Source organism: Schistocerca americana, chromosome 5, assembly GCF_021461395.2.
Source record: "Schistocerca americana isolate TAMUIC-IGC-003095 chromosome 5, iqSchAmer2.1, whole genome shotgun sequence".
NCBI classification, from domain to species: Eukaryota; Metazoa; Arthropoda; class Insecta; order Orthoptera; family Acrididae; genus Schistocerca; species Schistocerca americana.
In genome coordinates, this window is record NC_060123.1 from 33,739,414 (window position 1) to 33,883,592 (window position 144,179).

Below are 144,179 nucleotides of genomic sequence, written 5' to 3' on the forward strand. Positions count from 1 at the left end.
CGTCTCTCGAAAACCAATTTATACAACAAATGTAAACACGGTCTGTCCATGCGTGCCACTATAACTCCGCAACCAACGTCCACAGCCCCATAGGTGTTATACGAGGGTTGGAACTTAAATAGTGGCAACTACTTATTCACAACCGATACAAAAGAGTTACATTTTTGCATCTGTTACTGTCCTTCGAAGTAGTCACCAGCGTTGTGTAAAACCCGTTGCCAGCGATGTGGAAGGCGTAGTATACCGTTAGCAGAGCCTGTTCTATTGATGGTGCGAATGGAGCGATCTACTGCCTGTCGAATCTCTGGAACAGTTCTGAAGCGAATGCCACGAAGTGGTTCCTTCATGCTCGGAATCAAATCAAAGTCCCAAGGACTTAAGGCCGGGTAGTATGGTGCATGATACAGTACTTGCCAGTCCCATCGACCGAACAGAGCAGCCACAGCTTGCGCTGTTTGCGCCCGCGGATCGTCGTGCAAAATGATGGGTGAATTGCGCAAAAGTGTCGCCGCTTGTTTCGCAAAGCTGGTCGCAGGTGATGCTCCAAAAACGAACAGTAATACTGTGCATTGACGGTTTGCCGTGGAGGAACGTAATGCGTTAGGATAACACCATCACAGTCGTACACGAGAATCACGATAGCTTTACACCGCTCCATTCGCACCATCAACAGAACAGGCTCTGCTAACGGTATACTACGCCTTCCACATCGCTGGCAATGGGTTCTACACATCGCTGGTGACTCATTTGAAGGACAGTAACAGGAGCAAACATGTAACTCTTTTGTATCGGTTGTGAATAAATAGTTGCCACTGTTTAAGTTACAACCCTCGTAGTATGGTACCACTCCACGCCCATACATGATGGAGGTTTTAGTTTAGAACTATGGGAGTTGGGTTGGAAGATGTGGATGTCAAAAGAGGGCATCGCAACAATGGACTTCTTGTGAAAGTCGGTGAAGCAACTGTAATCGAGCGTTGAAGACACCAATACTGGCCAGAATAGTCCATCTACAATGTTCAAGAATATTGGAGAATGTTGTAGAATGTTCCATAGGATAATAGCGTAATTGTTTTCGAGAGCTCATATCGACAAAGCACATTGCGACCGCGATGTTGGATTAAGAAAAAAATTTCGGGGGCAGGAGAATGTTGTAGAAAGTTCCAGAATGTTGTAGAATGTTCTAGAAGACTCTAAAACTCGCGTGATGTTCATGAATACTCTAGAATGTTAAAAGATCTTCAGAAATGTTCTCGCATTTCCCGTTATTTTTTTCTGGGAGGGGGGGGGGGGGGGGGGGGGAGATGCATTCCAGTTCAGAAGCGTATATACAGGCGATGTCAAGATCCATGCGTCTGTATACATTTCCAGATCGATTAGAGGGGTTCAAGGAAAAATGAAGGCGATGGAAATTGAAATAAACGTGAGTGAATTGGTTATGGTAGTGAACAATATAATAAGTAGAATTTTATTGTGTTAATTAATATTCACATTTAACAGGATACCGAAACGTAAAGAGCGGGACACCCTGTCGTGGTGAATTGATAACGAATGTAACGAAGGAGCAGCGAAGAAACGAAACAGATGGTGAGCAAGTAGCACGGTGGCAGAGAATGAATAGTGAAAGAAAACTTGACAGACAAATAACGACATGGGGTGTAATGTATGCATCAGCATAAGAGTAAAATGTTAAAGGTTTGGCAGAAGTTGCTTCATTTCCGAGATATGCAGTAGAGTAAGGATCGCAAGTCCAACAGAAACAACACAAAATTAATTCTTCTCAGAAAGCTACGACTCGAAAAGACCTCGCCCTGCGGGTCCGGGGGTTAGAATAGGTCCAAGGTATAAGGCGACTAAAAGGAGTCTCACACTTTTTTTCAGGTCCCATTTTATGGTTTGACCTGCCACTTTCCAGAATCTACAGAAGTGAGGGCCATATGGGGAATGACACCTTATGTGGTGCATGAGTTATCCATAGTGCCCTTAGATTGGATCTACTGAACCTCTTGTCATGGCTTTGCAGCTCCCCCTGCAATCCAACTATTTGGGCGAAGACACTTTCGGGGGTACGTCATCTTCTTCTGTTGTCTCCTGTCCTCTTTCGCCCCCATGACAGTATTGGATTTTCTGGTCCAATATACAGCATGGCAACCAATCCGTTATGGTGTGGCCTTCATGTACCGATTTCGTAGTAGCCCCCTGACAACACAGGGATCGCACTGCTGATGCCTGAGCTGTATGCCAAGGAGTAGATGCCTGTCTTCCTGGGGCATCAGGACTCTCGGCAATGGTCATCATGCCAGGTGGCCTTTGCTGCGTCTGTGTGGTGCCCATGGGGAGAGCCCCTAATTGGAGTGGGTGGCATCAGGGCGGATGATGCGCGATGAAGTGTACCTCGTCATCACTTGCTGGTGATCAAACGCCAGCAGTCTGTAAGCGTTCGAAGTCTCAGTACAATGCAAGGAAGTATGATCCTAAGTCGTTACCCTCCCTGGCCACACCATGGGAGGAACGTCAGGCTAAGGATGGCAGCGAACCTTCTTTGCCCCGGGACCTTGGATGTACAAGAGCTGATGGGGACTCCTTTGCCTCGACGCAACCTCAGCTTTTTATTTTTTTTGTACAGCCTTTGGAGGACATGTTTGGAGAGGTGGAGAGCTTGTCCGAAATGCGGTCAGGGTCAGTCTTGATGAAAACGGCATCCTCTGCCCAGTCACGGGCATTACTCGCCTGTGACAAGCTGGGGGAGGTTTCCGTTACCATCACGTCTCATAATAGCTTAAACATGGTACAGGGTATTATATTCCACAGGGACCTTCTTCTGCAGTCGGACAACGAGATGCGCGCCAACTGAAAGCGACGAGTTCATTTCGTCCAGCGCGTCCATCAGGGTCCAAGGGATAATCAGGTTAACACTGGTGCCTTCATCGTGGCGTTAGAGGGTCATACATTACCCAAAAAGGTCAAGGTGATGGTCTACCGCTGTGATGTCAAGCCATATATCCCTCCCTCAATGTAGTGCTTTAAGTGCTGGAAGTATGGCCATATGTCTTCCCACTGTACTTCCAGCATCTCGTGTCGAGATCGTGGACGTCCATCCCATCCCAATACTTCATGTGCCCCGCCTGCCATCTGTGTCAAGTGTGGAGAGCATCATCTCCCTTGCTCACCAGACTGCAGGATTTTACAGCAAGAAAGGAAAATCATGGAATAAAAGACCCTGGACTGACTGTCCTACACTGAAGCCAAGAGGAAATTTGAGTGCCTACATCCTGTGGCTATGACCTCTTATGCCGCTGCTACGAGAATAGTTGTAGCCCCATCAGTTCCGCGAGTTCCAGTCGGCTCTCAGAGCCGGAAATCTACAGCTGCCCCCTTGATGGTGGGGGGCACTTCCGTCCCTGTTGCTTCCGCACCACCTACCTCAGGAACACTGTCCGCCCAACCATTGGGGACACCAGTCCCCCCAACGATTCAGGACACCAGTCCCCACTTCTCAGCCAGAGAAGTGTAAGTCTCTTTCGACTCCTCTCGCTAGGAATGGGTCTCTTGGGTCACTCTCTTCCCAGGTTTCTGCTAGTGGGAAAGATGACACCCGACAGTGGCTGATGTGCTCAAAAGCAGCTGATTATGGGGCTTCACGATCCTCCTCAGTCCTGGAGACTGAATCAGTGAAGCCCTCCCAACCAGAGAAACTCAAGGATCAGCAAGAGAAATCCAGAAAGAAGATCGCCAAGACCAAGGGAATTTCGGTGGCACGATTTATCGTGCAAATGATCAGTGGAACATGATGAAATTAACTAAATAAGCTGAGGTGGAAGTAAATTTTTAACGACTGGATGAACGATTTATTTCAATAATCCACCAAAGAAAGGGAGGATCGAAGGAATGAGAATTGGGGTTGAAAGTATCGCCGACAATCAGGTCATCAGAAATGACCTAACACAAGCTCGGTTTGGGAAAGTAAATCAAATGTCTTTTTTCCGAAGTCATCGTCCCGGCATTTACGTTATGCTATTTTGGGATCTACGGGAACGCTAAATACGGATGGCCGGACGGAGACTCGAACCGCCGTCCTTAACGCGAGTACAGTTGGCAGAATGGCGGAGATGAGCTACATTGTTTGTACGTGCCTTGACCACATCGTGAATGAAGTCACCTGATGTATTGGTGTATTGTAGTGGGCTGTCTAACGTGTCTGTAGGGAACAATGTACCACTCGCAGCTACATAATATGACGTGCAGCCATAAAAAGATCTTCGCTAACACGAAATGGTCAATGACACTTCCAAATTCATTCAATATCTTCATTGATTTTACACGCACGGTATATTATTCTTTATGGATAGGTCAATGTTCACGGTGAAGGACGTTGTACCATTAAAAAATTAATTTAGCTTCAACTTCCTGGTTTCATTTAAGCTTTTTGGAAACTTGTCCTTTACTAAAGGTGTATGCTAAAATTGATAAACCATACTCATTTATTCCCGATTGGGATCTATCATTTCCCCCTATCAGCTTCTGTGAAAATTGGCTGAAAAGAACTGCGACTCTTTAGTGGACCTGAAATCGAACATAATTACGCTCGACTCATATAAGTGGAGAATGAAACCAATAAAGAGAGACTGAAGACGAGTGTGACGTCTTGTCAGTGTCAATCCGTGTGAAAACCGACAGTAGCTGATGTCGGTGAATGCAGGTCCACCTCAGACAATTTCTGAGCGATCGTGTTTACATACAAATCATTGCTTACTTCGGTACACAAAGCTGCGTGCCTTCAAGGTGCTGAGCATCACATAAAGTCGACAGTAGCTGACTGGTGGCAAATGGTGTGATCTTGACGAGTCGCGATCTTGCTCTTTTCATATGATGTAAGTCCCAATGAAACGTCTAACTGCCGGTTGTAGAGAGTGCATTTCAGGTTGGTGATGGTTCCGCAGTGTTTTGGGGTTGTTTTTCATACCTTGTCTTGAACCCAATCATTCAAGTTATCGTCCACACGAACCAGGATGTTTATTTCAGTATTCTCGTTCGCCAAGAATTGCCCTCTCTTCCACATCAATGAGTATGCTAAGGAAACTCAAGTTTCCAAGACGTCGACAGCTGTGTTCACAGAACACCACGCTTAGGTTCTTGATTTGAAGAACATGCATCCACCCTGTCGCACGCAGGCAGATCCTACAAGTCTCACGATCTTAATCCAATAGAAAATGTCTGACACTGATCACAAAGGCGGACGAAACCTCGCAATCTGCTAACTCTAGGTGGTGTGATACAGCGGCTTCAGTTCATATATCAAAAGAAACTAGTGAGCCTTTTCGGGAAGGTCCACGGTTCAAATCTGCGCTCGATCGCATGCATAGCTGGCAGAAGCTTTATTCGTCACACTCAGCATCAGAATTTTAGCACTCCTTCAGGAATTTTTTTTTTTTTTTAATTTTGCACACAAACTGATCCAACACTAGTTTTCGAGGTTACTGTCAGTTATGTTGTTGTTGTTGTGGTTGTTATTATGCGTCATTCCTGTCTACATACAAAATTATAGAAATAGTGTATTGATTGCAGCTTTGACAAAAAATAATGCCTCGATACATCAGTAGCAATCACTTTTTTCTTTGTCAACGAGTGAGGTGGCTCAGTGCTTAAGAAACAGGACTTATCCGATCCAAATAGAAGTTTCTAGTGGTTTACTAGAATCACTCGAAGTGAACGCCTGGATGATTCCTTGGAAAGTCCTCTGCCGATTTGCTGGCCCATTCTCAATCAATTAAACTCGTTCCATCTCTAATGACTCTGTCGCCTGCGGTACACAAGACCTAATTTTATTTCCTCCCTTTAAGCACTATCAATCGGATTCCAGTTTCATACCACTATGTGAACAATGTTGTACACGAAAAATAAGTCTAGAAGGTTATAATCAAAGATTTTACCGACGTCACCTCTACCATACTTGACCACTTACGAATAATTTTCGAATAGTGAGCATAACGTTTCTAATATCGATACTCCTATTTAGGTAATTATACAAAGAACACTGTTCGTCGTCCCACAAACAAAATGCTTTCTTAGAGGCGGATAACTTATTAATATACGGAAATGACTGCGAAAAACGCTCGCGTCTCTTTGCACTCCGAACTATTTTAAATTTATTCAGATTTAATGGCTTGGAATTCACTGGATATGGATCAAAAGTTTTCTTATGGTCTCATCTCACGCCTTAAAAGTTATTGCTATTGACGGCGTGCTTCCTTGTCAACAATACAGGGTACTTCAGAAACATTCATCCGATTTCACCAAAATATATCTTCTTTATGAATGAATAAAGTAATTTGGGGTAAATTTGAACTTAGGCGCAGGACTACTATGCTTGTATTTTTTTTTAAATCAAGTTAAAAATAGTAGCCTCTTATATGCGTGTACGTAGAACCTAGCGGTCTGTGTTACAATGACGTTTGGTAGGCTCAGTGTTTTCGTTTACCTTTCACTAATATGCAATGTCCCAAATGCTGCAGTAACAGATCCGTAAGCCTCTCACTGGCATTTCATCATTGAGGCTGCTCACTGTTAAAAAATGGTCTTACGTGCATGTGGCAGCGTTGTGGTGCTCTGTCCTGTTGAAAAATGAATTTTCTTGGCTTATCCTCGTAACTGCGTAATGAACGAGCGAGTGAATGAGCTGGCAACACCAGCGAGACCGCTGTGCCAATCACATGAACCAGCAACTTGCAGCTGGCGCCAAGATAAAAACTTCTAGTTCCGGTGCCTAAGTTACAATTGGCCACAAGTTTCTGTCTTCATTCACGCGGAAGATAGTGTTGTGAAATCGTATGAATCTTTTTGAACAACCCTGTCTAAGAAATTCGTGTTTCGTAAAATGGTGAATAAAACATTGGCGATAACTTAATGTAAGGAAAAAACACACACTCATAAGTGACTCAGCGAAACTGAAGTTAGCGGAAGAGCAGGGCCGTATTACGGTTTTGGGGCAGGGTTTCCTGATCTTCCACTCATGCCTGTTCGGATCACATTACGCGTAATACGTTTAAAGATGCGATACTTGTACATGGTTTTCTTATCCGAAATGATATCTGATACCTTTGCAACCTTAGTGACTTACGTAAGTTCAAGTTCAGGGAAGCGACGCGACCAAAAGGGATACATGTGAGTAAAATAAAGATTGTGTCTTAACGAAGTACGTAATAATACTTAAATGATTCATCCTCGTCATCCGTTATTCGTCATTGTTGGATAACGTATTTGCACGATTAAAAAATAAGAGAAAGGTTTTAGGGAAAGTGGATGTATACAAGGTAATACACTGAAGAGCCAAAGAAACTGGTACACCTGCCTAATGTCGGGTAGGCCCCCGCGAGCACGCAGAAGTGCCGCAGCACGACGTGGCATGCAGTCGAGTAATGTCTGCTGTAGTGCTGGAGGGAACTGACACCATGAATCCTGCAGGGCTGTCCATAAATCTATAAAAATACGCGGGGGTGGAGATCTCTTCTGATCAGCACGTTGCAAGGCATCCCAGATATGCTCAATAATGTTCATGTCTGGGGATTCTGGCAGCCAGCGGAAGTGTTTAAACTCAGAAGAGTGTTCCTGGAGCCACTATGAAGCGATTCTCGACGTGTGGGGCGTCGCATTGTCCTACTGAAATTTACTAAGTCCGTCGAAATGCGCAATGGACATGAATGGATGCAGTGATCAGACAGGATGCTTATGTACGTGTCACTTGTCAGAGTCGTATCTAGACTCCAGCTGAACACGCCCCACACCATTACAGAGGCTCCCCTGCTGACATGCAGGGTCCATGGATTCACGAGGTTGTCTCCATACCCGTACACGTCCATCCGCTCGATACAATTTGAAACGAGACTCGTCCGACCAGGCGACATGTTTCCAGTCTATTGTCGTCATTTTGCAGAGTTATGCCTTCAATACTTCGTTGGTTTACATATCAAACAAATGTGGTTCAAATGGCTCTGAGCACTATGGGACTTAACTTCTGTGGTCATCAGTCCCCTAGAACTTAGAACTACTTAAACCTAACTAACCTAAGGACATCACACACATCCATGCCCGAGGCAGGATTCGAACCTGCGACCGTAGCAGTCGCGCGGTTCCGAACTGAGCGCCTTAACCGAGAGACCACCGCGGCCGGCAAATGTGTCAGTTACTCATTTATACCACGAAACGCAAAAGGAACTGGTATTGGCATGCGTATTCAAATACAGAACCTGTAAACAGAATACGGCGCTGCGGTCGGCAACGCCTGTATAGTGTCTGACGCAGTCGTTAGATCGATTACTGTTGCTACAATGGCAGGAGTTTGAACGTGGTGTTATAGTCGGCGCACGAAGGATGAGACACAGCATCTCCGAGGTAGCGATGAAGTGGGGATTTTCCCGAGTGTACCGTGGATAGCAGCAGTCCGGTAAAACATCAAATCTCCGACATCTCTGCGGTCTGAAGAAGGTCTTCCAAGAAAAGGACCAACGACGACTGAAGAGAATCGTTCAGCATGACAGAAATGCAACCCGTCCGCAAATTGCTGCAGATTTCTATGCTGGGCCATCAACAAGTGTCAGCGTGCGAACCATTCAACGAAACATCATCGATATGGGCTTTCGGAGCCGAAGGCCCACTCGTGTGCCCTGAATGACACAAACGTACGCCTCGCCTGAGTCCGCACACCCCCTCTTACACACATTTCACCCCTTTTCTTTGTAATCTTACCCTCCCACACACCACCAGTAAATTTTCAGTCTCTTCATTAGTTTCAAAATCTTAGAGATGCGCAAGATATACAAAAAACATTTCTTGCTTATCTTTATTTTCTCGTTGTTAGCTGCAGTAGTCTACGGGTAGATTGTTGAGGGTGCAATTTTGATTTTGTGGGTCCCAGTTGACATAATAATTGAAGTACTTTCTGTTTCTATGACTTTTCATTTTATCTCATTCTTCTATATCAGACTGACTTCACAATCTCCATTTCCTTAAAGGCAAAATTTACATTAATATTGCCAAAATTAAAAACATGTCTGTTTTCATCAGAGGCATGCCCCACTACTACTCACTCATTCTGCGGTACTAGCACATTCCGAACAGTTTACGGAACAAGGGTTTACGGAACAAGAGTTTATGGAACTCGAGCATACAAAGCCTCTTGACAAAAGAAGAATCATTAACAAGTTATAACATTATTTTGTAAATGAATCCAGAAATAATTTTAATAATTAGCGTTACCCTGTGCAATTAATAATATGAATTTTAAGTATGCCAGGTATTACGTAATTTCAAATATTTCTAAAAGAAGAATAATTTTAGCAATACAGACAGAGCTAGTAAATATCGATTGTAACAAATTAATTTCTTTTTGTACTTTTTAGCCTGAAATACAACACATCGTATACAAAATCATATGAAATTCTCTCAGTGATACAGCCAACATAATGTTCACATATAAGAGATTCGAAAATATCTCTGGTATGGACTATTTCTGTAAAGAAAGGTAATGTCAGAGAAGGGTGTCCTGTTATGGTATGGACTATTTCTGTAAAGAAAGGTAATGTCAGAGGAGGGTGTCCTGTTACATCTTGACCGCGACACCCAGGGCTGAAATCACGCTGTTTTCTTGTGGGCATCAGAGAAAAATATTTCGGACACACCGCCACTCAGAAGCGACTTTAAAGGGGTCAGAGGGTGTCATAAAGGGGGTCAATGGAACCACCACATCCCTTTCGGCACTAATTCCCACAAATTTCGCAGCCGGAAACTAGGGGTCGCAGCGCGACGAACAACAAGAGGACGTTTTTGCCAACCTTGACACTGCTGACATTCCCGCTGATGATTCAACCCTTCTGTAAGGATATCTACATCTACATCTACATCCATACTCCGCAAGCCACCTGACGGTGTGTGGCGGACGGTACCTTGAGTACCTCTATCAGTTCTCCCTTCTATTCCAGTCTCGTATTGTTCTTGGAAAGAAGGATTGTCGGTATGCCTCTGTGTGGGCTCTAATCTCTCTTATTTTATCCTCATGGTCTCTTCGCGAGATATACGTAGGAGGGAGCAATATACTGCTTGACTCCTCGGTGAAGGTTTATTCTCGAAACTTTAACAAAAGCCCGTACCGATCTACTGAGCGTCTCTCCTGCGGAGTCTTCCACTGGAGTTTATCTATCATCTCCGTAACGCTTTCGCGATTACTAAATGATCCTGTAACGAAGAGCGCTGCTCTCCGTTGGATCTTCTCTCTCTCTTCTATCAACCCTATCTGGTACGGATCCCACACCGGTGAGCAGTATTCAAGCAGTAGGCGATAAAGTGTACTGTAACCTACTTCCCTTGTTTTCGGATTGCATTTCCTTAGGATTCTTCCAATGACTCTCAGTCTGGTATCTGCTTCACCGACGATTAATTTTATACGGTCATTCCATTTTAAATCACTCCTAATGCCTACTCTCAGATAATTAACTGCTTCCAGTTGCTGACCTGCTATATTGCAAAAGGATCTTTCTTTCTATGTATTCGCAGCACATTACACTTGTCTACACTGAGATTCAATTGCCATTCCCTGCACCATGCGTCAATTCGCTGCAGATCCTCCTGCATTTCAGTACAACTTTCCATTGTTACAACCTCTCTATATACTGCAGGATCATCCACAAAAAGCCTCAGTGAACTTCCGATGTTATCCCTAAGGTCATTTATATATATTGTGAATAACAACGGTCCTACGACACTCCGCTGCGGCACACCTGAAATCACTCTTACTTCGGAACACTTCTCTCCATTGAACACATGCTGCGTTCTGTTATCTGGGAACTCTTCAATCCACTCACACAATTGGTCTGATAGTCCATATGCTCTTACTTTGTTCATTAAACGACTGTGGGGAACTGTATCGAACGCCTTGCGGAAATCAAGACACCGTGCGACTAGTGTCGTGCGGTCGCTTTTTTTGCTGTGGTATACAAGGTGGAACCACAAGGGATCTTTCAGAAGCATACGAAGAAATTTGAGTGTGATCTGAAACAGCAAAGGGTGTTTATATTTTTTCGGCTATCCTATTTCGCGCCCTCATGCGGCGTGGTCTTTGGGGGCTGCCACACGTGCGTGAATCAAATGGCAAAGAGACTCTGTAAGACCTCCCAGTTTGGCCTCGGTGCCACGTGCGCATCTTTATTAGACACTTCAAAAATGTCTTTGTGCGTAGACATCCTCTCGCTGATTCCAGTCTTTTCGACACACGTCAGCTGAGTGGCGCTACATCGCTGCTGAACTAGCGCCTCCTGGCCGCGTGCAAAATCTGGGGTGTGTCGAAAGGGCCGCCTGTCAAGCTGGCGCCTTGGAATCAGCGGTTGGCTATCTCTGTACAGGAACATTTTTCAAGTGCCCAACAAAGGTGCGGTGGTGTTGCCAAACTGGAGGTCTTAGTTTTTTTTTTAATAAGAGGTAGAGCCCCTCCACGCCCACACAGGAATGATGGCCAACACAAAAGGTCTACCCCCATTTCTGCAAAAGGGTTACTTTTCACTAAAGTAAGGTCTTGCAGGATGTGGGTACTGCGATGTTTGCGTACGTCTGTTTAAGGTTAACCATTAATGTGCGCTCATCTGGAGATAGAATGAGGCGAAGGTTGAACGAAGTGTAGCGGTTTGAATGGCAGAGGGAAAAAAGTGCCAAGGCAAGAGCCGAGGGAAAAAACCTCTGCGGTAGTTGGGACGGGTTGTAAGAGCAGCAGCGGTTTTCTTGCTGCCTGCGACACGTCATGCAAGGGTAGGATTTGTTAGTAGTGGGTATCGTGCAGGTCGATACCTTTGACGATGTGCGGTGGTGTTACCGGGCGGCTGCCGCTGGGTGCCGGTGTTGATTTCTCGATCGGCGTCAACATACCTGTAACAGGTTCATCATCGTTTTGTGTCCGATAGGTCATATATCAGATGCACAGTGTAGGGTAATGCTGGAGGTTTGTTTGCGCGTCAGAGTGCGAGCTTGTCGGTCTCCCTGCTGTATCCTGTTGGTCGGCTTTAATAGCAGCTGACATATCCAGTCAACGTTGTTGCTATGTAGGGTCTTGCCGACGTTCTCGCTTGTGGCTCTATGTGAGCTTGCCATAGTTGGTTATGCCCTAGCTTGTAATGTCTTTGCCCGCTTCTGCTTTCACATATGGTTGTGATCACAGTTCCCCAGAGTGGATTGTTAGAGTGTCTCGAGTTCCTGAGGGTTTCAAGGCGGTTCAAAAAATGTTCAAATGTGTATGAAATCTTATGGGACTTAACTGCTAAGGTCATCAGTCCCTAAGCTTACACACTACTTAACCTAAATTATCATAAGGACAAACACAAAAATCCATGCCCGAGGGAGGACTCGAACCTCCGCCGGAACCAGCCGCACAGTCCATGACTGCAGCGCCTTAGACCGCTCGGCTAATCCCGCGCGGCTTCAAGGCGGTATTCATTGTGAAGATCCACGGTGCGTGTGTAGCGTGGAGCGTTGCTAGTGATGCCCAGCACTTTGTTCTGTATGATCTGCAGGCGGCACAGGCGTATAGGAGCTGCGTATTCCCAGACGGGAGCTGCGTACATCGAAGGTCTAATCAGTGTCATGTACATGGACCTCGACACCCTCCTATTCTGTGTACTTTCCCTGTTGAGCATTGGGTAGAGCTGTTTGAGCCTCGTGTGCGCTATGTTGACAACGTATTCAATGTGGTCCCTCCCATAAGTTTCCGGTCCAGCCAGACACAGATATCTGAGTTTCTCTCGGAAACGTATTGGGCATGTATGTAGCGTTACCTGTCGACAGTTTTGATGTTTGCGCAGTAATTTCGGTCTGCGTGTGGACAGAACTGCTTCGCACTTGTCGACGTTTACTTTAATACGCCATCGTCCCAAAAGGTCTTAGAGAGAGAGACCATTGTCAGTTTACTTTCGCATATGTCAGTGTCACACTCCCATGATCACGCCACATGAAGGTCCGAAACTGGACGGTTGCAAAAGCATAAACAACCTTTGCTACTTCAGATTACTTTCGGACTTCGTCGAATGGTTTTTAAAGATCCCTAGAGGTTCCACCCTCTTTACCAGAACATTAAATTGCGGTCGCATCATATTCACGGGGTTTATAGCCCCTCAGTGCTCTTAGAGAAAGGTTAAATTGAACAGGGAGTGCCGTCCGTAGTGGCAGAGCGGTTCTAGGCGGTGCAGACTGGAACCGCGCGACCGCTACGGTCGCAGGTTCGAAACCTGCCTCGGGCATGGATGTGTGTGATGTCCTTAGGTTAGTTAGGTTTAAGTAGCTCTAAGTTCTAGGGGACTGATGAGCTCAGAAGTTAAGTCCCATAGTGCTCAGAGCCATTTTGAACAGGGAGTGTCAGCAGAGTGAAAGGTTGTCAAGAAACTAGCCCTGTTGCCCATCGCATTGCGACCTATCGTTTTGACTGCGAAATGTGTGGTAATCAAGACCCCACAGGAAGGAGTGGTTTCATTGACGCCCTTTATGCCACTGCCTGAGGCCTTTTAATGTCGCTTCTGGCCGGCGGTGTCCCTGTAATGTTTTCCTCAGGATGGAATATGAGTGAGTGGGGGTGTGACGACCTTCTCATCGTGTAACACGTACACTGCGGCGCTGCCCAGAACTGTGGTGAAATTTGGTGCCATAGTGACATCATTATGTTTAAGCATCGCAGAGTCCGAAGGTGATGTTGCAGGACGCCACGCTTTTGCACATTACAAAGAAAAGTTGTAGGAGCCTGTGAACCCAATTTCAGACTTCTGCGTCGCAGCGGGAGAGACAGTTATGAGGTTCCGAAAAGATGACCCTTTTAATTGTGTTGCGCAGAGTAAAACACAAAAATGTCTTTGGACGTTGCAGCGTCCACCGACGGCGTTTATGCAACCACCAGGGATCTCTTTTGCTTTGGCGAGCTCTCTAGTCTTCTACTCAGCTGCTGTTATATTTTGACAGAGCGTAGGTGGGCCACGAGGAGAATTTTTCTTCAAATATGCACAGGAAACACTATTATTTCTGTCTCTTAACACACTACAAATCAACAAATAGAGACAGGCTGTGACATTATGCAGGCCACTCCTCGAAAATATTAAAACAATAATTATATCCATATTCACACTGTTAATTTAATATATGATTTGGAAAGCACATTTTATTACGAGAAATTTCTAATACCTCTACCATGTTGAAAAATCTTTCCTTAGAAGCTATGTGTCCTATGTACGTCATAGAAATGTATTCGAAATCGGCACCTCATGCAAATGCCTGCACATAACAATTTGTTTGTATATGAAATGGAACTATGACGTAGGACCAGTCGGAGGTAAAGCAGGTTGTAAGACATCGGTTCTGAGGTAAATGTGGGATCTTGAACTCAGCCATACCATTGGTTCAGCCCAATCACGCGCGGTAGCAGAAAGAGTATTTCCACTATAGCTCTAATTTAAGGTGGCACTATACACGCTAGCAAAATGTAATTATACACTTGCCTGACAGGATGGCACCAGAACAGATATGACAACACAGTAAGATATGATCAATAATGTTTACTAATTGTTAAGATACACAGTTTACTTAACTTTGGTAACAGTTTGATGCATGGCACTTCATGTCCTCCCTCTGATACAATGATACTACACTAGAGATAGACAAACTGGTGCACCTTCCTAGTGTCGTGTAGGGCCCCCGCGAGCACGCAGAACTGCCGAAACACGACGTGGTATTGACTCAAATAATGTCTGAAGTAGTGCTGGAGGAACTGACACCATGAAGTCTGCAGGGCTGTCCATAAATCTGTAACAGTACGAGGTCAACAGCACGTTGCAAGGCATTCCAGATATGCTCAATAATGTTCATGACGGGGGAGTTCGGTGGCCAGCGGAAGTGTTTAAACTCAGAAGAGTGTTCCTGGAGCCACTCCGTGGCAATTCTGGATGAGTGCGGTATTGCATTGTCCTGCTGGAATTGCTCAAGTCCGTCGGAATGCACAATGGACATGAATGGAAGCAGGTAATCAGATACGATGCTAACGCAGGTGTCATTTGTCAGAGCAGACGTGTCAGTGGTCGCATATCACTCTAACTGCACACTCCCCTCACCGTTACAGAGCCTCAAACAGGTTTAGCAGTCCCTGGCTGACACGCAGGGTCCATGGACTCATGCGGTTGTCTCCATACCTGTACACGTCCATCTGATTGATACAATTTGAAACGAGACTAGTCCGACCAGGCAACATGTTTCTAGGCATCAACAGTCCAGTGTCAGTAATGACGGGCCCAGACAAGGCGTAAAGCTTTGTGTCGTGGAGTCATCAAGGCTGCACTAGTGGGCCTTCGGCTCCCAAAACCCATATCGATGATATTTCGGTAAATGGTTCGCACGCTGATTCTAGTTGATGGTCCGGTAAAGAAATCTGTAGCAATTTGCGGAAGGGTTGCAATTCTGTCACATTGAACGATTCTCTTCAGTCGTCATTGGTCCCATCCTTTTAGGATCTTTTTTTCCAGTCGGAGCTATGTTGGAGATTTGATGTTTTACCGGATTCCTGACATTCACGGTACACTCGTGAAATGGTCGCACGGGAAAATGCCCACTTCATCGCTACCTCGGAGATGCTGTGTCTCATCTTGATAACCTACTATCGCAGCAGCAGTAACCGATCTAACAAGTGCGTCACACCCTTGTTGTCTTATACAGGTGCTGACGACCACAGCGCCGTATTCTGCCTCTTTACATATCTCTGAATACGCATGCCTACTCCAGTTTCTTTGGTGCTTCAGCGTAAATGACGTTGCTGTCATTTGGCAGTCTGATGCAGTCCATACAACTGATGAAAGTATTACAAAGATACTCATAGTAGACTGTTGCTATTGCTCTGTAAAAAGCTACCACTAAGTTGGAGCTGTAGTCTTCTGTACAGGACTACTGGAAATGTTCTTTGTAGCGTATCTTACAAGAAAGATTAAGGAAAGGCAAACCTACGTTTCTAGCATTTGTAGACTTAGAGGAAGCTTTTGACACTGTTGACTGGAATACTCTCTTTCAAATTCTGAAGGTGTCAGGGGTAAAATACAGGGTGCGAAAGGCTATTTACAATTTGTACAGAAACCAGATCGCGATTATAAGAGTCGAGGGGTACGAAAGGGAAGCAGTGGTTGGGAAGGGAGTAAGACAGGGTTGTAGCCTATCCCCGATGTTATTCAATCTGTATATTGAGTAAGCAATAAAGGAAACGAAAGAAAAGTTCGGAGTAGATATTAAAATCCATGGAGAAGAAATAAAAACTTTGAGGTTCGCCGATGACATTGTAATTCTGTCAGAGACAGCAAAGGACTTGGAAGAGCAGTTGAACGGGATGGACAGTGTCTTGAAAGGAGGGTATAATATGAACATCAACAAAAACAAAACGAGGATAATGGAATGTAGTCGAATTAAGTCGGGTGATGCTGAGGGAATTAGATTAGGAAATGAGACACTTAAAGCAGTAAAGGAGTTTTGCTATTTGGGGAGCAAAATAACTGATGACGGTCGAAATAGAGAGGATATAAAATGTAGACTGGCAATGGAAAGGAAAGCGTTTCTGAAGAAGAAAAATTTGTTAACATCGAGTATAGATTTAAGTGTCAGGAAGTCGTTTCTGAAAGTATTTGTATGGAGAGTAACCATGTATGGAAGTGAAACATGGACGATAAATAGTTTGGACAAGAAGAGAATAGAAGCTGTCGAAATGTGGTGCTACAGAAGAATGCTGAAGATTAGATGGGTAGACCACATAACTAATGAGGAAGTATTGAATAGGATTGGGGAGAAGAGAAGTTTGTGGCACAACTTGACCAGAAGAAGGGATCGGCTGGTAGGACATGTTGTGAGGCATCAAGGGATCACCAATTTAGTACTGGAGGGCAGCGTTGAGGGTAAAGATCGTAGAGGGAGACCAAGAGGTGAATACACTAAGCAGATTCAGAAGGATGTAGGCTGCAGTAGGTACTGGGAGATGAAGAAGCTTGCACAGGATAGAGTAGCGTGGAGAGCTGCATCAAACCAGTCTCAGGACTGAAGACCGCAACAACAACAAACAACAGCGTAATTCCAGAAAATATTGCGGAGCTGTGATGGAACTGGTGCGAACAATAGGAACTGTGGCGGAGCTGCGACTGGACTAGTGTGAACAGCAGAAGCTGTGACGGAGAATTGCAGGAATTCCTGGCACAGTATTCCTGAGAGAGTGCCGACAGCGCGTCGTTTCTTGTGTATGTTGGCGGAAGCATTCTAGGCAAAAGTGAAGTAGTGCGCAGTTGGCTGTGCTCTTCTGGCGGCTGGTATCACCATTGGCGGATGAATCCGACGCGCAGGTGAACGTGAGGCGGAAGCAGAAGCTAGTCCCGATTAGCGAGCGCCACCTGGAGTCAGCTGGTCGAAGCTGGGAGGCGGCTGTGTGCTGGTGGCCTCTCGTGGTACTGGTGTGTACTTCTTGAGCCATGTACACGCTCTACGGATGCCTGCGCCTGTAACTCCGCACGTATGCCAGGGAGTAGATGCCCGTCACGCTGGGGCATCGGGACTCCCGGCAATGGCCATCCTGCCAGGTGGCCTTTGCCGCGGCTGCGCGATGCCCGTGGGCTGGGCCTCTGGTCAGAGTGGGTGGCACCAGCGTGCATGACACGCGATGGTGCGTACCACGTCATCACTTGCTGGTGCCCAAACGCCAGCAGTCTCTAAGCGTTCCAAGTCTCAGTACAGTAATGTAGTCGGTCTACAAAGGAGATTTGCTTACAATACACTCGTGCGACCCATTCTAGAATACGGCAGTAGTGTGTGGGATCCATAACAGAAATGACCAACAGGGGATATTCAACATATACAGAGAAGGACAACACAGTCACAGGTTTGTTTCACCTGTGGGGCAGCATCATGGGTATGCTGAAAGAACCGAACTGGCCCATACTTCAACAACCCCCTACGTATTTCTCTCGTAGGGGTCATGAAGGCAAGACTGGACGAATTATAATGCGCGCAGAGCCGTCGCTATAAACTATAAACTTGGGGTAATAACTGAATATCTAATTTTGTCTTTGTTTCACACTGAAATACTGATATCATCCAGAAGTGACGATGCAGGGAAATCAACTTGTGACCTTTCGCTCTCGCTGTTGCCGCGCCCGTCTCCCTCACCTACCCCATCCTCGCTGGGGACGGTGGGACAGATTTCTGTCACAGCCTCATCCTCTCAGTCATAATCTCCCACTCCTTCACCTTCATTAGGAATTTCAATCTTTGTTCGAATTCTGCGTTTATAACTGCAAGTACCAGTACTAAAGAACCGAAAGTCGATTGTTTCATAAACCAGTTCTTTTAAGGATTGTGACAGCCAGCTCAATTTGGAGTCGAAAAGAACAGGTGTAATTTAAACTCGATTGTTTCAGCAATAACTGCCACCCCTACTGCTAGTATGTGACGTCGCGTACGTGGTGAGTGCTTCGGTACGAAGGTTGTTGCTGATTTCTTTATGCTGTGTCCTAGTAAGTCCGCGAACTTGGAAATTTTGTTTTCCGCAAAGCTACAGCTGAAACCGCAAGTAGAGGAAGGCCTCGGCTGAGATAAGCAAGAGCACTTAAGTGGTTTAAGTGATGTCAAGATGTCCATGTGTCTGAGAAGCATGATGAAAACGCGAGCTAACCATCATGTGCAACTTCGAAAATAAATTCCAAAGTACTCACAAGACAGAAGGAAAACAGTCCATTATGTTTATGAAATCGTTGGAATTTCACACAGGGTATGTTAACGTATTGTAGCTGAAGGACTTAGCCATGAGATGAATTTCATTCCTCGTCTTTGAAACGCCGACTAACGATTCCGTAAGGTTTAGATATGCACTGAATTACAAAAAGTAGTTGACCCAGATTTCCTATCCAGGTTCGTAACTATCGAGGAATCTTAGGTGTAAGGTTATGACCCTGAAACAAAACGACGATCGGTGCAGTGGAAAACACCATCTCCGCGATCCAAAAAACAACGTGCCAATTTCGCAGCAACATAGAGTCAATGCTAATGATTTGCTAATCATTTATCTTTTAGATTAATGGAATTGTCCGTAAGGAATTTATTCCGTGTGGTCAGACAGTCACAGGAAAATTCTAATGCAATGTTTTCAGGAGATCGTGTGGTTGATATTAGACGCAAACGGTCTGAGAGAGAGAAGAACAAAGACTGTCCGCTGTATCATGAAAATGTACGTGCACACATCTCGCTCATCGCTATGGAATTCCTGGACTAGAAGAACATAACTATACCCCGTCTACCACACTCTCTTGGTCTAGTCCTGTATGGTTTCTTGTCTTCCGGAAAATGAAACAATTTAAAAAGGCGGCGTTTTGACACCATAGACGAGTTGCGTTGTTTTGGAAATCCGCCTTATGCAAATACATGACACAAAAGAATCCCAAAGCACCCAGCCTCAATAGTTTACCAAAGATACACAAAAATAACTGTCCAATCAAGCCCGTAATCAATTTCAAAAACTGCACCATCTTATCTCCTAGCTAGACACCTACACACATTACTACAGAAACTATATACTTTAACGAACAGCAGAAACCTAAAAAATACCAGTGCACTGACAGAAAAGATAAAAGATATAAACATACCATCAACAGCAACCCTGGTATCTTTCGACATCACATCCATGTACACAAGAGCCAGTAGAAGCAACAATCAGCATTGCAGTATCAAGGGGACGTAAGTGCACACATAGATGAAATAGAAGTCACCCTAAATATTATAACAGAACTATTTCACTATCAAGGAGTTCTATCTGCAAAAAGATGGTCTACCAATGGGCTCACCCATTAGCGGCCTACTTAAAAAAAAATTTCTAAACCACACTAAAAACAAAATATTCAGTGAAATCATACATCCAAAATAGTACAAGATTATATACTGGTACCGATATGTGGATGACATCATTTGCTTGATTGATAAAACACACACGAATAAAACAATTACACTGTGACACAAATACAGTTCACCCCAAAATAAAATTCACCGTTGAGACAGAAGAGGAAATGAAACTTTATTTCTTAGACATCACTATACACAGAACCAACAACAAACATAATTTTGAGGAAACCTACAGCCACAAGTTCAACCATTCACATAAACTCTAACAACCCTCAACACACAAACTCCCACGTTTCAGAGACATACTACACAGGCTCAACAGAACTCTATTGGACAAACTCAGCTACACGCAGGAACTAAACACAATATAACAAATAGCCAGAGATAATGGGTACAACACACAAATGATAAACAAACTGAACAGCAAAATTAAAAATCAAATTAAAAGAGAACACACCACGAACATGAAGAAATTACCAGCCACAACAGAGAACCAAGTACACAAACTCCAGACAAACACAGGGTACCAGGAACACCCTGTAAAGAGTACAGCATGGCAGACACTAACATACAGTAACAAAGACGTACACAGGGTGGGAAACATACTGAAGAAGCAAGGACTACAAATATCATTCCGCACGAATAACACAGTACAGAAAAATCTAAACACTAAGAGCTCCTATGCAGACCAATTCTCCAAAACTGGAATATATCAGTTAACTTACAGTTAATGCTGGTCGGTCTACATAGGCCAAACATGAAGAAATTTCAGAACGAGGTACTCTGAAAACCTCAGAGCCCTAAGAAGTGATTGTACACACTCCACTTTTGCAGATTATCTGATACCAGAGAACCATCACCCAAATAACATGGAGAATGATCTTAAGATTCTCAGAGAAAGCAACAGTTTCTATCAAAAACTCGCAATAGAGAACAACCACATACAAAAAGCAATAATGCAAGGGGAGAATGTCCTGAATGAAAATACAACATTGTGCAACAAAAACACTGTTCGGAAGACTCAAAGACTTATATAAAGGCACTTCCCCCACATAAAACACAATACTCAAACAGCCTATATAAAAATAAAAATAATAAATGTTTTTCGGTTCCATTCCCACCCCTCATTCCAGCTCTCTCTCTCTCTCTCTCTCTCTCTCTCTCTCTCTCTCTCTCTCTCTCTCTCATAACATAACATCTCTCCCTGAGAATGGAGTCAGAAGTTCCTGCTCAGATCACGTCTGTTGTGTAAGTGCATGTGAGGTGAACTAGTGATCGAAAATTGCGAGAACAACTATGTGGAAACAGTGCACTGAATAGCTGTTGCTCGATACAACAACCAGACACGCAACAGGACGACAAAATGTACGTGCAGAAACGCACATAACCTCCACCCACGGAAAAGTTCTTGATAAATAAGCATTAATTTTCTTCATGGCTAGTTTTGCAGATGACAAGCGATGTAATTTTAAGGTGAGCGTCTAAACAAAACAAAGAAAATTGCACATATTGTAATTCTTAGGCCTACAGCAGTTAAATTATTATAAAATCTGATATTGTACTTTACAGAAATAAGTATTTGACACACAGAAGATGACACATAGGTGTCGAAACATGTCTGGGTAAATACAAAAATAACCTATTTGTGTTTGCATGGGGATGATTTCCAAAACAACCCAATTTTAAATCTCAAACACGGAAGAACATCAAGAGGAGCTTCGAACATTTGTAAAATGAGTACCATAGACGAGATTGAAGCGGAACTGAAACTGATTTTGAACACATTTGAGTCAGCAGACTTCTAGCACTGCTTCTTACTGAGCGTGTTCCGTACAAGCACAAGGAGACTCCTTGGAAGGTGGAAATTAGGGTGCAACGTAACTTTTCTGATATCTACGAGGGCATTCTCGGAAATTTTTAGAAACACCTCGAATACATAACTGCATCTTCAGCAAGAAGTTTGATGTTGCTATTACTCCAGTCTGCCAAGTCATAAATACTTGTATAAAACATAAATAGCAAGTGTCATGACACACTCCCTTGGGGCACGTATCAAAACATTAGGGAGACCGGAAACTAATGTCGTTCCTTTTTTTACATTAAATTTGAACTGATAAGCTATTAACAAGTTCTTATTTTTAATCATTGATGTAATCACCCTCATTATCAACAGTCTATTGCCATCTGTTGTGCAAATTTTCAATGTCGGATCCACAAAAACCCACTGGTTTCTGAACAAAGTATATATTGGACATCGACCCCATTTATAAATTTTTTGCCACATAGAAAATGTTGTAGCGATCGGAATAAATGGAAATCTGATGCAGTGACGGGAGAGTATAGTGGGGGAGGCAATATCTCCCATCGCATCTCATAAACTTTTCCAGGTATCGTCTTGCATTATTGTTACAGGATAACACCTTGCAAATACTCCACGAAACACACAAAAGCGCTTTTTTGGGGTGTAAAACTTGCTTGCTTGTACTTCTTGGAGACTCATTTGGAGAGAGGCACTGCTTTTTGCATTTTGAATTACCGTAGAGGACCTATGTGTCATCTCGAGTGATCAAGCGATCAAAAAGCGCTTCTGCGTTGTGCCGCAATAAGTTCCATGTTGTGCCTCCATTAGCTTTCTTTACCTTTTACAATCTGCGAAAAGTGTTCTTGGATGGTGTTAAGAGCGTTTGTCAGTTCATCAGAGACCATGACTGCGGTTACCCTTGACGCTGCATGACAAACAGGAGCGCCTGCGATGGTGTACTCAACGACGAACCTGGATGCACGAATGGCCAAACGTCATTTTTTCGGACGAATCCAGGTTTGTTTACAGCATCACGATGGTCGCATCCGTGTTTGGTGACATCGCGGTGAACGCACTTGGAAGCGTGTATTCGTCATCGCCATACTGGCATATCACCCGGCGTGATGGTATGGGGTGCCATTGGTTACACCTCTCGGTCACCTCTTGTTCGCACTGACGGCACTTTGGACAGTGGACGTTACATTTCAGATGTGTTACGACCCGTGGCTCTACCCTTCATTCTATCCCTGCGAAACCCTCCATTTCAGCAGGATAATGCACGACCGCATGTTGCAGGTCCTGTACAGGCCTTACTGGACATAGAAAATGTTCGACTGCTGCCCTGGCCAGCACATTCTCCAGATCTTTCACCAATTGAAAACGTCTGGTCAATGGTGGCCGAGCAACTGGCTCGTCACAATACGCCAGTCTCTACTCTCGATGAACTGTGGTCTCGTGTTGAAGCTGCATGGGCAGCTGTACTTGTACACTCAATGCCCAGGCGTATCGAGGCCGTTATTACGGCCAGAGGTGGTTGTTCTGGGTACTGATTTCTCAGGATCTATGAACGCAAATTGCGTGAAAATGTAATCACATGTCAGTTCTAGTATAATATATTTGTCCAATGAATACCCGTTTATCATCTGCATTTCTGCTTGGTGTAGCAATTTTAATGGCCAGTAGTGTATATCTGTTGAACGACTTAAGACCGCGCAGCTACGGACCGAAGCTAACTGCGGATGGCGCGTTTTGCTGCCAGCAGGTGGTGGGAATCCCCGCGGGCGGCATGGGGGAAGACGGCGGCGCCACAGCCGGCGGGCGAGCGCGGAGGCTTCTGAGGACACCCAAGTGTGCGCGCTGCCGCAACCACGGCGTCATCTCCAGCCTCAAGGGCCACAAGCGGCTGTGCCGCTGGCGCGAGTGCGCATGCGCATCCTGCCAGCTCGTGGTCGAGCGGCAGCGCGTCATGGCGGCCCAGGTCGCTCTCCGCAGGTCAGTCAGACGTCGCTCATCTCAACTACACTGCTAGCTGTCGATATTGCAAACGCCGAGGAGGAAAGAAAATAACGAAATTTTACAGGAGGAAATACGTGATTAAATATAGCATACGAAATTTAGTACTCAGAGCGGTCGCCACTGGCAACTATGGCTCTAACCTGGCTAGGTTCTTGTTTTTATTCTTATTACTATTACTTAATCGGCGCAGACCACTGTTACATTATCCGAGCCCTCTGAGACGCCCTGCTTAACCCACAGGACAGGACAGAGAATAAATTGTGGGAAGGGGCCAAAATAAGGGGCTGTCAGTTACACTCCAACATACAGCTTTATTCTTTGATCAAACATTACAAGAACCAAAAAAATTTTTTAAACATACAGCTTTAATCTTTGGGATTTAATTACCGACTGAAAGCGACTTTAATTTAAAAACGGCCTAATGCCAATAACTTAAATGGTTCAAATGGCTCTGAGCACTATGGGACTTAACATCTGTGGTCATCAGTCCCCTAGAACATAGAACTACTTAAACCTAACTAACACATCCATGCCCGAGGCAGGATTCGAACCTGCGACCGTAGCAGTCCCGCGGTTCCGGACTGAGCTCCTGAACCGCTAGACCACCGCGGCTGGCAATAACTTAAAATCCAAGCATAATCAGAAATTTAAAAGCCAAGACTTATTTCTAAAACAGTTCTTAAGTTAGGCTGAAGCCGGCCGGTGTGGCCGAACGGTTCTAGGCGCCACAGTCTGGAACCGCGCTTCCGCTACGGTCGCAGGTTCGAATCCTGCCTCGGGCATGGATGTGTGTGATATCCATAGGTTAGTTAGGTTTAAGTAGTTCTAAGTTCTAGGGGACTGATGACCACAGCAGTTAAGTCACATCGTGCTCAGAGCCAGTTAGGCTGAAGTAAACAAGTTAAATTCAAATCAGATGAAGGGTAAACACTTAAAACTCCAAAACATTATTTTTTAAAAATAACAACGTCCTTACGTGAAACAGCTCTTAAATTTAGGCTGAAAGCCTTAAGAACAAACAACTGAAACTCAAACCGGCTGAAGGGCGACGACTTAAAAATTCAAAAACTTTTTTAAATGCCAAAGGGCTTATGTCAAACAGTACTTTAAACTAAGCTGAAGGCCATAAGGACAAAACAGCTCTAATTTAAAACACGAAACTGGCTAGAAGCCATACAAGTAACAACAACAGGAACGTTTTTTTTTTTTTAAATAAGGCAGTACACACAAGGGCGCCCAGATGTTCGAGGCCAGGCCTGTAATTCAAACACTAATGCTCGCTTAGTTGAGACAAGCAGTCGGGCCAACCATTCACGATCCGACGACAACCCAAACCAACCGACAGTCAATGGACCCACGGACAAGATAACGTGTCCCAACAGCCGACAACGAAATCCGAACTACACAAAGCGAACAGTGGTGACTTGCTGGTAGATTAAGTCAAACTTAACTTTCGTGTCCAGGATCGGTGAGCCACGGACCTCGTAGCAATGGGAACAGCAGAACACACTCAGGCAGCGCGTGGACGCAGCCCGCGGGCTCAGCCAAAACACGCGCCGAGGTTTCCTCGCTGCTCCACGCCAACCGACCAACTGCCTGCTGGTCCGTCCGCGACTGCTGCTCCGTCGCGACTGCACTGCTGGTGCGCCTCCCACTCACTTCCAGACACACGACGGCGCAAATGCTGGCTCGGACCCAACCATGCAGAGGAAACACGCCCACTGGCTAACCGACATCCCTGCACCAGCAAAGGACCGACCCAAGGTCCACAAGATGGTAATTGCAGGGGCCCAGAAGCGGTCAGAGATCCAGCTACACGTCGCCCGATGAGACGACCGACCGATCAACCAACGGTCGTCCCCGCTCAAATCTCCTTCTGTCGGACAATGCGTATGTGTCGCCAGCGGTCGGGCGAGTACTGGCTGTCGGCGCATCATCGGAGCTCCATCCCCGACTTCACTGATGGTACGTCCAACTCACTGGTCGACACACGACTAGTCGGAAGTAAATGCTGTCCAGCTAAGATAATACGGCAGGGCTTATATCGATAAGCACTGCTGCTGCCCCCCACGGGTAGGCAAAGCAGGCAAAGCAGCAACTCGGTGGCACTAGTAACTGAAACTAACATAACGAGGTGGCAGTACGACAAAAACAGGATGTTAAATAAGAGATGGCACGAACACGAGCCACGCACAGCTCACCCTCCGGTAATTATTCCAAGACACTGACAAAAAAAGTGAACCACCCAGAAGCTGTGATTGGATGCGTAGCTTCGTATGTGCACACATCATAGATGGGTATGTAAATGATTTAAGAGTTACTTTTCTCTGTGATAGGCAGAACGACCACAAGTGTACATCAGTGTTGTTACCAGGACTGGTTGTGTATACAAGCGGCGTGAACAGTTCTAGACGTTGATGACCACAGTGGAGGACACAGAGATGCTGCGTACCCGTTAGACAGCATTGTTGAAAATTTAAAAGGGGTCTCATTAAGGGTCTTCATTTGGTCGGCTGGTCGAATATCCAGATTTGCGGGACAACAGATGTGACAGAGGCTCGAGCTTGGACTGCATGGGAAAGTGAGGGCATTCATACTTGTCCTCAAGGTTCTGGTCAGCCACGTCAGATCATAACAAGGGAGTACTGTCATATTGTGCACTAAGCACATCGTAACCACATCTGGGCCTGCAGTCCACGAACAAATAATGCAACGTTCTGTGTCATCCCTCACCACTGACTGGAGACTATCAGCAGTCGGATCAGGGAATTACCATCCAATGTGTAGACTGCCATTAACACCACAGTCCAAACACCTGAATTTGGAGTGATGCTGTAATTGGGAAGCATGGACTGCTGGTGACTGGCATCACATGTTCAGCGAGGAATCATGGTCCTGCAATACCATGGATGACCATATTCGGGGAATGTGGCAGCGGTCTGGGGAGAGGTCTCATTCTTCCAATGTTTTAGACAGGCACAGCATAGCTTCATGCTGCGGGGATCTATCAAGTTAGACTTCAGACTTCAAAAATGGTTCAAATGGCTCTGAGCACTATGGGACTTAACATGTGTGGTCATCAGTCCCATAGCCTTGGAACTACTTAAACCTAACTAACCCAAGGACATCACACACATCCATGCCCGAGGCAGGATTCGAACCTGCGACCGTAGCAGTCGCGCGTTTACGGACTGAAACGCCTAGAACCGCTCAGCCACCACAGCCGGCTAGTGTAAGAGGAAGGAAGATTAGAGTTTAACGATGTTACGACAACAAGGTTATCAAGACGGAACAAAAGCTCGTATTGAGGAAGGATGGGGAAAGATATCGAACGTACCCTATCAAAGGAACCATCCTCGCATTTGCCTAAGGACATTTAGGGAAATGACAGAAAACCTAAGTCATGATGACCGGTCGCGCATAGAAGCCGTTGGCCTTCCCGAATGTGAGTCTGCTGTCCTACCACTCCGCCACCTCGCTCCGAGTGCTTAGTGTAGCAGGTTGGAAACCGTACAATGCGGTATTCGACTGGGAGAAATTAGCACAGTGGTGTATCTGAACGGATTAAACAGTAAAGCATGCTACAACACTACCGAAATGTGGTGAAACGTGATAGGTAAACGCAGGCATACTGTACAGACACGCATGGCATTGGAAACTCCCAACAGAAAATTCCGTAACCTACCAATAATACAATGTGACTAATCTCTCAATAAAATTGTGGCTCACTTACAACCTTTCAATAATTGACTGTGAATTTAAACTGGTAAATTTCGCAGGCAGCGCGTGAGCAATCCATCGAAATTACATCTGCTCGAGCGCGCTAGCAATAAATTCCTTAGTCATGGACCTCTTACAGCCTGAGCTCAAAATTAGAGAAGGTAACGTAAAACAGGATCCAAAGAAAACTCTAAGTGAGCTAGATTATCACTAACCTTAACAGTCCCCTAGAACTTAGAATTACTTAAACCTAACTAACCTAAGGCATCACACACATCCATGCCCGAGGCAGGATTCGAATCTGTGACCGTAGCAACAGCGCGATTCCGGACTGAAGCGCCTAGAACCGCTCGGCCGCAGCGGCCGGCTAGACTTCAGACCATCGATCGTTGTGATTGAGCGAACAGTGACAGCACAGCAATAAGTCACGGATACCCTGCGACTTCATGTGTTACCTCTCATACGGTAGGATCGTGCTGAAATTTTTTAACAATAAAATGCTCGTCCATACATAGCACATGTCTCTTAACAGTCTGTGTGCTGGTATGGTACACCTCTGGCCATCAAGAACATGTGGGGGGCAGCTTGGATGTAAACTACATCCCAATGCCAGTATCTAGGATTTCAAGGACTTGTTACAACAGTTAGGGTCGATCATGCCCCAGAAGAGGATACAATGGCTTCTAGACATCCTTCCCACTTGGGTAGTGCACGCATCCAGGCTAAAGGGGACATAACAGAGCTCATACTGCCAAGTTCTGTGTAAATTTCACTCGTTTTTGTAACCATTGAAATAACATCATATAACCTATCATCAGGCAGTGAAGATAAAAAATTGTATTCTAACTTTTCCTTTCCTAGTTGTTCTTTCGGAATGAAAGCCCTCCCGCTTGCTCTGTTGTCTCACTCAATCCTGTCATCACAACACTGAATGAGATAATAAATAATGTTGAAGGTGTGGCGATAACGGATCAGAGGGCATCACGAAATGTAACAGCACCTCCTCAAACATCGACTGAGATAGCCCCGACGGTGTTCAACTATCTCATCCGGAAATTTTAACTGGAACCAGGAATACTCTACCTTTTTCAGTTGGACTGAACATTGCATTCACACATGCAAGTAATTACCCAAAAACTATAACAATACGGATTATCACCTATTACCCCAAATCGAACATATAACCACTGGTAAAATATTCTCCTAAAGAAACTGGACAACTCATGACATGTTGCTGTCTACTGATGCAATGGCGATTGATGCATAGAGCGCAAAATAAATCGGCAGTGCACAACAACTCCTATGAGGTTAAAAGCAGAACAACAAAACATGCAAATTAGGTAAACACTTGCAGACTACATAAATAAGGAAAAAGTGACAATAAAAGCAAATGAAAAGAAACCAAAATTGTTTAACTCTTCTCAATAATTCTACTTACTACTGTTTGCAAAAATGACTGTGTCCAAAGTTAATACGTTCGCAAGGTTATTGTTGTTGTTGTGCTCTTCAGTCCTGAGACTGGTTTGATGCAGCTCTCCATGCTACTCTATCCTGTGCAAGCTGCTTCATCTCCCAGTACCTACTGCAACCTACATCCTTCTGAATCTGCTTGGTGTATTCACCTCTTGGTCTCCCTCTACGATCTTTACCCTCAACGCTGCCCTCCAATCCTAAACTGGTGATCCCTTGATACCTAAGAACATGTCCTACCAATCGATCCCTTCTTCTAGTCAAGTTGTGCCTCAAACTTCTCTTCTCCCCAATCCTATTCAATACCTCCTCATTAGTTATGTGATCTACCTATCTAATCTTCAGCATTCTTCTGTAGCACCACATTTCGAAAGCTTCTATTCTCTTCTTGTCTAAACTATTTATCGTCCATGTTTCACTTCCATACATGGCTACACTCCATACAAATACTTTCAGAAACGACTTCCTGACATTTAAATCTATACTCGATGTTAACAAATTTCTCTTCTTCAGAAACGCTTTCCTTGCCATTGCCAGTCTAAATTTTTTATCATCTCTACTTCGACTATCATCAGTTATTTTGCTCCCCAAATAGCAAAACTCCTTTACTACTTTAAGTGTCTCATTTCCTAATCTAATACCTTCAGCATCTCCCGACTTAATTCGACTACATTCCATTATCCTCGTTTTGCTTTTGTTGATGTTCACCTTATATCCTCCTTGCAAGACTCTATCCATTCCGATCAACTGCTCTTCCAAGTCCTTTGCTGTCTCTGACGGAATTAGAATGTCATCGGTGAACCTCAAAGTTTTTATTTCTTCTCCATGGATTTTAATACCTACTCCGAATTTTCTTTCGTTTCCTTCACTGCTTGCTCAATATACAGATTGAATAACATCGGGGACAGGCTACAACCCTGTATCACTCCCTTCCCAACCACTGCTTCCCTTTCATGTCCGTCAACTCTTATAACTGCCATCTGGTTTCTATACAAATTGTAAATAGCCTTTCTCTTCCTGTACTTTACCCCTACCACCTTCAGAATCTGAAAGAGACTATTCCAGTCAACATTGTCAAAAGCTTTCTCTAAGTCTACAAATGCTAGAAACGTAGGTTTGCCTTTCCTTAATCTAGCTTCTAAGATATGTCGTACGGTCAGTATTGCCTCACGTGTTCCAATATTTCTACGGAATCCAAACTGGTCTTCCCCGAGGTCGGCTTCTATTAGTTTTTCCATTCGTCTGTAAAAATGCGCGTTAGTATTTTGCAGCTGTGACTCATTAAAATGAGAGTTCGGTAATTTTCACATCTGTCAACACCTGCTTTCTTTGGGAATGGAATTATTATATTCTTCTTGAAGTCTGAGGGTATTTCGCCTGTCTCATACATCTTGCTCACCAGATGGTAGAGTTTTGTTAGGACTGGCTCTCCCAAGGCTGTCAGTGGTTCTAATGGAATGTTATCTACTCCTGGGGCCTTGTTTCGACTCAGGTCCTTCAGTGCTATGTCCAACTATTCACACAGTATCGTATCTCCCATTTCATCTTCATCTACATCCTCTTCCATTTTCATAATATTGTCCTCAAGTACATCGCCCTTGTATAGACCCTCTATATACTCCTCTCACCTTTCTGCTTTTCCTTCTTTGCTTAGAACTGGGTTTCCATCTGAGCTCTTGATATTCATACAAGTGGTTCTCTTTTCTCCAAAGGTCTCTTTAATTTTCCTTTAGGCAGTATCTATCTTACCCCTAGTGAGATCAGCCTCTACATCCTTACATTTGTCCTCTAGCCATCCCTGCTTAGCCATTTTGCACTTCCTGTCGATCTCATTTTTGAGACGTTTGTATTCTTTTTTGTCTGCTTCATTTACTGCATTTTTATATTTTCTCCTTTCATCAATTAAATTCAATATTTCTTCTGTTACCCAAGGATTTCTATTAGCCCTCGTCTTTTTACCTACTTGATCCTCTGCTGCCTTCACTACTTCATCCCTCAAAGCTACCCAGTCTTGTTCTGCTGTATTTCTTTCCCCCATTCCTGTCAATTGTTCCCTTATGCTCTCCCTGAAACTCTGTACAACCTCTTGTTTAGTCAGTTTATCACGGTCCCATTTCCTTAAATTCCCCTCTTTTTGCAGTTTCTTCAGTTTTAACCTACAGTTCATAACCAATAGATTGTGGTCAGAGTCCACGTCTGCCCCTGAAAATGTCTTACAATTTACAACTTGGTTCGTAAACCTCTGTCTTACCATTATATAATCTATCTGGAACCTGTCGGTATATCCAGGCTTCTTCCATGTATACAACCTTCTTTTATGATTCTTGAACCAAGTGTTAGCTATGATTAAGTTGTGCTCTGCGCAAAATTCTACCAGACGGCTTCCTCTTTCATTTCTTACCCCCAATCTATATTCACCTACTACGTTTCCTTCTTTCCCTTTTCCTACTACCGAATTCCAGTCACCCATGACTATTAAATTTTCGACTCCCTTCACTACCTGAATAATTTCTTTTATTTCATCATACATTTCTTCAATTTCTTCGTCATCTGCAGAGCTAGTTGGCATATAAACTTGTACTACTGTAGTAGGCATGGGCTTCGTGTCTATCTTGGCCACAATAATGCGTTCACTATGCTGTTTGTAGTAGCGTTCACTATGCTGTTTGTAGTAGCTTACCCGCATTCCTATTTTTTTATTCATTATTAAACCTACTCCTGCAATACCCCTATTTGACTTTGTATTTATAACCCTGTATTCGCCTGACCAAAAGTCTTGTTCCTCCTGCCACCGAACTTCACTAATTCCCACTATATCTAGTTTTAACCTATCCATTTCCCTTTTTAAATTTTCTAACCTACCTGCCCGATTAAGGGATCTGATATTCCACGCTCCGATCCGTAGAACGCCAGTTTTCTTTCTCCTGATAACGACGTCCTCTTGAGTAGTCCCCGCCCGGAGATCCGAATGGGGGACTATTTTACCTCCGGAATATTTTGCCCAAGAGGACGCCATCATCATTTAATCATACAGTAAAGCTGCATGTCCTCGGGAAAAATTACGACTGTAGTTTCCCCTTGCTTTCAACCGTTCGCAGTACCAGCACAGCAAGGCCGTTTTGGTTAGTGTTACAAGGCCAGATCAGTCAATCACCCAGACTGTTGCCCTTCTACATCTACATCTACATTGATACTCCGCAAGCCACCCAACGGTGTGTGGGGGAGGGCACTTTACGTGCCACTGTCATTACCTCCCTTTCCTGTTCCAGTCGCGTATGGTTCGCGGGAAGAACGACTGTCTGAAGGCCTCCGTGCGCGCTCTAATCTCTCTAATTTTACATTCGTGATCTCCTCGGGAGGTATAAGTAGGGGGAAGCAATATATTCGATACCTCATCCAGAAACGCACCCTCTCGAAACCTGGCGAGCAAGCTACACCGCGATGCAGAGCGCCTCTCTTGCAGAGTCTGCCACTTGAGTTTATTAAACATCTCCGTAACGCTATCACGGTTACCAAATAACCCTGTGACGAAACGCGCCGCTCTTCTTTGGATCTTCTCTATCTCCTCCGTCAGACCGATCTGGTACGGATCCCACACTGATGAGCAATACTGAAGTATAGGTCGAACGAGTGTTTTGTAAGCCACCTCCTTTGTTGATGGACTACATTTTCTAAGCACTCTCCCAATGAATCTCAACCTGGTACCCGCCTTACCAACAATTAATTTTATATGATCATTCCACTTCAAATCGTTCCGCACGCATACTCCCAGATATTTTACAGAAGTAACTGCTACCAGTGTTTGTTCCGCTATCATATAATCATACAATAAAGGATCCTTCTTTCTATGTATTCGCAATACATTACATTTGTCTATGTTAAGGGTCAGTTGCCACTCCCTGCACCAAGTGCCTATCCGCTGCAGATCTTCCTGCATTTCGCTACAATTTTCTAATGCTGCAACTTCTCTGTATACTACAGCATCATCCGCGAAAAGCCGCATGGAACTTCCGACACTATCTACAGCAAACCTTGCAACTACTGGAAAGGCTGCTGTCCCTCTTCAGGAACCACACGTTTGTCTGGCCTCTCAGCAGATACCCCTCCGTTGTGGTTGCACCTACGGTACTGCCATCTGTATCGCTGAGGCACGCAAGCCTCTCCACCAACGGCAAGGTCCGTGGTTCATGGGGGCGGGGGAGGGGGGAGAGGGATTAAAACTTGGTTTCATTCATTTTTTTCGTGACCGGAAGGTTATTATGGTTACGAAAGAAATGAATGAAACCAAGTTTTAACCACTTTTCTGAATGTTATTGAAATAAAGCTGAGTAGTATTACAATATGACAGTTTACAATCACGTAAAATGAATGACCAAGAAACCTGTTGATTTTACACACATCAAAAAAGTTTTTGCATCACCCCAGTTCCCAGAACTCCTGAAGATAGACGTTGACTGTGAAGCTTGTCACAATTGTATCACAGACACGGTCCCTTTGATCGTTCAGAGATGTCACTAAAGCTGCCCAAAGATGTAAACAACCAGCGCCTATTAGACGGACGGGGTCCGACAGCCGATAAGTTCCAGCCACTCCACCAGGAAGGAGGTACACGGCTCGTGTTGTCTGTAGTTCAACCGTGCCTAGACGTTCAATGCCGCGGTTCGATCGCGTCCGCATTGTTACTTTATGCCATGAAGGGCTCTGGACCGCTCTGGATTGGCATCATATTCTCTTCACCGATGAGTGTCGCAATGCCTTCAACCAGACAACCGTCGGAGACATGTTTGGAGGCAACCCGGTCAGGCTGAACGCCTTCGACGCACTGTCCAGAGAGTGCAGCAAGGTGGAGGTTCCCTGCTGTTTTGGGGTGGCATTATGTGGGGCCGACGTACGCCGCTGGTGGTCATGGAAGGCGCCGTAATGGTTGTACGATACGTGAATGCCGTCCTCCGACCGATAGTGCAGCCATATCGGCAGCATATTGGTGAGGCATTCGTCTTCCTGGACAACAACTTGGTAGAAATAACCGTCCATCTGCCTCCGTATGAGTCCTAATTTCTCTTATCTTGGTTTTACGATCCTTACTCGGAATGTTCGGGGGAGGGGGGAGGCAGGGTAGTAGAATAGTTCTGAAGTCACAAATGGTGGTTCTCCAAACTTTCTCAACAGTGTTCCACGAAATCAGTGTCGTCTTCTCACCAGGAATCTCCATTTGAGTTAATGGAATATTTACGTATTATTCGCATGTCGATTGAACCTACCAGTAGCAAATTTAGCAGGACGCCTCTGAATCGGTTCGACGTCTTCCTGTAGTCCGACCTGATGGAGATTCCAAACCCTCGAGCAGTATACAAGAATGGATTGCACAAGTGTTCTGTACGTGGTCTCTTTCACAGATGAATACACCGAAGTCGACCACTCCCCTTTCCTGCAACTGACATTACGTGCTCGTTCCATTTCACACCGCTCTGCATCGCTGCGGCTAGGGATTTAATCGACACGGCTGTCAAGCAGCACACCGCTAATAATGCATTCGAACATTGCAGGACTGTTTTTCCTGCTCCTCTCCGTTAACTCACATTTTTCTACATTTATGGCAAGCTTCCATTCATCACATCAAATAGAAATCCAGTTCAAGTCATCCTGTGTCCTACAGAAACTCAACTACGATACTTTTCCGTATAATACAGTGTTATCACAAACAGTCACAGACTGATGCTCATCCTATAATTCAGATCGTTGTACGTACAGGTAATAAGAGTGGTTTTACTTCCCTAGGGCACTCCTGGCAGTACCCTTCTCTCTAACAAACACCTGGCTTCCAGGACAACGTACTAGATTCTAGTACCTGAGAAGTCTTCGAGCCACTCGCGTCTGAGAACTTCAGTACTATTGCCGACAGGTACAGCATGGATCTTGTTGATGTAGATAGTGAGAGCCTCTGTCGTTGCGCTATATTTACTATTTATGAAGTCAGTGTTGGTGCAAATTACTCAAATAGCTTCGGAGCACCAATGAAATAGCCGTCTAGTGTGCCTGCCAATAACAGAAATAACTGCCAACTCAACTCACTTTTCCATATATTCGTCTGGGTCAGCATGCTTGACTCGTCAGCTTCTGAAGCAGCAGAATATCTTCCAGTTGCCCATTACTACAGCTAACAATGACAGTTTACGAAACCTGTTTGCTGTTGTAGTGCATGTACATCTGTATGCCTGGTAAGGCGAATGGTACGCCACATCTTTTCCAAAGACTCATGCTTTAGTTTACAGCACCATCATTGCCGAATTCAGGTCTGGCAGTGCATGTATGCTCATTTCATATGTTATGCACCCTCATATTGACACGTACCCTGGTTCTGTGCTATAGATTATCGTTAGATTAAAATTACTACAGCACTTACATCTCTGATAAAGTGGCAAATTGGTTAAGTTACTGTGATCACATGTAGAATGAGCAGAATAAAAATCCTCCTCTGCTTGTCCAGACAGGATTTGGAGGTTTCCCTAAATTACTGAAGACGAATGCTGTGACAGTTCTTTTGGAGAGAGCATGGCCAGTTCGTACCGGATCCTTGTTCTATCCAAGATTCCATTTCTAATGATCTCATCATCAATGGGATGTTAGATGCTAATCTTCCTTTCCTTCTTCTTATACGCTGCCATCGATCAGTGCATGGCACAGATACTGAAGTCGATTACTTAGTACTACCTTCAGGCCCATCCTGGTACTGTGTAATACACACGGCTTGTACTAACAGAACGATGGGTGACTGCTTGTATCATACAACTCCATCAGTGCTTGGGTGGCAAACCTGCGCCATGACGTATGCGTGACACTCACCCGCTGATAACTTGAGATCTAAACTGGACGATGATAGTTTTGGTATGCAATCCATCAACGGTTCTGCGTGTCCTGAAGTAGACAAGTCCTTACTTAGAAGGACTCCGGAGGCATACGAGGTGTTTCAGAAAAGTAATGAGACTGACAACACTGCGAGCGACCTGGCAACGCTGTGTTGTTCTACTTGTGTATTCAGGTGCGTTCATCCCTTCCAGATGCTCACTCCGAGTTTCAGCTCCGTGCAGTCATCAAGTGATTTTTGAGAGCGCCATCACTGAAGTCGTGTTTTTGCTGTGTGTTACGAAAAAAGTTTTTTACTTAAAATGTTTTCGCCCAACTAGTCTGTTAACATGTAACGCCGGAATGCATATCCTTCTATTTCCATCTATTGTACTATAGATTTTTCCTTATTTTGTCACCTGAAGATATGACATTTCTGTCTCTTTATACATTGTAATTGTTTTACTGTTTGTATATATATATTTATGCATTTATGTTGATTAGTTTTGTGAATAATATTTGTATTTATATGCTGGGTCTGGCCTAGGGAAAACTATGCTATCGAACGAATACATCGATAGGTCGTGTGGAGAACCAAAGTGTTTAGGATCTTTGGTAGTGTTAACTCTGTCGCGTGGAGCGCGGGCAGAGCAGAGGAGTCTGGCTGGGGTGGTGCAGTGGAGCAGGTGTGTTGTGTGACGCTCCCGCGAGTTGCCGCGCTTTCGGGGTTGGGGAGCATGTAATTGCGCTCGACTTGCTATGATAGTTTCTGACACGGTGTCGCGGACGGGAAGCATTAGCTGGCGCACATCAAGAGCCCGTTTCGCCTGGTGACCGTGTCGAGAAGAAGGCGCGCCAACACCCAGCTTCTGCAACAGCGACGGCAGACAATGAGTGACTGTCGCCACCTCCTCGATCGACGGTTTCAAACCTTCAATCAACCAACAAGGAAGACTGGAAGCACGTAAAGTTTTAGAACTGTATGGCAGACCTCAGCTTTTCAAATTGTTCCATTTTCGTAACTATAATTACAGCAACTTAGCATGAACATTTGTTGCTCATTGTCCCAATTGCATTACCAAGCAGGGTCCCTTCCTTTTCCGGAATGAACTCGAGTGTCGTTGAAATTCAAACGCCAGCGTTAAAGTAAAAGCATTCGATTTCACTGCTTTAATTTCAAAGTTCACTTAAGGTATTCATAGCTGGCTACAATATTTAGATTACGCAAGCACAAATTAAGAGTGCGAGTTTTTGTTTGCATATTTTAGCTTACCTGTGACTCCAGCTCAGCTTGGTACGTACTAATTTTACTATTGTTAATTGTTCAGAATCATTAAATCTCTTATTCCTAAATTGCGTAGATTCAAGTAGCTTTTGAAATGATTGTTGAGGTAGCCCAAGACTAACTGTATTTTACTGAATTTCGATATGCTTCAGAAACAAAGTTCACTGTTAATCTCAGTCACTAAATTAACTTTCAATTTTCCGGTTTTATTAATTCTTTTGCTAAATTAAGTCAGAGTGTAGCGAAATTTATTACTTCTGACAAACTTTCAGTTTTCACACTACACATGTCAACCTTCAGTTGCCACGCTTCTAGTGCTAATTATATGTGTAATAACCTTTCTTTTTCAGTTACTATAGTAATTGTCCTTAGGACTGGCGACCGTAATTTCCCCCAAAAATCAAATATCTAATTACCGCTAGTTAATTGTTGACGTAACGGCCGCAAATTTACTATCTGTATTAACTTTATCCCTTTTCAAAATTAATTTCCACCAGTTTCATTTGGATTTTTCCTTTCATTTAGATGTAACCCTTTCCTCCCTCTTTACCGACAGATTAACTTCGGTGACGACTTGCTTTTCCCAAATTTCCATTAGGTACACGCGGTTTAATTTTTCACTGTCATTAAGGTCGATAAGTGAGGGGGAGGTTACAAACAGTTTTTTTTTTCACTATCGCACGGAGAATGGTCTGTCTGTTTATTGTGGATAGCCACAAGTTTAACCATGACCTTCCGCTTTGTAAAGACAGAGCTCCGACAATGTCGTGGTGTATTGGTCGCGATAGGCCTCGAAACTCAGTTGTTGGCAGTGTAGGCACCACCTCAAATATTTGGGGGGCCGGATACCGGGGATGTCCGGCCAGCTAACGCGGGCCGGTTTCGGCCCGCGGGCCGTAGTTTGGAGATCCCCGGGCTAGCGTGCCTACGGGCGGCCCTGCAGTCCGCACGTTGCAGGCGGCCCTGAACGCCCTGCAGCTCTACAGCTTGTCTCGGCTTCGTCCCACGAGAAGACGTGTAACCCTGGGCGTCGGCGCGGTCCTTCTGCCACGATGCGACGCGGCGCCCGGCTGTCTGGTGGGCCCTGTGTTGGGCAACAGACCGCCCGCGGCTGTGGCACACGCCATCTCATCGACAGCGAGAGTGACTCGACCGCCTACAGCGGGAATCCCCCCGTCCTTTGCCCGCTCGTCTGTGCGCCACCCAGGAAAGCGGCCACTCCAGCTTCCAGCTCGCCTCTCTCTGCTGCCAGGCGGAGGCCAGCGCCCTCCACGTCCGGTGCAACAACGACCCCCCCCCCCCCCCCAATCCTGTGCCACTCACGGTGCGCGTCCGCAAATGGTTCTGCCTCTCCATCTCGGTTGTCGCCTGCACAATCCTAGGACGCAAATTCGCCTAACCACGGACCACAACCCTTACGAAATGTTTACCTAAAGTGTTATCGCCCACCTGGTTGGCCGTGCGGTCCAACGCACGGCTTTCCGGGCGGGAAAGAGCGCCTGGTCCCCGGCACGAATCCGCCCGGCGGATTTGTGTCGAGGTCCGGTGAGCCGGCCAGTCTGTGGATGGCTTTTAGGCGGTTTTCCATCTGCCTTGGCGAATGCGGGCTGGTTCCCCTTATTCCGCCTCAGTTACACTATGTCGGCGATTGCCGCGCAAACAAGTTCTCCACGTACGCGTACACCACTATTACTCTACAACGCAAACATAGGGGTTACACTCGTCTGGTGTGAGACGCTCCCTGGGGGGGGGGGGAGTCCCACCGGGGGCCGAAAGAACCGCACAATAACCCTGGGTTCGGTGTGGGGCGGTGGAGGGTTGAAGTGGACTGCGGTAGTCGTCGTGGGGTTGCGGGCCACTGCGGCTGCAGCGGGGATGGAGCCTCTCTATCGTTTCTAGGTCCCCGGCTAACATAACATAACATAACATTAAGTGTTATCAGTAGCAATCATCGTTAGCTGTATGAAACGTCCCCTTAGAAAAATTATACGTGACTGTGCTTAAACTGACACACAATATTTTTTTTAGCACAACGCAATCTGACTTTCAGTAATCTAACTACTGATAGGCACAGTTAGCAATGAAAGATTTTAATAGAGAACAATGTATTTACCTTAATAGTCATAATATATATAGCAGTTCATGACATCCATTCTTACAAATGTACTGTTTCTGATGGACACACCTCCAGATTATCCATTCTCAAAAATCCGCCATCTCACTTCCCCACATCCACCAATGCTGGCGGCTCGCCTCCAACTGCGCAACGCTACGCGCTGTTAACATCCAGCTGCCCAACACTACAATGGCAGACAACAATGCAAACTAGCCACAGACTGCACACAGCACAGCCAGTGGTTTTCATACAGAGCGCTACGTGGCGTTACCAATATAAGAACCTAAACAGCCTACTTACAGCTGAATCACTTAAGAAAATAATATTAATGATTATAAAACTTAGTAATGTTCTTCATACTTGGAATGCGACCCGAAATTGATATCGAAATATATTTTGATAATAGTAATGTGTTTACTTGACAAGTACAAAGGAATATTCAAACATAGCATGAAATGTAGCAAAGAAAATTCTTATCGTTTATCTTAAGGATACTTAGTCGTATGTGACGCAACTAAAGCGAATTGTTTGTGTGGGGTACCCCTGATACTGAGTATTTTAAGACATCTGATTATTGCTAATGTTAAACTGATACATAAGACTACCCCCCCCCCCCCCCACCTTGTACTCCTCCAAATTACAATTATGAGCTAAGACGTGAGATAAAGAAATCAATAAAACTAGCGTGCATTGTGATAACACTAGAAAAGAAAGAAGGGTATGTATAAGTATGATGTTTGAGACAAAAAAAACTGTTACGTAACCTGACCTTTTTTGAGTTAGCGCGCTGTCCAGGCATATCCAGTCTCTCACCAATGTAATTTGCGAGTGCAACTCCTGTGAACATCACCCACCCAAGAAAACAAATTTTCAGATACCACTGTCGAGATTAATTCCTCAGTAATGATACGAGACGAAAGAAACAGTATGACTTCCACGGGATTGTGAGTACATTTATCTTAATACATGTTGAGAGCTAAAAGAAAGCGATGGTAAGAGACATTATATCCCTCTAGCGTTGTCATCGCGCTGATTATTAAGGCCGCAGAGATCCACGATGAGGCATTGCACCTCGTGATGACGCGCCATTGACAGGGTCCGTTGGGTTGTGTGCTGGTGTTCTTTTCCTTTCGTTGTTATCGTTGTTCCTCCCAAGGGAAACTCGCCATCGCACCCGCCCACCCCCTTCCCATCGGATTTAGTGGTAAGGGGGCCCAGTGGAGACCGTCGAAAATTGAATACAGATCAAGCATGAAAACGGGAAGGAGCTGTACGGAACTGTGGGGAAAAAAAGGAAAATAGAAACAGTGAGCGGTCCAAGAACAAGAAGTGTAGTAGAGAGCAGCTTGAAACAATAGAGGCGTCGTGGGTAACTGGTTAGTGTTGGACTGCCGCGTTCGACGATCCGTGTCCAAAACTCCGTGAAAATTTTTTTTTTTCTCTCTCACTGTTCGCTGTATTCAGATTTGCGTCGTGTCGTGGTGTTACGTCCGTTTCCAACAGCGAGGTGTAACGAATGGACCTGTAATTTGATTCTGCACAACTACTCTATTAGCAGCCGAAGGGAAGTGGCTTTCGAATGGCAACCGCAAACTTTTGATGACACGGCGACAAGTCAACCGAATCCTCGTAAAGGACGTCTGGTGTGTCACACACGGTGTTAGTAACATTACCTGTGTCATATGATAGGACCTAATTTCTACGTCTGGTGAGTGCGTGTGATATGCATCCTTGCCCGATATAGGTGTTCGTATGAATGTGCATGCGATGACTCCCAAGGAAATGATGAAAAACATAATAGTTTGTCACATAAACTTCAACAAATGAACGCAAGTTTCACAGTCACTCAGTTTCTTTTTGCTCTGTCAAAATATATGTTTTCAACGTTTTTCGAGTTGCGTTCCGTTTTGGAAGTTTCGACGCTTAAATTCCTTTGTTGTAACATAGCTCACATCCGTTTATTTGTTGTTTTCATTTCTGTGAGACGTCTATGTCGTATCTCGCCTGCTCTCGCTATTCATCACATTTACTTGCGACGTTAATGTATTCTCAGCACATGACTTATACTCCATAACCAGTGTTTAGTATGACAACTACGAGACTACAGAAAAAGAACAAACATTCCAATGACCGGACGGACAGTTTATAAAGTTGCGAGAAAAAAATAATAAAAAGAAGTGCCATGAAGGGTGAAAGAACCCGGCTCACCCACTTCGCAGTCCAGCGCTGTGTCCGCTTAACCACTACGCCATGGGTCTTGAACTTTCCTCGACCTTGCACTTGCTAAGCTTGGACCGTTCACTGTTTCTACTTTGCTTTTTTTTCATAGTTCAGTACACCTTCTTCCTGTTTGCATGCTTAATGTGTGTTCAGTTTTTCACGGGCTATGCACTGGACCAGCTTACCACTAAATCTGAGGGAGGTGCAATGGGGAGGTTCCCTTGTCCGTAAGCTCTATCCTTAAATTTGTCAGCGCATGTAAGTAGTCGCTCCGGATTGATTCCGCTGCTACATATCTACATCTACATCCATACTCCGCAAGGCACCAGACGGTGTGTGGCGGAGGGTACCTTGAGTACCTCCATCGGTTCTCCCTTCTATTCCACTCTCGTATTGTTCGTGGAAAGAAGGATTGTCGGTATGCTTCTGTGTGGGCTCTAATCTCTCTGATTTTATCCTCATGGTCTTTTTGCGAGATACACGTAGGAGGGAGCAGTATACTGCTTGACTCTTCGGTGAAGGTATGTTCTCGAAACTTCAACAAAAGCCCGTACCGAGCTACTGAGCGTCTCTCCTGCAGAGTCTTCCACTGGAGTTTATCTATCATCTCCGTAACGCTTTCGCGATTACTAAATGATCCTGTAACGAAGCGCGCTGCTCTCCGTTGGATCTTCTCTATCAACCCTATCTGGTACGGATCCCACACTGCCGAGCTGTATTCAAGCAGTGGGCGAACAAGCGTACTGTAACCTACTTCCTTTGTTTTCGGATTGCATTTCCTTAGGATTCTTCCAATGAATCTCAGTCTGACATCTGCTTTACCGACGATCAACTTTATATGATCATTCCATTTTAAATCACTTCTAATGCGTACTCCCAGATAATTTATGGAGTTAACTGCTTCCAGTTGCTGACCTACTATTTTGTAGCTAAATGATAAGGGATCTATCTTTCTATGTATTCGCAGCACATTACACTTGTGCAGATCCTCCTGCATTTCAGTACAATTTTCCATTGTTACATCCTCTCGATACACCGCAGCATCATCCGCAAAAAGCCTCAGTGAACTTCCGATGTCATCCACAAGGTCATTTATGTACATTGTGAATAGCAACGGTCCTACGACACTCTCCTGTGGCACACCTGAAATCACTCTTACTTCGGAAGACTTCTCTCCATTGAGAATGACATGCTGCGTTCTGTAGTTACGAGTGGAACTGCACTCGTAAGAATTTACAGCCTGAGAGGAAGAAGTGCGAAATTATGAGATAGCCGACTTAGCATCTACTGTGTTCGGTCCAGAATTTTGGTTTGTTGTGGGGTACTTCCTATTTCTCCACTCCCCACGTCTCGGTAGTCTGCTCACACACAAGGGCGTGGTGGTACCGTGACGTACTCAAATACGTGCCGCACCTATGCAAATAATTTCACTTACACGTCGGTACAGAGCATCCGGTCACTGATTTGCACAGCAAAGTATGTCCATCGCATATTAAAGGCAATTTGCGTATATGCAGAATCAAACACAATAGTGCCAGATGGACTGGCGTAGCGGGTCTACTATCATGTGTCGGAGGGCCAGAGGCCCTGCCATCTTACGCGGCCACCGTTGTAGCAGCGGACAGGCCCACGTGATATGCCCATTGCTGCACCGTCTACCGGAGCTAGCTGCGGCCGTGCTATGAAGCCCGAGTGTCTTTGCCCTTTACTCTATATCAATTCTCAGGCTGTGTGGGGAATCTGAAACAGTGTCCGATAGCAGATCCCAGACGTGTTATGTAGGTGACAAATCATACGACGAGGTAGGTTTGCCAAAGTTTCGTACGCTCCTCAAATTGTTTGTGGGATGAACTGAAGTGTATGGTCTTGCATTATTGTGCAGCAGTAATGCCATTTGGTACCCTAGTCAAAAAGGGCAAGCCAACAGGGTTTACCATTCTCGCCAAATGTTGGTGACCATTCAGCCTCCCTTCAACAGTTACCACATCAGTGTTGTTGTCATATCCAGTGGTTTCCCACACCATGATTCCAAGATTTGGAGAGGTAATTGTCTCGAGAAACGCTGTTTCCTGTGACGTTCCACCATGTCGTCCTCAGACGCGCAGGCGCTGCTCTGACCGCCGTGAACAGAAGCGAGACCTATTGCTGAACACCGAAGAATCCCACCAAATGTTCCAGTTGACTCTTGGCTCTGCATCACTCGAGTCTCTGTTGTCAGTGGTGTGATGCCAGGGTAAACGACGCTTGGCAACTCCAGATCTCTCCTGAGCTTTCAGTGATATGCTCCAGTCAATTAGTGGTAATAATAATAAATAATGGCGTGTGACGAGGGCCTCCCGTCGGGTAGACCGCTCGCCTAGTGCAAGATGATTGGGACAACACAACGCCCAGTCCCTGAGCGGAGAAAAATCTCCGACCCAGCCGGGAATCGAACCCGGGCTCTTAGGATTGACAGCCTGTCGCGCTGACCACTTTTTTTTTTTTTGTCTTCGTGATCTTATTTTGTTTTATACTGTTCGTTGAATTTGTTCGTGGCGGACGTCCGATGACACTCGCTCAGGTTGTTCGTTGATCCATTCACTCAGTTTTTTTTATTACAGAGGGTAGCTAAACCCTCCGACCGAACACGCTGAGCTACCGTGCCGGCAAACCACTCAGTTACCGGGGGCGACTGTTCGGATATCAGTTGTTGCCGTCTATCTATTACTCAGAGCCAAACTGAACTATCCTAACATGTCGTAATCCAGTCCTTTTGGAAGGGACTTTCCCTACATTGTCGTCTTAACCTGATCTCGTCACGACTGGTTCTGCAGTAATTGCAGTACACCCAACTATCTGTGCGATCTGTCGGCATGATGCTTCTACGGCCCCCACACCCATGATTCCCTTTCTCAAACTCCGAAAAATGGTTATAACCTGCACGTCCACATCTTCTGGGTATGCTGTGTTACAATCGCCACCTGAAAAGTACCAGCAATGTTAGGAAAATCCAAAAGCCGTCGTCTACTCACACCATTCTTCATCCGTAGGAATGGCTTTTTCTAGACCGAAAGAAAAGCTCTCTTAAGGATGCAATTTTAACTAACTTATCCTACAGGCATGGAAAAACTGAGGTTTAGTAGCGTTCGATCAAAGTGTTCGCACATGCGGTCTGGGGCGTCTTGTCACGGTTCGTCCGGTAACCCCCCGTCGGAGGTTAGAGTCCTCCCTCGGGGATGGGGGGAGTTAGTTTAAGTTGGATTAAGTAGTGTGTAAGCCTAGGGGCCGATAACCTCAGCAGTTTGGTCCCATAGTCCTTACCACAAATTTCCAATTTTTCCAAAGTGTTCGCTGTGTAGTTCTCTCCATTCTCGTCAGTTTATTTGAACAGCCAGAAACCTGCGCTCGACAAATAAGGACCTGGCCTCTGCGGTGTGTTGCAGACAGCAGTCGAGCGAGGACAGCCCGGACGTGAGGTCTCGCCTGCAGTCAGCCGAGGCGCTGCTGGCCCAGAAGCGGCTCTACCAGAAGCACCTGCGCTCGCTCCAGCAGAACGCCATTGCGAGAGACCTTCTACAAGGTGAGCCAGTTAGGATTCTTCTATGTGTAAAAAAAAAAAAAAACAGTTTTGTTTCAGAATGAAATTTTCACTCTGCACCGGAGTGTGCGCTGATACGAAACTTCCTGCACTGTGTGCCGGACCGAGACTCGAACTCGAGATCTTTGCCTCGAGTTTCAATCCGGCACACAGTTTTAATCTGCCAGGAAGTTTCATATCAGCACACTCTCCGCTGCAGAGTGAAAATCTCATTCTGGAAACATCCACCAGGCTATGGCTAAGCCACATTTCCGCAATATACTTTCTTCTAGAAGTGCTAGCTGTACAAGGTTCGCAGGAGAGCTTCTGTGAAGTTTGGAAACTAGGTGACGAGGTGCCGGCAGAACTGAAGATGTGAGGACAGGTCGTGCTGGGGTAGCTCGGTTGGTAGAGCATTTGCCTGTGAAAGGCAAAGGTCCTGAATTAGTCTCGGTCCGGCACACAGTTTTAATCTGCCAGAACATTTCAATAGTTTTATTTTTCAAAATACACTATTTGATCGAAAGTATCCGGGCACACCTATGCAGAGCGGAACTGACCATTACATCTCACGCGTGGCGGTCCCGCCAGTATAAAAAGGTGGCGGGCGTCTTGCTTTGTCAGTAGAGTAGCAGCAGACTGGGTCGATTAGGAGAGTTCAGTGACTTTGAACGTGAAGTAGTCATCACCTGAGCGACAGATCCATCAGCGACATTTCATCACTTCTAGAGTTGCCCAAGTCGACTGTCGGTGATTTGATTCTGAAGTGGGAAAGTGAAGGAACAATCATAGCTAAATTAAGATCAACCAGGTCTCAAACACTGACAGACAGGGACAGTCGAGAATTGCAGACGGTAGTTGTAAAAACAGCCTGGAATTAGCAGAAGGAATCACCTGTGAGCTCCAAAGTGCTACCTGCACTCCAGTTTCTACAATGACTGTGCTTACCGAGTCAAAAGGCATGGGTTACAGTGGTCTCAGCAGCTCCATATACCTTACATTTCTGTAGTTAAGGCCAAGCGATAAAAAGCGACAGTTGCGGTGGTGTAAAGACACTGGACAGTGGGTGACTGGAAACAAGTGACTGGAAGTGATGAATCGGGCAGTGAGAGTCCAGTGGAAGGGTTTGGGTTTGACGAAAGCCTGGACAGCGTTACCTGGCATTATATTTAGTGCCAACAGTGAAGTGCAGGTGTGCTGGTGTTTTTCGTGATCCCCTTATTATGATGAACAAAAAGCTAAGTGAGGATACGAGCACATTTTACAGTATTGTGTATTGCTTGCAGTAGAGGAACAGTTCGGAGAGCATTGTTTCAGCATGTCATAAAGTAGTATCTGTCAGGCAATCGTTTGTCGACAAAGGCATTCCTCAAATGGATTTGGCCGATGCTGAGGCCCGAACTGAGCGCAACTGAACACCTCTGGGATGGGAGAGAACGTCAGCGTCGCTCCAGACCCAGCGTCCAACGTCACTCCTCTGGTCACGGCTCTTGAGGATGAATTGGCTGCGATTCCTCCTCAGACCTTCACACACCTCACTGAAAGTGACCCTAGCAGAGCTGAAACCGTCATAAAGACAAAGGATAAAAAACACCCCTTACTAACGTCCATTAATAGGTGTTCGGATACTTTTGATCAGATATTATACTCTTCTTTAAAATGTATGCAATTTTTCTTGAGCCGCGCGCGGTAGGTCTAGGGGCCTTGCCCCGGTTCGCGCGGTTACCCCCGTCGGAGGTTCGAGTCCTCCCTCAAGCTTGAGTGTATGTGTTGTCCTTAGCGTTAGTTAGTTCAAGTTAGATTAAACAGTGTGTAAGCCTAGGGACCGATGACCTTAGCATTTTGGTCCCATAGGAACTTACCATAAATTTCCAAAAAAATTTCATGATTTCGAACCAGTTCTGCAAACATTTTCCCCATTCTGATGTTAGCACTCCGTAATAGTTTCGGATGGATTCACCTGCTTATTAAAACAATGAAAATCACAACTCCCTGTCTTCTGATGTCACCAATTTGTGCCAGAAAGCGTATTATCAATACAATAAAAATTATATAAATAAAATATTTTTCACAAATGTTACAAGGGGCGTTGCATTCGCACTGTCGAGATAAGAAAAACAAAACGAATTGGTCTTGTCTACGGTAACAAATATATGAAATTGACTCTTCTCAATGTCATTCATAATTGTGCAAATTCATTGTGTAGAAGAACTATACTAAATAATTTGATAATTCTCTCTGTGTAGTGTGTTTCTTACAGGAATTTTTCCCCTCTTTCTATTCGAACTTCTAGTATTCATATTGGTGAAATGTCTCACCATCCTCTAGTAATTTACGTATATAGTTATAATCTTATTATTTACATCAGGTGAATAAGGGCAATGAGACATTTGTGCAGTGTTTTCGTCCATCAAATAATCAATTGTTTGCGATGCAACAGCTAGGCTAGCATTGTCATGATAAAGAATGATGCGACGTTTCCGGTTGTTTCTTGTGATTTTATCAATGGTTTGTGTAAAAGAAATTGTCAACCATTCAGTACTAACTGTTCTACGAGCCTCTCAGGTAGTGGTCATGACCTGTCCAGCGTAACAAAAGAAATCAGCAATCATTTTCTTGGAAGTACTTCGTAAACGAACCATTTTCATTGGTTTTATGTCATCCTGGGACATTCAAACAACTGAGTGCTGCTTAGTTTGCTGCTTGTACGAATACTATGTATCCAATTTTCGTCTCGTGTGATGGTGTTGGATACGGATTTTACGTGTCATCCATCGAAGTTTCTTTACACCAATTGATACTAGTCAGTTTCTCAGCTACGGTCATATCATGCGGAATCAATCGGGAACAGATCTTTTCTTCAGATAAGGTTTCATGTAAATTCCGATGTACTGCTGTATTCTATATACAGTATATTGAGAAAAGAGACAATTGTACTCTATCTGGTGAAGACGTCAAGCGTTTCGAGAGGAGCTTCTACGTGCTGTTGTAAACCTGAGACTTTTCCCTGATGTATCTCGCATATGTAGCAATCTCTCAGCAACTGTATCGTCAAGTTCTAGCAAAGAAGGGGGTACTTAATTATTTGTTTAATAATATTTTCAGACACGGATTCATACAAGAGGCAAAACTACAAAGTCTATGACTGCAATCACAGAGCGTCTGCATGAAAATTTGACAAGAAGGAAAACTTCATACGCGAATTTCTATTAAAATACGTATTATTCTCGATATTCTGAACCCACCGAAGTTTGCCTCGATACAGGACCATTGAATGGTCGTGGCAAAGCAACTTCATATCTGCCGAACATATACACTGCGCATCAAAATTAAAGGATCGCTTTTTGGAAACCCCGTAATTGCCTCTCATTGGAACCATAAGTTTGAAATTTTGCTCAAAGGTGCGTACCATCTATCTCTGTAGAGATGCTAAAGGGTGCGCTTGCGACGTAAAAAATGAAAAAAACTAGATGCCACAGCTCGGAAGTTCATGTGATCTGTAAGGTGGGTGAATGATGTCACACTGGCGCCAAATTTCACCAAAAATCTGAGCAACGGCGCTGTGGACATGTCACATTTTGAGAAGGTCATCGCAGCCCCTCTTACCCACATTTCACCCCCTCTTTTGACGTCTCTGTGATGGAGGTCAGAACAGAAACACCCAATCTTAAAATCACGGGGTTTCTTTATGTGCGGCCGACGAAAACATTTCAGGCACGCCGCCGCTCATAGTACACTCGAAAAGGCCAAAGAGGGTGACGTAAAGGGCTTAATGAAACCACCCCTTTTCCAGGGGCGTTGATTACCACGTATTTAGCGGTCGAAAACGTTAATTTGCATTGCGACCAGCAACAAGATGATGGTGTTGACGATCTTCGAGACTGCTGACGTTTCTGTCCATTTCTAAAGACATTTTTGGGCTACATTTACATTGAACGAGATCACACGCCCTTTGAAGTGCAGCGCGACTGTAATTTTTGCTCTCGTATACAGGCTGGAACCACTACGGACCATTCAAAGCCATTCAACGAAATCTGAACGTGTTACTTACGCTTTTTGAGCCCTCCTTTTTTCCGCTCTCCTGTGGCGTGATGAAGTGGGAGTGAAACATTAACAAGTGCGTGAATAAAACAAGAGCAAATGGTCCCTCTAAGACCCCAGGTCGGCAAAACACACACACACACACACACACACACACACACACACACACACACACACACACGAGCGCACACTGACATATTTTGTGTTCAGACATAATGACTTTTCTAGACTCTGAGAAGCTCATCTGCAGAAACCAGTACGGTTTTAGGAAACAGCGGTCATGCGAGACACAGATGGCCGTCTTTGTGCATGATATACAACAGGTTCTAGATACCGGCTCCCAGGTGGATGCCATATTCCTCGACTTTCGAAAGGCGGTCGAGTCAGTTCCGCACTCTTACGGTCTATTCGATGACATATGCGGCTGGATAGAGAGTTTTCTAACAGACAGAGAGCAGTATGTCGTCCTGAATGGGGAGACTCCAACAGGAACAAGCGTAACATCAGATGTGGCACAGGGTAGCGTAACAGGGCCGCTGCTTTTTACGATTCACATAAACGATCTGGTTGATGGTATTGACAGCAGCGTTAGTTTGCCAATGAAGCTGTAGTCTAGACGATAGTAGTATCACACGAAAGTTGTGAGCAAATCAATGAGGATTTGCAGAACATAAATGCGTGGTGTAAAGATTGACAGTCATCTCTCAATATTAGTAAGTGTAACCTACTGCGTATAACAAGGCGAAAATCCCCATTAATGTAAGAGTGCAAAATAAATGCCCAGTCTTTGGAAGCGGTAACATCCCCGAAGTATCTGGGTGTAACTATTCGAAATGATCTCAAATGGAACGGTCAGATTACACAAGTGACGGGTAAGGCGAACTCTAGATTGCGGTTTATAGGAAGAATCCTGTTGCGATGCAACGAAGGAAACAGCTTACAAATACGTCAGTTCGTCCAGTCTTAGAGTATTGCTCTTACCAGTTGGGTCTGATTCAACAGATTGAGAAGGTCCAAAGAAGAGCAGCAAGATTCGTGACTGGTACATTTAGCCATCGCGAGAGCGTTACAGATCTCGTAGAAAGTTTGAAGTGGGACACACTTTCAGACAGACGACGCGCTAAACGGAAGGGGCTGCTCACTAAATTCCAAAATCCGATCTTCGCCGAGGATGTGGAGCATATATTATTACCATCAACTTTCATATCGCGCAATGATCACCATTCAAAGATAATGGAAATAAGAGCTCGTACCGAGGCGTTCAGAGTCGTTTTCCCCTCGTGCGAACCGCGAGTGGAACACAGGGGGGAAATATGACTTTGGCGCGAATAGTACCATCCGCCACACACCGCTTGGTGGCTAGCGGAGTTTATACGTAGATGTAGATGTACTTGGAAGGTGACCACCGCTGGTTAAACGTATCATCTAAGTCCACAAACTCTCAGCTTCAATCTCGTTCTTCTGTGTCACCGTAAGTTCTTACAAGGGAACCTCCCCATCGCACCCCCCTCAGATTTAGTTATAAGCTGGCACAGTGGATAGGCCTTGAAAAACTGAACACAGGTCAATCGAGAAAACAGGAAGGAGTTGTGTGGAACTATGAAAAAGTTTAGAAAAATATACAAACTGAGTAGTTCATGCGTAACATATGCAACATACAGGAGAACGTGAGTTCAGGAGCGCTGTGGTCCCGTGTTTAGCGTGAGCGACTGCGGAGCGAGAAGTCCTTGGTTCAAGTCTTCCTCGAGCGAAATGTTTACTTCTTTATTTTCGCAAAGTTATGATCTGTCCGTTCGTTCATTGACGTCTCTGTTCACTGTAATAAGTTTAGTGTCTGTGTTTTGCGACCGCACCGCAAAACCGTGCGATTAGTAGACGAAAGGACGTGCCTCTCCAATGGGAACCGAAAACATTTGATCGCAAGGTCAACCGATTCCTCCACAGGAAAACACGTCTGATATATTCTATATGACACTGGTGATGGCATGTGCGTCACATGACAGGAATATGTTCTCGACCCACCTAACTTGTACACTTGGCGAATGGGTACAAAGATTGTTCTACCTTGCCCGATTTAGGTTTTCTTGTGGATGTGCTAATCACTCCCAAAAAAGTGATGAAAACATAAGAGTTTGTCACATAAACTGAAAATAAAAAGTTAAACTTTTCTCTCGAGGGAAGACTTGAACCAAGGTCCTCCCGTTCCGCAACTACTCACGCTAACCACGGGACAACTGCGCTCAAGAGTTTACACTAACCTTTATGTTTCATATGTTGCAAATGGACTACTCAGTTCGTATATTTTGCTTATTTTTTCCATAGTTCCATACAGCTTTTTCCTGTTTTCTCGATTGATACGTGTTCAGTTTTTCAAGGCCTATCCACTGTGCCAACTTATAACTAAATCTGAGGGGGGTGCAATGGGGAGGTTCCCTTGTTAGCTCAAAATTATCAGTTACTACCCTCAGAGGGTACTCTGATAACTGTGTAGCAGTGCAGAACTGGTATCCACGAGTCATGTGTGAGACGGCTCGACGTGTTGATGTGACAGAATAGCAGAAAGAAGTAATCGTCTTTCGAGGAGCCCACAGGCATACCGTGAATGAATTTGCACGGTTTGTTGATGCATCAACGCGGACTGTCGAACGTGTCTAACAGGAACTGTGTACCGCACACAACCCCGCATAACAGCATGTGTCGTAAAACGACTCTTACTGACGGAGACCGGAAATGATTCAAAAATGGCTCTGAGCACTATGGGACTTAACAGCCATGGTCATCAGTCCCCTAGAACTTAGAACTACTTAAACCTAACTAACGTAAGGACATCACACAACACCCAGTCATCACGAGGCAGAGAAAATCCCAGACCCCGCCGGGAATCGAACCCGGGAACCCGGGCGTGGGAAGCGAGAATGCTACCGCACGACCACGAGCTGTGGACCCGGAAATGATTGTCACGCCTTGTGAATGACAATCGGTTTCAAACCAGACAGGAATTGCTAATGTCAGTGGATGCAGGTTCATCGCGAAAGAAAACTGCGCACGGAACTGCATACGAAGAACATTCTGTGTCGGATACCTCGCAGAAAACTGTGGCTGACAGTGGCACCTAAAGTTACTCGTCTACACTGGGGCAAACAACACAGAAACTGGATTGAAGCCGATTGAAGACGTCTATTGTGGTTGCACGAGTCGCGATTTTCTCTCTCTTTCAAATAATGGAGCTAAGCCGCAGTATGTAGTTCCATCTGGAGGGAGTGTTTAATATTTAGAGGTGTTTCAGTGCCATCACTTTGGCCTGCTCATTCAGGTTTCCGTGAACGTGGACCAGGAAGTTCATTTCAATATTTTCGTTCGCCAAGTATTAGCATTTCTTCTGTATCCTAATAAGTATGTCGTGTCTGAGAAAGATGAGTCTAATTTTTTATCTACCAAAATACCTATTTTTTTTTCAAACAACGATATTGTCGTCTTCAAAGTAGTTCCCTTTGGCGGCTGTACACCGGTGAAGTCGTTGTTCCCAGTCTTGGTAACTGAGAGGCATCGTCTGGTAGGGCCTTTAACATGTCGATCACATACATTTGAATGAAACTCTCAAGGAAGTTTACGATTCGTCAATAACCAATAAAGTGACATTGAACATAAATTTTAGTTTGAAGAGGGAAAATGACAATGTTAAATTAAATGTAGATGGTACCTCTATAGACTGTGTAACAAACGCAAAATTTGTAGGAATGAATACTGATTCTCAGTTGAAGTGGTGTGAACACACAAAGGCACTTGCAAACAGAATGTCATCAGCATGTTATGTCCTTAGAATCCTATCTTCAGCGTGTAACATGCAGTGTCATTTAGTTACATACTATTCATATGTACACTAAATTCTTAGCTATGTCATTCTTTTTTGGGGAACAAATGCACAAAACATGGACAAATTTTCAAACTCCAGAAAAGAACCGAAATAATAATAACAAAAAATACTAGTCGAACTCATTGTAAAGATCTGTTCAAAACACTAGGGAATTCAACTGCTCCGTGTGAATACATTTACCAGCCAGTTGTACACATCAAATGTAACATTAGTAATTACTGCACACACAGCTCTGTCCATGACCATGGAACAAGAGCTGGACTCAACTTAAATTTACCAAGAAAAAATAAACATAAAACTCAAAACAGCATTAAAACTGTACAGTAAATTATCAAAAGAGATTAAAGAAATTGCAAAAATACACTTATTTAAAAAGGCAGCTAAACAGTATCTGTTATGCAAAACATCTTTACATTGAAGGATTACTTAGATGAAGCAGAGTAGGGGTTTGGTAAAAAAAAATGATATACAACTAAATAATAATAATAATGATTATAAAACATCCAACATTTCACAGAACACCTTCACACTATTTTTTTCGTTCTTTTTTCCTTTTCTAGAAAAACTTTCCCCGAAGCTATGCATAGCACAATACTAACACCTCTTCCTCTTTCTGAGTTCAACATCTCGCTCATTGTAGAGGGATGCTAACTCAGTTTTTCAGGATAGCAAATGGGAAGTTGCGGTACAGAAAATGGCTCAGAGATCACCAGTGTGCGTGTGTGTGTGTGTGTGTGTGTGTGTGTGTGTGTGTGTGTGTGTGTGTGCGCGCGCGCGCGTATGTAGTGAGTGAAGTGTTATGAAACAATGTGTGAGTGTAGTGTCTGATAGTGAGATATGAGTGAACAGTATCGCATTACAATAAGTTAGTTGTAAAAGAAGTATACCAGGAGTAAATCTAACGATTGTCTCTACATCTACATGGATACTCTGCAAATCACATTTAGCTGCCTGGTAGAGAGTTCGTCGAACCACCTTCACAATTCTCTACTATACCAATCCTGTATAGCACGTGGAAAGAACAAACACCTGTATCCTTCGGCACGAGCTCTGATTTCCCTTCTTTTATCGTGGTGATCGTTTCTCTCTATGAGGTCGGTGTCAAAAAAATATTTTCGCATTCGAGGAGAAAGTTGGTGATTGGAATTTCGTGAGAAGATTCCGTCGTAACGAAAGACGCCTTTCTTTTAATGATATCCAGCCCAAATCCTGTATCATTTCAGTGACACTGTCTCCAAAATTTCGCGATAATACAAAACGTGCTGCGCTCCTTTGAACTTTTTCAATGTACTCCAGTCAGTCCTATCTGGTAAGGATCCCACACCGCGCAGCAGTATTCTAAAAGAGGACGGACAAGTGTAGTGTACCCCCCCAGGGGATCCACAACTCTTTTGTGGATACGTGCGTAGCGAGCACGGGGCCCCGAGCTAATGTGGCCTTCCTTCCTTTCCGGGCTGCATACCTTCCCTTTCCGCATCCTTCCCCATCCCCTGTCTTCACCCCCCCCCCCCTCACCTCTTGCTCTTTCCTTCACTTTCTCCCCCTCTGGGAGTATGGTTTGCGCCTACGTCCGGAGACGGACGCTTGTAAATGTCCCGCATTCTTCTTCTTCCTTGCTTGTATGTCTTCTTCCTTCCTTTGTCCATCTCCTTTCCTTACCTCTTCTCTTTACCCTTTTCTCCGCTGCGGCGTTTGAGACCCCCTCTTCTTTCCTTTCCCTTTCTCTTTCTTCCTCCCTGTGCGTGTCTGAAGGCCGACCCACGCACTTCCATGCGTAGCCGGTGACGGGGTAACGCGTAATTCCCCGCCCCGGGTAGACAGGTAGGACACGTACGTACCCCCTGGTAAAGGCCAGGCCCAGGGAGGGGTGATTACCCGAGCTGATACCTTCCGAAAGTGCCGATTGGTCCCTCCGTCCGTATGTCGGGAGGTGTGACCTGAGGTGTGAACAATCACCTAAGGCGGGTGTGCCCTCGGTGAGGGCCCCCACAAGGGAGGAGCGCGCCATCGGAGACGCCGGTAATCATGGGGGATTCTTCCGCAATGGTTTCCTCACCTTCCACTATGTCTGCTCACAAACGTAAGTTCACTGAGTCTCATCCACAGACGGTTCTTCCATCGTTGCCACAGTTCCTTGTTGTTTCTCGGTCTGACGAAGGTCACGACTTTTCCACGGTCAACCCTTTCATTATTCAGAAAGGTGTCGACGCAATTGCGGGTCCTGTAAAGTCTTGTTCCAGATTACGGAATGGTACCCTGTTGTTAGAAACACACAGTGCCCTCCAGGCTCAAAAATTGCTGCGTACTTCTCTGCTCCACACCTTCCCTGTCCGGGTGGAACCGCACCGTACCTTAAATTCCTCGCGTGGAGTCGTTTATACACGCTCCCTCGATGGATTGTCTGACGAAGAAATTCAGCACTACCTGTCTGACCAGGGCGTCACCGCTGTTCATCGGGTTATGAAAAGGGTTGACTCGAACATCATTCCAACCCGCACTGTCTTCTTGACTTTTGACAAAGTTCAACTCCCATCAAAAATCAAAGCAGGCTATGAGATAATTTCCGTTCGCCCTTATGTCCCAAACCCTACGCGTTGCTATCGATGTCAGCGGTTTAATCACACCAGCCAGTCCTGTTCCAATCCGGCCAAATGTGTTACGTGTGGCAGGGATGCCCATGAGGGTGCTTGTCCACCTCCATCCCCTCGCTGCATCAACTGTATGGGTGACCACGCTGCTTCCTCTCGAGATTGCCCTGTTTTTAAGGACGAAAAGCTGATCCAGGAAATAAGAGTGAAGGAAAAGGTGTCGACCTTTGCTGCTCGAAAGTTACTCGCCAGTCGACAGCCCACCGTGCCTCAGAAAGGAAAATACAGCGCTGTCCTTGCTTCTTCTCGGCCAACAAAGGAGGCGGCCACGCAGACTTGCGACCTCACATTTAGTACCACGGTCGTCAGATCGGCCAGCGCAAAGATCGCCCGTTCAACCTCACCTCTTTCGCCTGCCCACTCTATGGCTCACCCTTCGTCGGGTTCTGCTAAATCTCGAGCCCAAAAGTCAGACGCCAAGTCTACAAAAAAAGAGCATTCTCGTGAAGAGTTTTTACGTACTGCAACTTCACAACCATCGGTTCCTCCTTCATCTAAACATACCTCCAAGAAGGCTACGAAGAAACACAGTTCCTCTCCTTCTCCGCCAAGGCGTGTCCCATCTACAGCACCACCTGGCGGAAATCGCCCTCGGCCATCTTCTGTGTCGCCGAGGCGCACTGTTGGTGGCCGGTCAACTGGCCGATCGTTGGTGGCAGGAGCTGCTCCTGACCAACCTATGGATCAGGATCTTCTGCCTTCGACTGAATGCCATTCCATGCTGTCGGTCGCAAGCTCTGAGCAGTCGTTGAGTTGACAGCACCCTTGGTGCCGTTCCTCCATTTTCTGTTCACCCTATGTCCATTATCCACTGGAATATCCGCGGCATTCGCGCCAATCGGGAGGAATTGTCGATCCTCTTACGATCCTACTCGCCGGTCATCTTCTGTCTTCAGGAAACAAAGCTGCGTCCCCATGACCGCTTTGTTCTCCCTCATTTTCAGTCCGTCCGATATGACCTCCCTTCAGTTGAAGGCACTCCAGCCCATGGAGGACTCATGATTCTGCTCCATGATACTCTCCATTATCACCCAATCCCCTTAAACACTTCCTTCCAAGCTGTCGCCGTCCGTCTTTCCCTTTCTGGATACACGTTCTCTCTTTGTACGGTATACATTCCATCGTCTACACCAATGGCACGAGCTGATCTCCTTCATCTTCTTGATCAGCTTCCACCCCCCTATTTGCTGGTTGGGGACTTCAATGCCCACCACCCGCTTTGGGGATCTCCACATCCTTGTCCACGTGGCTCACTATTGCTAGACGTCTTCCACCAAGCGGATCTAGTCTGCCTCAACACTGGGGTCCCTACATTTTTGTCTGCCTCCACGGCAAATTTATCCCATTTGGATCTTGCGGTCGGTACTGTTCCGCTAGCTCGGCGCTTCGAATGGTTCGCCCTTGATGATACACACTCGAGTGACCACTTTCCATGTGTTCTTCGACTGCAGCCTCAACTGCCATATATGCGCTCGCGACGCTGGAAGTTTGCCCAAGCCGATTGGACACTTTTTTCGTCTCTAGCGACATTCGATGACCGTCGCTTTCCCAGCGTCGACGATGAGGTCACACATTTTACCGACGTTATTCTCACAGCTGCGGAACGTTCAATACCACGCACCTCCGAATTGCCCCGGCGCCCTCCAGTTCCTTGGTGGAACGAGGCCTGCCGTGACGCAATACGTGAGCGGCGACGTGCTCTTCGCATTTTCCGTCACCATCCAACTTTGGCCAACTGTATCCGATATAAGCAGCTCCGTGCGCGATGCCGTCGCGTCATCCGCGATAGCAAGAAGGCAAGCTGGAAATTCTTTACTAGCTCATTTAACAACTTCACTCCCTCCTCGGAAGTTTGGAGTCGGCTTCGACGGTTCTCAGGCGCGCCTAGTTTCTCCCCGGTCTCTGGGCTCACTGTCGCGCATGATACCTTAGTGGACCCCGTCGCAATTTCTAACTCATTGGGTCAGCACTTTGCTGAGATTTCGAGCTCTTCAAATTACCCGCCAGCGTTTCTCCCGAAGAAACGTGCAGCAGAAGTGCGGCATCTTGCTTTCTCCTCTCAAAATCGCGAAAGCTACAATACTGTTTTCTCCATGCGCGAACTCCAACATGCACTCTCTACTTCTCGCTCCTCCGCCCCAGGACCGGATGGTATCCATGTCCAAATGTTGCTGCATTTATCAACCCATAGCCTGCGTCACCTCCTTCGCCTTTATAATCGAATTTGGACCGACAGTTCCTTTCCCAGGCGATGGCGGGAAGCTATTGTCGTTCCCGTTCCGAAACCTGGAAAGGACAAACATCTCCCCTCTAGCTATCGCCCCATTTCTCTCACGAGTAGTGTCTGTAAGGTTTTGGAGCGTATGGTGAATTACCGTTTAGCTTGGTGGCTGGAGTCCCGCAGTCTTTTAACACCAGCCCAATGCGGATTCCGAAAGCATCGTTCTGCTGTTGACCATCTTGTTGCTCTCTCCACTTATATCATGAACAATTTTCTCCGGAAACGCCAAACGGTAGCAATATTTTTTGATCTGGAGAGAGCGTACGATACCTGTTGGAGGACAGGCATCCTCCGCACACTGTTCTCTTGGGGCTTTCGAGGCCGGCTGCCCCTTTTTCTTCGCGAATTTATGGCAGAGCGCACATTTAGGGTGCGGGTGAACACTACTCTCTCCCGTACTTTCTCCCAAGAAAACGGGGTACCCCAGGGCTCCGTGCTGAGTGTTGTACTGTTTGCCATCGCCATTAATCCAATTATGGATTGTCTCCTTCCTGATGTCTCGGGCTCCCTCTTTGTGGACGATTTTGCGATCTACTACAGTTCTCAAAGGACCAGCCTTCTTGAAAGACGTCTTCAAGGATGTCTCGATCGCCTCTACTCGTGGAGCATCGAAACCGGCTTCCGTTTCTCACCCAGTAAGACCGTTTGTGTTAATTTTTGGCGACGTAAGGAGTTTCTTCCGCCCTCCTTACATCTAGGTCCTGTCAACCTTCCGTTTTCCGACGTCGCTAAATTCTTGGGTCTTATGTTTGACAGAAAACTGTGCTGGTCCTCCCACGTTTCCTATCTTTCGGCTCGCTGTCTGCGTTCCCTTAACACCCTCCGTGTCCTGAATGGTACCTCTTGGGGAGCGGACCGGGTGGTCCTTCTCCGCCTCTATCGCGCCTTAGTGCGCTCGAAATTGGATTATGGAAGCATAGTCTACTCCTCTGCTCGGCCGTCTATTCTTCGGCGTCTCGACTCTATCCACCACCGTGGATTACGTTTAGTGTCTGGAGCTTTTTACACCAGCCCTGTGGAAAGCCTTTATGCTGAGACTGCTGAACCTCCGCTGTCCAATCGGCGGGCAGTCCTTCTGAGTCGTTATGCTAGCCATCTGTCTTCCATGCCTGCTAATCCAGCCCATAACCTTTTTTTCGACGCCTCCTTTGATGTCGGGTATGCAGGCCGCTCCTCCTCCCTACTACCCCCGGGAGTCCGCTTCCGTCAACTGCTCCATTCTCTTTCCTTCCGCTTTCCTAAAACCTTCTTGACAACTTGGGGTACAGCACCGCCTTGGCACCGTCCCCGGATCGACTTGCTCAGAGACCTATGTCAATTTCCCAAAGATGGTACCCCTACACTTGTTTACCGTCGGGCATTTGCTGCTCTATGTGCACAAATGACGGAAGCCACATTTATTTACACCGATGGCTCGAAAACATCGTTAGGTGTAGGGAGTGCCTATATTGTTGGCGACACCCCAAATCACTTTCGGCTTCCCGACCAGTGTTCGGTTTATACTGCAGAGCTTTACGCTGTTCTCCAGGCTGTCCACTACATCCGCCGCCATCAGCGGATACAGTACGTAATCTGCTCAGATTCTCTCAGCTCTCTCCTAAGTCTCCAAGCTCTTTACCCTGTGCACCCTCTGGTCCACCGGATTCAGGACTGTCTGCGCTTGCTCCACCTGGGGGGCGTCTCAGTGGCGTTCCTCTGGCTCCCGGGACACGCTGGTATCTGTGGAAATGAGGCGGCCGATATAGCGGCCAAGGCTGCAGTCTCTCTTCCTCGGCCAGCTCTTCAGTCTCTTCCGTTTACCGATCTACGGAGCGGTTTATGTCGCCAAGTTACTCATTTATGGCATGCGCATTGGTCAACACTTCCCCACAATAAATTGCGGGAAGTGAAAGCCGTTCCTTGCGCTTGGACCTCTTCCTCCCGAACGCGTCGTCGGGAGGAGGTAATTTTAGCTCGACTCCGGATAGGGCACTGTCTTTTTAGTCATCGACATCTTTTAAGCGGTGATCCTCCCCCACTCTGTCCCCACTGCTCTCAGCTGTGGACGGTCAGACACCTTTTAATTGAATGCCCCTATTTTAATCCGTTACGCTCCCGTCTACAGCTATCGCCTGATCTATCGTCGATTTTAGCAGATGACACGCGCTCAGCTGACCGCGTTCTACAGTTTATTAGTGACAGTGAAATGACGTCAGTCATTTGAAGCTTTTTTTTTGTGGACAACCAACCCCTTTCTATAGTGGACTTTTAAGCATTCCTTCTGCCTTTAGTTTCTCCAATTTTCTGACTATGTTTCCATTGCTGCTGATTTTAAATTTCGTTTTTTTCCTGTTTTCTACGTCACGGGCTGGGCGCTAATGACCATAGAAGTTTTGCGCCCTAAAACCACAAACAAAAAAAAAAAAAAAAAAAAGCGTAGTGTATGCGTCTCCTTAGTTGATCTGTTACATTTTCCAAGTGTCTTGCCAATATAACGCAGTCTTTGGTTAGCCTTCCCCACAACATTTTCTATGTATTCCTTCCAATTTAAGTTTTCGTAATCGTAATTCCTAGGGATTTGGTTCAATTTACGGCCTTTAGATTTGACTGATTTATCGTGTAATCGAAGTTTAACGGATTTCTTTTAGCACTCATGTGGATGATCTCACACTAGGATCAACTGCCAATTTTCGCACCATTCAGATATCTTTTCTAAATTCTTTTGCAATTTGTTTTGTTCTTCTGATGACTTTATTATTCGATAAACGACAGCGTAATCTGCAAACAACCTGAGACGGCTGCTCGGATTGTCTCCCAAATCGTTTATATAGATAAGGAACAGCAAAAGGCCTATAACATTACCCTGCGGAACGCCAGAAATCACTTCTGTTTTGCTCGATGAGTTTCCGTCAGTTACTACGAACTGTGACCTCTCTGAAAGGAAATCACAAAATCCAGTCACATAACTGAGACGATATCCCATAAGCAATTTCGCTACAAGCCACTTGTGTGGTACAGTGTCAAAAGCCTTCCGGAAATCCAGAAATACAGAATCGATCTGAAATCCCTTGTCAATAGCACTCAACACTTCATGTGAATAAAGAGCTAGTTGTGTTTCACAAGAACGATGTTTTCTAAACCCATGATGACTGTGTCAATAGACCGTTTTATTCGAGGTAATTCATAATCTTCGAAAACAATATATGTTCCAAAATCCTGCTGCATATCGACGTTAACGATATGGGCGTGTAATTTAGTGGATTGCTCCTACTACCTTTCTTGAATATTGGTGTGACCAGTGCAACTTTCCGGTCTTTGGGTGCGGATCTTTCGTCAAGCGAACGGTTATATATGATTGATAAATATGGACCTAATGTATCAGCATACTCTGAAAGGAACCTAATTGGTGTACAGCATGGACCAGAAGACTTGCTTTTATTAAGTGATTTAAGTTGCTTCACTACTCCGAGGATATTTACTTCTACGTTACTCATGTTGGCAGTCGTTCTTAATTCGAATTCTGGAATATTTACTTCGTCTTCTTTTGTGAAGACGTTTCGGAAGGCATGTTTATTAACTAACTATAAGTCTGCAAATGTATGCGTGTACGAATTAGCTAATTTTAAATTGGTCTAAACTTGTAAATACTTTGACATGTCGTATATCCTTGTAAAAATAGATCTACGGATGAATAAAGCTACTACTACTACTACTAATCCTCTTCAGAGTCCCAAAATGACATCCTTTTAACACATTTTTCAATTTCGGGGAAACAAAATTCATACGGACTCATATCAGGTAAATAGGGAGTTGGGAGGGCTGCGGAACAACATGAATGCCGTTTGAGGTCAAAAATTCCGAGATGGACGTGGCCGTGTGACATGAGGCACTGTCATTGTCTGCAGTGTCTAGTTTCACTCGATTTATCCTTTTCCCCAGCCTTTGAAGGACAGCTTTGAAAAACTCTCGGTGACAGGTTGCCCTAGAAGAACAAATTCTTTATGCACAATACCCATACTGTCAAGAAGCAAATCAGCATTGTTAAGAACTTTGATTCTCTTACTCGAGCTTTTGTCCTTCGAGGAGATGTCTTGGTGTTGCACTCTTCACTTTGCTGTTTTGTCTCAGGCTTGTGCTAAAAAATGTAGGATTCATCACTGGTGCCTGCCCTATATACCGTACACTTGGAACAGCGAACAAAATATTAAGTCACCTGGAGCCTTTACCCTGAGACCTGCCTCAATAGCCGAGGCTGCTAAGGCACCCGTGTGCAGTGGCGCTCGGTTCGGAGGTACATTGATTCGACTCCTGCTGGTGGTGGAACCATTCGTGACCACTGGCAATCGTCTCAAGATGATCAACGAACACATTTCTTCGATTGCCCTTCTGCTCAGTTTTGAGGTTTTTCGGCACCATTTTCGCACGTGCAAAACTTCAGTCGATATTTGATTTACGGTGAAAATGTTTAACCGGGAACCCATCATCTTCATTGTTAAATGTCGTTCGGGATATCACAAGAGCATGCACAGGTTCGACATTTTCGTCGGTTTTTGAAGTTGGTCTCCCTGAGCGAGGTTCATCATGAACGTATTCTCGGCATTCCAAAAATGGTTTGTGCCAGCGAAAAACATGTGCTCTTGATAAAAATGTTCCCCATAGACCTGTTTCAACTATTCTAAGGTCACACTTGCGGGTCCCTCAGGTTTAACACGAAACTTGATGGCATAACGTTGCTCTAAGTTCCGCTGATCCAATTTGGTAACACACGACAAAAACATAACTTCACTGACGGCGCTTTCAAAAATCACTGATGGCTGTAGAGAGTGACACTCAGACTGAGCGTGTGGAAGGGATGAACTCACCTGTCTATACAAGTAGGACAACACGCCGTTGCCAGATCGCTCGCTCTGTTGTCAGTCTCATTACATTTCTCACACACCTCGTAGGCTGTGGACACTCCTATCTATCAAGATGAACAGCCGAGTTCACACGGTTTCGTGCGTACGCTCCTTGTTTGAGGAAAACTTTCAGGCACCTCGGCTGGTCTGCCAGATTACCCGATCGTATTCCCGTTTAGTGAGCAAAAGTCGAAAGTAATGCTAATAAAAAGGGGAAGGGGTAAACACAGAGCAACATTTAGTATCGTTTTAAATAATGTTTTACAAGTTGAACAATTAAAATACTTGGATATAATTATTGAGTGCCAACGGCCTTGCCACAGTGGTAACACCGGGTCCCGTCAGATCACCGAAGTTAAGCGCGGTCGGGCTGGGATAGCACTTGAATGGGTGACCATTCGGTCTGCCGAGTGCTGTTGGCAAGCGGGGTGCACTCAGCCCTTGTGAGGCAAACTGAGGAGCTACTTGATTGAGAAGTGGCGGCTCCGGTCTCGTAAACTGACATACGGCCGGGAGAGCGGTGTGTTAACCACACGCCCCTCCATATTCGCATCCAATGACGCCTGTGGGTGAGGATGACACGGCGGCCGGTCGGAACCGTTGGGCCTTCATGACCTGTTCGGGAGGAGTTTAGTTTTTTATAATCATTCATTATAAATTTTTGTTCAATGGACACACACAGAACATGACTGAAATATGCACGAAATTTATTCATTCTTTAGCTAAATCAGCAAGGCTCAACCGGGGACTGGGTACAAGAGCGATGAAAATAATTTACAAAGGTACCAGTAACTGGCATATGCAGCTCCTGTTTTGATTCAAGCACTAAGAAGAAAATATAGCTCTGCAGGTTCGAAGAATCCAATGCGTAATCAGCATACATAGCGACGTCTGCTGAAGTGTTGTGCATTCTGTCAGACCTTACACCAAATCTTAAGCAGTTGTACCGGTTTCTTAGGGTCTTCAGTAAATATCAAGAATGAATAAAAATATCGAGGTGAGGTTTTCGCTAAGTTACAGCTGACAATGTAGCACATTTACTGACATTCCCAAGTAATTTGTACGGTTTATAGTCGCTGGACGACGATAGAGACTTTGCTTTTTTTTTTTTTTCTTTAAAGAAGGAACTATACATTTTTTCTGCGACATTTCAGTGAAGCTTCTAATAGTATTTAAACGACATAACATGTATGGGACTTGATCAAATAGTGTCAAGGTAACAGCGCCGCAAACCAGTCCCGGCGTCAGGAGAAGAGATTCCACAAACGTCTGCCCTGTTATAGCTAATGCAAGCAAAAACGTAACTCAGGTACGGTTCGTGTGTTTACCTGTGCTCTTGATGCCTATCAATCTCTGTTCTGCTGTTGTAGCAATCACATAACTTGCTCGTAAAATTATTGATTCAATCACAATGTATACGACAGTCGAAAAGATGAATATCGTTTATGGTGAATGTCACCAAACCACTAGAGCGGCGGTGCGATCGTACGCTGGAGAGTATCCAGAATGTGCCAAGCACTCACGACCTGTCTTTGCAAACATTATTTTAAGAAAAGTTGTAGAAACTGGAAGTGAGAAGAATAGAATACGCCAAGGAAAAAGAAAGCCAACTGATGAAGGAAAGGAAACTAACGTTTTAGCAGCAGTAAAAGGCGTCTCGCAAGCAAGAGTGGGAACTGCGCACACAACGTCCCATCGTGTTTCATCCTCTTCACACTTTGCTGCATGTACAGCTCCATGGCAATGACTTCCAAGATTGCTTCCAATTCTCCGAATATTACTTACGAAAAGTGCGAAATGATGTGGCATATCTAAGCCCAATTTTGTTTACGGAACACTTCTATACTTTTATCTGCGGTGAAAATCAACTTTGAGTGCTATAGGAAACACTGACGTGTCCCAAAGGCATGAAATCTCTTAAAATACGAGTGTGTGTTATCGCTAACTCCAGATGAACTTCAACGCGCAGTGTCATTTCTCCACAAATACTTTATACCGTGTAGCAATGCTCAAAGTCAATAATTTGAGCACTTGGCATGACAGCCGTGATAATAAACACACGAACCGTACCTGAGATACCTGTTTGCCTACATCTGGTATAATAGGGCAGACGTTTGCGGGGGAACCTCTTCTCCTGATGGCGGGACAGTGCTTTGCGGAGCTGTAATCTTTATATTATTCTATCAAATCTCATACATGTTGCGTCGTTGAAGTTCTCTTCAAAGCTTCGTTCAAATGCCACAGAAAAGTTTATACACTACTGCCCATTAAAACTGCTACACGACGAAGATGACGTGCTACAGACGCGAAATTTAACCAACAGGAAGAAGATGCTGTGATATGGAAATGATTAGCTTTTCAGAGCATTCACACAAGGTTGGCGCCGGTGGCGACACCTACAACGTGCTGACATGAGGAAAGTTTCCAACCGATTTCTCATACACAAACAGCAGTTGACCGGCATTGCCTGGTGAAACGTTGTTGTGATGCCTCGTGTAAGAAGGAGAAATGCGTACCATCACGTTTCCGACTTTGATAAATGTCAGATTGTAGCCTATCGCGATTGCGGTTTACTGTATCGCGGCATTGCTGCTCGCGTTGTTAGAGATCCAATGACTGTTAGTAGAATATGGAATCGGTGGGTTCAGGAGGGTAATACGGAACGCCATGCTGGATCCCAACAATCTCGTATCACTTGCAGTCTAGATGACAGGCATCTTATCCGCATGACTGCAACGGATCGTGCAGCCACGACTCGACCCCTGAGTCAACAGATGGGGACGTTTACAAGACAACAACCATCTGCACGAACAGTTCGACGACGTTTGCAGCAGCATGGACTATCAGCTCGGAGACCATGGCTGCGGTTATCCTTGACGCTACATCACAGACAGGAGCGCCTGCGATGGTATACTCAACGACGAACCTGGGTGCACGAATGGCATAACGTCATTTTTTCGGATGAATCCAGGTTCTGTTTACAGCATGATGATGGTCGCATCCGTGTTTGGCGACATCGCGGTGAAAGCACATTGGAAGCGTGTATTCGCCATCGCCATACTGGCGTGTCACCGGGCGTGATGATATGGGGTGTCATTGGTTACACGTCTCGGTCACCTCTTGTTCGGATTGACGGCACTTTGAACAGTGGACGTTACATTTTAGATGTGTTACGACCCGTGCCTCTACTCTTCATTCGATCCCTGCGAAACCCTACATTTCAGCAGGATAATGCACGACCGCATGTTGCAGGTCCTGTACAGGTCTTTATGGATACAGAAAATGTTCGACTGCTGCCCTGGTCAGCACGTTCTCCAAATCTCTCATTAATTGAAAACGTCTGGTCAATGGTGGCCGAGCAACTGACTTGTCACAATACGCCAGTCACTACTCTTGATGAAGTGTGGTATCGTGTTGAAGCTGCATGGGCAGCTGTACCTGTACACGCCATCCAAGCTTTGTTTGACTCAATGCCCAGGCGTATCAAGGCTGTTATTACGGCCAGAGGTGGTTGTTCTGGGTACTGATTTCTCAGGATCTATGGACCCAAATTGCGTGAAAATGTAATCACATGTTAGTTCTAGTATAATATATTTGTCCAATGAATACCCGTTTATCATCTGCATTTCTTCTTGGTGTAGCAACTTTAATGGCCAGTAGTGTAGTTCCAGTAGAAAAAAACAGTCGGTGTCGTAATTCGGCGAATATAAATGATAGTAATTACCTGGGAATGTTAGGAAATTCGTCATATTGTCAGCTATGATTTGGTGAAAACCGCACCTCTATTTATTTATTTATTCTCGATATATTTGGCGTGACCTATCTTAACTGCCTCACTATGTATCAGTAACGGACCTATTACACTTCCTTGAAGTGTTCCTTTAATTATATTTACAACTGACTATTTGGTTCCAGAATCTGGCCCGATCCTCGATAAACTTGAATTTTTATTTGTAAATAACAGTGAAAATCTGTATCAAACACCTTTCTGAAGTCAAGGAACACGCCGTCAACCTAAGTGGCGATGTCTACTACACTTTGGTACTTATGGACTAACAGTGATCTGAAATTAGAATTATATTAATAACTTCAGCTGCTAACGGGCGTTGATATATATCAACGGGGACAGGTGAAAATGTGTGCCCCGACCGGGACTCGAACCCGGGATCTCCTGCTTACATGGCAGACGCTCTATCCATCTGAGCCACCGAGGACACAAGTGAATAGCGCGACTGCAGGGACTTATCCCTTGCACGCTTCCCGCGAGACCCACATTCTCACCTTGTATGTCCACACACTACATTCGTAGTGTCCCACCGCAACACACTCATTACTCGTGGAAGACATTCTTTCCAAGTCCCGTAAGAGTTTCGGGAATATGTGTGCACAGAAGAAGGAGGTCATGGCCGGTGTTGACAGAACTATGTACTTATATGGATATGGTGGACACCATATACATATAAGTAAACAGTGATCTTAGTTTCGCAAGATTTGTGTTTGTGGAACCCATGTTGATTTTTGATAGCGGAGATTTTCTTTCTGCATAAACTCTATAAAGAGTGAGGATAAAATATGTTCCATAATTCTATAGCGGATTGGTGTCAGCGACAACGGCCTATAATTATGTGCATCCGACCTATGGCCCTTCTTAAAAATGGGAATGATCTGCGATTGTTTTTTTTCCCAGTTGCTGGGTACTCTTCGTGGCTTCAGCGACCTACAATGAAGTACTGTTAAACGGGAGAGCATGTTCTTTCGCAAAATCTCTGTAGAACCTTACAGGTTCCTCATGTGGCCAAGGTACCTTTTCGCTGTTAAGCGACTGCAGTCACTTCTCTATTCCTTGATCACTTATCTCAACATCTACCATTTTGTGCGATGACTGAAGTGAAGGACCCTATTACTCGTACGATGTTTCGCAGTGAAACCCAGCGGGGTGGTGCAGTGGTTAGCACACTGTACTCGCATTCGGGTGGACGACGGTTCAATCCCGCGTCCGGCCATCCTGATTTAGGTTTTCCGTGATTTCCCTAGATCACTTCAGGCAAATGCCGGGATGGTTCCTTTAAAAGGGCACGGCCGATTTCCTTCTCCATATCTCCCTACTTCGAGCTTGTGCTCCGTCTCTAATGACCTCGTTGTCGACGGGACGTTAAACACTGAATTCCTCCTCCGCAGTGAAAGAATTTCGGAAGACCGAATTCAATTTTCAGTCTTCTGTTATCTTCCGTGCGGTGACATTGTGGTTATTGAGAAGCTGAATAGGTAATTTCGATCAGCTTACTGACTTTACAGAAAACTAAAACTTCTTACGGATTTTAGCCAGACCGGTTGCCAAAATTCTGCTTTCGGGTTCATCGAATGCTTTTCTCATTGCTCTCCTTACGCTCACTTTCGCTTCTTGCTGCTGTTCGTCAGCTAGGCTTGGACTTCGTATAAGTCTGTGATAAAGCTCTATTTGTTTCCGTAACAACTTTCTAACAAGGCTATCAAACCACGGTGGGCTTCTACCATTCCTTAACACCTTGCCGGGAACGTACTTGTCTAAGGTGTATTGGAACATGCTTTCGAATTTTATCCATTTGTGGTCCATATCTTCGTACTCAGAACTAGGTGTCTGATGTTGAGTATTCAGATATCATGCCATTTCTATCCTGTTATGCTTAACAAGCAAAAATAATTTCTCAACTTCCTTAACATTCCTTGTAATAGTACCCTCCTCTACGTTAACTGATTCGAAAAGTTCCGGTTTGCATTTTTCTAGGAGGTCTAAGACGTTACCATCGCGAGGTGGTATTCTACCTGCTCGAAGTAATTTTCGAACAAAAAATTCAGTCTCCATGAGCCACTAAGGAGAGGTTCGGAATTTAATCCGTGACATTGTCTCTCAAGCTCGCGCTCTGTGCATTAAGCTGTATGATGAAGTACGGGTGTACGCCAGTGTCTTATAACAAATTTTAAATTTCGCTATGGTGTCTTATGGAATGAAGCCGTGAGGCTGTTGAAAGATGTCTGTTGACTCATCCACTCTTCATTTACATCGTACACTCTACGCATTGGTTACGGGAGAGCTCTTTGTCTTTATTTACTGATCACATATTGATCTATTTTGATAATTATCTCTACTACATGGGAAATACTTAAGTTTTACTTCTAGTTTTTGGAGTCGGTAGCTCGGCCAATGAACGGTTAGGGAGTAGACGTGCCACGTGAGTAGGTGAATTTGAGAGCAAGAAGGAAAGGCAATCGCACTGAGACAGTATGTTGTGAACAGACGTTAGTTGTTCTAAGCGATTTCACCATGTAATGTAGCGCATATTATTGAGAGTTAATTGGCGCTCACGAGTTTCGCGTATGCAGTGTCTATTATTGGCATCTTGTGTGGATAGACAGCACTGAGCCAGAAGAGATCGTTTGAAAGCTGTTTGTATCAGGTGAGCTGTGGTCTGAAAATTCTGCTGCCACTCAGTTGAAGAGGAGGAGTGCATAAACTGGAATTGACATTGAGGCTGCCTACACTATAATATCTCCTCCCCCCCCTCCCCCAATGAACCATGGACCTTGCCGTTGGTGGGAAGGCGTGCATGCCTCAGCGATACAGATGGCCGTACCGTAGGTGCAACCACAACGGAGGGGTATCTGCTGAGGGGCCAGACAAACGTGTGGTTCCTGAAGAGGGGCAGCAGCCTTTTCAGTAGTTTCAGGGGATGATTGACTGATCTGGCCTTGTAACACTAACCAAAACGGCCGCCCGCATCTCGTGGTCGTGCGGTAGCGTTCTCGCTTCCCACGCCCGGGTTCCCGGGTTCGATTCCCGGCGGGGTCAGGGATTTTCTCTGCCTCGTGATGGCTGGGTGTTGTGTGCTGTCTCTAGGTTAGTTAGGTTTAAGTAGTTCTAAGTTCTAGGGGACTGATGACCGTAGATGTTAAGTCCCATAGTGCTCAGAGCCATTTGAACCAACCAAAACGGCCTTGCTGTGCTGCTACTGCGAACGGCTGAAAGCAAGGGGAAACTACAGCCGTAATTTTTCCCGAGCGCATGCAGCTTTACTGTATGGTTAAATGATGATGGCGTCCTCTTGGGTAAAATATTCCGGAGGTAAAATAGTCCCCCATTCCGATCTCCGGGCGGGGACTACTCAGGTGGACGTCGTTATCAGGAGAAAGAAAACTGGCGTTCTACGGATCGGAGCGTGGAATGTCAGATCCCTTAACCGAGCAGGTAGGTTAGAAAATTTGAAAAGGGAAATGGATAGGTTAAAGTTAGCTATAGTAGGAATTAGTGAAGTTCGGTGGCAGGAGGAACAAGACTTTTGGCCAGGGGAATACAAAATCAAATAGGGGTAATGCAGGAGTAGGTTTAATAATGAATAAAAAATAGGGGTACGGGTAAGCTACTACAAACAGCATAGTGAACGCATTATTGTGGCTAAGATAGACACGAAGCCCACGCCTACTACAGTATTGCAAGTTTATATGCCAACTAGCTCTGCAGATGTTGAAGAAATTGATGAAATGTATGATGGGATTAAAGAAATTATTCTGGTAGTGAAGGGAGACGAAAATTTTATAGTCATGGGTGACTGGAATTCGAGAGTACGAAAAGGGAGAGAAGGAAACATAGTGGGTGAATATGGATTGGGGTTAAGAAATGAAAGAGGAAGCCGTCTGGTAGAATTTTGCACAGAGCACAACTTAATCATAGCTGACACTTGGTTCAAGAATCATAAAAGAAGGTTGTATACATGGAAGAATCCTGGAGGTACTAGAAGGTATCACATTATATAATGGTAAGACAAAGATTTAGGAACCAGGTTTTAAATTGTAAGACATTTCCAGGGGCAGATGTGGACTCTGACCACAATCTATTTGTTATGAACTGTATATTAAAACTGAAGAAACTGCAAAAAGGTCGGAATTTAAGGAGATGGGACCTGGATAAACTGACTAAACCAGAGGTTGTACAGTGTTTCAGGGAGAGCATAAGGGAACAATTGTCACGAATGGGGGAAAGAAATACAGCAGAAGAAGAATGGGTAGCTCTGAGGGATGAAGTAGTGAAGGCAGCAGAGGATCAAGTAGGTAAAAAACGAGGGCTAGTAGAAATTCTTGGGTAACAGAAGAAATACTGAATTTAATTGATGAATGTAAGGATGTAGTGGCTTATCTCACTAGGGGTAAGATAGATACTGCCTACAGGAGAATTAGTGAGACCTTTGGAGAAAAGAGAACCACTTGTATGAATATCAAGAGCTCAGATGGAAACCCAGTTCTAAGCAAAGACGGGAAAGCAGAAAGGTGGAAGGAGTATATAGAGGGTCTATACAAGGGCGATGTACGTGAGGACAATATTACGAAAATGGAAGAGGATGTAGATGAAGATGAAATGGGAGATATGATACTGCGTGAAGAGTTTGACAGAGCACTAAAAGACCTGAGTCGCAACAAGGCCTCGGGAGTGGACAAAATTCCATTAGAACTACAAACGTCCTTAGGAGAGCTAGTCGTAACAAAACTCTACCATCTGGTGAGACAGGCGAAATACCCTCAGACATCAAGAATAATATAATAATTCCAATCCCAAAGAAAGCAGGTGTTGACAGACGTGAAAATTACTGAACTATCAGTTTAATAAGTCACAGCTGCAAAATACTAACGCGAATTCTTTACAGACGAATGGAAAAACTACTAGAAGCCGTCCTCGGGGAAGATCAGTTTGGATTCCGTAGAAATATTGGAACACGTGAGGCAATACTGACCCTACGACTTATCTTAGAAGAAAGATTAAGGAGAGGCAAACCTACACTTCTAGCATTTGTAGACTTAGAGAAAGCTTTTGACATTGTTGACTGGAATACTCTCTTTCAAATTCTAAAAGCGGGATGGATAAAATACAGGGAGTGAAAGGCTATTTACAATTTGTATAGAAAGCAGATGGCAGTTATAAGAGTCCAGGGCCATGAAAGGGAGTTTTGCTATTTGCGGAGCAAAATAAATGATGATGGTCGAAGTAGAGAGGATATAAAATATAGACTTGCAATGGCAAGGAAAGCGTTTCTGAAGTAGAGAAATTTGTTAACATCGAGTATAGATTTCAGTGTCAGGATGTCGTTTCTGAAAGTATTTGTATGGAGTGTAGCCATGTATGGAAGTGAAACATGGACGATAAATAGTTTGGACAAGAAGAGAATAGAAGCTTTCGAAATGTGGTGCTACAGAAGAATGCTGAAGATTATATTGGTAGATCACATAACTAATGAGGAAGTATTGAATAGAATTGGGGAAGAGTTTGTGGCACAACTTGACAAGAAGAAGGGACCGGTTGGTAGGACATGTTCTGAGGCATCAAGGTATCACAAATTTAGCATTGGAGGGCAGCGTGGAGAGAGACCAAGAGATGAATACACTAAACAGATTCAGAAGGATGTAGGTTGCAGTAAGTACTGGTAGAAGAAGAAGCTTGCACAGGATAGAGTAGAATGGAGAACTGTATCAAACCAGTCTCAGGACTGAAGACCACAACAACAACAAAAACAACAACAATATAATACAGAGCGGATATAAATGCAGAACTATTAGGTGTGGTATTTCAATATGTACCCACATCTGTGTGCTGGTTGTTTTTCTCTGTGTCGAAGGGTTTTCCCACAAGCACGTCACAAACTTTATGAACCAATGTTTTCTGCATGGCTGTGATTGCACCATTAAGTCGACTACGTCAGTCATTAGAGACTAACCGTTTTGCATCCATGTGTCTACTCTTCACCACCTTAACTGCTGCCCAGGGTAAAATAAGCATTAATGGACTGCTCTTGCCCCATGTCGTTGGAGGTATTCATCATCATTAGTTTTCTGCTATATTAGCAGGTCCTTTGCATCTCCATTTTCTGCGATCCTTTGCTTCCTTCTTAAGGCTGCTGTATGTTGTACCGTCCATCATGTCATCCAGTATCTGGAATCTCTTCCTTCCTCGCTTCCTTTTCCCTTCTGCATAACCTACTATAACTGTTTTTATCAGTCCGTCATTCTTTTTTTATATATGCCCAATCCAATTTCTTTTTCTTCTCTTTATTACATCTAGTAACTGTCTTTTCTCTCCCACTCTCCTCAGTACCTCTTAATTTTTTGCTCTGTCCATCCAACTTATTCTTTCCATCCTCCGCCATGTCCACATCTCAAAAGCCTCCTGCCTTTCTCTGTCGTTCTTCCCCAAAGTCCATGTTTCAGCGCCATACAGAAGAACACTCCATACAAGGCATTTTATGAGTCTCTTCCTGAGTTCTCTGTCCAGACCGCTGCAGAAAATTCTCCTTTCCTTGTAAAATGCCTCTTTTGCCATAGCTATCCTTGTTTCAGTTTTTATGGTACACTTCCAGTCGGCGTCTATCCTGATTCCAAGATACTTAAAATTTTGCACCTGTTCTAATATTTCTCATTCAGCATAATTTTTATTTCTTTATTTCCCCCTAGGGCCAATACTTTTGTTTTCTTTGTGTTAAATTTCATTCCATAATTTTTTCAGTTAGCTTCAATGGTGTCCACCAAATCCTGTAATTCTTTTTCCCCTGTGGCGAGAAGGACGATGTCATCAGCAAACCTCAAACACCCTACTCTTCTTCCTCCAATTTCTACTCCTTTGTCATCTAATGAGCATTGGTCAATCATATTTTCCAAGTAGAGGTTGAAAAGGGCGGTAACAAACCTAAAAACATACTACTCCTAATAGCTATAATTATTATCCTGCAAATGAAGTAAATACTGATGTAATGTTTTTCAGTACACCGTCCCCAGTCACCAGTAGAAATCTCTGCACTTATACCCCGTATATTGAGAGTGAGCTACATTTTTTAAATCAATTACATGCCCATGTCACTCCTCTTTTTATTTAGCTCAGCGATACTTGGCAAACGTGATACTGTTTTCCACACGGTTTGGTGTGTTAGCCGTGTGACTACTCAGGTTTTCATACGAACGAGATAGAGTGACGATTAGACTGAAACCGATATACAAGCCGGCCGGGGTGGACGAGCGGTTCTAGGCGCTACAGTCTGGAACCGCGCGACCGCTACGGTCGCAGGTTCGAATCCTGCCTCAGGCATGGATGTGTGTGATGTCCTTAGGTTAGTTAGGTTTAAGTAGTTCTAAGTTCTAGGGGACTGTTGACCTCCGAAGTTAAGTCCCATAGTGCTGAGAGCCATTTGAACCATTTTTTTGAACCGATATACAGCATTTTGATTATATTCGCATCCCATGTTTAAACTGACTGTGAATTTGGAGCCATTGTTTCATTCACCAAACAAAATGGTAATATTTCTGTGGGTTTATTTAATATATACGTATACACACAGGGTTTAAATTTTAAGTTGACAAACCAGAATAACTCGAATAATAAGCTTCGACCCAAATATTAATCTGCGGAAAACATTAATATTTGGGTCAACGTTTGTAAAACTCTAATTCCTCTCTCTCAAACCCCACCCTATGGGGAGAGAGGGAGAGTTTTAGTTTTAGCGAATCAAAATTGACGAAGAAAATAAATATTTATTTTTCATTCGTAACCATTTTCCACGCAAAAATGAGAACATGGATTTTCTTGAATTACAGCGCCAACTACCAAGAATCAAAACAAATGTTTAAGACAAAATGTACGTAGTTTTTTTTAAAGTAGAATCTGATTCTGCAATAAAAATGGGGTTTCCATATGAAAAATTTAAAGTTGCCTCCCGCCCCACCCCCAGGGGGCTGTGGTGACGGGGTAATTTTAGCACCAGCAGATGTCCCCCTCGAAAATAATCAACCTTGGATTCTACACGATTTTTCGTGTGAAGCTTATTTTTCGTTGGTTTGTCAACCTAAAATTTACACCCTGTATATTGCCGATTCAGGAATCGGGCAGCACGTGACTGCCCCATGCCTAGCGGATGGTTCATGTGGTATTAATCTGTTTGAGAGTTTGCCATAATAATTACTTTAATAAATAATAAGTTTACTTGAAATTTCCATTTTACATTACCTTAGTCAGACTACCGTTCCCATCTCACGACTTTCTGAAGTAATAACAAACAAACGTTTTGCGATTGGTGCTATTCCGGATTTTTAACTTATTTCTGGCTAAGTAAGATGTCTATGAGAAGTCAGTTGTATAACAATTTGGTAACTGTATGATAAGTCACGCTGCAGAATGACGAAACTGCGCCTGCCGAGCTCTTACGTTATTCTGTTCAGGCAGTGTCGCATTGTCAGTCCCTGTTAGAGTAAACATATCTAGGATTTAGTACCTTTATCCGATATATAAGGGTGGGAACTGGCGTTAGTGGCATCCAGAGGTTGCTTATTGGTTGAGCTACACCAGAATATCTCTACAGTAATAGTACACTACTGGCCATTAAAATTGCTACATCAAGAAGAAATGCAGATGATAAACGGGTATTCATTGGACAAATATATATACTAGAACTGCCATGTGATTACATTTTCACGCAATTTGGGTGCATAGAACCTGAGAAATCAGTACCCAGAACAACCACCTCTGGCCGTAATAACGGCCTTGATATGTCTGGACATTGAGTCAAACAGAGCTTGGATGGCGTGTACAGGTACAGCTGCCCATGCAGCTTCAACACGATACCACACTTCATAAAGAGTAGTGACTGGCGTATTGTGACGAGCCAGTTGCTCGCCCACCATTGAGCAGACGTTCTCAATTGGTGAGAGATCTGGAGAATGTGCTGGCCAGGGCAGCAGTCGAACATTTTCTGTATCCAGATAGGCCCGTAAAGGACCTGCAACATGCGGTCGTGCATTGTAGTGATGAAATGTAGGGTTTCGCAGGAATCGAATGGAGGATAGAGCCACGGGTCGTAACACATCTGAAATGTAACGTCCACTGTTCAAAGTGCCGTCAATGCGAACAAGAGGTGACCCAGACGTGTAACCAATGGTACTCCATACCATCACGCCCGGTGATACGCCAGTATGGCGATGACGAATACACGTTTCCAATGTGCGTTCACCGCGATGTCGCCAGACACGGATGCGACCGTCATGATGCTGTAAACAGAACCTGAATTCATCCGAAAAAATGACGTTTTGCCATTCGTGCACCCAGGTTCGTCATTGAGTACACCATCGGAGGCGCTCCTGTCTGTGATGCAGTGTCAAGGGTAACCGCAGCCGTGGTCTCCGAGTTGATAGTCCATGCTGCTGCAAACGTCGTCGAACTGTTCGTGCAGATGGTTGTTGTTTTGCAAACGTCCCCATCTGTTGACTCAGGGATCGAGACGTGACTGCACGATCCGTTACAGTCATGCGGATAAGATGCCTGTCATCTCGACTGCTACTGATACGAGGCCGTTGGGATCCAGCACGGCGTTCCGTATTACCCTTCTGAACCCACCGATTCTATATTCTGTCATTGGATCTCTACCAACGCGAGTAGCAATGTCGCGATACGATAAACCGCAATAGCGATAGCGTACATTCCGACCTTTATCGAAGTCGGAAACGTGATGGTACGCATTTTTCCTCTTTACACGAGACATCACAGCAACGTTCCACCAGGCAACACCGGTCAACTGCTGTTTGTGTATGAGAAATCGGTTGGAAACTTTCCTCATTTCAGCACGTTGTAGGTGCCGCCACCGGCGCCAGCCTTGTGTGAATGCTCTGAAAAGCTAATCGTTTGCATATCACAGCGTCATCTTCCTGTCGGTTAAATTTCGCGTCTGTAACATGTCATCTTCATGGTGTAGCAATGTTAATGGCCAGTAGTGTAGATTGTACTGCTGAGCAGTGTATGTATCGGCGTTTGTTTAAATGTACTTGGATGTAGTCAGATGCATATCGATCCGATTACTAGGTGTATACACCTGATTATTAAGACATCATAGATGGTGTCAGTGCTCATCTGTACATCGTGCGGGGACGTTTAGCTCAGCGGCGAGCTCTAGGAGAACACACTGCTGGAGTGTTAAAAGTTCTCACCTAACCAGTGGTTCCGCCCGAAGACGCTGTCCGCTCAACAACAAAGTGGAAAATTCGGAAATAGTGGGCGGACGTGCAGGATAACGGCAGAGAGCGCAACTCGCTCCGAACGAGTCTTGTATACAAGGGGCCGACAGTCGTGTGTACGAGTGTGAGGCCGCGGCGTAGGGATTCACAAAGGTTTCTCTTTCGCGAAAACAACACGGTTTTAGTGCGGCGGTCCTTTCGGCGTGCGGGCCGTCATATTGTCGGTCGGGAGAGGTCGTAAAGTGGAGTTTATTTTGCCGCTCCACTTCCTCCGGTAGTCGCCGGCTGCGGACAGCTTGCCGCGGCCCCCGTGTTTATAAATACTCGATAAGTGTCGTGTGCTGCGCTCCCGCGCGCGTCCGAAACAAAGGGATCGGCTTACGGTCGGGGCGAACTGGGTGCCCGCTACCTGCTTGCAAGCGAGGTGGCCCCAGTGTTGGGTGTCCCCTGGGGACTGCCGCGGACGGTGAGCTCGGGAAAGCCGGGGGTTGTTTCCGGGAGTGTTTACGTTTAATCCCTCGGCCGAGGTTTTCTGTTTGTCTACAAACTTTCCAGTATTCTACAACTTATTACCTCACGTTTAATCACTCTCAAGACATACCGAGTCCATGAGGAACTAGATTCTCCTGTCAGCGTACGTGATCCGTGAAAGAGTGCGAGTTAGTCTATTATCTGGTGAAAGGTAGATTAGGACTTAACCCATCCTCCCACCATGTTAACTCTTCCTCGCACTTTCTTAGCTGTTTTTTCGCCTTAATGTTAGTCTTTCCCCTATCTGTGTTTCTCTAGCCTTGTGTTCTTAGGGTGGAGATTTTAGTGCATTGCAGAATGACTGGCTCATCCTTTTTTATTCTTGCGATCAGCCAGCCCAGGCCATTAACTACATTATTTTAATTCCTTCTACCGCTTTTTTTCTCTTTTAGTGCAAGTTTTCCCCTTTCGGCTAACTTTTTAGTTTTCTCTTTCAGTGCGGTTTCCAGTTCGTTTTACGCCGTTTTACTTTCCCAGACTTTTTTGGGGAATGGTTTTAATCAGAGACCTGTTCGAATGAGGAAGAAGGAAGTGATGACCCTGTAGTTTCATCTACATCTAAATGATTACTCTGCTATTCACAATAAAATGCCTGGCAGAGGGTTCAATAAACCACCTCTACCGTTCCACTCTCGAAAACGAAAAACGAGCACTTAAATTTTTCTGTGCGAGCCCTGCTTTCTCTTATTTTATCGCGATGACCATTTCTCCTTATGTAGGTGGGTGCCAACAGAATGTTTTCGCAATCGGAGCAAACTCGTGATCGAAATTTCATGAGAAGACCCAGTCGCAACGAAAAACGCCTTTGTTTTAATGATTGTCACTCCAATTCACGTATCACGTCTGTGGCACAATCTCCCCTATTTCGCGATAATACAAAACGAGCCCATGTCATCCGCCAGTTTCACCTGGTGCGGTTCCCACACCGCACAGCAATACTCCAGAATAGGTCGGACACGCGTGGTGTTCATATGGTTCAAATGGCTCTGAGCACTATGGGACTTAACATCTGAGGTCATCAGTCCCCTAGAACTTAGAACTACTTAAACCTAACTAACCTAAGGACATCACACACACCCATGCCCGGGGCAGGATTCGAACCTGCGACCGTAACGGTCGCGCGGCTCCAGACTGAAGCGCCTAGAACTGCTCGGCCACCCCGGCCGGTAAGCGGGTGTAAGCAGTCTCTTTAGTACACCTGATGCACCTTCTAAGTGTTCTGCCAATGAATTGCAGTCTTTGGTTTGCTCTACCCACAACATTATCTACGTGATCGTTCCAATTTAGGTTATTTTTAATTGTAATTCCTAAGTATTTAGTTGAATTTACAGCCTTCACATTTGTGTGACATCGCGTACTCGAAATTTAGCGGATTTCTTTTAGTAGTCATGTGAATAACTTCACACTTTTCTTTATTCAGGGTGAATTGCCACTTTTCGCACCATACAGATATCTTATCTAAATCATTTTGCAATTCATTGTGGTCATTTTATGACTTCACAAGACGGTAAATGACCGCATCATCTGCAAACAATGTAAGACGACTAGTCAGACTTTCCTATGTCGTTAATATAGATCAGGAACAATAGAGGGCCAATAACACTTCTTGGGGGAACGCCAGGTATTACTTACTCGATGACTTTCCGTCTATTAATACGAACTGTGACCTTTCTGACAGGAAATCACGGATCCAGTCGCACAACCGAGGCGTTATTCCAGTGGCACGCAGTTTAGTTAGAAGTCGCTTGTGAGGAACGGTGTCGAAAGCCTTCTGGAAATTTAAAAATATGGAACCAATTCTATGCGAATGAGGCATATTTTATGTTAGGCAGGCTATTAAAACCGTCGAGATGAGCAAGGAAACAGCGACACGAAAACAACCGAGCAAATCAGCTGTCACCGAACACTGGCTCGAGTGTAATAACGAAATTTTTTACGACCACGCCAGTATCATCTGGCCACTGGTGCTTAAAGTCCTTGGGGCTGCGTGAATAAGGAATCTGTCGAAATAAAGATATCGGAAAAGTTCTATTTAAGTGAGTCTTAGGATCTGGCATTCGGTTTATAAGATCTCACCGTTCATATCATTCGTCAGAGCTGGAATATTTTTAGAGAATGTGCGTTTTACGGAACAATAATGCGGATTCCGAAAAACGAATGAGTAACAAATGTGCATCAAGGGGCGTGCACTTCACAAGCTGGCTGGATTCCAGGCAGCGGTTACACATAACACAGATCACTGTACCTAAAGAAGACGACTGGGCCATCATCCAAATATCATACAGAAAATTGGAGTTAATAAATCGTTTTCAAAAACGATCTTTGTACAGATGCACAAAAACTATGGATAGTCTGTTGTAAAATTCTCGAAGGCGTTTTATGCTCGTGTTTTATGACACTTACTGAGAGAGAAAATCCCCTCTGTGCGAATAAACATGTATAAAAAAAAGAACCGGTGAAACCCAGCTCGCTCTGTTTGTCAGAGAGACCCAGAAAGCAGAAGATACCAGCGGCCATGTTCATGTCGTACTCCTTGACTTCCACAAGGTATAAATTGTCACATGATGAACAAAATATGATCGACCGGAATGCCAGACCAGCTATGTGACTGGACTGAAAAGTTTCTAGCAAACAGAACATGTCGTTCTGAACGGATAGAGATCTTCAGAGTAATATCAGCACCGGGCATACGACAAGGGAGTGTTATAGGACAATTACTCTTCACAGGTTAATACACAGGGCTCACTAACGAACTGCAGGAACAGGTTTCTGAATGGTAATGGAGGAAAAAAGGTCGTATGAGCATGTGCCCGGAAATGCATCGTTGGCATGGTAGATGGCGCTGACGACTGGAAGCTCCTCTCACCATAGGCCCTGTGTTCCTTGTGTTTTGAAAGTGTACTGTAAACACCTGAATGGTTCGTCGCAAAGAGGCCTGACGACAGAAATCCCATAATCGTGGTGGAAAAAACATCGACAAAATCCTTCCTGTGGAGGGAAATCCTCTGCTGATAATCCCTGCATTCTTTGCAGGTGATAAGGATAAAAGCAGTTATCATGAAGGATACACATAACGCCTCCCCCTCCCAGATGACGAACTTCGCCCTGACATCTACCCTTCCTTCCAACTATAACCAGGCCCTGTTCCCCCCCCCTTCCTCCTTGGCCCCCTTTCTCCTCTCCCCTCCTTCTCCCAGAGCGGATTTTCCTCCTTCCCCGCCCCCCTCCCAGAGACCCTGCACCCCATACTTGCCTCTTTCCTTCCCACATCCCTCCCTACCTGGCCTTCTTCAGCGCGCCCCCCTCTCATCTCCCCCATCCCTTCCCCTCCCTCCCTTCTTCAGGTCCCCCTCATCTCCTAGCGCCTGGCAGATCCTCTGTATTGATCATCATCAGTGTGCCACATCAGTGTTGTCTAGTGCTGTTTCTCCTGTGCGTCTAGAGGTGTGATTTTAATTGTGTACTGCCTTGAGGTTCGCCGTCAGTGTTATGTTATGTGCTATGCCATCCATCGTTACCTTTATACTGTGCCTTGTGTTCTTTTAATCATCGCAGTGTGTGGCTTTTTGTGTGTGCTACTTTTAAACAGTTTTTTATCTTCATTTTAGTCACCCCATTTTTTTGTCTATTGCCTTCCATGCTGTTCCCCCTTTTTTATATCTATGTTCACCTTAGTCTCTCCTTTGCTGTTTTTAATTGTCTTCTATTGTTTTGTTCTATGTCTTTCGGCTGAAGAGCAGCGCATATGCTGCTGCCAGCCCGCCCCGATGGGGAATTGGAATACAATAAAGGAAAAAAAAAAGGATACACATAATCGTACTTTGACTTACACAATGTTCGCGGACCACTCTCCTTGAGCTTGTATGAGAGTTCGTCTCAATATACTTTAGAACCCGGTCCTCCAAGTCTGGTGTACTCTCAGTCGGCCGCCTCCCTGCACGTTCATCTGTCTGGAAGGACCCATAATAACAAACGCCAAAATTGGCTTGAAATGTTGCGTGATGTGGTTGGTGTCTGTGAGGGTATTTGTTTTGGTGCAGCCGTGCTGCTTCTAGACAGTTTGCGTCTGCTTGGCGTACACAAACACCATATCGACTTGTTCCCGACATGAATACCGGACCATTCTGCTGCTTAGTTGGTTGGTTGAGGGGACCAAACAGCGAGATCATCAGTCTCATCGCATTATAGAAGGGTGGAGAAGGAAGTCGTCCGTGCCGTTTCAGAGAAACCATCCCGGCATTTACTTGAAGCGATTTTGGGAAATAATGGAAAACCTAAATCAGGGTGGCCGGAGGCGGATTTGAACCGTCGTCCCCCCGAATGGGAGTTCAGTGTACTGACCACTGCGCGGTCACTGTGCTGCTTACAGTACGCTGCGTCAATCACACAGCCTGGAACACACAAGAAACACACGACACGTGGTCAGAGGAATTCGTCAGCGTCATCTGCCGTGGCAACGATGTATTTCCGAGCACATGTTCTAAGGACCTTTTTTCTGCTATTTCCAGTTAGGATGGTTCAAATGGTTCAAATGGCTCTGAGCACTATGGGACTCAACTGCTGACGTCATAAGTCCCCTAGAACTTAAAACTACTTAAACCTAACTAACCTAAGGACAACACACACATCCATGCCCGAGGCAGGATTCGAACCTGCGACCGTAGCGGTCGCGCGGTTCCAGACTGTAGCGCCAGAACCGCTCGGCCACCAGTGGCCGGCTCCAGTTAGGAATCCGTCCCTGCAGTTTGTCGGTCGTATTAATGCTCACGCTTTATAAATGAACTAGTGGGTAGGTGAACTAGTGGGTAGGTGAACTAGTGGGTAAGTGAACTAGTGGGTAGGTGAACAAGTGGGTAGGTGAACTAGTGGGTAAATGAACTAGTGGGAGTTCCATGAGGCTTTTCACGGACGACGCTGCTGCATACAGAGAAATCGGAACGTTAACAAGATTTTAGCACCTGCTGAGTATCGATATTAGGTGCAGGGCTTGACGGCTGACCTTCAGTATAAAAACAAATGTCACTTATTGTACCCAAACAGGCAAAAAGACCCATTATCGTATGATTACACGATTGCAGAACTATCACTGGAAGCACTAACATCCATAAAATATCTAGGAATATGCGTAACGGAACGATTTAAAGCGGAGCGACCACATAAAATCGATCACAGATGCGGCGAATGAGAGACTCACAAGGGAACGGATACTGTGAAAGACTACAAAAGAAAGCCATGGAGATCTTAAACACCCCAAAATTTCAATCGGAACATGGGGGGTGTGAAACTGAATGATATCTGGATGCCGATGCTGAAAGTGTACACCAGTCTTCCAGCGTAGGGTGATAACAATACCTGCCAACAACAACCAACAACGGCTAACTGCACTACAGCAGGGGTTCCCAGATTTTTTGCACCACATGACATTTTTAGAAATCTGGGCATGCCACTATCTACATCTACGTCTACATCGATAAAATCACATTTAAGTGCCTGGCAGAGGGTTCATCGAACCACCTTCACAATTCTCTATTATTCCAATCTCGCATAGCGCGCGGAAAGAATGAACACCTGTATCTTTGCGTACGAGCTCTGATTTCCCTATGGCTTGTGAGGAACTGTACGGAGTAGGACTGTTGATATTCTTACAAATATGGGGAACCGGATATATCGATATTTTAAAAAAATCATTATTATCGACATATAAACGGAAGGAGTATCGAAGTACATGCCAAAAAAAATCCGCTGCACATTGTAAATATACTGCCAGTTTTAGAGCTGTACATTTAACTATTGATTTATTATTAGATGTTCTGTACAGCAACATGGTTCAAAATGGTTCAAATGGCTCTGAGCACTATGGGACTTAACATCTGAGGTCATCAGTCCCCTAGAACTTAGAACTACTTAAACCTAACTAATCTAAGGACATCACACACATCCATGCCCGAGGCAGGATTCGAACCCGCGATCGTAGCGGTCGCGCAGTTCCAGACTGAAGCGCCTAGAACCGGTATAGCAACATGCTAGCAGCTTACTTATCTCCCTTAGGGCAAGAAATGAAAAGAAAACGATGCACGTTCGAGCTTGGCGATAGCCACTTTGCTGACAATGGCAATTGCTCGTAAGTGGCACAATAAAAGGTGTCCGATGGGTCTGTCATTCGGATTCGACACATGTCGGGTTTGTCTGGTACACTTAAAGTCGACTTCCCTGGTCTTTTCATCTCTGCAAACGCCAGAGACCTAGCAGCTCCAATGTCAAAATTGCGTGAAGTTAAACGTTGCGTTTTCTGTGGGAGCGCCAATTGCGTCAGCATTTCCCCTCACGCGCCTCCGCTCACCGCAAAGATCAATCTTGTCGTCATGGGGACTAATGAACATATCTCTAAGACCACACATATGGGCTAAAAGCACTGCAAATCGTAAGTAACACTGAACGATATTTTCGCCTCACGAAGTTTGTGCTATAAAAGTTTATTCTAATCTGAAAAACAAGAGAAAAACATCAGAAAGTGTAACATAGTAGCTACTAAATAATACATTCATTATATGTATAAAAAGAAACATGTCTTACAGGCTCCTGAAGATACTACACAAATAAGAGGCGAAACGAGTAAGGCAATAAAAAACTGCCTTTCATTTACTAGCAAAGACGGCACATACATCCATGAATGACCAATCTTGTCATTTAGATTTTTGTTCATGAGTCTTTGAAGAATGCCGATGTGAAGAAATAGCACACTAGTTACGTTAAAGTTTTTTTTACGCAACTGGTATGCTATCTCTTCACATCGGATGTCTTGTTATTTCATTCACGCCACCAAACCCCCTGTGCAATGGGACTACTTCTTTGTGCCATGTATACTCGCTTCACACGTCAAAGACGATGAAGCTCATGAAAGCTCAAAAATTAGTAAGACTCCTTCAAACACTGAAAGTGAAATTATGTTCTTCTACAATTTCAAATGAACTACTTTGCGAAAAAATACAATATAAAATAAAAATATCAGTACTCGAATTTGCCATTTCGATGTCGATATATACGTATAACGTTGTAAGAAATATCGCCGGTATGTATCGATAGTTTTTGTAAAAGTTATCGACATATCAATATTTTATCAACAGTCGTAGTAGGGAGGGAACTATTTTCGCCCTCTTGCTCACCCGTATGACGTAACGTGCAACAAAGACTAACAATAGCAATGCGTTCACTGCGTAATAACTGTTGCAGCCCCACATATCGGTACACCACACGAGTTTGCAGCAGTTGCAAAGCAGCACGAAAACTTTCGCATTATCACCATAATCTGATCAAAATATCGCTATTCTCAAAATAAGATGGATAATTTCCGGCCAACGCAGCGACGACTAATGAAGAAAGGGGGGATGGGGGTGGGAGGGTACAATCTAACCTTCATGTATACTGAGTACGGCTCGAAGCAAACATTCTGAAGTAAATACATTTCCTTTAACGTTATACAGATGCTAGTTTTATCAATCAGTTTTCGCACTATCATTTTCAAAAAATGTTCAAATGTGTGGGAAATCTTATGGGACTTAACTGCTAAGGTCATCAGTCCCTAAGCTTACATACTACTTATCCTAAATTATCCTAAGGACAAACACACACACCCATGCCCGAGTAGGACTCGAACCTCCGCCGGCCTATCATTTTACTTTAAAAAAAAGTAACGTAAGAGAATAATCTTAGTTATATCAATACGTATTTCGTTTACTTGTATCCATACAGTCTGAAATTTCCTTGCATACCACCAGCGCTAAGCGGACCTGCGTCTGCGAATGCCTGCACTGGAGTATTCAAAACATGTGACGTCACACCTCTGCGCAGGAGCGGAAAACAAGCTACAACCTCCACTTGAAGATGTCCTCCGCGGGTGGGGACGAGTAAAAAATTCATCCGACCACTGCATAATATTCCCGAACATTTTAACGGGTCTGACATCCCCCGCCGCTGAAGTTTACATTTTACAATCTTCAGTTCTGTTATGTTGACATAACGCGGCTGGTCATAACCGCCAACTACCTCTGAGGAATGTATCCCTGAAATCCTGGCATCCTGCTTCAGACCAAGGAACGTCTCTAACGGTCACCGCTATCTTGGAGACCACCAGTGCTTACAATGTGAAAGGCGTTGCCTTGAAATTAATCTGGCCCAAAATTACTCCTGTTCAGAGCGAATAATTATGTTTCATCATAAAGAGGGTCCCCCATGAACCATGGACTTCACATTTGGTGAGGAAGCTTGCGCGCCTAAGCGACACAGATAGCCGCACCGTAGGTGCAACCACAACGAAGGGGTATCTGTTGAGAGGCCAGACAAACGTGTGGTTCCTGAAGAGGGGCAGCAGCCTTTTCAGTAGTTGCAGGGGCAACAGTCTGGATGATTGACCGATCTGGCCTTGTAACAATAACCAAAACGGCCTTGCTGTGCTGGTACTGCCAACGGCTGAAAGCAAGGGGAACTATGGCCGTAATTTTTCCCGAGGGCATGCAGCTTTACTGTATGGTTAAATGATGATGGCGTCCTCTTGGGTAAAATATTCCGGAGGTAAAATAGTCCCCCATTCGGATCTCCGGGCGGGGACTACTCGAGAGGATGTCGTTATCAGGAGAAAGAAAACTGGCGTTCTACGGATTGGAGCGTGGAATGTCAGATCACTTAATCGGGCAGGTAGGTTAGAAAATTTAAAAAGGGAAATGGATAGGTTAACGTTAGATATAGTGGGAATTAGTGAAATTACATGGCAGGAGGAACCGGACTTCTGGTCATGTGAATATAGGGCTACAAATACAATACAATACAAGGCTATAAATACAAATAGGGGTAATGCAGGAGTAGGTTCAATAGTGAGTAAAAAAATAGGAACACGTTTAAGCTACTATGCACAATATAGTGAATTAATGCATTATTGTAGCGAACATAGACACGAAAGCCACACCCACCGCAGGAGTACAAGTTTATATTCCACCTAGCTCCGCAGATGAGGAGGGAATTCGATAGTAGGAAAAGGAAGAGAAGGAAAAGTAGTAGAAGGATATGGATTGGGGGAAAGGAATGAAAGAGGAAGCCGCCTTGTAGAATTGTGCACAAAGCATAATTTAATCATAGCTAACACTTGGTTTAAGAATCATGAGAGAAAGTTGCATACGTAGAAGAGACCTGGAGACACCGGAAGATTTCAGTTTGATTATATAATGGTTAGTTGGAGATTTAGGAACCATATTTGAAATTGCAAGACACTTACAGGGGCAGATGTGGACTGTGACCATAATTTATTGGTTATGAACTGCAGATTAAAATTGAAGAAACTGCAAAATGGTAGGAATTTAAGGAGATCGGGCCTGGATAAATTGAAAGAACCAGAGGTTGTGCAGGGTTTTAGAGGGAACATTAGAGCACATATGACAAGAACAGGGGAAAGGAATACAGTAGAAGAAAAATGGGTAGCTTTGAGAGATGAAATAGAGAAGGCAGCAGGGAATCTAGTAGGTAAAAATACGAGGGCTAGTAGAAATCATTGGGTAACAAGACATGTTGAATTTAATCGATGAAACGAGAAAATACGAAAATGCAATAAATGAAGCGGGCGAAAGGCATTACGAAGTCTAAAAAATGAAATCGACAGGAAGTGCAAAATGGCTAAGCAGGAATGGCTGGAGGACCAATGTAAAGGTGTAGAAGCATATATCACTAGGAATAATATTGATACTGCCTACAGGAAATAAAGATATCTTAGGAGAAAAGAGAACCACCTGTAGGCATATCAAGAGCTCAGATGGAAAACCAGTCCTAAGCAAAGGAGGGGAAGCAGAAAGTTGGAGGAAGTATGTAGAGGGTCTGTACAAGGGAGATGTACTTGAGAGCAATATTATGGAAATGGAATAAGGCACAGAGGAAGATGGGAAGAGCGATATGATACAGCGTGAAGAATTTGACAAAACACTGAAAACTTAAGTCGAAACAAGGCCCCGGGAGTAGATAACATTCCGTTAGAGCTACTGATAGCCTTGGGAGAACCACCCATGACAAAACTCTTCCATCTGGTGCGCAAGATGTGTGAAACAGGCGGAATACCCTCAAACTTCAAGAAGAATATAATAATTCCAATTCCAAAGAAAGCAAGAACTGACAGGTGTGAAAATTATCCAACTATCAGTTCAGTAAAATCACGGCTGCATAACACCAACACGAATCCTTTACAAAAGAACGGAAAAAACTGGTAGAAGCTGACCTCAGGGAAAATCAATTTGTATTCCGGAGGAACGAAGGAGCACGCGAGGCAATACTGACCCAACTACTTCTCATTAAAGATAGGTTAAGGAAAGGCAAACCTACGTTTATAGCATTTGTAGACTTAGAGAAAGCTTTTAACAATGTTGATGGGAACACTCTCTTCCAAATTCTAAAGGTGGAAGGTGTAAAATATAGGGAGTGAAAAACCATTTACAGTTTGTACAGAAACCAGACATTCGTGATAAATAGTTGAGGGGCGTGAAAGAGTGGCAGTGGATGAGAAGGGAGTGACACATGATTACAGCCTACTCCTGATGCAATCTGTACATTGAGCTAGCAGCAAAGGAAACCAAAGAAAAATTTGGAGTAGGAATTAAAGTCCAGGGAGAAGAAATAATAACTTTGACCTTCTAATTCTGTTAGAGACAGCAAAGAACTTGAAAGAGCAGTTGAACGGAATGGACACTGTCTTGAAAGGAGAGTATAAGATGAACATCGATAAAAGCAAAACGAGGATAATGGAAAGGAATGTAGTCGAATTAAATCAGGTGACGCTGAGGGAATTTGACTAGGAAATGAGACACCGAAAGTAGTAGATAAATTTTGCAATTTAAGAACCAAAATAACGAATGATGGTCGAATTAGGGAGGATATAAAATGTAAACTGACACGGGCGAAAAAAGCGTTTCTGAAGAAGAGAAATTTGTTAACATAGAGTATAGATTTAAGTGTCAGGAAGTCCTGATGTATTTGTATGGAGTGCAGCCATGTAAGGGGGTGAAACATGGACGATAAACAGTTTACACACAAAGAAAATAGCTTTTGAAATGTGGTACTACAGAAGAATGCTGAAAATTAGATGGGTCGATCACGTAACTAATAAGGAGGTACTGGATAGAACTGGTGAGAAGAGAAATTTGTGGCACAACCTGACTAGAAGAATGGATCGGTTGGTAGGGTACATTCTGAGGCATCGAGGGATCACCAGTTTAGTATTGGAGGGAAGTGTGTGGAGTGTAAATCATAGAGGGAGACTAAGGGATGAATACAATAAGCACATTCGGAGGGATGTAGGTTGCAGTAGTAGCTCAGAGATGCACAGGATAGAGCAGCATGGAGAGCTGCATCAGTCCAGTCTTTCGACTGAAGACCACAACAGCAACATAAAGAGGGAATAATGTATAGCAATTTCCGTGTTACTCTCGTCCCGGAGACACGAAGAAAATTAGAAGGAAGGGTTTATACTGTATTTTAATTTATGGCTTAGTTCCATAGTAAAATAAATGTAGTGTCGCATCACGAATGATCGACGCATCAGGCCGAACATGGTGTTTGGCTGTTTGTAATGCGGATAGTGTACATCCATGGCTAAAAACATATCATATTCCCTGTTACCAACCCTGCAGGCATGCTACACCGCCCTACCTCTTAACCCTTTGAGTCCCAACAATATAAAAAAATAAAACTGACCTTTATCATCACAGTACGCAAGGAATGCAAGAACAAATTGGCAAAAAGTAACCAATCAATTGTTTAAGAAAACGGTTTCGCTTTGGAACCACTGGGACCTTGGGTTTTCAATCACCCAATACTTCATGAGATACATTTGAAGGCAATTTCGCCATTTTCCTAGAAACAATCCCACACCCCGAAACTTCCATGAACTCGTAATGCCTAAATCAAATTATAGTTCTAAATTATGAGCAAAAATGACGCTAAAATTTAATAAATACATATCAAAAGTATATACTGCTCCAGTGACTTCATTTCTAAAACACTCAAAAGAGTAGTAGTACAAACTCAAATTTATGTTACAATAACTTTAGAAGTATGAATGCAGTCTCGCGGCGATAACATTGAATAAAATGTTCTCGGGTTTCCAACCGCGTCAATTACTTAAAACTACATGAGCTTTCGGCGAAGCACTTCTTGACCATTATCAAGTGATATCAATTCAAGTCAAGTGATGTCAAGTCATGTTGTTGTTGTTGTCTTCAGTCCTGAGACTGGTTTGATGCAGCTCTCCATGCTACTCTATCCTGTGCAAGCTTCTTCATCTCCCAGTACTTACTGCAACCTACATCCTTCTGAATCTGCTTAGTGTATTCATCTCTTGGTCTCCCTCTACGATTTTTACCCTCCACGCTCCCCTCCAATGCTAAATTTGTGATCCCTTGATGCCTCAGAACATGTCCTACCAATCGGTCCCTTCTTCTTGTCAAGTTGTGCCACAAACTCCTCTTCTCCCCAATTCTATTCAATACCTCCTCATTAGTTACGTGATCTACCCATCTAATCTTCAGCATTCTTCTGTAGCACCACATTTAGAAAGCTTCTATTCTCTTCTTGTCCAAACTATTTATCGTCCATGTTCCACTTCCATACATGGCTACACTCCATACAAATACTTTCAGAAACGACTTCCTGACACTTAAATCTGTACTCGATGTTAACAAATTTCTCTTCTTCAGAAACGCTTTCCTTGCCATTGTCAGTCTACATTTTATATCCTCTCTACTTCGACCATCATCAGTTATTTTGCTCCCCAAATACAAAAACTCCTTTACTACTTTAAGTGTCTCATTTCCTAATCTAATTCCCTCATCATCACCCGATTTAATTTGACTACATTCAATTATCCTCGTTTTGCTTTTGTTGATGTTCATTTATATCCTCCTTTCAAGACACTATCCATTCCGTTCAACTGCTCTTGCAAGTCCGTTCAACTGCTCTTCCAAGTCCTTTGCTGTCTCTGACAGAATTACAATGTCATCGACGAAGCTCAAAGTTTTAATTTCTTCTACATGGACTTTAATACCTACTCCGAATTTTTCTTTTGTTTCCTTAACTGCTCGCTCAATATATAAATTGAATAACGTCGGGGACAAGCTACAACCCTGTCTCACTCCCTTCCCAATCGCTGCCTCCCTTTCATACCCCTCGACTCTTTGTGATCTGGTTTCTGTACAAATTGTAAATAGCGTTTCGCTCCCTGTATTTTACCCCTGCCACCTTTAGAATTTGAAAGAGAGTATTCCAGTCAACATTGTCAAAAGCTTTCTCTAAGTCTACAAATGCTAGAAATGTAGGTTTGCCTTTCCTTAATCTTTCTTCAAAGATAAGTCATAGGGTCAGTATTGTCTCACGTGTTCCAACATTACTACGGAATCCAAACTGACCTTCGCCGAGGTCGGCTTCTACCAGTGTTTCCATTCGTCTGTAAAGAATTCGCGTTAGTATTTTGCAGCTGTGGCTTATTAAACTGATAGTTCGGTAATTTTCACATCTGTCAACACCTGCTTTCTTTGGGATTGGAATTATTATATTCTTCTTGAAGTCTGAGGGTATTTCGCCTGTCTCATACATCTTGCTCACCAGATGGTAGAGTTTTGTCAGGACTGGCTCTCCCAAGGCCGTCAGTAGTTCCAATGGAATGTTGTCTACTCCCGGGGCCTTGTTTCGACTCGGGTCTTTCAGTGCTCTGTCAAACTCTTCACGCAGTATCGTATCTCCCATTTCATCTTCATCTACATCCTCTTCCATTTCCATAATATTGTCCTCAAGTACATCGCCCTTGTATAGACCCTCTCCCAAGGCCGTCAGTAGACCCTCTATATACTCCTTCTACCTTTCAGCTTTCCCTTCTTTGCTTACAACTGGGTTTCCATCTGATATCAAGTCATATCACTAGACAATGTCCAAGCTCGTGTAGTTTTAAGCAATTGACGCGACTGGAAGCCCGAGAACATTTTATTCAATAACTTTAGATATACTTACTTTCACTGTCAGTATGTTGTCATCACGATCGTTATGAAAGAAATTGCATGTCACGACTACAATCACTTAGCTCAATCTCGGCTCTCACTGTTGCTTTGAACGCTGAAGTGACTGCTACAATGCACTACATTCGTAGAAGTACTTCAGTGTACCACTAGATGTCTCTGTCTTTGCAGTAGCATCATTGGTTTGATACGAAAGGCGTCGGTACTAAAAAAAAAAAAAAATTAACAGGCAGAAACTACTGGTACTCAAAGGGTTAACATGAGCGTGTGATTAGGTCTACAGAGTGTAAACTGTAACTATTTACAGCGTACCACAGTAGTGTAGCTTAAATCGAAGGAAGGAAGGAAGGAAGATTGGATTTAACGTCCCGTCGACACCGAGATCGTTAGAGACGGAGCACAAGTTCGGATTGTGTCAAGGATGGGGATAGAAATCGGCCGTGCCCTTTCAAAGGAAACGTCCCGGCATCTGCCTGAAGCGATTTAGGGAAATCGCGGAAAACTTGAACCAGGATGCCCGGACGCGGATAGGCGAAACCCAGATGAACGGATTGATGTAGAACACCTGTGGAATATCAAACCGGGACGCTACCTCAAATTGGCCTACAACGGCTATCTAAGCGCACATGTGTGCTAAGCACAAGTGTACCATGCGAGCTGTTGTGGACTGGCAAGACAGCCAATCCACAGTGACGGGTAACCGAAAGGCACGCGCTTAAACTCACGCAGGCTGGCGTGAGGTCTGAAACAGGATACGTAATGAATGCTATAAAGAAAAGTACGTAGCTGCTGGAATACTTAACTTTAATCCACAATTGGTGAACATTGGTCTTGTTGATACAGTATATGCGTCATTAGATACATAGCAAAGGATAAATGGCGCCTTGCTAGGTCGTAGCAATTGACTTAGCTGAAGGCTATGCTAACTATCGTCTCGGCAAATGAGAGCGTAATTGTCAGTGAACCTTTCCTAGCAAAGTCGGCTGTACAACTGGGGCGAGTGCCAGGACGTCTCTCTAGACCTGCCGTGTGGCGGCGCTCGGTCTGCAATTACTGACAGTGGCGACACGCGGGTCCGTCGTATACTAATGGACCGCGGCCGATTTAAAAGCTACCACCTAGCAAGTGTGGTGTCTGGCGGTGACACCACACGAGTCTTAGAACGAACTGTAAACGTAATTAGTTTTTGCATACGTTTACAAAATCCTTTTTTTTGTTCATTAGTCTAAAGGGTAAGCTTAGATCAATAATGTCAACAAAACAATCGACTAAGACGATGCCATGAGAGAGCGGTAGGATATTTGAAAACCTGGAGCTTTGGCGGCTTTTGCAGCCCAATTTGTTGTTTCTCGCCTTAGTAGACAGGAACTGTTACTGGACGTGAAGACGCACGTGTTCGAGGAGTTGGTGGCGACACAGCGTGGAGCTACACTGTGGAGTGTGAATTAAAGAATCTGGGATGTCAGATTTTTGTCCCGTCGAGAGGAACGTTGCCAGTGAGGTCCGACATTGTTTTACGTCACAAGCAGAACGTAGGACCTACCATACTGTATGGCATTAAACCGTATTTGGTGTGTTTTCTTTCTCGTAAGGTACGTAGTATGAATAAAAGTTCTTCCAAAGCATCAGAAGATTGAGATTCTCCCGAAAACGAGTCGTTTTAGCTGCGATTTGTTGTAATAAAACGACAGCAATCTATTATGAATATCGGTAAATAGAGGCTCCCTGTAGCTGTTTTCAGTGTTATAACTGGTGTGCTAGTACGAAAATGTACCGTTTCAGTGCTACGGCACAATGATGGTTTACCAAAAGCTCGCCTTTTTGGTACAGTTTGCATATTAAATGTTAAAAAAAGACATACAGTCTTTAGATAGTGCATACCAGGGGTGTCCAGCCTGTTAGCTTGCGAGTGCCACATTGAAAGGAGAGTATTTCTGGGCCACACATAATATAATTTATACTGAGAAAAACAGCGGACAAAAAAGGGGGACGTCGGATGCATGTATACCTCACACACATGATCGTGTGGCACGAGTTCCAAACGGAAAATATTTCATTCATCATAGCTTGACACAAACAGGGTTTAATGGATTTTTTTTACTTAGCATGTGATACATGCTCACTTGTTGGGCCGCACTGATACTTGCATTAGGCCGCATGCGAGCCACGTGCTGGACACCCCTGATGTATACAATATAAGGAGACCTTGCTACAATGTCGAAATTATAGCGTAGTGGGAAGTGCCGTCAGCTCACGAAGGGTGAAAAGAAAATTAGTAGGTTCGTGCCAACCTCCCACCACTTTTTTCCCACCTTCTGATTTCTAAAAGATTCTGTGTCTTTCTTATTCATTTAATACAAGTATTATCCCAAAAGTCATATTATTTATTAAAAACAACCTATTTGCTACAATTGATGTTGCAAAGGCCAACGATGGAATGTTTCCCCAGTGGTCAGAAATCTAAACGTGACTGCCAGTTTGTGTCTGAAAGTAAACAGAAGTTACACACTGGAAGTTTATGCCATTATGATACTTTGTGTGAAATATATGTTCGTATCTGTGAGTTTACAGATATGCTCGTATTTGTATCTTGCCGGTATATATCTCTATCAGCTTCGAAAATACCTCTTCTTCAATTCGAATGATATTACGAAACGAATTTTTATCTTGAAATCTAAGTGAAGTAGCGCGATATTTCAGTGTTGGTAGTCAACGCAACACGGAGAATATGGATATTGTAGATGCGCAGACTGACGTTAGACACTATACTCAAATTTAAAGCCGAAAATGGGATGAAAATTCGAAAGAGATAAGTAGTAACTTGTACTAGTGTGTATCTCAGATAGTTGAACAGCATTAAGCCGTCGGCACACGGACCGTGCATCCGAACGTTGAGCGTTGAGCGTGCTGGGTTTCTGACGTCATAGCGTGGAATAGCTCGCTCGGGAGTCTTTCCGAACGTGTAGGGCAATATCTGGCATGTCAGATATTCTGAGCGTGCGTCTGAGCGTTGACCAATGAGATGGCATAACGCCACCTACGTCACACGCACGCCGTCTCCCGTCAGTACAGAGTTGTGAGGCGCCATATTGGCATTCATTTCAAGCATATATGTACATATGCCGTTTCTGAGCACCAGCAAATTGAGAATCACTGGAAAACCCTTGTGAACTGTGTTATTCGTTACAGTAAACTAATGAGAAACATCATATTCGTGGCAAAAGAATTATTGTAACTTGCGTATTATGAGAGTAGGCTATTGGAAGGCAGCGACACACTGAAGATACACCCAAAACGCGTTGTTCTTGGTACAATTTGTTATAATTAAATTTCAATTAGTAATATATCTACGGTTAAGGTTTGCAGCAAAGGGTAACATAACATGATCAGATGGTATATGTGTGTAGTTGGTTTAGCGTAATGAGTAGCGTCACTGTCTCGGTTTGAGTTGTATGTTGGGGCGGTGGTTCGTGTCTTGACACTTCCGATTTTTTTCCTTACATTCGCGTTTTTATTAGGTTCTGATACTTTATTATTAGTTTAATATAAGTATATATTTGATCTTATGTAAATATAAGTTCCATTTTTTTCAGAGGTGACTTTGTTCTATTGGCTTAATCTACAGGACAGCTTGCGCTACTTGTATAAAGATATTTTGCTCCTTTTTCTTTTACGCTTCATAATTCACATGTTGCAAAGATTCTGCTACTGCGTAGGAACAGTGATCAAGTAAGACTGACCTTGGGGTTTTACTAAAATCGGGGAATGATGAAATAATGTTTATTTTATGCGGAGAAGTATTCCAAATTTGTACCGCACTGTTTGTAACGGAACTTTTATGAGCCTGTGTCCTTATTGATTGGACATGGTATTTTCCTTTTCGTGGACGATGGAGGAAAAGTGCGTTTTAGCAGAGCTAACGTGGGAATTTTACGCGCGCCCGTTGAGTAAACAGTGTGATTTACGAACTAGAAACATCCCTTAACTGCCGCTGGAGTGTGTTGCGGTGGTGTATACCACGTTGGGGCCCACATACCGTATGCACAAGTCGCATCGTTCCTGAACGTTCAGCAGCAGGTTGAACTTGGCACGCTCAACGTTGACGTTCGACAGCACGGTCCTTGTGCCGACGGCTTTACCTAGTTTCCTCTACCAGAAATCCACCGTTCAAGCCGTCGATGATTCTACAATCTTCTTCGCGGTTTTCTCCGCTCTTCTTCGACAGCTGCATTCAGAGTTAACGCAGCCGTTCTACGCGCGTTCATTTTCGTGAAACCGTCGGCACACGGGCCGTGCTATCGAACGTTTAACGCTGACCGTGCCAAGTTCAACGTGCTGCTGAACGCTCAGGAACGACGCGACTTGTGCATACGGTACATGAGCCCCAACGTGGTATACGCGATCGCAACGCACTTCAGCGGCAGTTGAGGGATGTTTCTAGTTCGTAAATCACACTGTTTACTCAACGGGCGCGCGTAAAATTCCCACGTTAGCTCTATTAAAACGCGCATTTCCACCATCGTCGACGAAGAGGAAAGTACCATGTCCAATCAATAAGGACACAGGCTTATAAATGTTCCATTACAAACAGTGCGTTGCAAATTTGGAATACTTCTCCGCATAAGATAAACATTATTTCATCATTCCCACATTTTAGTAAAACCCCAAGGTCAGTCTTACTTGATCTCTATTCCCATCTAGTAGCAGAATCTTTGCAACATGTGAATTATGAAGCGTAAAAGAAAAAGGAGGAAAATAAACAAGTACCGCAAGCTGTCCTGTAGACTAAGCCAATCGAACAAAGTCACCCCTCACAACAGTTGAACTTATATTTACATAACATCAAATATTATAATATATGTTTATATTAAACTAGTAATAAAGTATAAGAACCTAATAAAAACGCGAAAGTTAGGAAAAAAAAATTTGGAAGTATCAAGACGGGAACGCAATACTGGACAGTGGCGCTACTCATTACGCTAAACCAAATTCATATTTTTTATATATAAGCATATTATGTTACCCCTTGCTGAAAACCGTAATCGTAGATATGTTGCTAATTGAAATTTAATTATAACAAATTGTACCAAGAACAATACGTTTTGGGTGGATCTTCAGTGTGTCGCTGCCTTGAAATAGCATACTCTCATAATACGCAACTTACAATGATTTTTTTGCCACGAATATGATGTTTCTCATTATTTTATTGGAACGAATCACACAGTTAACAACGAGTTTTCCAGTGATTCTCAATTTGCTGGTGCTCAGAAACGGCATATACAGGGTGTTACAAAAAGGTACGGCCAAACTTTGAGGAAACATTCCTTACACACAAATAAAGAAAAATGTTATGTGGATATGTGTCCGGAAACACTTAATTTCCATGTTAGAGCTCATTTTAGTTTCGTCAGTATGTTCTTCCACCTACGCTCAATGGAGCACGTTATCATGATTTCATAAGGGATACTCTACCTGTGCTGCTAGAACATGTGCCTTTACAAGTACGACACAACATGTGGTTCATGCACGATGGAGCTCCTGCACATTTCAGTCGAAGTGTTTGTACGCTTCTCAACAACAGCTTCGGTGACCGATGGATTGGTAGAGGTGGACCAATTTTATGGCCTCCACGCTCTGCTGACCTCAACCCTCTTGACTTTCATTTATGGGGGCATTTGAAAGCTCTTGTCTATGCAACCCCGGTACCAAATGTAGAGACTCTTCGTGCTCGCATTGTGGACGGCTGTGATACAATACGCCATTCTCCAGGGCTGCATCAGCGCATTAGGGATTTCATGCGACGGAGGGTGGATGCATGTATCCTCGCTAACGGAGGACATTTTAAACATTTCCTGTAACAAACTGTTTGAAGTCGCGCTGGTACGTTCTGTTGCTGTGTGTTTCCATTCCATGATTAATGTGATTTGAAGAGAAGTAATAAAATGAGCTCTAACATGGAAAGTAAGCGTTTCCGGACACATGTCCACATAACATACTTTCTTTCTTCGTGTGTGAGGAATATTTCCTGAAAGTTCGGCCGTACCTTTTTGTAACACCCTGTATACGTATAGGCTTGAAATGAATGCCAATATGGCGCCTCACAACTCTGTGCTGAAGTGAGACGGCGTGCGTGTGGCGTAGGTGGCGTTGTGCCATCTCATTGGTCAACGCTCAGACGCACGCTCAGAATATCTGACATGCAAGATATTGCTCTGCACGTTCGGAAAGACTCCCGAGCGTGCTATTCCACGATATGACGCCAGAAACTCGGCACGCTCAACGCTCAACGTTCGGATGCACGGTCTCTGTGCCGACGGCTTAAGGATACTGTTTCTTGCGAGCCAAACAAAGCCGATAAAGACCGCTTGAGAGCGCTGAGAGAGCAAAGCACGTTAGCCAGTTCGTCCCGTGAGCCGACAGTGCTCTCTCTCCCTCGTCAGGTCTGATGTACAGGGTGTTTCAAAAATGACCGGTATATTTGAAACGGCAATAAAAACTAAACGAGCAGCGATAGAAATACACCGTTTGTTGCAATATGCTTGGGACAACAGTACATTTTCAGGCGGACAAACTTTCGAAATTACAGTAGTTACAATTTTCAACAACAGATGGCGCTGCAAGTGATGTGAAAGATATAGAAGACAACGCAGTTTTGTGGGTGCGCCATTCTGTACGTCGTCTTTCTGCTGTAAGTGTGTGCTGTTCACAACGTGCAAGTGTGCTGTAGACAACATAGTTTATTCCTGAGAACAGAGGATTTTTCTGGTGTTGGAATTCCACCGCCTAGAAAACAGTGTTGTTGCAACAAGACGAAGTTTTCAACGGATGTTTAATGTAACCAAAGGACCGAAAAGCGATACAATAAAGGATCTGTTTGAAAAATTTCAACGGACTGGGAACGTGACGGATGAATGTGCCGGAAAGGTAGGGCGACCGCGTACGGCAACCACAGAGGGCAACGTGCAGCTAGTGCAGCAGGTGATCCAACAGCGGCCTCGGGTTTCCGTTCACCGTGTTGCAGTTGCGGTCCAAATGACGCCAACGTCCACGTATCGTCTCAAGCGCCAGAGTTTACACCTCTATCCATACAAAATTCAAACGCGGCAACCCCTCAGCGCTGCTACCATTGCTGCACGAGAGACATTCGCTAACGATATAGTGCACAGGATTGATGACGGCGATATGCATGTGGGCAGCATTTGGTTTACTGACGAAGCTTATTTGTACCTGGACGGCTTCGTCAATAAACAGAACTGGCGCATATGGGGAACCGAAAAGCCCCATGTTGCAGTCCCATCGCCCCTGCATCCTCAAAAAGTACTGGTCTGGGCCGCCATTTCTTCCAAAGGAATCATTGGCCCATTTTTCAGATCCGAAACGATTACTGCATCACGCTATCTGGACATTCTTCGTGAATTTGTGGCCGTACAAACTGCCTTAGACGACACTGCGAACACCTCGTGGTTTATGCAAGATGGTGCCCGGCCACATCGCACGGCCGACGTCTTTAATTTCCTGAATGAATATTTCGATGATCGTGTGATTGCTTCGGGCTATCCGAAACATACAGGAGGCGGCGTGGATTGGCCTCCCTATTCGCCAGACATGAACCCCTGTGACAACAAACGGTGTATTTCCATCGCTGCTCGTTTAGTTTTTATTGCCGTTTCAAATATACCGGTCATTTTTGAAACACCCTGTACCTTCCGCGTCCACGCCAACGTTAGCTGCCTCGTCCCGTGTGAAGGCGGCCCAAGTGTCCCCTATCAAATTGTTCGTATCGACGTCGCCTCCGCCACTGTGCTACGCCGTAAACAGTCGTCTAAGTCGTGCGTGTGTTACAGGCGTGGGCCAGGCCGGCGGCCGCCACCCGCTGCTGCCCGCGGCGCTGCGCGACCGCCTCCGCAAGCGGCGCGCCTTCGCCGACCGAGCCCTGGAGGCGGCGCCGCTGCTGCTGCCGCCGCCCCCGCCGGCGCTCCTCCCGGCTCTGGCGGCGACGACGCCGACTACGCTAGCGCCGCCGCCGGCACACCGGGCCGTGACGCAGCTTCCGCTTCCGCTTCCCCTTCCGCCCCCGCGCCTGTTGCTCGCGGCGGACCTGCTGCTCCCGCCGGCCACCGTCGTCACCGCAGTGCCGCCCCCGCCTAGGCCCAAGCCCCGGCTGTCGTTCTCGGTGGAGGCCATCATAGGCGTCAAGTAGTGTCGACGCCCACTCTCCCGCGGACACTACAACACAGGAGTACGGACAGAAAATGTTTCTGACAGTGTGGTTCAACTGCTCTCATTATTGTTGTTATTCTTTGTATGTATGTAATTTAATGTTACCAAATATAAAACACGACCGGCAGCTTTGCTACAGAGAATGTGATTAACCTTTTGAGTCTACTTTATTTCCAAATTACCAAAAAAATCCTGAATGCATCGGAGAGTGAAATATTCTGGCAGACTAAAACTGTCTGCTGGGCAGGACTCACTATCAGCCATTTCTCCGCAGTACTCTGCCAGGAAGTTTCAGATCTACACTCCTGGAAATGGAAAAAAGAACACATTGACACCGGTGTGTCAGACCCACCATACTTGCTCCGGACACAGCGAGAGGGCTGTACAAGCAACGATCACACGCACGGCACAGCGGACACACCAGGAACCGCGGTGTTGGCCGTCGAATGGCGCTAGCTGCGCAGCATTTGTGCACCGCCGCCGTCAGTGTCAGCCAGTTTGCCGTGGCATACGGAGCTCCATCGCAGTCTTTAACACTGGTAGCATGCCGCGACAGCGTGGACGTGAACCGTATGTGCAGTTGACGGACTTTGGGCGAGGGCGTATAGTGGGCATGCGGGAGGCCGGGTGGACGTACCGCCGAATTGCTCAACACGTGGGGCGTGAGGTCTCCACAGTACATCGATGTTGTCGCCAGTGGTCGGCGGAAGGTGCACGTGCCCGTCGACCTGGGACCGGACCGCAGCGACGCACGGATGCACGCCAAGACCGTAGGATCCTACGCAGTGCCGTAGGGGACCGCACCGCCACTTCCCAGCAAATTAGGGACACTGTTGCTCCTGGGGTATCGGCGAGGACCATTCGCAACCGTCTCCATGAAGCTGGGCTACGGTCCCGCACACCGTTAGGCCGTCTTCCGCTCACGCCCCAACATCGTGCAGCCCGCCTCCAGTGGTGTCGCGACAGGCGTGAATGGAGGGACGAATGGAGACGTGTCGTCTTCAGCGATGAGAGTCGCTTCTGCCTTGGTGCCAATGATGGTCGTATGCGTGTTTGGCGCCGTGCAGGTGAGCGCCACAATCAGGACTGCATACGAGCGAGGCACACAGGGCCAACACCCGGCATCATGGTGTGGGGAGCGATCTCCTACACTGGCCGTACACCACTGGTGATCGTCGAGGGGACACTGAATAGTGCACGGTACATCCAAACCGTCATCGAACCCATCGTTCTACCATTCCTAGACCGGCAAGGGAACTTGCTGTTCCAACAGGACAATGCACGTCCGCATGTATCCCGTGCCACCCAACGTGCTCTAGAAGGTGTAAGTCAACTACCCTGGCCAGCAAGATTTCCGGATCTGTCCCCCATTGAGCATGTTTGGGACTGGATGAAGCGTCGTCTCACGCGGTCTGCACGTCCAGCACGAACGCTGGTCCAACTGAGGCGCCAGGTGGAAATGGCATGCAAGCCGTTCCACAGGACTACATCCAGCATCTCTACGATCGTCTCCATGGGAGAATAGCAGCCTGCATTGCTGCGAAAGGTGGATATACACTGTACTAGTGCCGACATTGTGCATGCTCTGTCGCCTGTGTCTATGTGCCTGTGGTTCTGTCAGTGTGATCATGTGATGTATCTGACCCCAGGAATGTGTCAATAAAGTTTCCGCTTCCTGGGACAATGAATTCACGGTGTTCTTATTTCAATTTCCAGGAGTGTAAAATACAGGGGATAAGCAAAATAATGTGAGCTCCTGTACTTACTTCGAAATTGTTTATTAATAAGTGGTTGGACCCCTACTTGCCTGTAATACTGCTGCGATTCTTCTTCGAGTATTGGCATATAATGATTGTACAGTCTCCAGTGGCATGTTACGCCATTCCTCATTCAGAAACTCTTTTAACTCCTGTAGTGACGAGGGAGGCGGAAATCTGCTAGAGGGTCTGCGCTCCAATACTGCCCACAAGAGTTCGATTATTTCTTTTTTCTTGATGCAATAATTCACCAACAGCCGTGTGTATTGTAGAAAATTATTTTATTTTATGAACTTATATGTGCTACCAGTTTCGGCATTACATTCATGCCATCTTCAGGCCCCACACGTCATAGTCGTAAAATCGCTATACACAGAATGGGCCATATAACTGGATCCGTGAATCAAATCGTCCTGCAACAGCTCTTGGTGGCCAGGCGACACAGACTGTGTGCCTATGACGAGTGGGGCCTGAAGCTGGCATCAATGTAATGCCGAAACTGGTAGCACATAGAAGTTCATAAAATAAAATAAATTTCTACAATACATACGGCTGTTGGTAAATTATTGCATCAAGAAGTTCATGCCAGCCGTCGTCCCGCGATCCACAATGGATCAACGAAGATTAAGGGTTCGATTATGTTCACGTCTGGGGACTGTGCTGGCCAGGAAAGACAGGGAAGACGCTGCAGTTCAGTTGCACGATCCTCATACCACGATTGTACTGTCTTGGCTGTGTGAATGGGTGCAGTATCGTCCTGAAATATGGCATCATTGTTGGGGAATAACATTTGAGTCACGGGGTGCACTTGATCACGTGAAATGTTCACATAATCATTGGCTGTAACACGGCGTTTGAGAGTAATGATGGGACCAGCAGAATACCATGATATGGATGCCCACACCATCACGCTTCTACCACCATGCAGAACCGTTGGACTCAAGCAATCAGGATTGTAGGCTTCTTTTGGCGTTCTCCAGTCGTAAACCCAGCCCGATGTTGGAAATAACGAAAACGTCGACTCGTCGGACCGTATGACGTTTTTCCACTGATCAGCTGTCCAGGATTTACGCTCCTGACACCATGTTTTACGCTTCTTTGCGTTGGTTTCGTCACTGATGGTTTCGGTATAACAGCCCGTTCATGAATATTCGCTTTATGGAGTTCTCGGCGGACAGTGTCGATAGATACGGGGTCTCGAAGGTGGCTATTGAGCTCTGCAGTTACTTTTGTGTTGTTTTGAGACAATTCGTGTTAAGAGTACGACGATCTGCCATAGTTTTGATATGCGCGCACTATTACGTTTACACGATGATGTCTTTCCATGATTTGTGTAGGCTGTCATGACTGTTGAAACAATTTCTCTTGAAACATTCAATAAGTTGGCTGCCTTGGTTACTACATCGCTCCAGCTAATCACGCCCCCACTGTCTGCTCTCTTTGGAACTCTGTTCGGTCTTTCATTGTACGTCGACGTCGGGCTCTGAATGCGAGTACGAAATGTGCAGTACTCATAAATAACCTGCACTGATGCCTAGTCCGTACTGAACACGCACATTTCAGTGCGACACGTCTTACCTGCGTTGTTGACCGTCAAACACAAGAATCCCATTACTGCCACTGTTCACATTATTTTGCCTATCCCCTGTATGCCGCAACAGGCTAATCCGAATAATATCCCAGGAAATGTTTTTAACTTTTTTCGAATCATAAACACCCGCAAAACATTCCGATCTTTATAAATTGTAGTTGTCGTGAGATCACAATCTCACAGAAATTATTAATCACGTCATAGTCGCCATAGACTCTATTTATTAAAATATTCACTGTTGGAATTCGACACGTGATCATTTTCAAGTGATTACAGGCGCAGAAAGCGCATCAGTAGTCAACACAAATAAAAAGTGCGGGGTCTAGTGAAGCAGGGGATACAATCCGTCGGCTTTGACCAATGACGTCATACATTAGTCATAGTAAAGTCTTCACTCCGAGGCATAGATAATAAAACAGTTCTGTGCTCCGGATAAGCGCTATCATTGTACATTAAAATAATTATTCGTAATGATATTGAGGAAATTTGGAGTATTAGTTTGTTATTGTAGAACAATATTTAGTGTCTTATTTTCATTATAGGAATGGATTTGTCTATTTGTGGGTATGTAATTTTCGTTACTGTCTGTCTACGCGAGCTTCGGTTATTCCTCTATATTTCCGTGTGGTAAGTTCACTTTTCCATTTGCTTCTTTCACTGTATTTCACTATTTTGACATATTTCACTGTTTTATTCCAGCAATATGTGTATTTTCGTGTTGTGAAGTACGTAATAGAAATTTCTCAGCCGCCGATCTTCTTTCGTTTCCCAGCACTAGTATCAGTGACACATTTTCGAATGTGTACGTGCTATATTACAGGCGAAACCCCCGACACAACTAAAATTTGTGTCCCGTCCTTCACTTTGCTTTTACACTGACGATACACGTAACATTTGTATCCCGTCCTTCACTTCGCCTTCACACTGACATTATATATGTCAATTGGCGAGCAAGATAACAAATGTAACGAATGGGATACTATTAGCGTCCAAGGCAACAAGAAAACTGTACCCCATAGTGAAGTACGGGATACAAATTGTATATGTGTCGTCTTCTTGTTTCCGTGTATGAGGTACAGGTTGCAAATGTAACGTACGTCTATTTCCACTTTTTCGTTTCCAGTGTACATATATAGAGGTCAACGGAAGTCTGGTATACATATATTACATACGTAGGTCCTCCTGTCATCAGTAGTACTGATATGTACGTAACAAAAGACTGTTAATAATAGCGGAGACGAAATAAACAACACATCTACAATTTGTATCCCGTTTTCCACTTAGGGTTTGATACATCGTTCGAGTGAAGAACAGGACGGAAATGCTAGTGAAAACGAAGAAATCGACGTACGGTGAACTTGTATCCCGTACTGCACTTAAGCAATACATTTCGAAAGAGTTTCGAGATACAACTGACACACATGTAACGTGATGTATTCTTTGCTAGTAATATATTTAATTCATTTCTTTCCATTGTATTTTGCGGAGAAATACCAAGATACAAACACGCGATATCGTTAACGTGAAAGTATTACTGGCCCTTATATATGTAAAGTACAGTTTTTCTCTCTTGCATTCCTTTGTTTCTGAACATTCTTCTTAGCTCTTTCATCTTTGTAAAACATGCTCTCTGGCCAATTCTGACGTCATTGGTCAAAGCCGACGGGTTGTATCCCCTGCTAAACTAGACCCAAAGTGCGTGTGCCAAGGCTCCTATCAGCGCTTGTTACATAGACCATCTGTATAAAGTATAAAATACTCCTCCACGTTACGAGGACACATTATAGAACAAACAGATAAATGCAGTACTCTTAACTAATTTTACCAGTATGTGGCGGACGGGACAAAAAAATTCAGAACTAAATTCGTGCGGATTGCACATGTTAGTAACGAACAACATACTGGTCAAAACAGGCGAGAATCAACTTCAATGTATTTCCGTCATTTCCAAGGACTACGTTTAAGACACTCACAGACATTATTCAAAATCTTCAGCAGCTAAGAGCTTACTTCTTGTCTACGCTACCAAACTCAAGGCAATGGAAAACAACACTTGTCGCACTTTTCACAATAGTCAAAAATAATATCCATGAATTAGATAACACATAAAAACACTATACTGTCATGAAGATATAACACGGCATAGTCAAGTGTTCTGCCATTACGTAGTTTTGTGGACTGTAAACAAACATAATATAAAAATGTGTGTGTGTGTGTGTGTGTGTGTGTGTGAGAGAGAGAGAGAGAGAGAGAGAGAGAGAGATCGATACTAAAACAATGGTGCGATTTCAGCCAAACTTGGTTCAGATATCCTTTACAGTCCTCCGGCAACAACGGCTGTGGGGGTGAGAACCACCTACCTAACGTAGCTCAGTACATATGACGTCGTAAACAACCAGAAGCGTGGAAAAATGCCGCTTCATGCTTGACGTGTATTTATTACTCATTTACTACTGACCCTATTTCCAACATATTTCCCAGAGAATATCCACATACGCCGCTGAATGCTCCTAATCAAATACGTCACTGTACGTCACATAGAGATATGACGTCACAAGCACTGAGATGCGTGAAAGATTGCGCATTGCGGATGTAGTTTTAATGCATATATTCTTTATCAATGTCACTCGTACAGTCGAGTCAAATTAAGGAAGTCTCTGACGCCAGCGTATCTGATAGCGCAAACGGCTTCAGGCAACAACGTTGCCAGCCTTCCAGCGTTACTGGACCGCGTATACTTGCATCGAAATTATCGTACGCTTTATTAAGGGATCCTCAACAGCTACAATCTACGATATAAAATCCGTTTCTGTGTGCGTGTCCTGGACTTTTTGTTGCGGCTGGCCTATCTAACGGCTTCCAGCGGCTACAAAAAGTTCACTTTCAGTACTTCGCGTAATTGTTGACCAAATTTAAAAATGTAACATGCTGTCATAATCTACTCATTAAGAATATCTTACGTTTAACACAAGTATTACAATTAGAAACTATGTATATGTCTTGAAGAGCTCAAATATTGCAACTTCGTTCATGCATTTCTCGAAAATGATTACATTTACCGACTTCCAATAAACTTCACATATAACTTCAAACCTTTTACGAAACTTTTTGTCACTGGCTGCTCCCACAAAATGATGTAAGGAAAAAAGTTTATCGCTAACTACATTTTCACTGCTCATGTGGTCAGACTTCATCATCTTACATCACATTATACTTATCGATTTCCATGGATCCCTTGGAGAGGAGTCTCTGGGATGTGGAAAGAGTCAAAAGTCTCTCTCTCTCTCTCCCTCTTTTTTTTTTTACTCAGATAGATAGTTATGAGCTATAATCCTTGTTTGTGAAGATATTCATCGGTGGAGTAGGAGGAGCTGGCCAACAGGAAAAAGAACTTCACTCCGAAACCGATCTTTATCACTTACAAGACCTTTGATATGCTCTGGTAAGTTATTGAATATATGAGTACCCATGTATTTGACTCCTTTTTGTACTAATGTTAAGCTTTTACAGTCCTTATACAGATTTTTTTGGTTCTGGTATTATAATCATGTTTTGCACTATTTTGTGTAAAAAGAGATATGCTGGAAATGACAAAGGACATCAATGAGTATATGTACTGAGAAGTAGTACTCAGAATACCAAGTTTCTTAAAGAGGTCTCTGCATAATGATCTAGGACTTGACACCAGATATAATTCTAATGACTCGTTTCTGAATTTTGAAAATGTTCTCTTTGTGAGAGGAGTTTCCCTAAAAGATGATTCCATAACTCATTAGTGAATGGAAGTAGGCCATTTAACTAACTTCATTTTTAAATCACCTATTTCTGCTATCATGCATACTGCAAACGTAGCTGAACTAAGGTGTTTCATTAAGTCTAGAGTGTGAGTTTTCCAATTTATATTGTGGTCAATTTGTAGCCCTAAAAATCTGACACTGTCTACAGCTTTAATTTCATTGTTTGAATACATTACACTTACTGGGTCAGATATTCTTTGTGAGGTACTAAACTGTGTGTACTGGGTCTTGTCAAAATTCAGTGACAGTCCATCTGCTGTGAACCACCCATTGATACTTACAAATATTTCATTAGCTGATTGCTCATTGAGATCATGGGTACTGTTTTTTTTTATACCAATACTTGTATCATCTGCAAATAAGACAAAATTTGCATTTTGTGAGATTGCATTGGAAGGTCATTAATATATAATAGGAACAACAAGGGTCCGCAGCTCGTAGTCGTGTGGTAGCGTTCTCGCTTCCCACGCCCAGGTTCCCGTGTTCGATTCCCGGCGGGGTCAGGGATTTTCTCTGCCTCGTGATGACTGGGTGTTGTGTGATGTCCTTAGGTTAGTTAGGTTTAAGTAGTTCTAAGATCTAGGGGACTGATGACCATCGCTGTTAAGTCCCATGGTGCTCAGAGCCATTTTAACCATTTGAGCCATTTTGAACAACAAGGGACCTAAAATAGAGCCCTGGGGTACCCCTTGTCTGATGGTTTCATATTTTGAATGACTATTGTTATGTGGTAAGCCTGATACAGACACACACTGTTTTCTATTAAAAAGATAGGATGAGAACCATGATCCTGCTACTCCTGTTATCCCATAATATCTTAACTTTTGTATAAGGATATCATGCTTAACACAATCAGAAGCTTTAGCCAGATCACAGAATATTCCTAGTGGTAATAACTTTTGATTTATTGATTCTAATATATCATCTGTAAAAGTGAATATAGCTTGATCAGTTGACAATCCTTTCCGAAATCCAATCTGATTGCGAATGAGAATATTTTTCTCTGCTACTAAGTGTTTATAAAGTCTACTGTACATAACCCTTTCAAACACTTTTGAAAATATTACCAATAATGAAATGGGACAGAAGTTTTCCACTGATGATTTGTCTCCTTTTTTGTGTAACGGTTTGACAATAGCATATTTAAGCCTATCTGAAAAAGTACCACTGTGGAGGGATTCATTATATAAGTAACTCAGTATGTCACAAAGTTCTGAGGAGCAACATTTAATTATGGTAGAGCTGATTTCATCATAACCACTGGAACACCTGTTTTTAAGAGAGCTGATAATATTAGAATTCTCTTTGGGTGAGGTAGGATATAGTTGAATTTTGTCAAACGTCAGCGGAAATGCATTTTTTAAATATTTTAAGCTGTCTTCTGAGGAACTATGCAAACCTAATTTGTCTGCTACTGAAAGGAAAAAGTTGTTGGAAGTGTCTGTAATTTTGGAGGTATCTCTAATCAGCTCATTATTTATCTTTAACATAATTTTCTCATTTGCCTGATTAGTTTTTCCTGTTTCACTTTTTACTATGTTCCATATAGTTTTAATCTTGTTATTAGAGACATTTATTTTTTCCTGAAAAAATGCATTTTGAGGTTCTGACTACTTTGTTTAGAATTTTACAATACAATTTGCAGTGTGATTTAGCTCTGTAGTCATCGTTTTGCCTTGACATTAAGTACAATCTTCTTTTTGTTGTGTGAGATACATTTATTCCATTTGTAATCCAAGGTTTTGAAACATTTAATCTATTTGCTTTGATTACTTTCTTAGGGTAGCACTTTTCAATTTGACCTATGACCATATTGAGGTGCACTTTATCCCAGGTAAATTGTATACATCTTTCCAGTCTGCAATCCTCATACAGTTTTTTATACCTTCAATTCCTGTTTCATTTATTATTCGTATAGTTTCCCACATCCTGTTATTAGTTGAATCAGACCCCACTACATTAAATGTAAGCAACTGGGCATCATGATCTGAAAGGCCATTAAATACTGGATTTATACTATGATTTGCTAGTGTGGTAGTATGTATGAAAATGTTATTAATAACAGTGCTGCTGGTACCCATAACATTGGTTGGGAACTGCACTAAGGGAATGAGATTATAAGAAGTGGTAAGAGACTCTAGTATGGACCTTAAGTGACTATCCTCCAGAAAATTTAAATTAAAATCTCCATTTAGTATGAGTTGATTATTTTTAGAAGTTAAGAAATTTAATACTGCATCAAGCTGTTTAGTGAATAGCTGGAAATTACCAATTGGAGTCCTGTATATTGTGACTATAATCATTTTTCTTTTGTGTGTTTCTAATTGTGCGGCACAGGCTTCAAAATGGTGATCACTACAGTATTTAAGAATGTCAATGTTTTTATAATTGTGCCCCTTTCTAATGTAAGTGGCAACTCCTCCTTTCTCTATCTCTTCTCTACAATACTTTGAAGCTAAGGTATACCCTTTCATATTGAGCATTTCAATTTCACTACCTAAATGATGCTTAGTAATACAAATAATATCAACAGGGTTTGTAGACTGCAGCTCATCTAAACAGATCTGAAATTCATTAATTTTATTTTTTAAACCTCTGATATTTTGATGCAGTAAATTTACTGTTACTTTTTTGTCTTATCATTATGCTTAACATTTTCAGGTACATCTTGTTTCAATATTGAATGTGTAGATAATAAGCTTAACCTAAAAAAGAACTACTTCCATGAGTTGCAGTGTCCCCACTTAAAGAATTTGCAATCAGCCCAGCCAGTACATCATTCCCTATTCTATTAAGATGCAGGCCATGGAAAGTAAAGCCCCATCTACCAATAGTGTCAGCAGGAATCCAACCAATCCCTGACCCAGTACCAGCCCGAAGCAGTCGATCCAACTCCACATTGACCCTCTTCAAAGAGCTGTTCAACTGGGATCGATCGTACCGCTTGAAAACAGGCACGAACTCAACATTAGTATGGTTCGTTGCTGATGCTATTTTTACCAGTACTGTAGCCCTGGTCTTTATCGATACTGTTCCCTGCTCCACCAACTATTACAACACACTTTTCAGACAGTATCCACATACATCACTGAATGCACCTGCAACGTATCACTGCATGGCAAATAGTTCAAGAAATAATTAAATGCGTCAAAAAGGCGATTCTGCTTAAAATCGAGCGCAAATTACCTATCCGATAACCATCCAGTTTTTCATTATGAAAGCATTTAGCGGCTTCCAACAAACTGTAACCATTATTTCAATCCTTTTCTAAACTTTTTCTCACTTACAAGCTCATCGTCAAGAATAATATGTCTGCATGAAATCCCTACATTTGCGGTAAAAGTCTTTCACGGCATCCCCTTCATTATGCATTTATTGGTTTCTGAACTGCCTTCAGAACTTCAGAACTCGTAACTACATTTATCTGTCAGGAAGCAATTTTGACCTGTTGTTGGGGGCAGTGTCGATCAGTTTATTGTTTACTATCGGTCAATGTAGCAAAGCAATATTTGCTTGTACCCTTCTACCATCTTTTCACGTAAGTCAGTAATAAAAGCTTTACCACTAGGGAAATACTTATTTAACTCTGTGAATTTCGGTAAAATATAGGCAAAAAATAAATAAAATACTTTTAAAAATTGTCATTGAGGGATGGTGAATTTCTTCTTCCGCAACCAGCCTCTTCTATAGGTATTTAGACTGAAAGTAGAGACTCAAAGCATTCAACTATTCTAAAATTCTGACTACAATGGCCCGCAAAGGTAGCAATGTTAGGTGTGATGGATGCAACAATTTATGATTTTTGATATCTAAACACTTCTGCCTGTCTCCTAGCACTAGCTTTAAAGTGGTAATCAATGTTCCTAGCTAGATCTTCACAACGTCTGGGAAGACATTTACAAGCTTCACTGCCGCATATGTGAAGCGAGTAACATGTACGTTTGAGAATAATTAGTCCAGGACGTCTTTCAGTTGACTGAGTAGCAAAAGAGCTTCTTAACCCCATCACAGAATTACAACCATCAGAATTAAATACTATAATATTGTTCTCAGAAACGTTGTACTCAGAAAATGAAAGCATTAGGTAAGAATAAAGGTTTTTACTTGTTACACCTTCGTCTGATTTATCACATTCACCCTGCTTAAAAAAATCCAGATAAATTCCAAAATTTGCTTTCAGTTTTATTTGCGTCTTTATCAAAATATGTAATCACGGCACACGACGTTTTCGCATATTATACGTCTGTTGACTGGTCAGTAAGAACAGTGAATTTTTGTATGTCTCATTTTTTCTGCAAGTTCGTTCTTATGGCTCTGTCTTATCACGTTCTGTACGACCTGATAACATTTAGTGCGGTGATTTTAGGATAAGGAAAGCAACCCTCAAGGTAATCCACGACACAGGACGAAGGGTAGTAGCGAGCGAGGCTGTGCAGTGATTAACACATTGATAATTTAAAGACGCATCAGTTGTAGCTGATTTCAAAAATGTATTCAAAATTGCCTGGCTTTTAGATGACATCAAAACCATTTTTTTGACATTATTTTCACTTTTAGAATGTATTTAATCACATCCCACTTCAGGCACAAAAGTTAAGTTACAGATTCTACATCTAAACCTTTCAGAGTTCGATTCAGCGCCGGCCGGAGTGGCCGTGCGATTCTAGGCACTACAGTCTGGAGCCTAGCGACCGCTACGGTCGCGGGTTCGAATCCTGCCTCGGACATGGATGTGTGTGATGTCCTTAGGTGAGTTAAGTTTAATTAGTTCTAAGTTCTACGCGACTGATGACCTCAGAAGTTAAGTTGCATAGTGCTCAGAGCCATTTTTTTCGATTCAGCAGCGCCCAAACAACCTTTAAATTCAGGATTAGTTTCCCAGATTTTTCTGTATTTTTGTTTTCACCTCTTACATTTAAACGCACCCGCAGCAGATTTCTTGGGAGTTCTAGGACCACTATCACTGTCTTCTGTTTCCATTGACATAATTTTTCACTGCTTAACACCTTGTAAAACGTTCGCGGTCCTCGTCTGAGCCAGTAAGTTAACAGTAATCGTTTTCATTTATGTATGAGCACCGCGAAGGATGCAAAGCAGTCAATACGGCGAATTCCTCAGGGGACTCATCTCGAGAAGTAACCTAAGCTGCAGCGTAATGAAACTGGGAAATCCCACGACTGGACAGACTGGCATGTAGGCTGCTCAAAATCGTGCTTGTGAAATAAACTGTCAGAAATTAAATAAACCATAAAATAATAAAAAAGATGAACTCTTAACAGTAACAAGCGTTTCAAAAGATGGTACTAAAGATGTGTGATCCGAAGTGTCGATCGTTATGTTCGTACGCCATCTTAAGTGACTATACACGTACGATCAACGAGTTAAAATTTCATAGAGTGGCTGAGATACTAGTTACAGCGCTCCTAGCGGCAACCAACGCTAACTCGGCCGCCATGTTCTCCTTAGTCAAAACATTAGGAAAGCGTTACTGTTGTTTGTGTTGGAAGTGTGTCAGATGTTGTGATATTACCGCAATATTTAACTTTTCTAGTTGACTTTTTTGTTACAAAATATGAAGTCAACAAGCCTGCAGTGTGTTCAGCCTTCAACTGCACAAATCGCAGCGATAAAACAACAAATATTTCTTATTATAAGTAAGTATATTAGTACCGAAATAAGACACACGTTTTTTAATGTTTATTAAAGAGTCATTTGCATTGGAACTGTAATTATGCTTAAGACTAATGCAGGAAGTAATTTATTTATCATTGATTACAGATTTCCTTTAAAAGATAAGAAAATTACAAAAAGATGGGTTATAAATATGAAGCGAGAAAACTGGTTTCCTACTACAGCCAGTTACCTCTGTTCAGCTCATTTTGAAGAGAAATATATGTACCACACAAATGTCCAGAGGCGCCTTTTGTCAAAACCAGTACCTACTATCTTTAACTTTCCACCACATTTACAAAAGCAAGATAAAGTATTACGACCACAACCCAGAAAGCGATCTTTCGACAATTTGGAAGATAGTGCTATTACAGTGACATCATTAGCACAAAGTAAGTCAATAATTTAATTTTACTCCGTGTTCTTATTACTTTGAATTACATACTTTCTATTATAATCTTATGGTGTAACTCTGTTATAAACTTATGATGTAACTACATTCTTTCAGTGCCTGTCGGACCCACATCTGTCTACCAAGCCCTAAGAAGTTGAAAACACAATATAACAGAGTACAAGCAGAGAATGTGCGACTAAAGAAGCGGATAAAGCAAATGAAGCAACTTAGTGTACGACACCAAAGAAGAATAGTGCAGTTACAGACTTTAGTTGCTGGTTTGAGAAGAAGGCTATGTAGTTCAGTTTCTGATATGTTAAACAGTGAACATGTAGTTGGTTTGTTGAAGGAGCTATTGGAACTTCAGTGCAGTGCTAAAGTATGCCATTATTCTCAGCAAATAAGAAAATTTGCCCTGACCCTACACTTTTATTCTGCCAAGGCATACAGCTACTTACGAAAATTTGTGAAATTACCCCACCCAAGAACGCTTCGACTTTGTTATTGAATTACTATGCTTGTGTTAACTACTTGTAACACATATTTTAAATAAATTCTCGTTCACAGTGTACTGGTTTTTGAGGCTTTGACTGTTTACTTTGAAATAGCGCCCGTTACTGTTTCTAATAGTTAACCACAGCATGTTTAGAAGTTTCACCGTAATATTCTGGTGGTAACTGCTCTAATTGCATTAATTTATGGGCAACAAGTAACGTTATAGTGGATGGACAGACTTATTTGAGTTGTCTTGTAGTGTTATCTACATCGAAAAGTTTAGCCATATTTCGACAAAAATATCCCTTTTTGCTGTCAGTGTGCATTGAAATCACTGCTGTCTATTGCTTGTTTTAGAAAAAATAAAGCTAGTATGGGCTATTTCAAGTAAGTCAAACGCAGTTACAAGGGGGCGGGACACAGCAGACGAATGCCTTGACTAAAGAAAACATGGCGGCCAAAACTTCAATTTGCTTCAAACATGGCGGACCTATAGCCACTCTATGAAATTTTAACTCGTTGCGTATGATGCAGATCGTACAGTTGGCAACGCTGGCAGGCGAAAACAGTAGTTGTCTACAGAGCTACGCCACCAACGAGTTAAAATTTTAACTCGTTGTACGCCACAGAGACGTCTAAGATAGAGAGCCTGTATAGGGAGAGAGGGGCCAACCGGACGATACGGCGGCCATTTTTCTGCCAAACTGCGGGCGGGACTTTTGAATGGCCAGTAATGGAGTACACACTCACCGAATCAAAAGCACAAGACAATATGGCGAAATCATTCGTTAAATGCCTTTCTTTACAGCTATAAAATACTCATAGTAGCCTACTGCGTGCAGCACAGGAAAATTTGATACAGTGGCTGTAAAAATTATTCGTAACTTTCATTTATCTCCTTTAAAGTTCGTTTACTAGACATACTGCAATGAAAGTAACGTAAATAAAAAATATAGTGTATAGCATTTGTTTTGTATCGGAAGTGCATAACGCTAAAGATTTAACGTAGCTGTATTACGTCAGACGAATGAAAGTCGTAAGCAGTTGTTTACCTGTGACATGCAAAACGTGTGAGACGTATTTGTAATTCTTGTCACGTCTTCAAACTTTTTACATGTCACAAGTGAACAATTTTATATACACTCCTGGAAATTGAAATAAGAACACCGTGAATTCATTGTCCCAGGAAGGGGAAACTTTATTGACACATTCCTGGGGTCAGATACATCACATGATCACACTGACAGAACCACAGGCACATAGACACAGGCAACAGAGCATGCACAATGTCGGCACTAGTACAGTGTATATCCACCTTTCGCAGCAATGCAGGCTGCTATTCTCCCATGGAGACGATCGTAGAGATGCTGGATGTAGTCCTGTGGAACGGCTTGCATGCCATTTCCACCTGGCGCCTCAGTTGGACCAGCGTTCGTGCTGGACGTGCAGACCGCGTGAGACGACGCTTCATCCAGTCCCAAACATGCCCAATGGAGGACAGATCCGGAGATCTTGCTGGCCAGGGTAGTTGACGTACACCTTCTAGAGCACGTTGGGTGGCACGGGATACATGCGGACGTGCATTGTCCTGTTGGAACAGCAAGTTCCCTTGCCGGTCTAGGATTGGTAGAACGATGGGTTCGATGACGGTTTGGATGTACCGTGCACTATTCAGTGTCCCCTCGACGATCACCAGTGGTGTACGGCCAGTGTAGGAGATCGCTCCCCACACCATGATGCCGGGTGTTGGCCCTGTGTGCCTCGGTCGTATGCAGTCCTGATTGTGGCGCTCACCTGCACGGCGCCAAACACGCATACGACCATCATTGGCACCAAGGCAGAAGCGACTCTCATCGCTGAAGACGACACGTCTCCATTCGTCCCTCCATTCACGCCTGTCGCGACACCACTGGAGGCGGGCTGCACGATGTTGGGGCGTGAGCGGAAGACGGCCTAACGGTGTGCGGGACCGTAGCCCAGCTTCATGGAGACGGTTGCGAATGGTCCTCGCCGATACCCCAGGAGCAACAGTGTCCCTAATTTGCTGGGAAGTGGCGGTGCGGTCCCCTATGGCACTGCGTAGTATTCTACGGTCTTGGCGTGCGTCCGTGCGTCGCTGCGGTCCGGTCCCAGGTCGACGGGCACGTGCACCTTCCGCCGACCACTGGCGACAACGTCGATGTACTGTGGAGACCTCTCGCCCCACGTGTTGAGCAATTCGGCGGTACGTCCACCCGGCCTCCCGCATGCCCACTATACGCCCTCGCTCAAAGTCCGTCAACTGCACATACGGTTCACGTCCACGCTGTCGCGGCATGCTACCAGTGTTAAAGACTGCGATGGAGCTCCGTATGCCACGGCAAACTGGCTGACACTGACGGCGGCGGTGCACAAATGCTGCGCAGCTAGCGCCATTCGACGGCCAACACCGCGGTTCCTGGTGTGTCCGCTGTGCCGTGCGTGTGATCATTGCTTGTACAGCCCTCTCGCAGTGTCCGGAGCAAGTATGGTGGGTCTGACACACCGATGTCAATGTGTTCTTTTTTCCATTTCCAGGAGTGTATATATATATATATATATATATATATATATATATATACACACACTGAATACCTCTCGTAGATAACAAACGAAAAAGATTACAAAAATCAGGCAATGTTAAATGTAAGCTACTGTAATAACGACCAAATATAACAAGAAAACTACCGTATCCCTTCTACCCCACATTAAGTAGGCCTATTAAAAACTGTCTTCAAGAGTACCTACAATTATTTACTACGAATAATGTTTTAGCAACCATGACAACTGCGAAAACGTGCTTACAACTTGCCTGCGTCAACAGTCAGGCAATAATACTGAAACCAAAATAATGCCTAGTGTTCTGATTCGGAACGAAATAAAGTTTGACGCTATAAAGTCGAATGAGCACGGCACAACGATTACAGGAACTTTCCGTTTCCAGCAAGGACTGTCGGATATTGGCTGCAGAAAAGCTTGTGATGCTACCAGTATGCGCGAACTGTTACAGAAATAAGAGCTTAAAAATTGGAACAACCAAATGCAGCACAACCTGGCATCGTTTACGAACGTCTGCAGAACGAATTACAGATGTCAAAAACAATACTGTACAATTACTAACGTGTTTACTTCAAACACGTAGGCCTACCGACTTCATTACAAAACGTTTCATTATTTTAACTCGTATTTAAGATCGCAAACGCTAATTACGTACTAAAAACGATATACAACTAAATCGAACATGCATGCACACGCATAACAAGTCTCTCAGTAATTCAAATACCTTTAATCGTTTCCAAAAGTTCTCTGAACTTCAATTCAACTCAAAAGCACGGCGAACATAGGAAGCGCGCGAGACGTTTGGCGCCATTTTTCTGCCAAAGCTAATCAACCTATCACGGGCAACTTCACCTATGGCCACTCTCTCTGTATACAGGCTCTCTAGTCTAAGAAATCGCGTTGCACCCAGCGAACAGTAACTGTCCGGTATCGTGTTCCTTAATCTGGATACCGCACTTATACATTTGTACATTATGCTTATTTCTTTGTATGACTGCTTCGAAAATCAATGGTGCTTTCTAGAATACATGGAAATGATGAGCGGTTGCATGAGCTCTTTTGCATGTCGCCTCTCATATTCATCAATATTATTAATGTTCCATGTCATTGCACGGTGGTAGCGAACCGAATAAGGTTATTCTAATGAGAGTATTTGTACTGAGAGCTCAAAATACTTTTCACTAGATTCCTATGCATGTTGGGTTACTTCCCTGGATGGCCTGTGCGAGGCAGGGATGCCGGCCGCGATGGCCGAGCGTTTCTAGGCGCTTCAGTCGGGAACCACGCGACTGCTACGGTCGCAGGTTTGAATCCTGCCTCGGGCATGGATGTGTGTGACGTCCTTAAGTTAGTTAGGTTTAAGTAGTTCTAAGTTCTGGGGGACTGATGACCTCAGCAGTTAAGTCCCATACTGCTCAGAGCCATTTGAACCAATGGCGGAGCTGACATTTGTACTCAGGTAGCAGAAGCAACGAAAAAAGCACGCTAAATTTAAAAGAACGCAAAATCCCCAAGATTGGCAAAGTTTTGCAGAAGTTCGAACTATAGCGCGCACTTATATGCGAGATGCTTTTAATAATTTCCACAACGACGTAGTGACTCGGAATATGGCAGAAAACCCAAATAGATTCTGGTCATACATGAAGCACACTAGTGGCAAGACACAATCAATACCTTCACTGCGCGATAACAAAGGTGAAGTCGCTGATGGTGGTGGTGGTGGTGGTTAGTGTTTAACGTCCCGTCGACAACGAGGTCATTAGAGACAGAGCGCAAGCTCGGGTTAGGGAAGGATTGGGAAGGAAATCGGCCGTGCCCTTTCAAAGGAACCATCCCGGTATTTGCCTGAAACGATTTAGGGAAATCACGGAAAACCTAAATGAGGATGGCTGGAGACGGGATTGAACCGTCGTCCTCCCGAATGCGAGTCCAGTGTGCTAACCACTGCGCCACCTCGCTCGGTAAGTCGCTGATGACAGTGCCACTAAAGAAGAGTTATTAACACGATTTTCCGAAATTCCTTCACCAGACGAAGTAAATATTTCTGGATTCCAATCAAGAACAACTGCCAAGATGATAAACATAGAAGCAGATATCCTCGATTTAGCAAAGCAGCTTAAATCAGTTAATAAAAGCAAGGCCTCCGGTCAGGTTGTATACCAGTTCAGAATATGCTGATGCGATAGCTCCATATTTAGCAGTTATATACAACCGCTCGCTCACAGAAAGATCCGTACCTAGAGACTGGAAAATGGCTCATGTCACACTAACACCAAAAAAGGGAAGTAGGAGTAATCCGCTGAATTCCAGGCCCATATTACTTACATCGATTTGCAGTAGGGTTTTGGAACATATACTGTGTTCGAACATTATGAATTACCTCGAAGAAAACGATTTATTGTCACATAGTGAGCACGGATTCAGGAAACATGGTTCTTGCGAAACACGACTAGCTCGTTATGCTCATGAAGTGATGAGTACTATCGACAGGAGATGTCAAATTGATCCCATATTTTTAGATTTCCAGAAGGCTTTCGACACCGTTCCTCAGATGCGTCTTCTAACCAAACTACGGGCCTCTGGAATATCGCCTCAGTTGTGCGACTGGATTCGTGATTTCCTGTCAGAAAGCTCACAGTTCGTAGTAATACACGGAAAATCATCGAGTAAAACGGAATTAATATCAGGCATTCCCCAAGGAAGTGTTATAGGGCCCCTATTGTTCCTGATCTATATTAACGACATGGGAGACAATCAGAGTAGCCGTCTTAGAGTGTTTGCAGATGATGCTGTCATTTACCGTCTTGTAACGTCATCAGATGACCAAAACGAATTGCAAAATGATTTATATAAGATGGCTGTATGGTGCGAAAAGTGGCAATTCACCCTGAATAAAGAAAAGTGTGAAGTTATTCTCATGAGTACTAAAAGAAATCCACTAAATTTCGATTACGCGATAACTCACACAAATCTGAAGGCTGTAAATTCAACTAAATACTTAGGGATTACGATTACTAATACCCTAAATTGGAACGATCACATATATAATGTTGTGGGTAGAGCAAATCAAAGACTGCGAAACATTGGCAGAACACTTAGAAAGTGCAACAGGTCTACTAAAGAGACTGCTTACACTACACTCGTCCGACCTATTCTGGAATACTGCTGTGCGGTGTGGGATCCGTATCAGGTGGGACTGACGGATGTCATCGAAAAAGTTCAAAGAAGGGAGGTTCGTTTTGTATTTTCGCGACTTAGGGGAGATAAGGTCACAGACATGATGCGTGAATTGGAGTGGCAATCATTAAAACAAAGGCGTTTTTCGATGCGACGGGATCTTCTCATGAAATTTGAATCACCAGTTTTCTCCTCCGATTGCGAAAACATTCTGTTGGCACCCACCTACATAGGGAGAAATGATCATCACAATAAAATGAAAGAAATCAGGGCTCGCACAGAAAAATTTAAGCGATCGTTTTTCTCCAGCGCCGTTCGAGAGTGGAACGACAGAGAGACAGCTTGAAGGTGGTTCACTGAACCCTCTGACAGACACTTTATTGTGAATAGCAGAGAAATCACGTAGATGTACATGTAGGCGATTCATGTCAAAGGGTTACCGACGTGATTATGGCCGCACGACGGCAATTAAGCTTTGAATGCGGAATGGTAATTGAAGCTACACGTATGGGACATTCCATTTCGGAAATCGTCAGCGAATTCAATATTCCGAGATCCACAGCGTCAAAAGTGTGCAGAGAACACCAAAGTTCAGGCAGCACCGCTTACCACGGATAACGCAGAGGCCCTTAAAATTGCTACCGAGAGAGTTTTCATTGCTAACAAACAAGCAATATTGCATTAAAAAAGTGGCAGAAATTGGTGTGGGACGCACGAGGAACGCATCCGTTGGGATAGGGCGGCGATGTTTGGCGTTAATGGGCAATGGCAGTAGACGACCGACTCGAGTGGCTTCACTAACTGCGAGACATCGCCCGCAGTGCACCTTCTGGGCCCGTGAGCATATCGGTTGGGCCCTAGACGACTGGTAAACCGTGGCCTGGTCATTGATGTTGTTTTCATGGTCTTCAGTCCTGAGACTGGTTTGATGCAGCTCTCCATGCTACTCTATCCTGTGCAAGTTGCTTCATCTCCCAGTACCTACTGCAACCTACATCCTTCTGAATCTGCTTAGTGTAGTCATCTCTTGGTCTCCCTCTACGATTTTTACCCTCCACACTGCCCTCCAATACTAAATTGGTGATCCCTTGATGGCTCAGAACATCTCCTACCAACCGATCCCTTCTTCTAGTCAAGTTGTGCCACAAACTCCTCTTCTCCCCAATTCTTCTCAATACCTTCTCATTAGTTATGTGATCTACCCATCTCATCTTCAGCAGTCTTCTGTAGCACCACATTTCGAAAGCTTCTATTCTCTTCTTGTCCAAACTGTTTATCGTCCACGTTTCACTTCCATACATGGCTACACTCCATACAAATACTTTCAGAAACGACTTCCTGACACATATATACTCGATGTTAACGAATATCTCTTCTTCACAAACGCTTTCCTTGCCATTGCCAGTCTACATTTTATATCCTCTCTACTTCGACCATCATCAGTTATTTTGCTCCACAAATAGCAAAACTCCTTTAGTACTTTAAGTGTCTCATTCCCTAATCTAATTCCCTCAGGATCACCCGAGTTAACTCGACTACATTCCATTATCCTCGTTTTGCTTTTGTTGATGTTCATCTTATATCCTCCTTTCAAGACACTGTCCATTGCGTTCAACTGCTCTTCCAAGTCCTTTGCTGTCTCTGACGGTCATACGAGTCGCGATTTCAGTTGGTAAGAGCTGGTGGTAGGTGTGGAGTGTGGTGCAGACCCCATGAATCCATCGCCCCAAGTTCTCAACAAGGTACTGTGCAAGCTGTTGTGGCTCCATAATGGCGTGGGCTGTGTTTCCAAGGAATGAACTGTGTCCTCCGGTCCATCTGAACTGATCATTGACTGGAAATGGTTATGTTTGGCTACTTGGAGACCGTTTGCAGCCATTCAAGGGCCTCATGTTTCCAAACGACGATGAAGTTTTTGTAGGTGACGGTGCGCCATGTCATCGGTCCACAATTTTCTGGACAATTCTAGCGAATCATTCGGCAACCCGGATAGGTTGACATGAAGTCCATCGAACATTTATGAGACATGATCGAGAGATCAGTTATAAAATCCTGCACCGGCGACACTTTCGCAATTATGGACAGCTATAGAAGTAGCAGCTCGTGGTCTTGCGGTAGCGTTCTCGCTTCCCGCGCACGGGGTCACGGGTTCGATTCTCGGCGGGGTCACGGAATTTTCCTGCCTCGAGATGACTGGGTGTTGTTGTGTCGTGTTCATCATCATCATTCATCCCCATTACGGTCGGAGGAAGGCAATGGCAAACCACCTTCGCTAGGACCTTGCCTAGTACAGCGGTGCGGGTCTCCCGCATCGTCCCCTACGCTCCTCGGAGTATGGGACATCATCATAGAGGTAGCAGGGCTCAATATTTCTGCAGATAACTTCCATCTACTTGAGTTGCTGCACTACGACGGACAAAAGGAAGTTCTACACGATATTATGAGGTATCTCATGACTTTTTTCACCTCGGCGCAAGTCGCCTGTGGAACCCGCAACTTAACCCCCTGCGTTACAAAGAGGCCGGGCCGGAAGCGCGCCATTTCCCCTCGCAGCCGCCTCCCACGTCCTCGCGACAAGTGTTCGCGTCTCGCCTCGCGAGGGGTGGTCCCGGGCGCGGCGGCACATGTGCTCGCGGAAGCGGAAGCGCGCGGCGCCGGTGTCCCGTTTCCAGGGGCCTCCAGCCGCAGACAGCGTGGCTCCAGCTCCAGCCCCAGCCAGCGGACAGATGGCGCGCACGTTGGCCGTTTGTCTCCGTCAGCGGCGCTGTTTGCCCAGCGCAGGGCTACTTGTCGCAGGGCGGGGCAGGCAGCCGCTCCGCGAGCTCCTGTTGTAGCGACATCTGCGGCGCGCGGGCAGGTGGCGGCCGCTCCAAATGAGCAGTCCCCAGTCCCCCCATCTGTTTCCTCGCGGAATTCGCCCCGCTATTTGTTTTTCACACCGCTCTTCCGCGCACCACAGCCGACGAGGTGTTACTCTCTTAGAGCCCCTTTTACACGAGCGACTACTCGTGGCCAGTGCGTTTGCTGTAGCGCCACTGCCTATTTATTCCTACACTGAGTCTCCTCTATCACAAATGGTCGTTTGTGTTTATATGTCAGCGTCGAAACTGGGTCTGCTGTGAGAATTGTCTGCTGCGTAGTTTGACACCTGCATAATGAAAGTGAGGTTATGAGGGACCATCGTTTCTACGGCTCAAAAACGGAGGATGCTAAGTACACCGGACTTGGATACGATGTGACGTCATTATGACGTATACACGCTACATCGAAAACGATAGAAACCGTATCTCGACTATTCGACTTTTGTGAACTTTCGAGAGGTTGTGACAGGGTAGCGCTGTGCTCTGCGCCATTCGTTTGAATGTGTTTTGCGTTCCTTGCGTTTAAATCGTGTATTGTACTGTGTTTGTGTCCTGTGCGTTGTTTTTCGTTTGCTCGTCTCTAATTATGTGTTCAGCATTCGAGACACTAATGAGAGGAAAGCTTTGACACTATCATACCACCATGGAATGCTTTGACACTGCATTCAATCATTTCATACGTCAATCAGTGCTAGACACTAACCTTTGGTTAAGATTACATTGAGAAATCCACTTACCCTCGTATTTCATCTCCGGTCGACGATTTTTCTTCAACAATGCCTCATATTTTTCTTTATAAGTTCGAAATTCAATCATTCTACACATCAGTCATTACTGGACACTAAGGTACCTGTCTCTGCGGTCCAAGTGTAAAATTACTTGGAATTATGGTTGATAAAAGACTATCTTCGGATGGACATATAAATTACTTAGCTAACAAACTTGCACGAGTTCTCTTTCAGATATATAAATTTAAAAAAAAAAGTCAGCAAGAGTATGCTGCTACAATCTAATATGTACTGACAAGACCAATTGTATGAAACCATACTAAAATGTTGATAATAAATAAATATTATTTTCGGCGTAAGCATTCAATACAACAATAACACAATCTAATCTGGTCAGGACATAAGAAGACTTCACTTTTTTACGTGGTGTTTTCAAGGCCACGGTCAGGAATATTTCAATTAATATCCAGCTCTTTTATTTTGGCGAAATACATATACGCTGCCACACTGAGCTGTTTTCAGAATCGCACGTGTCAAAACAAACCACTAGCTGACGACAGTTTAGAATCTCGAACGTTCGTAAAAGTCGATAGGTGTGTTAATTGACTGAAGCGTATATACGTCATAATGACGTCACATCATACCCAGGTTGGGTGAACTTAGCATCCTCCCTCAAAAACGGGCTGTTCGAGCTATGTATGGTGTAAGTTCGAGAACCTCTTGTCGACCCCCATCCAAAAGTCTGGGAATTCTGACATTGCCCTCACAGTATATATTTTCTTTAATGTCGTTTGTCGTTAGCAATATTTATTCCCAAGAGTTAGCAGCTTTCACTCAGCTAATACTAGGCAGAAATCAAATCTGCATGTGGAATGCACTTCCTTGACTCTTGTGCAGAAAGGAGTGCAATATTCCGCTGCATCCATTTTCAATAAGCTACCACAAGAACTCAAAAATCTTAGCAGTAGCCCAAACGCTTTTAAGTCTAAACTGAAGAGTTTCCTCATGGCTCACTCCTTCTATTCTGTCGAGGAGCTCCTGGAAGAGCTGAAAAATTAAGCAAATTCCAGTGTTACATTGTCGATTTTCTTTATTTAAACTTACGAATTGTCGCCTGAATATGCTACTTATATTTCATTTTATCTGTTTCTACTATCGTGTTATAATTTCATGTATTGACTCGTTCCATGACCATGGAGACTTCTCCTTAATTTGGTCCCACGGAACAATAAATAAATAAATAAAATAAAGAAAAATCGAAATATGGTGACAGAGTGTAGGAGCAAGCACTGCCAGTACAGTTCATTAATGACCAAAACAAAATTTGTAGGCCGGAAACAGTGGCGGAGTGGTTCTAGGCGCTTCAGTCTGGAACCGCGCGACCGCTACGGTCCAAGGTTCGAATCCTGCCTCGGGCATGGATGTGTCTGATGTCCTTAGGTTAGTTAGGTTTATGTACTTCTAAGTTCTAGGGGACTGATGACCTCAGATATTAAGTCCCATGGTGCTCAGAGCCATTTGTATCGTTTCTATCAAAATGTGTAATTCATGTTCTTGACGATGGTAATGAGATAAACTCTCCATACTTCTAAGATATAAAAGAACACGAAACGTGTCGTTCATATGTTTCCAAACATGTACCTTTATATTCTTAAGAAAAGATGTTGCGCAACAGAATTAAAGGATCAGTTTTTCGAAACCCCATAATCGTCTGGTGTAGAAGTAACTTCGGGTGTGCTTCAGGGAAGTGCGTTGGGACCCTTTGTTGTTCGTGTTGTGTATTAATGACCTTGCAGACAATGTTAATAGTAAAATCAAGCTTTATGCTGTTGATGCACTTATCTATAATGAAGTACTATCTGAGAGAAGCTGCATAAATATTCAGTCAGATCTTGATATGATTTCAACATGGTGCAGAAAAAAATGGCTCTGCGCACTATGGGATTTAACTTCTGAGGTCATCAGTCCCCTAGAACTTAAAACTACTTAAACCTAACTAACGTAAGGACATTACACGCACCCATGCCCGAGGCAGGATTCTAACCGCGCAACCGTAGCGGCGCGCGGTTCCAGACTGTAGCGCCTAGAACCGCTCGGCCACTCTGGCCGGCCAACATGGTGCAGAATTGGCAACGTGCTCTAAATGTTCGGAAATGTAGAACTATGCACTTCACAAGACGAAAAAGCATAGTGTCCTATGGCTATAATACCAATGCGTCACTGTTGGAATCGGACAAATCATGCAAATTGGGTGTAAAGCTTTGTAGGGATGTGAAATGGAATGATCACATAGGTTCAGTCATGGGTAAAGCAGATGGTAGACTCCGGTTTCTTGGTAGAATACTGGGGAAGTACAATCTGTCTACACAAAATATTGCTTACAAATCACTCGTGTGGCCCATCCTAGAATATTGCTCAAGTGTGTGGGACCCGTACCAGACAGGGCTAATAGGGGATATTGAATGATTACAAAGAAGGGCAGCACCAATGGTACAGAATGAGATTTTCACTCTGCAGCGGAGTGTGCGCTGATGTGAAACTTCCTGGCAGATTAAAACTGTGTGCCGGACCGAGACTCGAACTCGGGACCTTTGCCTTTCGCGGGCAAGTAGGAGACGAGGTACTGGCAGAAGTAAAGCTGTGAGGACGGGGCGTGAGTCGTGCTTGAGTAGCTCAGTTGGTAGAGCACTTGCCCGCGAAAGGCAAAGGTCCCGAGTTCGAGTCTCGGTCCGGCTCACAGTTTTAATCTGCCAGGAAGCTTCACCAATGTTACAGGTTCGTCTGATCCATGGGAGAGTCTCACAGAGATACTGAAGGAACTGAAACGGCAGACTCTTGAAGACGGACATAAACTATCCCGAGAAAGTCTATCCTTTCTTTCAGGAGTGCTAGTTCTGCAAGGTTCGCAGGAGAGCTTCTGTAAAGTTTGGAAGGTAGGAGACGAGGTACTGGCAGAAGTAAAGCTGTGAGTACCGGGCGTGAGTCGTGCTTCGGTAGCTCAGTTGGTAGAGCACTTGCCCGCGAAAGGCAAAGGTCCCGAGTTCGAGTCTCGGTCGGGCACACAGTTTTAATCTGCCAGGAAGTTTCTATTAACAAAGTTTCATGAACCGACTTTAAATGATTACTCTAGGAATATACTACAACCCCCTACGTATCGCTCACATAGTGATCGTGAGGATAAGATTAGAATAATTAACGCACACACAGAGGCATTCAAGCAGTCATTCTTCCCGCGCTCCATCTCTGAATGGAACAGGAAGAAACCCTAATGACTTGTACAATGAGACGTACCCTCTGCCATGCGCCTCATCGTGGTTTTGCAGAGTGTATATGTAGATGTCTTCCATTCCAACGCCTAATTTTGAAATTTTCTCAAAGGCGCGTGCAACCTTCTTCCGCAATGGTGCGAAAGCGTGGCGCCCTGTGAAGTCGCGATGCTTCAAACAGCAAGTTGTAGTCACATAGGAAAAAACTCCAGAGCTCAGAGGTCCATGTGACATGTAAAGTGGGTTAATGATGTCACATTGGCACCAAATTTCACCATCATTCTTCCTAACGCCATCGTGGAGGTGTCACGCGATAGGAAAGGCGCCATAGCTCCTCTAGTCCACATTTCGCCCCTTCTTTCGCTGCCTCTGCGATGGAGGTGAGAACCGCGATTCCCAGCATTGAAATCAGGCCGTTTTCTTGTGGATGGCCAAGGCAAACGTTTCAAACACACCACCACTCAGCATCAAGTGGCCTAAGAGGGCAGTATAAAGGGAGTAAATGAAACCCCCCTTTCCTTGAGACGTTCATTCTCACACATTTCGCGGTCGAAAATGACAGTTCACAATGTGATGAGCAACAGGGAGATACGGCCATTTAGGATGTCACATGTTTTGGTATTCGCGAACTCACGCAACAATGCCTATAGAGTACTTCCCATTGACCTAGAAGCATAAAATTTGGTATAAAGCAAGGTCTCACTGTACAAGCAAAGGAAAGATATCAGAAAAAGTTAATTTGTAATTATATATTAATTTGTGATGGTTATCCGTCGGTTTGTCTGTCCGTCTGTTAAGAAAACGGTTCAAATGGCTCTGAGCACTATGGGATTTAACATCTGAGGTCATCAGTCCCCTAGAACTTAGAACTACTTAAACCTAACTAACCTAAGGACAGCACACACATCCATGCCCGAGGCAGGATTCGAACCTGCGACCGTAGCAGCCGCGTGGTTCCGGACTGAAGCGCCTAGAACCGCTCGGCCACCGCGGCCGGCAAGAAAACGGTCTATTGGCACACAGTCAGCATGGGTTTAGAAAACATCGTTCCTGCGAAACACAACTAGCTCTTTTATTCACGTGAAGTGTTGAGTGCTATTGACAAGGGATTTCAGATCGATTCCGTATTTCTGGATTTCCGGAAGGTTTTTGACACTGTACCACACAAGCGGCTTGTAGTGAAATAGCGCGCTTATGGAATATCGTCTCAGTTACGTAACTGGATTTGTGATTTCCTTTCAGAGAGGTCACAGTTCGTAGTAATTGACGGAAAGTCATCGAGTAAAACAGAAGTGATTTCTGGCGTTTTAACAAGGTGGTGTTATAGGGTCCGTTGCTGTTCCTTATCTATATAAACGATTTTGGAGACAATCTGAGCAGCCGTATTAGATTGTTAGCAGATGACGCTGTCGTTTATCGACTAATAAAGTCATAAGAAGATCAAAACAAAGTGCAAAACGATTCAGAAAAGATATCTGAAAGGTGCGAAAAGTGTCAGTTGACCCTAAATAACGAAATGTGTGAGGTGATCCACATGAGTACTAATAGGAATTCTTAATGTTCGGTTACACGATAAATCAGTCTAATCTAAAAGCCGTAAATTCAACTAAATACCTAGGTATTACAGTTACGAACAACTTAAATTGGAAGGAACACATAGAAAATGTTGTGGGGCAAGCTAACCGAAGACTGCGTTTTATTGGCAGGACACTTAGAAAATGTAACAGATCTACAAAGGCGACTGTCTACACCACGCTTGTCCGTCCTCTTTTAGAATACTGCTGCGCGGTGTGGGATCCTTACCAGATAGGACTGACGGAGTACATCGAAAAAGTTCAGAGAAAGGCAGCACGTTTTGTATTATCGCGAAATACGGGAGAGAGTGTCACAGAAATACAGGATTTGGTCTGGGCATCATTAAAAGAAAGGCGTTTTTCGTTGCGACGGAATCTTCCCACGAAATTCCGATCGCCAACTTTTTTCTCAGAATGCGAAAATATTTTGTTGACTCCGACCTTCATAGGGAGGTACGATCACCACGACATAATAAGGGAAATCAGAGCGAGTACAGAAAGATACAGGTGTTCGTTCTTTCCACGCGCTATACGAGATTGGAATAATAGAGAATTATGAAGGTGGTACGATGAACCCTCTGCCAGGGACTTGCATGTGATTTGTAGAGTATCCATGTGGATGTAGATGTAGATCATTTTTCCTCAGGATTTACAATAGCAAATGCATACTTATACACAAATTTTTTAACTAAAAACTTTGAATTAAAACTTTCTCGAAAAGTCTTGGAATTCACAGGACCGATATGTAGCAAGCCAACGGCGTTGCCGCAGTGGTAACACCGGTTCCCATCAGATCAACAAAGTTAAGCCCTTTTGGTCTTGGCTAGCACTTGGATGGGTGGCCGTCCGGGCCGAGTGGTGCTGGCAAGCGGGGTGCACTCAGCCCCCGTGAGACCGATCGAGGAGCTACTTGACAGAAGAAACGGTTCCGATCACGAAAATTGACAACGGCCGGGACAGAGATGCGCTGACCATATACCCTTCCTTATCTGCATACAGTGACTCTTATCGGCTGAGGATGACACGGTGGTCGGTCGGCACAACTGGGGCTTCCGAGGCCTTTTCGGACGGAGTTTAGTTTAGTTTGGTTTTTAGACACCTGGCAATGTATCGTTATCGATAACAGACAAATATCGTAGAGATTCTCAATTCGTGGGATGGATGAACTGTCTATACAGTGTGGTCCATTGATCGTGATCGGGCCAAATATCTTACGAAATAAGCGTCAAACGAAAAAACTACAAAGAACGAAACTTGTCTAGCTTGAAGGAGGAAACCAGATGGCGCTATGGTTGGCCCGCTAGATGGCGCTGCCATAGGTCAAACGGATATCAACTGCGTTTTTTTAAAAATAGGAACCCCAATTTTTTATTACATATTCGTGTAGTACGTAAAGAAATATGAATATTGGACCATTTTTTTCGCTTTGTGATAGATGACGCTGTAATAGTCATAAACATATGGCTCACAATTTTAGACGAACAGTTGGTAACAGGTAGGTTTTTTAAATTAAAATAAAGAACGTAGGTACGTTTGAACATATTATTTCGGTCGTTCCAATTTGATGCATGTACCTTTGTGAACTTATCATTTCTGAGCACGCATGCTGTTACAGCATGATTTCCTGTAAATACCACATAAATGCGATAAATGCTTAAAATGGTGTCCGTCAACCTCAATGCGTTTGGCAATACGTGTAACGACATTCCTCTCAACAGCGAGTAGTTCGCCTCCCGTAATGTTCACACATGCATTGACAATGCGCTGACGCAAGTTGTCAGGCGTTGTCGGCGGATCACGATGGCAAATATCCTTCAACGTCCCCACAGAAAGAAATCCGGGGACGTCAGATCCGGTCAACGTGCGGGCCATGGTATGGTGCTTCGACGACCAATCCTTCTGTCATGAAATATGCTATTCAGTACCGCTTCAACCGCACGCGATCTATGTGCCGGACACCCATCATGTTGGAAGTACATCGCCATTCTGTCATGCAGTAAAACATCTTGTAGTAACATCGGTAGAACATTACGTAGGAAATCAGCATACATTGCACCATTTAGATTGCCATCGATAAAATGGGGGCCAATTATCCTTCCTCCCATAATGCCGCACCATACATTAACCAGCCAAGGTCGCTGATGTTCCACTTGTCGCAGCCATCGTGGATTTTCCGTTGCCCAACAGTGCATATTATGCCGGTTAACGTTACCGCTGTTGGTGAACGAGGCTTCGTCGCTAAATAGAACGCGTGAAAAAAATCTGACATCGTCCCGTAATTTCCCTTGTGCCCAGTGGCAGAACTGTACACGACGTTCAAAGTCGTCGCCATGCAATTCCTGGCGCATAGAAATATGGTACGAGTGCAATCGATGTTGATGTAGCATTCTCAACACCGACGTTTCTGAGATTCCCGGTTCTCGCGCAATTTGTCTCCTACTGATGTGCGGATTAGCCGCAACAGCAGCTAAAACACCTACTTGGGCCTCATCATTTGTTGCAGGTCGTGGTTGACGTTTCACATGCGGCTGAACACTTCCTGTTTCCTTAAATAACGGTCCGGACACTTGGATGATGTAGTCCAGGATACCGAGCAGCATACATAGCACATGCTCGTTGGGCATTTTGATCACAATAGCCATACATCAACACGATATCAACCTTTTCCGCAATTCGTAAACGGTCCATTTTAAGACGGGTAATGTATCAAGAAGCAAATACCGTCCGCACTGGGGGAATGTTACGTGATACCACGTACTTAAACGTTTGGGCGCCATCTATCACAAAGCGAAAAATGTGGTCCAATTAAAACATCCATATTTCTTTACGTACTACACGAATGTGTTGTTGTTGTGGTCTTCAGTCCTGAGACTGGTTTGATGCAGCTCTCCTTGCTACTCTATCCTGTGCAAGCTTCTTCATCTCCCAGTACCTACTGCAACCTACATCCTTCTGAATCTGCTTAGCGTATTGATCTCTTGGTCTCCCTCTACGATTTTTACCCTCCACACTGCCCTCCAATGGTAAATTTGTGATCCCTTGATGTCTCAAAACATGTCCTACCAACCGATCCCTTCTTCTAGTCAAGTTGTGCCACAAACTTCTCTTCTTCCCAATCCTATTCAATACCTCCTCATTAGTTACATGATCTACCCACCTTATCTTCAGCATTCTTCTGTAGCACCACATTTCGAAGCTTCTATTCTCTTCTTGTCCAAACTGGTTATCGTCCATGTTTCACTTCCATATATGGCTACACTCGATACAAATACTTTCAGAAACGACTTCCTGACACTTAAATCTATACTCGATGTTAACAAATTTCTCTTCTTCAGAAACGATTTCCTTGCCATTGCCAGTCTACATTTTATATCCTCTCTACTTCGACCATCATCAGTTATTTTACTCCCTAAATAGCAAAACTCCTTTACTACTTTAAGTGTCTCATTTCCTAATATGTAATAAAAATGGGGGTTCCTTTTTTAAAAAAACGCAGTTGATATCCGTTTCACCTATGGCAGCGCCATCTAGCGGGCCAACCATAGCGCCATCTGGTTTCCCCCTTCAAGCTAGACGAATTGCGTTCTTTGTAGTTTTTTCGTTTGATGCTTATTTCGTGAGATATTTGGCCCGGTCACTATCAATGGACCACCCTGTATACATAATTCCGTTTGTACGGAACCCTCATATCGTGAATCCTACCGGCACTTGGCCAGTAATACGCTGGTGTCCAAAATTAAAGCAACAATCGGAAATTTTCCAAGTTTGCGTTTGTTATGCTAAAAAAGAATACACAGGTAATAGTAAAGTAGAAACAATGTAAAGAATATAGAACGTAAACAGCTGCAACATGCGTGGCGGTAGACAAAAATGTTCTTCGTTTTTTCCAACATAACGGATTTGCACGCATTCTGACAACTGGTCAATGTGCTCAGTATGCGGTGTGACCACCGCTGGCAGCAATACAGGCCTGACAGCTACGGGGCATGCTGTGAACGAAGTCATCAACCTCTTGTTGAGGCAATAACGGCCGTTCCTCCTGAAGAGCTGCTCGCAAGTCTTGGAGAGCGGTTGATGGAAGCTGACGTGATGCAACCCATCTCCCTGTGCATCCTAGACATGCGCTATGCGATTCAAAACAGGAGAGTTTCCAAGAAAACATTAACCTCCTGTGCTTACAAGGTCCGGCATTATCGTCCACCAATGTGATGTCTGGGCCCACAGCACCTCACAACAACCGCAAATGAGATCCCAACATCTCGTCACGATACCTGACAGTAGTTAAACCTTGCCATTTCACCCGTATAGTTTGGTAATGAAATGTTTACGTGGTTAACATAATCCCTGCCCACGCTATTAGATATCCTCCACGATAGCGGTCTCTTTCCATAATGTTTGGGTCCAGAAATCTGGTTCCACATTACCTCCAGATACGAATCCGCCGAGAATAGCTCTCCAGACCAAATCGGGACTCATCCGTGAAAAGAACATTGGCCTACTGTTCGAGCCGGCCGGTGTGGCCGAGCGGTTCTAGGCGCTTCAGTCTGGAACCGCGCGACCTCAGATGTTAAGTTCCATAGTGCTTAGAGCCATTTGAACCATTTGAACAACTAACATGCGTACAAGTTTACATGTACTGAGTTGTTTATTTACATGTAAGTTCTTTATTTCCTGCTAGGAAACAAGGAGGACGAGCGTCATTACTAGGAAGTCATGATGCTGTATTTGTTGGTCGCCGGATTGGATGGCCTGCGAGGTCACCTGACCTGAATCACCTTGATCATTTCCTAAGCGGATATCTGACGTCACTTGTGTATGAGACCCCAGTGGGTGCGGCGATGAAATTGTTTGCCAGAATTGTAGCTGCCTGTGATGTGGTTCGAAACACACCAGCGATATTTGTCAGGGTGCGTCAAAATCTTGTTCGCTGATGTCATGCTTGCATTAAGGTTGATGACAGTCAGTTCCAGCACATTTTGTAATACACAGGTCATTTTGTCAATGATGATATTTTCAGCTAATTGTAATTAATCTAAATAAAAAAGTTCACAGTAATGTGATTTTATTTCCTTTATCTCCTTAAGCTGATTTTTCCGACCCCCAGTTCCCTACATCAAATTTCTCGGTAGAGCATTCTCTATGTCCTGTTAAAGTTTTGCACGCTCTTACGGAAACACCTTGTGCCGTCCATAAATGCGAAAAGCACCCGATGAAGTAGATTTTCAATTTCTAGACGTCTTAAGACACAGAAAAATCAAAGTAAGGTGAACTACTTCACCTAAGGGAGCTAGAACGGAATTTCTTTGTAGCTTCTCACAAATGGCCCATCTATAGTTTATGTGCTGATTGTTTCACACTAACGACGCCCCTGCGTTATCAAAATTTTCGTGCGAGAGTTATCGAAGCGTAATTGTTAGAAAAGACTGTTGAATTAAATACTACAGTACTTCCAGCCGAATCTGACTCAGTAGACAACACTAATTGTAATTTTTGTTTCATTGTACAGACCATTGGGAAGGCCTAATGACACTTTCGAAATAGCCTTTGCACACATCAACTTGTTGCCTGACAACTATGAGTCATCGGCTCTTTCTTAATTTAAAAAGTTGGGTGGGGGTCAAATAAACAGAGGAAAATCAGAATGACGAAACGGTAAGGTTTTATATGATATTAGTCTGACGAAATAAATTATATATTTGCTGTGGTGTATCGAGAGGTTGTAACAATGGAAAATTGTACTGAAATGCAGGTGTATCTGCAGCGAATTGACGCATGGTGCAGGGAATGGCAATTGAATCTCAATGTAGACAAGTGTAATGTGCTGCGAATACATAGAAAGAAAGATGCGATATCATTTAGCTACAATATAGCAGGTCAGCAACTGGAAGCAGTTAATTCCATAAATTATCTGGGAGTACGCGTTAAGAGTGATTTAAAATGGAATGATCATATAAAGTTGATCGTCGGCAAAGCAGATGCCAGACTGAGATTCATTGGAAGAATCCTAAGGAAATGTAATCCGAAAACAAAGGAAGTAGGTTACAGTACGCTTGTTCGCCCACTGCTTGAATACTGCTCAGCAGTGTGGGATCCGTACCAGATAGGGTTGATAGAAGAGATAGAGAAGATCCCGCGGGGAGCAGCGCGCTTCGTTAGAGGATCATTTAGTAATCGCGAAAGCGTTACCGAGATGATAGATAAACTCCAGTGGAAAACTCTGCAGGAGAGACGCTCAGTAGTTCAGTACGGGCTTTTGTTGAAGTTTCGAGAACATACCTTCACCGAGGAGTCAAGCAGTATGTTGCTACCTCCTACGTATATCTCGCGAAGAGACCATGAGGATAAAATCAGAGAGATTAGAGCCCACACAGAAGCATACCGACAATCCTTCTTTCCAAGAACAATTCGAGACTGGAATAGAAGGGAGAACCGATAGAGGTACTCAAGGTATCCTCCGCCACACACCGTCAGGTGGCTTGCGGAGTATGGATGTAGATGTAGATGTATCAAACTTTACTCATGGCTTCCATAAGTAGCCCCGTGGTGAAACCGCCGTTACATGGCGAACAACCACCAATGTCTCGTCGAGTCGTTTTGGACGTTCACTTTGGTAACTCGAGGTCACGGTGGACAGCGTCCGTCAACCACCGCTATCATCACAGCAGTCTCGGTGCGATGCGGCATGCATCCCACCACGCAATGCAACTACGTTGTTATGGGAAAAGTTTGTTGGTGGACGCAGATCAACTCCCTCTGCTTTGGTATTAGCGCAGTGGTTTAGGTAATGCCTTCCAGCCGTTCTTTAACATGTGGCATGGGGGTTAACACTTCATCAGTTCTACATCACCGGCATCTCTGTAGTTGTCGAACTGCCTATGTTCCAAATTCGTACTACTTGTTTATTTATTTAGCGTATGCACCTACAGAGTAAAATTGCACACAAACTATTAATTAAGATAATAAACGAATTACAAATATTTTATTAAATGATTGATTGCAAACAACTATATGCGAAAGATTAGGGAGACAGCCGCTGCAGCTATTACAAGTCCACATCTAAGCAGGTCACCCACTGAACAGCACGTGGAGTATCATTCATGATATCCCTCCTTTCTCCTTCAAACCTCCTCGCAGGACATTCGAAGATCAGGTGAGGGATTGTTTGTTCTTCTGCACCACAGTCGCGTCGTGGGTCATCAGTGAGTTTCCATTTGTGGAGAATGGCCTTACACATGCCGTGGTTAGTCCTCACACGATTAAGTCTGCACCAAGTTCTTCTGGGCATTTGCATTCCTTCCACGGGTATCGAAGGATGAAAATCTGCGACCAGTATTGCCTCCATTCCCTTGCTATGTCGTACCTTTCTGGGAATTTGAGGACTTTGCCTTCCCATATAGGTTTCCTGGATTTTAGGCGGGTAGTTGGTAGATGGTCCAATATTTTTCGGATAGGTATATCTTCAGAGACAGAGGGGTCATTAATTTTCCTCCATTCTCGGATAGCTGCTTGTTGTCTTCTGAGGGAGGAAGGAGCTATATTGCAAAGGGCATGAAGCCAGGGAAGTGGAGTTGATTGCAGAGTTCCTGAGACAATCCTCATGGTGGTATTAAGCTGGATGTCTATTTTCTTCGTGTATGTGCTCTTGTACCAGACTGGGGCGCAGTATTCTGCCACTGAGTAAACAAGAGATTGTGCTGCGGTGCGTAGGGTGTTAGCTTGAGCTCCCCAGGAGGTTCCAGTCAGCTTTCTTAATATGTTATTTCGATTTTTTATCTTTTGACTGGTTATTTCTAGGTGTTTTTATAGTTTAGTGACCGGTCAAGAGCGATTCCCAGATATTTTGGGTGGCTGTTGTGCGTCAATCGCTCATTGCAGATTGTTGCTTGTAACTCTCGTCTTGCCTCATGACTGTTCAGGTGGAATACGCTTACCTCAGTTTTATTTGGATTTGGGCGACCGAACTAGAAAATCTACAGAGGAAAATTCGTACTGCTGAACCGGAAACATTTACTGCTGCCGATCTCCATACAACCTCCGACTCGCTGCATCGGAAAACTCAACAGAAAAGTAGTTTCAGGGAACCAGTCAGAAATAGATCCCTATGGTTCCCAACGGTCTGTCCTGACAAACTAATAGGTTATCGAAATTAATCTCCACGTCGCTCTGGACACTAATACCACTCGTTATAATCAAGTATTTAGTGCTGAAAAGATCCAAACCTTGTATTCTTCCACCTTCAGCAGGAGCCACAGAGAAGCTCACAGAATGAATGGAGAACACAAATATAATAATGATTAGAAGTTGTAGCACTGTAACAGAGGGCTGATAATTATCGAATGCAGCTGCTTTTTCTGCAACAAATGCAGCACGAACTCAAAGAGGTTCTTCAGGCTTCGTTACTGAATTTCGTTGTGGTCGTTTTCAGTTACATTAGAGAAGAAAGAATAAAACCAAAAATAGACCTGGCATGAAGTACACCAGTGATTCAGCGAGCTTCGAACCTATGGGTACAGCTGTATTAACTTCAGGAAACGAGCACCATGGCTCACATCTAGTAAGACTGCTGCACTTTCATTACTGTATAAGTGGCTAAGTCAGGGAAAGAGGCAAACTGCTCGCATAGGAACAGATGAGAGCAATTGTAATTTACCTTCTTCGCCGATGAAATAAAATCTTTAATTCAGTGTCGTAACTCTTGCAACGCTATTTGTAAAAAGTGAAACACTCAGGAGCTGCTTCTCCTGCAATCCGTTCCATGTGCCGTATTTCAGCAGGACAATGCCCAGCCTGATGTGGCGAGGTACGTGAAAGCCCTCTTCGAAGAACGGCAGGTACGGCTGCTTCCCTGGCCCGCCCATTCGCCTGACATGTCGCCCATCGAACGTGCCTGGGTTATGGTCGGTCAGCAACTCGTTCGTTAAGGTCGTCCTGCAGCCGCAGTTCAAGTTTATGGAATGGCCTACAAACCGCTTGGCAGAGTATTCCACAGCAAAATATTCAGACGCTCTTTGATTACGAGCCACGATGTCTAGCGCCTCTGATTGCAACACGTGGTGGCACTAATCCGTACTGAATAGCCCTGTAATCCTAATCATTTGTGTAATGTCATGTCACTAATGAGTGGAATAAATTTCATCTTGATCACATCTCTCGGTCTTGGCGTTCGGAAAACAGTAGTGTATAAGAATTGATCAGAACTTTTCACCGAGATGACAAAAAATATCAAGTGAATTTAGGAGGATAATTCTGTGCCTCTGAGGAAGTAAGTCAATACCACAGAGTCGGAAAAACTTATTCTGCATTGTTGCCTGTATTGGCTCTGAGCACTATGGGACTTAACATCGGAGATCATCAGTCCCCTAGAACTCAGAACTACTTAAACCTAACTAACCTAAGGACATCACACACTCCCATGCCCGAGGCAGGATTCGAACCTGCGACCGCAACAGGCGCGCGGTTCCGGACTGAGGCGCCTAGAACCGCTCGGTCACCACGGCCGGCTTGCCTGTATTAGTTGCAGCAGCAGCAGGAAGAATTTCTGCGACGGCCTCTGACGTCACGCACCAGCTGGCTATTTATTGTTGTGGGCTACCAGACGCTGACCTGTGGATGGGCTCCAGTACACCAATAGATTACATCATTTGACGTCTATTTCGAATCTACTGATAATATTTCCTGAGTATAATGATATTATATAAATATCACAAAAATTATTACAATAACACTTTTATGTGCATAATTCCCCAATAAATACGGTATAGCTTCTGAATAACGGACATTTATGGTGTGGGAAAAATAACTGTTCAAGATGAAAACTTCATTTTAAGTCATTCTAGAGATAGTTCAAACATTTGTGTTCTATCATAAAACATCGAGGTACACACCAGCTTCTTGGCTTCGGACGGTTGTTTTGAATTTTTGTTAAGGTGTGCAGCATGTGACGTCGAGTTAACGCTTCGTAAGTGAAATGCGTATTGTAAGGAGACTACGAAATTGTATTACACCTTTGGAGAAGGTCGTGATGGACGAATTAACTGAACTGCAACCTGTCGAATGCAGTATGCATCACGGCAGAATATGTTTGCCAACTCTGCGGTACTTACTTACTTCCTCCAGAAACACGAAAGTATCCTCCTAAATTCACTTGCTATTTTCTCGTCATTTGGGTGGAATGTTCTGAACAACGCTTATATAAAATATGACATTCAGTTAAAAATATATATTTTTCGACTGAAAAAAAAATATAGTTCGAAATTGTTGGAGTCATATCCGCAGCTATATTGCATCAACAGATGGAAGCGGTCTATCTTACTAAAAACAGATTTAATTGCAGTCCATAGGACCCTAAAGCCATCCTTTCCTTAGCCACTGTTTTGTGACGGTGGCAGTCAATGTCAAATACATGTGAACCAGACTGCAGCGCCTATTTATTCAAGTCACTAATGGTCAGCAAATTTCAGAACAGTGAAAGCGGCTTTGCCGTGAGCTTACTACTTAACGAACTGTGTGAAATAGAACCTCGGTAGTGATTGTTATTTCAGTTGCATAAGCGATAATAATATTTGTTATACAGTTACAGGCTGACAATTATTGAACTACATGAAAAAAACGTAAATTCGTTACAAACTACGGTGTGCACACATTTTATTCGACATGTAAACGTCACTACAGATATTAGGATGTAGGTTACGAGATGTTCGATGTGCCTGCCATCATTGACGATGATGTGACGCATACGAATAGAGAAATTCTGCATGAGCTGCTGAAGTGTCGGAACATCGGATGCTGTCAATGACCTCCTGAATGGCTGTTTTCGCCCCAGCAGTGGTTTTCGGGTTATTGCCGTACACCTAGTCTTTAACATAGCCCTACAAAAAGGAGTCGCATGTGTTCAGATCCTCAGGATATGGCGGCCAATCGAGGTCCATACCAATAGTCTCTGGGTATCCCAGAGCCAGAATGCGGTCCCCAAAGTGCTCCTCCAGGACATCAAACACTCTCCTACTTCGATGGGGTTGATCTCTGTCCTGCCTGTACCACATCTTGTCGAAATAACGGTCACTTTGGAAAATAGGGATGAAATCATCTTGCAAAACCTTCACGTACCGTTCGGTAGTCATCGCGCCATCAGAGAATATCTCACCGATTATTCCGTGGCTGGACATGCACACCACACAGTCACCCGTTGAGGATGAAAAGTCTTCTCGATGGCGAAGTGCGGACTCTCAGTCCCCCAAATGCGTCAATTTTGCTTATTGACGAACAGATCCAAATGAAAGTGAGCTTCGTCACTAAACCAAACCGTAACGCGGATACTAATGCCCATCATGCACTTTGAACGTCCTAACGCCAACCGTTAAGAAGTTATGGAGATTTTATTTCGTACAGTTCAGTAATTGTCACCCTGTATCTACAGAATGTATGTAATTAACACAACAATTAACTTCATTGTCATTTTCATATCATTACCAGCTCATGAACTGATAAGTATGTTCTTTAAGTCAAGTTATTTAAAATGATGTCAACCACATTAGACTTCGCTTTCAAACTGATCATGACGTTGCACACGGCAATGCTAAACTGTTGCCTGAGCAAAGTTTAACGTTTCATGTAATATGTGAAACCACTGTTTATGAAATGAGATGCATAAAGAATTAATTATACACTCCTGGAAATGGAAAAAAGAACACATTGACACCGGTGTGTCAGAGCCACCATACTTGCTCCGGACACTGCGAGAGGGCTGTACAAGCAATGATCACACGCACGGCACAGCGGACACACCAGGAACCGCGGTGTTGCCCGTCGAACGGCGCTAGCTGCGCAGCATTTGTGCACCGCCGCCGTCAGTGTCAGCCAGTTTGCCGTGGCATACGGAGCTCCATCGCAGTCTTTAACACTGGTAGCATGCCGCGACAGCGTGGACGTGAACCGTATGTGCAGTTGACGGACTTTGAGCGAGGGCGTATAGTGGGCATGCGGGAGGCCGGGTGGACGTACCGCCGAATTGCTCAACACGTGGGGCGTGAGGTCTCCACAGTACATCGATGTTGTCGCCAGTGGTCGGCGGAAGGTGCACGTGCCCGTCGACCTGGGACCAGACCGCAGCGACGCACGGATGCACGCCAAGACCGTAGGATCCTACGCAGTGCCGTAGGGGACCGCACCGCCACTTCCCAGCAAATTAGGGACACTGTTGCTCCTGGGGTATCGGCGAGGACCATTCGCAACCGTCTCCATGAAGCTGGGCTACTGTCCCGCACACCGTTAGGCCGTCTTCCGCTCACGCCCCAACATCGTGCAGCCCGCCTCCAGTGGTGTCGCGACAGGCGTGAATGGAGGGACGAATGGAGACGTGTCGTCTTCAGCGATGAGAGTCGCTTCTGCCTTGGTGCCAATGATGGTCGTATGCGTGTTTGGCGCCGTGCAGGTGAGCGCCACAATCAGGACTGCATACGACCGAGGCACACAGGGCCAACACCCGGCATCATGGTGTGGGGAGCGATCTCTTACACTGGCCGTACACCACTGGTGATCGTCGAGGGGACACTGAATAGTGCACGGTACATCCAAACCGTCATCGAACCCATCGTTCTACCATTCCTAGACCGGCAAGGGAACTTGCTGTTCCAACAGGACAATGCACGTCCGCATGTATCCCGTGCCACCCAAGGTGCTCTAGAAGGTGTAAGTCAACTACCCTGGCCAGCAAGATCTCCGGATCTGTCCCTCATTGAGCATGTTTTGGACTGGATGAAGCGTCGTCTCACGCGGTCTGCACGTCCAGCACGAACGCTGGTCCAACTGAGGCGCCAGGTGGAAATGGCATGGCAAGCCGTTCCACAGGACTACATCCAGCATCTCTACGATCGTCTCCATGGGAGAATAGCAGCCTGCATTGCTGCGAAAGGTGGATATACACTGTACTAGTGCCGACATTGTGCATGCTCTGTTGCCTGTGTCTATGTGCCTGTGGTTCTGTCAGTGTGATCATGTGATGTATCTGACCCCAGGAATGTGTCAATAAAGTTTCCCCTTCCTGGGACAATGAATTCACGTTGTTCTTATTTCAATTTCCAGGAGTGTACATGCAAAAACGGTGCAAAAACTGGTGAGAAACTGTGCAGCTAGCTGTGTTGAGTAGTAGCATCAATTGCAGTAATTACTTATGTCGTGAAAAATCGACGCTACGAACAGTCAATATACTTATAACTAACCTACAGTTTAAATTCTTATTGTAGCAACACAGAAAAAATTTCTCATTGTTTTCTTCCAATATATCATTGAAAATCCATATTGGATATGGTATTTTGAATTTCTCGTCAGTTAACCTGCAATAGCTTGCGTCATCGTCGCTAGACTGAGTGCGCATCTACTAGCGTAAGTTAAAGCAGACAGTGTCAGACCATCTCACTCACTGCGCAATCATACCAATGTGATCATATAGTTGTTAGTACCATCCACCTGCATTCATGGCAATTTACTTAGTGCTGATTTTTTCTCAAGAAAGGCGAAAAGAGCCTGATGAATGAGATTTTATTTTTGTAGTACACTTGTGCCAGAGAGAATCCAATATAACAATAAAGGATTTCTCCCACGCATTTCTTCGAGTTCCAGCAGCTTGATCTTAATTTAGGTCCTGACAGTTGCACACTAAGAGCTCCTTTAAGCTATCAGTATATTCGTATGAGAATTATAGAAATGTAATTGGTAAAACACTATACTGCCTTAAGAAGCACTCCATTTTAAGTTTACCACGACTCAGAAAGTGACGTTAATTTAACTTTGGGCCCATCTGCTGATGACATACTGAATGAATTTAGAATTGCCGTGACTCTTGACATATTGCCTGTTGACTCCTGTCTTGAGTTCCTCAGCTGACGTTTCCTCAACACGAGAGGGTGGCAGTGTCAAAATTTTGACCTTTGTTTCTGGTTACACGCTCAGGATCGTCAGGAAACCTTTAAACAATCGTCGACCGAACAACCAAAGAAATTCGCCAACATGCAATACGTCACACCAAGAGACCACGAAAGCCTCACCAATTAGGCGCTTTCAATGTTTTGTGGTTTGTCTCATAAATTTCGTAAAGTGTTGTGGCAGCTGTCGATCAGTACTGAACGCAGACATGCACAAAGTCCTTCACCGTTGTCAGAGATAACACAGGACTTATTTTACGGAAATATTCAATGTCAGCAAGTTCAAAATGGTTCAAATGGCTCTAAGCACTATGAGACTTTACATCTGAGGTCATCAGTCCCCTAGACTTAGAACTACTTAAACCTAACTAACCTAAGAACATCACACACATCCATGTCCGAGGCAGGATTCGAACATACGACCGTAGCAGAAGCGCGATTCCGGATGGAAGCGCCTAGAACCGCTCGGCCACATCGGCCAGCTGTCAGCAAGTCTTCACCGGCCGGGGTTCTAGGCGCTACAGTCTGGAACCGCGCGATCGCTACGGTCGCAGGGTCGAATCCTGCCTCGGGCATGGATGTGTGTGATGTCCTTAGGTTAGTTAGGTTTGAGTAGTTCTAAGTTCTAGGGGACTGATGACCTCACAAGTTAAGTCCCACAGTTCTCAGAGCCATTTGAACCATCAGCAAGTCTTCAAACAAGAATCTGCAAGCGATAGAAACGCGTTAATGGAAACAGACTATTGGACAGAAGTCGGGAGAGCTCTCTGCGTTGTAAAAGTTTCCGATGAGGCTTACGATAGCAAACTCGTGTCATATCATGCTGCAAAATCCTAAAATTTTTGTCCCAGATAAGTCGATGGTTAGTTGGCTTTGTGTAGCAACCTGAATGCGAGACGTTTAAAAATTTTTCCTGCTGCTGCAGCAACTGAAATTGGCATCAGCGCAGAATACGTTTGCCAACTTTGCGGTACTGACTTACTTCCTCCAGAGGCACAAATTCACTTCATATTTTCTTGTCATTTGGGTGAAATTTTCTGAGCAACTTTTACATAAAATATGACACTGAATTAAAAATTTTGATTTTTCGACTGCAAGAAGATAGTTTTGAGCGTAAATTTTTACGATTGCTCTCACAAAACGAGCAATTTGGGTCTTTCTCTATAGTAGTAGCAGTAGTAGTAGTAGTAGTAGTAGTAGTAGTAGTAAACCGGGACCTAGAAACGACGGAGAGAGTCCTTCCCGCCGTAGCCCTCACAACTCCACAACAGGCCACAGCAGTCAACCCACCCCACCGCCGCCCCACACCGAACCCAGGGGTTATTGTGCGGTTCGGCCCCCAGTGGACCCCCGGGAACGTCTCATAGCAGACAAGTGCAACTCCAAGTGTTTGCGTGGTAGAATAATTACGGTGTACACGTACGTGGAAACGGTGTTTGAGCAGCAATCGCCGACACAGTGTAACTGAGGTGGAATAAGGGGAACCAGTCCACATTCGCCGAGGTAGATGGAAAACCGCCTTAAAAACCATCCACAGGCTGGTCGGCACACTGGACATCGACACTCTTTCTCTGAATTAGCCACTGGTACAGTAATGAGAGTGTGTTCACCTCAGAGGTGTCTCACTAGAAGTGAAACATGGTGCACGTTTCCTGAAGTTGGTGCACCTGTACCCATAAGTTCGAAGCTCGCTGAAACGCTGGTGTACATCATGCCAGGCTTTTTTCCCCCTCAATGCAACTGAAAACGACCACAACGAAATTGAGTGACAGAGTCATAAGAACCTCTTCGCTGGCCATCAGGACTCATTCCGAAGCAGGATTCACCGTTGAAGACAACTGTACTCCAGTCAATGAGATTCCAAGCCGAAGGCGTGTCCGGAGATGCGTGGGACAGCGGCAGGATACCGACCTGCCATTTCTTTTCGTAGCATGATCCCTTTGGTTGTCATCCACACCACTCTTACAGTACAACGGTACGGCGACGATATTCTACGCCCCGTTTTGTTGCCCTTCGTGGCAAGCCATATTGAGCTTAGATTTCGACAAGATAATGCCCGCCCGCACGCGGAATGTCTTCGTGCTTGCCAAACCCTACCTTGGCCAGCAAGGGCGCCGGATCTCTTCCCATTTGAGAACGTTTGGACCATTATGGGCAGGGCCATTTAACCAGCTCGGGATTTTCTCAATTTAACACGCCAACTGGACAGAATTTGGCACAATGTCCCTCAGGACGACACCCAACGACTCTACCAATGAATGCCAAGCCGAATAACTGATTTCATAACCTGTTATTGACTTGATCAATTAGTGAAGCTCTTTCTCTTGAATAAATCACCAATTTTTCTGAAACCGTAATTGTTTATCTGTACATGTACATCATATCTACCGGTTTCCGTCCCATTTGGATAATTCTTTCAACATACAGTATTATAAATTCGGAAAAAAATATATGAAATAACAAAATTCTTGCATTTAAGAATTAGAAATAAAAGGTAGTAGAAAAGTACACAAATCTGTATTAGAGATCTCGCCACAAAACTATCTCGGATGTGAGATCTTGGCAGTTCATCGCGCCTGTCACATTTGAGATAACGTACAAAATATGTCTTTAATATTCATCTGACAAATATATGTGTACAGATGTGTAATTGTATTAATCTTACTTTACATCTGTTACAAGTCATATGTGCTTTTCACATGGAGTACTTAGTACATTATTTGTTTATTTTTGACTTCCTAATTTCCACGTGCTTTGCACACGGTGTCTGTGTTGTCTGTAAGGTAAAACTTTATTTAAACTTAATAACCAATTACATAATTTTCACTACAGTATTTACTTTATCTAAGATTAATAAATAATTACATCATCTAAATTACAGATATTGCACAAGATGCTTCTACATATT

General features: G+C 44.3%; 1 protein-coding gene, 1 non-coding gene and 1 pseudogene across 2 annotated transcripts; 2 read left to right on the forward strand and 1 right to left on the reverse strand.

The window, feature by feature from the left end:
• Positions 1–23,483: 23,483 nt before the first annotated feature.
• LOC124616436 (doublesex- and mab-3-related transcription factor 2) lies at positions 23,484–99,585 on the forward strand. The gene is made up of 3 exons (XM_047144743.1): positions 23,484–23,713; positions 44,814–44,950; positions 99,090–99,585. The coding sequence occupies exons 1-3, from the start codon at positions 23,508–23,510 to the stop codon at positions 99,443–99,445; spliced, it is 699 nt and encodes a 232-aa protein (XP_047000699.1). The 5' UTR covers positions 23,484–23,507; the 3' UTR covers positions 99,446–99,585.
• Positions 62,973–63,090, forward strand: LOC124617049 (annotated as a pseudogene).
• On the reverse strand, positions 66,809–66,882 carry Trnat-ugu. The gene has a single exon. It is a non-coding gene; the product is annotated as a tRNA-Thr (tRNA).
• Positions 99,586–144,179: the final 44,594 nt, after the last annotated feature.

Excerpts from the sequence above, each read along its gene's own strand:
- LOC124616436 (XM_047144743.1), top strand. The coding sequence starts at position 23,508 with ATGGGGGAAGACGGCGGCGCCACAGCCGGCGGGCGAGCGCGGAGGCTT. Across the intron at positions 23,714-44,813 it reads GCCCAGGTCGCTCTCCGCAG|ACAGCAGTCGAGCGAGGACA; the intron begins GTCAGTCAGACG and ends GGTGTGTTGCAG. Across the intron at positions 44,951-99,089 it reads TGCGAGAGACCTTCTACAAG|GCGTGGGCCAGGCCGGCGGC; the intron begins GTGAGCCAGTTA and ends CGTGTGTTACAG.